General features: G+C 42.1%; 1 long non-coding RNA gene across 1 annotated transcript; it reads right to left on the bottom strand.

Annotated features, from left to right (window-relative positions):
* Nucleotides 1-49,295: 49,295 nt before the first annotated feature.
* On the bottom strand, nt 49,296-129,649 carry LOC138989223 (uncharacterized). Its single transcript, XR_011465471.1, has 4 exons — nt 129,515-129,649; nt 117,686-117,948; nt 117,517-117,591; nt 49,296-49,722 (listed from the first exon to the last, which is right to left on the bottom strand). It is a non-coding gene; the product is annotated as an uncharacterized lncRNA (long non-coding RNA).
* Nucleotides 129,650-144,179: the final 14,530 nt, after the last annotated feature.

Genomic DNA, 144,179 nt, shown 5'->3' with positions numbered 1-144,179 from the left:
TGTTTAGGACTCTGCACTTTCACTGCCAAGGGCTCAGGTTCAATTCCTGGTCAGTGAATTAAGATCCCCAAAACTGCATAGCATGGCCAAAAAAAAAAAAACAAAACAAAACAAGACATTGAGGAAAGGAGAGGGAAGAGGGACTTAAGGAGGCTGGTAGGGATAAATAAACCAATGTCTGAATGAATCAGGTTTGTGGTCTATTCTCAACACATTTGCTGCTCCCTCCATCCTGCACTCTGCAATGCAGATGGACAGACTGCCTAAATCTGAGGAAGTTACTTAATTCCTAAGTTTTCATTTTCTCATCTGGAAAATGAGAATAGAGGATTACCTCTCCAACTACTACAAATGAGTGAGCAGATGAAGAGGGCTTGGAACACCAACAAGCAGGGTAGTTTGGTGTGGATGCAGAAAACTTCCATGGACAAATGCAGGTATCTGTCAAATTACACCAAGATGCCCTTCCACCTGAGGAGGGGAAAGTGCTAGTGATGAGAAAGTGCAAGTCATCCCACTTGTTCCCTGAAACTGAAAAAGCATTAGGTTTTAAGATGTGAGGTTTTCCTAAGAAGGAAAAGCAATTTAATCACACATCAGTACAAAAGTATTCTGTCTTCCGTCAGGAATTTATGGAAGAAAATGTTCAAGTGATGGCACCTCAGCAAGGCTGAGTAACAGAACTGGGGTTAGTGTCAACTGAACAGAGTTAAGGGCACTTCACCCAGTCTATATTTTCAGGATGAATCATCAAAAGACTATGACATTGGGGGTCAGGAAAGGCAAGGGGGAGGGGGTTCAACTATCCAGTTTACTCAACTGATTTCTACATACTTGCTTTTGGAGAGTACTGTCTGAAGTACCACCTCAAGTGCTACCTTTAATTTCATAATAGTAATAATTTCCATGCCACAGTGACAAATGCTCCAAAGTTCAAAGTGACATGGCAGTGATAGTTATTACAAATAGCAGGTGAACCCAACAATGTAGTTTTACTGAAGTATAAAGGGGATTTTTTTATTTGATCATAGAATTATAAACCGAATTATCTCTAATATAGGAAATACTATATTTGTGGAAAAATTACTTTTAATTTTTATTTAAAATTTAGTTTTCACATTTGAATAATGGGAAATGGAATGGCATCTTTCCTCCCAAATTTTGCCATATGATTCATTTACTTATATGTATTTAGAGGAATTTCTGATGTGGGTATATTTTTCATCTGTTCTTTCAGATGTGCTTATTCATGACTTAACATGTAATAGAGTAAATAAAATTTCAAAAATCTCAATAAAGAAGCTCAGTTAGGAACTGAGACCTAGATCCATGTCAAAGTTAGCATGCTATGCTGTCGCTTCAGTCACATCTGACTCTTGCAACCCTATGGACTGTAGCCTGTCAGGCTCCTCTATCCATGATGATTTCCAAGCAAGAATACTGGCGTGAGCTGTCATTTCCTTCTCTAGGGGATCTTCTCTATCCAGGGATCAAACCTGTGTCTCCTGCATTGGCAGGTGGATTCTCTACCACTGGGCCACCAGAGAAGCCCAGACTCACCAGCACTTTCCCTTTAAAGACTTTCTTCAGTGTGCCACACTTAGGCTCAGAAGACGCTTCACACTGAGTACGTTTTTCAGGGTTGTTTGTAGGTCACTTTAACATTTGACTAACCAATCCTTGACCATGGATCCTAGTATGAGCTCCTTAGTGCAAAATTCAGGCTTAAATTGAAGAAAGTAGAGAAAACCACTAGACTATTCAGGTATGACCTAAATCTAATCCTTTATGATTATACAGTGGAGGTGACAAATAGATTCAAGGGATTAGATCTGGTAGACAGAGTGCCTGAAGAACTATGGATGGGGGTTCATAACATTGTATAGGAGGCAATGACCAAAATCATCCCAAAGAAAAAGACATGCAAGAAGGCAGAGTGGTTGTCTGAGGAGGCCTTACAAATAGCTGAAAAAAGAAGTGAGAGGCAAAGGAAAAATGGAAAGATATAACCAACTGAATGCAGAGTTTCAGAGAATAGCAAGGAGAGATAAGAAAACCTTCTTAAGTGAACAGTGAAAAGAAATAGAGGGAAATAGTAGAATGGGAAGAACTAGAGCTCTCTTCAGGAAAATCAGAGATAGCAAGGGAACATTTCATGCAAAGACAGGGATGATAAAGGACAGAAACAGCAAGCACCTAAGAGAAGCAGAAGAGATTAAGAAGCAGTGGTAAGAATACCCAGAAGAACTGTACAAAAACAGTCTTAATGACCCAGATAACCTGGAGTGTGAAATCAAGTGGGCCTTAGGAAGTATTACTATGAATAAAACTAGTGGAGGTGATGGAATTCCAGCTGAGTTATTTCAAATCCTAAAAGATGATGCTGCTAAAGTGTTGCAGTCAATATGCCACCAAATTTGGAAGACTCGGCAGTGGCCAAAGGACTGGAAAAGGTCAGTTTCCATTTCAATTCCAAAGAAAGGCAATGCCAAAGAATGCTCAAACTACCATACAATTCATTTCCCATTCTAGTAGGCTTATGCTCAAAATTCTTCAAGTTAAGCTTCAATAGTAGGTGAATCAAAAACCTCCAGATGGAACAGTGTGGAGATTCCTTAAAAAACTGGAAATAGAACTGCCTTATCATCCAGCAATCCCACTGCTGGGCATACACACTGAGGAAACCAGAAGGGAAAGAGACACGTGTACCCCAATGTTCATCGCAGCACTGTTTATAATAGCCAGGACATGGAAGCAACCTAGATGTCCATCAGCAGATGAATGGATAAGAAAGCTATGGTACATATACACAATGGAGTATTACTCAGCCATTAAAAAGAATACATTTGAAACAGTTCTAATGAGGTGGATGAAACTGGAGCCTATTATACAGAGTGAAGTAAGCCAGAAGGAAAAACATAAATACAGTATACTAACGCATATATATGGAATTTAGAAAGATGGTAACAATAACCCGGTGTACGAGACAGCAAAAGAGACACTGATGTATAGAACAGTCTTATGGACTCTGTGGGAGAGGGAGAGGTGGGAAGATTTGGGAGAATGACATTGAAACATGTAAAATATCATGTAAGAAATGAGTTGCCAGTCCAGGTTCGATGCATGATACTGGATGCTTGGGGCTAGTGCACTGGGATGACCCAGAGGGATGGTATGGGGAGGGAGGAGGGAGGAGGGTTCAGGATGGGGAACACATGTATACCTGTGGCGGATTCATTTTGATATTTGGCAAAACTAATACAATTATGTAAAGTTTAAAAATAAAATAAAATTAAAAAAAAAAAAACCTCCAGATGTACAAGCTGGATTTAGAAAAAGCAGAGTAACCAGAGATCAAATTGCCAACATCCATTGGATCACAGAGAAAGCAAGGGAATTCCAGGAAAAAAAAAATCTACTTCTGCATTATTGGCTATACTAAAGCCTTTGACTGTGTGAATCACAACAAACTGAAAAATTCTTACAGATCGAAATACCAAACCACCTTACCTGCCTCCTGAAAAACCTGCATGCAGGTCAAGAAGCAACAGTTAGAACCAGACATGGAAAAACTGACTGGTTCAAAATAAGGAAAGGAGCACATAGAGGCTGTATGTTGTCACCCTGCTTATTAAATTTAAGTGCAGATTGTGTCATTCGAAATGCCAGGCTGGATGAATCACAAGCTGAATAAAGATTGCCAGGAGAAATATCAACAACCTCAGATATGCAGATGATACCACACCACTCTAATGGCAGAAAGCAAAGAGAAACTAAAGAGCCTATTGTTGAGAGTGAAAGAGGAGAGTAAAAAGCTGGCTTAAAATTCAACATTCAAAAAATGAAGATCGTGGCATCTGGTTCTATCATTTCATGGCAAATAGATGGGGAAAAAGTGGAAGCAGTGACAGATTTTATTTTCTTGGGCTCAAAAATCACTGTGGATAGTGACTGCATCCATGAAATTAAAAGCAGCTTGCTCCTTGGAAGAAAGGCTAGGACCAATCTAGACAGCATATTAAAAAGCAGAGACACCACTTTGCCGACAAAGGTACATATGGTCAAAGTTATGGATTTTTCCGGTAGTCACGTATGGACATGAGATCTGGACCATAAAGAAGGCTGAGTGCCAAAGAATTGATGCTTTCAAACTGAGGTGCTACAGAAGACTCTTGAAAGTCCCTTGGACCTCAAGGAGATCAAACCAATCACTTCTAAAGGAAATCAACCCTGAATATTCTTTGGAAGGGCTAATGCTGAGGCTGAAGCTCTAGTCCTTTGGCCACCTGATGCAAAGAGTAGACTCTGGAGAAGACCCTGATGCTGGGAGAGATTAAGGGCAGGAGGAGAAGCGGGTGACAAAGGATGAGATGGTTGGATGGCATCACCTACTCAATGGACATAAGCTTTAGCAAACTCTGGGAGTTGGTGAAGGATAGAGAAGCCTGCAGTCCATGCGGTCGCAAAGAGTTGGATACCACTTATTGACTGAAAAACAACAACAAGCCCATCCTTGGTCAATGGCCCTGATTATTTTCACTCCTAAGCCCTGGAGCTCATGACTGGACCTACAAGTGCTACAACTCATAACCCTTGCTTGAGCGCGTAATGAATGCTTGACTTTTTCCCCTTCTGCTCCTAGAAACCTTTTCATTTGTATTTTTTTTCTATAGGTTACAGAAGACTCATTAGTAAAGACAGTTCACAAAAAATGTCCATCTATTAGAATGAGGAAAAGGCAAGTTGAATATATAATCCCACCCTGGGGTTAACCCAGGGCCAAGCCAAAGTTTGCAATCCCAGATATTCACTCTAATCATTTTAATGTTTCAATAACATGATGTAGCTCTTATTAAAAAAAAAGGGGGGGGACAGAGGTTATTTTTCTTTCCTAGCTACAATATTTTATTTAGAATTGTTAAAAGTTTTAATTTTATAATAAACAGTAACTTACCTATTTGACATCTTATTCCAGTTATTTTTTTAAAATTGTTTTAATGCCTATTTTTCTATTTATAAAACTAACAAACTTTGGAAAATACAGAAAAGTATCAAAACAAAGTAAAAATTCATTCAGAATCCCACCATCTCGAATTGCATAGCATTGCATTCTGATGGATTTTCTTCCTTTTTTTTTTGTCTTTCAGTTCATATTAGGGTAAATAAACAAATTGGTTCAGAATCAAATTAAAAGCCCTGCTGCACTGTAATCCTTTGCTGAAAAAGAAGCCACAAAAGAAAGTTTAGCTCCACTTACAAGACCTTGCCTCTGGACTACAAAAAGGATACTGTCTCTTCTAATATACATATTTTGAGCATCTTTTCTGTACTAAACATTTGGCTGTGTACAGGGAACAGAGGTAAACCTCTCGGTGCCTGCACAGTCACCTGCAGGAGACAGAGAAGTAAACAGACCTCATGGGATGAAAAGCCCATGATAAGAGTAAGCCTGGAGGACTGCTGCTGCTAAGTCACTTCAGTCGTGTCCAACTCTGTGCAACCCCATAGACGGCAGCCCCCCAGGCTCCCCCGTCCCTGGGATTCTCCAGGCAAGAACACTGGAGTGGGTTGCCATTTCCTTCTCCAATGCATGAAAGTGAAAGTGAAGTCGCTCAGTCGTTTCTGTCCCTCAGCGACCCCATGGACTGCAGCCTTCCAGGCTCCTCCATCCATGGGATTTTCCAGGCAAGAGTACTGGAGTGGGGTGCCTTTGCCTTCTCCCAGCCCGGAGGACAAGGAACAGCAAATTTTCCTGGGTGGGATGACACTTGGCTTGAGTCTCAAAGAACTAGGAGAAACTAGTTAGGTAATGAGAAATGTATAATACATGCCTCAGAGATGGAGACAGCAGCTCAAGCAAAACCTTAGCAGTAGACAGACCAGCAGATTCAGGATCTGCCAGTCAGTCTGCGCAGTGGGGCAATGAAAAGGGTTATCAACCAGAGTTGTGGTCAACTCGGTAACTTCCTCCTAAGGTTTTGAGAAGCCAAATTTCTTTTATCTGGATCAATTTGTGTCAAAAGTCAAGGCACTGGCATCAAGACAATATTGATCTTCTGCATGTGAAGCTATGACCTACGGACTTTCCCCAAGGCCCCCCTGGACTTGAATCAATCATTTTTAAGGGTGGCCAATGTCCAAGTTGATTGAAGACATTTACTAAATGCCAACTTAGAAAGGAAGCAATCTCGATCAGGTTTTTTTTTTTTTTTTAAGATGAAATCTATCAGTCTAATCATCTACAGAAGTAAAATCTACTTAGTGAAAAAGCACTGCTTCCTAAATTATCCATTTTAATAAAAGGACATGTAGAAGAAAAAGAGTGAATAGTGTATGTTTCCTCTAACATATGTGTGGATGCATGCCTTTATTTATCTCCATACAGTCCTTATCTGCACCAGCCTCTGATCAGAGCCCATGCTGTATGCTGATGTCGCTTTTAAAAGCAGCAATGGATGACTAACGGGACACGTTAGACTGGGGATGCTAAACAGGCTTCATTTCACTTGCCAGATCTTGCTGGTGGGTAGTGAATGCCTACCAACCAAGGATCAGCAAACATTTCCTGTAAAGGGCAAGACAGTGGATATTTTACGATATGTTGCCATACAGTCTCTATGGCAACAACTCAACTCTGCTGTTAGAGTGTGAAAGCAACCTCAGATAATACACAAACCAATGGGCACGACTGTGTCCCAATAAAACTTTATTTACAAAAACAGGTAGTGGGCCAGGTTTGGTCTGCTGACTCCCATCCAAAAGCACTGAATGGAGAAATGCCCCAGCCTGCATCTTACCCAACTGATAAGGGTAGGGACACAAACTGCAATCACTGTATTATAGTAACTCTATTTGGGGGTTGAAACTTGGAAATGAGACAGATTAGTTCTAATTCTGACTTTCTAATTTACCACGTAATTTCAAGATAATCGTTTAACTTTTTATATTGGTTAGTGTTCTTGGTTGCAAATAACAGAATCCCTCTGGCTAGTTTAAGGTTTAAAGACATGAACCACACACCAGGATCAACACAATTACTCAGAATCTAGGTTTTATACCACAATCACCTAGAGAACCAGATGCCTCCACCGTTGTGTTGGCCCCTGGATCCTTCACCACCTCAGGTTGCTGACTTTTGTGTTCAAGTGTCAGTGAGAGTCCCTTGGACTGCAAGGAGATCCAACCAGTGCATTCTGAAGGAGATCAGCCCTGGGATTTCTTTGGAAGGAATGATGCTAAAGCTGAAACTCCAGTACTTTGGCCACCTCATGCGAAGAGTTGACTCATTGGAAAAGACTCTGATGCTGGGAGGGATTGGGGGCAGGAGCAGAAGGGGATGACAGAGGATAAGATGGCTGGATGGCATCACTGACTCGATAGACGTGAGTCTGAGTGAACTCCGGGAGTTGGTGATGGACAGGGAGGCCTGGCATACTGCGATTCATGGGGTCGCAAAGAGTCGGACACGACTGAGTGACTGATCTGATCTGATCTGATTACGCATCTGAATAACAAAGTCTAAGTCACATATCTGCTCCTCCGTTGAAGAGAACAACTGGGAAACTTAGATTTTGGATTCTGTCACGAGAAAACAGTTCTCACGATATAGGAAACCATCCAAAATGTTAAACTGTGCACAAAAGATGCTGGACAACCTTGGCTGACAGAAGCCCACTGTATCTCCCAGTCTGGATTTCTTTCATCTAAAATTGGCAAAGCTGTTGTTGTACCAAACTGCTCAGCAATGTAACTTACAGGTGATGTAGATGTTTAACTTCTAAAACAAGGAAAAATATTTCACTCTGATATAATTGGTCATTTTAAGCTTCCTAGGATTCCAACTTAATGTGTGAGCAGCTGTTGAAACACATATAAATACACAGCTTAAAACCTAATTTTATCACTGATTTTTACTTGTAATTCATTACTTTATTTTCATCCCACCTCTAAAAATAGATTCCCCATACACTGAGAGGGAGACTAAATGGGGAAAAACACAACTAATTTTAATAACAACATTAATAACAAGAGCCTTCCCAGTCATACTCTTACCATATACAGAAAAACAGTTGATGGCGTTTTGCTCACCTTGCAATTTTTAAATCTTTATTTCCCTTATTTCTTCACTAAGTAAAGCAGGCCAGAGGCCTGGCACCTCGTGTGTCCCCTCTGCAGTCCCGGCAAGTGTCCTTTACACCTTGATAGCTTTATCACCTGCAGTCAGCCTCTCCCGTAAGCCAGACAGGCATATTATTGGAAGCTGGTGTGTCGGCTCCTGCATGCGTTTATTGCTCTTCTCATCTTTGTCTACAAAGGAGGATCCTCTTTTATGGTTGTGGGGATAATTGATTCACTAGACTTCCTCAGGTCTGTCAGAAAGCTTCTCACCTTATTACAATCGCAAGCTTCTCTCGCAATTCAAGCAGTAGGGTTATTTTCCAGACTTGGGGAAAGCTTCCCTCCTCTCACTTTTTCATGCCGGTTTCTCTTAACTAATTCCCTGCACAGAGGAACCTCCATTCCTGTCATCAGTTTTTACCACTTTGGCGATACGTTCATCACATGGGCCTCCTCCTTCTGGTCTCCCCAAGAGCCCTTCTAGAGCACATTTCATCTAATCCAGAAATCAGTTGCTGACATTTTTTTTAAAGCAAAAATATATTAAATGTTAATATTTGCTCCTCACAATCAACTTTTTCTTACCCAGGACCCTGCTCAGTCTTGTCCGCCTCTTTGCGACCCCACAGGCTCCTCAGTCCACAGGATTGTCCTGGCAAGAATACTGGAGTGGGCTTGCCATTTCCTTCTCCAAGGGATCTTCCTGACCCTGGGATTGAACCCGAATCTCTTACATCTCCTGCACTGCAGGCAGATTCCTTATCACCGAGCTACCAGGGAGGCCTACCCATGGAGAACTCACTCCGTTTATTTAAAGACATAACAAAGTTTCTTCCAAATCATCTGTCTTGTTCATTACTGAATCCCCAGCAACAAGTTGAGTCTGGCATAGGGGTCCTCAGCAAATACTTGTTGAATTGATAAAGAATTGAAATAATTAATCTTAAATGTGTAGATACCATGTTTCAGATTGTCCTTCTGGGCCTTTATATGCTATGGTACAAACACCCCTGGTATCCAGTCTTAAATAAAAATATCAACCACAGCAAAAGAAGTAGAAATTGCCATCATGTCTTTCTTAAAATAAGAGAAACAGAAAATTGCTCACCAAAGGGCCAGTTAGTTAGGACATTATATTTGTAGGTTCACTAAAAGTAGCATAGCCATTTCCTTTGCTTTAAATGAAATAAAGAGGGTCAGGAAGGTTTGGTCTGTTCCTCCCACCCCCAGGCTGTTAAGCTAACTCTTAGATAACAAATCACTCTCTGGTCAGTTTTTGAGCCACTGGATGTAGATATATATATATATAGCTTGTAGATGTAGGATATACATTGTTCTTTTCATTGCACATTTGAAATACAATATTTCTAATACCTGGGTTATTTATTGAAATACATGAAGATGGGTTAATACACAAAATGTTGTTTATATGTGCAAAATATACCAACAAAGAAAGAACCCATAGCTTTAATCAGCTTCTCAAATAAGTTAGTGACCCAGAAAAGTTCCAACCTAAATGTGAAATCTAGCTATATCTGGTTTTTCTGCTTGGTGCAGCCCTGCCTAAGGTAGCTTGAGAGGAACTGGTAGGGAATAGCATTTCTAGCTTTTCTGGGAACTCTATAATTTGGTAGTCTAGTTAGCATCATAGACTCAAGATGTTAACTAACTTAAACTATGTTCTGGAAGGCCATGTGCAAAAAATTATGAATCTAAATCAGTCAGATTAAAAAAACAACCTAAGATGAAATTTAATCTATATTGAAAAATTCTACCCAAAGTGCCAAATTCTCTGCATGTTGCATACAATACCCAAAATGTGGGATCATATAAATAGAAAACCACTTCTATATCCTTACAATGGAATATTACTCAATTACAGTAGGGATGAACATATACTGATACATGCTACAAAATGAAAAATTATACTCAGTGAAAGAATCCAGTCACTAAAGACCACATATCTTGTGATTCCATTTATACAAAATGTCTGGAATAGGCAAATCCATACTAACAAAGAGTAGATTGGTAGTTGCCTAGGGCTGGAGGGTTGAAGGGAAATGTGAAGTGACTGCTAAAGGGCAGGTGGTTTCTTTTAGGGGGAGATGAAAATATTCTAAAATTGATTGCACTGATAGTTATACAATCTGGGGAACATACTGAAAAACATTTAATTGTACATATTAACTAGGTGAATCATGTGATATATTATTTACATCTCAATAAACCCATTACAGAATAAAAAGAAGAAATTTTCTCCATATCAGAAAAAAAAATAGAAAACCACGTCAAAAAGTCAAAAGCTGAAAACACAGTATGGCGTGTATGAGGTGTGCATTTCAGTCCATGCTGATGGCACAGGGTGGAATTGTTATAGGATCTGCTGGAAATCAAATGACTTTCCAAGAATAGGGAAGGACATTTTAATGTAAAAATTCAATGCAAGAGAACTGAATGTCCAGAAAATAAAAGCCAACAGATCCATACTCAGGAATGGTAGTCCTTTCAAGTAAATACAGGTAAGCTCTTCTCATAGGCACCCTGAACCCTTTCTGGTTCCCAAGTGGTGTGAGTTTTGTCTCTGCAACCCACACGAGTTGCAGAAATTCATCTCAGCTTATTCTTTACAGCCTGGATCACTGTATTCTCTCACTTGAGACAGAGGAAATGTGCACAGTGCTTCTTTCCCACATCCCTCACCAACATACAGCTTCCAGCGAAGTCACCTGCTTTACCTGGGCTTGAAACATACCTTTTACATATCCAAGTTCCCAGCCAAGATGTACTTCTTAAGAGATATATTATCTATAAAGACTGTAGAAGCTCAGAGCCAGGCTTCTAAACTTTTTAAAAAATCTAAAACAACAGAGAATCGATTGCTTTTAATGCCATATCAGGATATAAGTATTTCTCCAAATAGAGTACATTTTTTAAAATAAAAGTTCAGAGGGAAAGACTTTTTTTTTTTTCTAAACACAGGAAACTAAGCACAAAATGCAGTATCTCTTCCAGGAAAAAAAAAAAAAAAAACCTAGGTGTCATACTGGAAGGTGGGGAGCAAGTTCTCCTCAAGAGAATGAGACAGAGAACAGCTACTTTTTGATTTGCAGGACAGAAGGCAGGTAGAAAGAAAATGTGGACATATAGCACTGAAATGGTCTTCACTGAAAAAGGGAGAACTTCAAGAAACATTATTTGGATAATTAGCCCAAACAAAGTATTTCCTGGGTAGAATGAGGTTTTACATTTTCAATTACCCAGAAATTTGCCTTAAATTTCCATTTCATGCTACAAATATCGATATGGGCAAAGCTATTTACTGGTGGTTTCACTGGTGTGGGGCGGGGGTGACAGGAGCGTGGTGGCAAGAGACAAATGACTTAAGAGTGAGCTGAGAATGGGAAAGTTTCTAACAGTATTAAACAATCATTCTGCATAACCTAATGTTGGAAGCATAATTTTATAAGTGGAATATTTCTACAGCATCTGTAAAATTCAGGAAAAAATAATAAAGGTGAGTATTAAAAAATAAAGCTAACCAGTATCATTTCATTTTACATAAAATGGAGATTGCATTCCCAGCTGGGCTGAAGTTAAGACAGCTATTTCCATTTACTATGCCCCTTAAAGCTGTTTTAAAAGTATCAGCCTCTCTGCTCAATTGTAAAATGCCTGCTAGTTTTTGAAGGAGTGCTTTGGAGGGTGAGAAAGATTCAACTCTAAAATGGCTAAAAGACAGTTTTATGAATCTCACTGTGTCTACAAGATGAAGTATTCAGGCCGTTATCATGTGCTTATATTTCTAGGATATGAACAGGCAGCTCCTGACTCGGTATTGATGACTGCTTACTATGCTGGGACCTTTTGTGCCGCACAGTAGGTAACAAGTCTGCAAAACCACTCTCAGTAGCAGCAAAGGCAGCTGTTAAAATTACACTGTTCCTGCATTCAACCCACCCCCCAGTTGTGAGCCTTGCGAGCTCTGTTAAGAAGTCATCTTACCTGATCCCTGTTGATGAGCTTTATATATACATATATATACATATAACACACATATATAATATATATATATACACACATGTAGTCTTCTGGAAATATCACTGAGGCGTGTTGCCAGGCTTCTATTATTAGCAGGAATTCCACCTCTTGTGAAGCCTCAGAAGCCAAACCATTACAGCTTATAGACCACCCCCCCTAAATCCCACCTATTAGACCACCAATCTCCCATTGGGTTAGAAAAGGCTGAAATTTGCATGCATATAGAGTTTAACCAGAAACATTCATTTCCTGTAGAAGAGGACATCTCAAGGTGGTAAAAATCAAAAGTTTTCCATTCCCAACCCATTTGCATCTTGTACAAAGTCCGTCTCCCTAGCCTGCTACCCAGCAGCCCACCAGAATCATGAGGGTTCATCCAGATTGGGTTTACTATTACCCTAGAAGAACTGGGAACCTCACATTTTGCCAGAAGAAGAACTTTCAGAGCAGGAGGCTTTCTATGACCCTGAAACCAGGGTCCTTAGTTAAGAGCAAGGATTCAGCAAAACACCTCATAGAAATCTTTGCCTATTGCCTAGGAGGTTAGATGCCCAGAAAGCCACATTTATGCAATGTGGGTCCAGGAATTCTCTCACATTTTTATTTGAAATCTATATTTATCTTCTGGGGATGCTGTAACAAATTGCCATACACTGGTTGGCTTAAAGCAACAGAAAGATATCCTCTCACAGTTCCAGAGGCCAGAAGTCAGAAATTAAGTCTCCAAGGGAGAATCTGTTCTCTGCATCATCCAGCTGCTGGCGGCCACCAGCATTCCTTGATTTGTGTCCACATCTTTCTAATCTCTGCCTCCATGATCACAGGACCTCTTCTGTCTGTTCTATCTCCCCTTGCCTCTCTTATAAGGACATTTGTGGTGGCACTATAGGGCTCACTCAGGTAATCCAAGATAATCTCCTTATTGCAAGATTTCTTAATAATGACATCTGCAAATAGCCTCTTTCCAAATATGGTACCATTCACACATTCCAGGGATTAGGATTTGATAAGAATCTGCCTGAAATGCAGGAGACCAGGATTTGATCCGTGGGTCGGGAAGATCTCCTGGAGGAGGAAATGGCAAGCCACTCCAGTATTCTTGCTTGGAGAATTCCATGAACAGAGGAGCCTGGTGGGCTACAGTCCAAGGAGTCGCAAAGTGTCAGACACGATTGAGTGACTAACACACAACATTACCCAATGCTTTCATCCTTGAGTAGCCACGGGTTTTGAAAGTGCAGTTGGTGCAACTGCTGACTAACACAGGGCTGTTAGTTTCTTTAACATTTTCCTCAAATCTGTGCCAAAAAGTTTGGGCTTTTTTGTGTGTGTATGTGCATTGGTGCTAGAAGACATGAATAAATCTGGCCTTTCTTGTCTTCCCTTTAACCCTGCTGCTCTCCTTTATCCTCTCTCCAATCATCTTCCCTTTGCCCAACATACTGACTTTGCTCAGAAGGGGAACCTATAATTTCACTTGTCTCTCTTCAAGGGAGTAGGCAAGAAAAGGAAGAAGAACCCCGATGCCACAATGACTTAGTCTCACTCTCAGTCCACTGCCTGTAAGAACAAAAAGGCTTTTTGTGTATCACAGTCTGTTTCCTCTTTGTTGGCCTCCTTTCTTCTTTATTCTCGGATGAACCTGGCTAACAAAATGTGGCTGCCCTGCTGTTTGAGCCCACTGCTCTGCCAGCTCTTGGCTGAGGTGAGGACTGGTAGATAACTAAGGTTAGGAGACAATTTAAGGCTGCATCTCCCTGCAAAAACAACAACAACAACAACCTGGCAAAGAATAAACCCTAAAGGATGTTGTCCAAATTTTATCATCTTCCAAAACCTGTGACTACCTGAAATTTGAATTCAAGGAATAGCCTTGCTTTCTAACACTCACATTGTAACAAAGAAGATAGGAAGAATGATAAAACAGCCCTGTATTCTGAGCACACGTAACTTAACATGAATTCAACTTAATGCACTGAGCTGAGGGTAGGGAGAAAGAGAGAACATTCAATCATGGGGATGTTTCCACCTGCCATTCCACTCAGTGAGCATATGCTCCAATTAGCATGAGACAGAGACGTTAATTTCTATTTCCTCAGTTTGGCCTCACTTTTCTAGTGAGTATAAGCTTCCTGCTACACTGTGCAAAATTCTAGAACTGAAAGACATATATTGTCTTGCCATGTGATCTTTAAAGACAACCCAACCACTTTATTATAAATGCGTACATAACATGCATTTACAAAATAGTATATATACTATGATATTTATTGCTGTTTATGGATGTCTTTATTTTCAAGGGTAATTTTGATAATTTAAAAGTTTTCACTGACTTTATCACCTCTGATAGTTACACTTCAACTGTGACAAAAGAAGGGATGAAATAGCTAGAAGTAAAAGATTCTCTAGATTATATCACACAGGTAACTGCTTTTTGTGACAATCTTTATAAGACCTCTGATGCAGAAGTAGTCTTGGGGTCATTTCATTCAGAATATAGTCTGTATCAGTCAGGATAGCCTGATAAGCTGTAGTAACATACATCCCCGAAATCCCAGGGGTTTAAAAAACTTTCAGGGTTTGTCTCTGCTCACGTTACATGTCTATTGTGGGTCAGTTGTGGTTCTGCTTGGCACCATGTTCATTCAGGGCCCAGGCTGACCACACACTGACACTTGTTGTGGCAAACAGAAAACGGAAACAGCAAACCATGCCCTTTCCCTTAAACTTCTTCCTGAAAGTGGCAGATGTCACTTCTACTCACATCTCAGTGGCCAGAACAAGTCATGCCATCGCTCTTAAGCGGGTCAAGAGATGTATAACTCTCCTGTAGCAAGAGGAGACGGCAATATTTAGCAAACTTTCGAAGATTCCCTTCACTATTTTCCCAGTCAATTCTCAGGACCTCAAAATACCCTTCAAAGTAGACTATTTTAGTCAGTTTTAAATACTAGAAAGTTGTTCCTTCAGATGATTACACATCTATTTCCTTGGAGTTTCTACCCATTGGTCCGCGTTTTGTGCTTTGTCAGTCAAGACAAATTTAGTTAATTTCCATGGGACGGCTCCTCAAAGATCAGAAACACCCAAGCCCTTCAACTATTTCTCACAAACCATGGTATTTGATCTTTCCTTGATAATTTTATTTTCCCAACTCTCTATTCTAATAATAAACTCCTTATCATTTTCTCTGTCTCTAGAACTTTTTACACATTTGGCTCCTAGCAGTGTGTTTTTACCATCAAATTCACTTCACTGGGTTCAAACGCCTGTCACAATGCTGGCGGTCTCCCTCCCAAAAGCCAATGAACAAGATTCAGCAAGAAGATACACGGTTATGGCACCCTAGGTATCCGTGTTCCATGGCACTGTTTGTACCTCATTAGTAAACATTTTCTTTAAATTATCTTGGATACTCATTAAATATTATCAGCTATTTAGAACCAAAGGATAATTATGAGTTTAATGAAGCGTGCACCAGCTTGCTCAAGTCTAACGTTTGTTTCTCTGCTGGGACCCCATTTTACTTTGCACTTATCCTTCAGCAAAGCTACTCAACAAAGTCACTTTGGCAATAAGAAGTATTTAATTAGATTAATGAATTTTTATCGCCTCTCCTAGGGATTAGGCTTGTTAAATCCTGGCGACCAAAGAACAACAGATTTTTTATTACTGAATGTTTAGGGATGCACCGGTTGTGCTGCCGTGGCGGTCCTCATAAGGCAGGCTGCTCTGGGCAGTTCTACCTGGCATCCTCGGTAGACCAGGGATATTTGGCAGAGACAACTCGTGCCTTCAGTGAAATCACAGAAATCAAAATGCAAATGAAATCACGAGCACACCAGTCAAGGCTTTTGGCGGCTTTCTGTCAGAGCTGCTGACTTATGGTGCCCTGACAAAATCTGCCCCTCTTCCTCTGTCTGCAAGTGTTTGAGAGGAAAGGGAAGACCCTGTAACCAGTACAGCCAGCTCTTCGAGAGGGCATGAGCGTCCACTGATATTCTTGTAAGTCCTTGGTGTGAGGACTTGGAAGTAAGGCAGGAGGGGTGGATTTTTTTCAGAACAGTTGTGTTTTCAAGATGTTAAGCGATATACATATGTAAAACAATTTGGTGTCTTTCTTAAGTAATGCTTTGAATGCTGGCAATATCTTTCATCTAGAAACTTCAAAGCACTTTTAAGAAAAAAAAAAACCAAAAAACATGTTTCTCTTCATCATGTTCCTAGGAGTCAATTTTCAAGCATCAGCATCCCCACTTAATACATGGGGAAACTGAGGCACAAAGCATAGGATTGGTTACGGTGGTAAAAGCACAATGCATATCACAACAAAAGAATGGCTTTGTGCTGACAAGACTGGTGTTCTTTCAGAAGCATTAAATCCAAACGGAATCACACAATCCTCTCTCAGAGTTTTAAGGTGATGATGCAGGAAAAGAAAAAGGAACAAGTATGGGGGTAAAAGAAGATGGGAGACTTCCTGGGGTGATAAATTTTTGATCAGAGCAGAGAGAGAAAAACAGACCTGGAGATGCTGAAAGTCAGCTTCGTGGCAGTTGGGAGGAAAATTAAAATATAAAGAACAGTATTCCCAAATTTAGTCAATTTGTGAACATTCAGGATTTGCTACACAACATACACATGACCATACAATCTATCACCCAGATGGGGACATTTCTGAGAGAGAAAGCCAATGCCATTAATCATTCCACTAATTGTACCTCTCTCATTTCTTTGCAATTAGCCTAGAAATCAAGGTTTTCCAGTCTTTTAAATAAGCGCTCTCACTTAAGCACTGTCCAAGTGTTACAAAAAACCTTACATGTTGATCAGGAACCAGGAGAGAAGATGAACATGGTGAAGGGTTTGCAGGAACTACAAAACTGTGAACCAGACTGACGGCCTTTTTCTTTTCCAAGAGCAGTCTCCTTTTCTAACACTTCAGGTAAAAGAAATGCTGCTTGAGGAGAGATTGCACAAAGCTCATTTACAATTTAATTCCTCTCTTCTTTCTGATTATTAAAAAAAAAAAAAAACCAATGTTCTCTGCTGCCCACGTTTAGCTGACTGGGCTAAAGCAGTCACAAAAAAGGCGGCATTCAAGAACTGTCCCTGTAGACACAGACATTTATCACCACACTATCAATAGTTTAGGTCCGTATAGAGGGAATTGGACTGGATCCCTCAACAAAGGAAGAGTCCCCTTCCAGCACTTATCTTGGTGAGCTGGCTAATGGAAAGAGTGATGTGGAGGGGGGGTCTTTTGTTCTATTTCAAGACCCAGAGTAAGAACACACATGCCACCTCTACACCAGTTCAGTTCAACAGAACTTTCTGAGATAATGGAAATGTTTTATATCTGCACAGTTGGATCCACTGTGGATCCACTCACCCCCAACAAAAAGTCACGTGTGGCTAGTGGCTATCATGCTTGACAATACAAATCTAGACACTCAAATTTATATACAGACCACTTTGTTCTGAGGTGGCACTAGTGGTAAAGAATCTGCCTGCCAACGCAGGAGACACAAGAGATGCAGGTTCAGTCCCTGGGTTGGGAAGATCCCCTGGAGGAAGACATGGCAACCCACTCCAGTATTCTTTCCTGGAAAATTCCAAGGACAGAGGAGCCTGGGGTGGGCTACAGTCCATGGGGTCACAAAGAGTCAGACACCACTGTGCGTGAATACACACACACACTTTGTTTTCTAGGAATCAGCATATGCTGAACATGTTCAAGCTTCTAACATCTAAGTACAGCTTTGCAAACTGGGAACCATTTTGTCTTTAATTAGAGAAGGAGTCTAGTCTGGCTTCAGCCATCAAGAAGGAATGATGAGACATTTCTTTGCTATGGTGACAGCCTCAATCAGAGCTATGATTGAGAGGTGGAGGCTCTGGGGCCCACATCCTCACCTTCAAAGACGGACTCCCAAGAGAGGAAATAAAGCAGTATACACACACCTAGAGAATAGAGACATGTGGATCTGCCAAAGCCCGAGATGTTCATGCAAGAGACTTATGGCTAGCTTTCCTTTCTTTCATCTGCAGTTAAGACACAGTTTAAAATAGCTGAGTGACTGCCTTTGTGCTAATATCACTGAAACACAGTGATCAGACAAGTCTGATCCACCAAGGTAGCAAGATCTGTCTGGGGTTTGGAGGACTCTCCCTCCAGAGAAGTCAGCTAAGTGACTAAGGATTGACAGCATTTTCCCACTCCTTTTGTAAACAACTCTGGTGTCAGACTACCCCCTGCTGGAAAAAGGAGGAATTAAAAACTGGGTACCTCAAAAAAGGACCACCGCCTCCTCTTTCCTACATAAGTGTTGTATTTCACTCACGGTTCAGGAGACTGTCACGATGCAGGTTGGATAAAATTACAAGGCACCAGCTTTGGTCACATCCTTTCATTTCTTCCAGATCTTGAGGCAACACAACACCACAGAGGTGACCCCACTAAGGGTAAGACTTGGACTCATTTCTGTACCTTTTGAACGGCTTACCCTTCCTTACAGGATCTCCTGAATTTATAAGGGAATAGCACATGTTTTATGGGAAATCAAAGCTCAACAAACCATAGGGGAGTTTACATTAATGCAGCTCACACACTCCACACACACAAGAAATCAATTCAACCCATGGACATCACCCGACATAACATCGTTCACTCACCAAACCATGCCACACATGCAGTTATGTTATGGGGCCATTTGGCACTAACCCATATTTGCAATATCAATACAAATGCTCCACTGGTAAGGCATAGTTAAAGGACAAGTGTTCTTTGCTTAAAAGGTGTTTCCTAAAGTACAAAGTAAAGTCAACTGAATTTTTGCATACTTCTGACTTATAGAGTCATGATATGCACTGAATTCATTACAAACTCAGAAACAAACACTGAATTTAACTTTCTTAACTACTTAACCCTTATTTAACTATTCTATTTTTTAGAATCTTGACATTTTCTGGATCTATTTTTCCCACTTCCAAAATGGAGTTAAGATACAGAATTAAATATAAACTCACTTGAGTTAGGAAGACTTCATCTTATTACATCCTTACCACAGAGGAGCCACAGCTTATGACTTCGTCAGAATAACCACAATCGGCATATAAAATACTATTCAGCCCCATTTCTATGGACCTTGCCCCTGGCCTTGAAACGATAAGCCAGACAGCACTGACACTAGCGGGTAGGGACAGGCTCCACTGAGGGAGAGACACCAGTGTTCTGTATACAGTTAGAGAGAACCTACCACCAATTAATAAAAATTGGATGAATTTCCCATTTTATTCATCTTCCTTGTCTTCATGACAATTACGCTTTGACAAGATTCTGGACCATAACTACTGAAACCTTAGCCTCATTTAAACCAAATTTAGTTTCTGAGAAAATGACACATCGCTAGATAATAACACATCACGTGTCCTGTCATCAAATCTGCGGCAGGGTCTGAACTGGACGGACTAGGAATGGAGTCCTGCACCACTTGTAAGGCTGCACAGTTGCTCATGGACCCTCATGGGGTGAGCAGCCCTGAGCTCCGCACGGTCCTGGGAGACAGCTTACCTCATCCTCACTGGGGCCTGTGCTCCCGGAAGGAGGGATGGAAGGAGGGCACCTGATAACAATAAGGCAAAGGACAAGGCCAAGGCTGACTTTACAGTCATGGTCCCTCTAAAGTGAGGAGAAGTCACCATAGGTTACCATTCATGCTCAACACTCTTGAACTTCGGGAAATTCAGAACCTCAGGATGGCCAAGGGCTTCCCTGATGGTTCAAGTGGTAAAGAATTCACCTGCCAATGCAGGAGACACAGGAGATGTGGGTTCGATCCCTGGGTCAGGAAGATCCCCTGGAGAAGGGAACGGCAATCCACTCCAATATTCTTGCCTGGAAAATCCCATGACAGAGGAGGCTGGTGGGCTACAGTCCATGGGGTCGCAGAAGAGTTGGACATGACTGAGCATGTAATGGATGGGATGGAGGATAGGCTGCTCTCTCTTACATGTGCTGGCCCCTCTTGGCTCTTCTCTTGTTTGGACCTTCAGCTTGGACCCAGCTCACTAACCTCATGGGCACATACCTGGGTGTATCCTGAATGCTCCAGTGATCCTTTTCCTATGACAGTCATACAGGAGATTTTGAAACTGCAACTCAGAAGGCTCCATACGCATATAAAGCTATTCCTGGTGGTCATTTTGTCATTTGGTTATAAACTGATTGACAAGTAATAAAACCAGAAAAGAAGGCTTAAGCAACCAGGTGGGGAAAATGCTGAAATCAACCCCCTCCCACATTCAGAAAGTGGCTCCTTGGCTGATGCAGGCACAGGTAGAATTGGGGGGAGGTGAATCTTTTCCTTTCTTTCACCTCTATCTCTTTTGATATAAAGTGAGAACAGGAATATCTGCTTTTCTGACAAAGGTATTATGTTCATGCTTAGAAAACACCTGGATGGTACAAACTGATAGGTGTTGTTAAAGTGACAAGGTGTTGTTAGAGCGACAAGGTGTTGCAGGAACAGACAAGCCTGGCCACGGCCAGCCACCCATGAGCCAGGAAGCTGGTGGTACCCTAGAGGGTTCTGCTTGCACCCGGGCACCAGACCTACTCACATGCCCTTCTTCCTTCTAGGTGGATATTCTATCACTAAAATGAGGAAGAGGCGCAGGTGACAGTGTGTGCCCAGAGCAAACGCTGACAGCTGGAGAACCAGGGCCCCTGCAGGGCATGGTCAGCCTCACCCACGGGACTGCAGGCCTGCGTGCTGTGACGAAAAGGCACCCACAGTAGTGAGCTGCAACTTGTTTCCCACCAGGAACTTTTCACTAATGAAGGTTTTACATCTCTCCAAACACATTAAACAAGGCTTTCATTTGTTAAAAATAAGCCATCCAAAGAAGGAAGCAACTGTTAAGGTATTTCTATAGAAATTCTGAAGATAGATTTAAAGTCATGAAATGAATAGATCACTGGCTAACTGATCTGTTTTGGCTGCCTTGATGACTGATGTAGATCAACCTGGTTTTAGCTAGAAAGTTTAATTGGCTTTTTTAAGATTGTGGTTTTAGATCAGGAACCATCTGAGTCACGGTTCAGTTCATGCACTCTTTACGAAACTCCCTCTCTGAGAATGACAATTAACATTTATTGCACGTTTAGCATGAGCCGGGCACCAGGCTGGCACTTTATGTGCATGAACACATTTAGGGCCCAGCATAGCCCTGCAAGGTGGGATTCACGACTGTCCATCATTTACAGATGAGGAAATGAGGAACTTGACCATGGTTATCCAGCAAACACGAGCAGAGTCAGGACTGGATTCGCAAATGGAATCCATTTATCAATAATACACAAAGGAGTATTTGTGTGTGTGTTCAGGGATTCGGAGTTGTGGCACTTTAGAAATGTGGGTAACCATTTCTGAACCTTCAGAAGGAAGGGGCAGTCAATCCACACAACCTACATGCAATCCATCTTATGCAGTCTATCCTAACAACTAAAGCAGGTCCAGTTCATTTGGTTTTACTTACATATATCCGATATAATGAAAATTTAACAGATTGAAGCTTTTTGATACAACCCTTAGGTTGCACGCTGTATAATACTACATATGTTAACAAAGGTGTCTTAATGCCCCACACCAGATTTTGACAAACTCCATCCCTGAAGTCTGATTTAGTATTGCTGGTTTCTGATTTAAAACCAAAAATAATTCCAAGCCAATAAATCTGTATAGAGAGGAAGACTGAGAAAACAAGCCAGGCTCTAAGCATCTTCATGCTCTGATACTACAGATAGGTGTTGAATCAGATATTAAGTTTCCACTCCCTTGGCTGTACCCAGTGTCAACGGGCCCATCTCTTTCCCTGTGACAGGGATGATGTTAATTTCTCCAGAGTCACGTGCGAAGTGACCAGGGGAAGAAACACAATCAATTCACCCCGAAATTGGTAGTGGAATGGAAATCCCACAGAATCCGCTTAGAACTCAGGTTTGGACAACATCTATTCTGCTTGGCACTGAGAAGAAATTTTTTTAAAAGAGAGGAAAGGGGAGAAGGATAAAGTGGAAATCTAATTTTGAGAAATAAGGATTAAAGGTTCCATTATTCATGCTGTTTTCGCTGTATAGATTGAGTTAACAACATGTGATTTTACTGGATGAAAATGTGGGCCCCATGCAAGGCGAGTGCGGTGCAGATCAGTCCCCACCGTGACAGTAATGAGCCAGGGTTAGTGTCTCATCGGCGGGAGGCTGTAAACAGTCCTGGGTTTTGAGCGAGTATAATAAGTGGAGATTGTTCCTGGACTTACTGGGGAGCACAGATAGTTTCTGCCACAGGAAAAGCAACACCCCCCTGGGGCAGAGAGGCGCAGCATCGCAGTCTCCCTGCTTATCTGCTTGTCATGTGCGAATTGGGGTCCCCAAAGTGCAGAGTCCCCACAGGGGGCTGGACTGCAGGCTCCTCCGAGTTGGCTGCCTGCCTCCGTTTATTTATTTATTTATCCGGTCTCCACGAGGTTTTGTCAATACTTGCGAAGTTGATATTTCTACCCTATCACCCTCCACCACCCCCTTCCCTTCCAAAGGGTTGGGGGTTAAGCAAAGGACACCCTGAGAATCCCAGGTGTGGATCAATCTATTGTGATGGGACTAAGAGGAGATAAACAGGTAATAAATTCATTTCTGAGCCCTGTAATGATCACCACCCACACCACCCTCACCAAGCCCAGATCAGCAGCTCTAGGCAGGCAAATTCAAAGAGTGTGTGGTAGCCTGTTCATCTGAATCTCATACTGGTGCTAGCTGGCACGAAAAATGGGGCTTTAACTTTCACATGACTTGGTGTCCCGGACTACAAAGCGAGGGCTTCCCTGGTAGCTCAGCTGGTAAAACAATGTGCCTGCAAAGGAGGAGACTCTGGTTCAATTCCTGGGTCAGGAAGATCTCCTGGAGAAGGGATAGGCTACCCACTCCAGTATTCTTGGGTTCCCCTGGTGGTTCAGTCAGTAAAAAATCCTCCTGCAATGCAGGAGACCTGGGTTTGATCCCTGGGTTGGGAAGATCCCCTAGAGGAGGGCATGGCAACCCACTTCAGTTCCTTGTCTGGAGAATCCCCATGGACAAGGGAACCTGGTGGGCTGCGGTTCACGGGGTCGCAAAGAGTCAGACACTACTGAGCGACTAAGCACAGCACAGCACAGCACTGCACAGCAAAGGGAAATTTTACTCTTTCAAAGCTGTTGCTGGCTATTGGCTACACACCATCTAAAACTAATGACTTGCTCACTGCCTGATATTTATCATGAAAAAGTCTGCATCTTATCATTAGTGTGAAGATCAGATCAGGCAAGAATCATCCATGGTTGTGAAATCTAAAGGAAATTTCCATGCAGGGCAAGATATTCTTAAAGTGCCTACTCACAGATTGCTTATTAGTTGCAAGGGGGAAGTATGATAGCTATAAAATGAAAAAACCAGAAAATATCTTGCCTGAGGGCCAAAATTTGCATCATCAAGGTGGGGAGATGACCATTGTTTGCACAACACTACCTAGGGAACATTTCCACCAAGAGCATGTAGCCTGCATCCAACCAGGAGGAAATGTCTGACAAAATGAGAAACGTTCCATTAAAAAAAGATGGAGGGCTGTATTCTTTTAAAATGCCAATGTCAAAAGGACAAAGAAAGGCTCTGGAAATGTTCTAAATTAAAGGAGGCTAAAGAGATGTGACAACTAATTGCAATATTTGACCCTAGACTGGATCTCGTACTGAGGGGGAAAAAGCTATAATGGCCATTACTGGGCCAATTAATAAAATTAAAATATGGACACTAGCTTAGACAAAAAGTATTATGGCAACATTAAATTTCCTGAAGCTGATAGTTGTACTGTGGTTATGTAAGAAAATATCCCTGTGCTAAGAATACACTCGGAAGTATTTAGGGATAAAGGACCATAATATATGTAAATTACCCTTAAATGGTCCAGAAAAACTAGTCTGAGTATATACACATTTACATATATCATATCGGAGAGTATAAATATATGTACATGTAAAGAGAGAGCAAATAATGCAGCATATGGGGGAAAATGTTAACAATAGGTAAATATGGCCAGAGACTTTACCGTGTTCTTTATACTGCCCTAATTTTTGCAACTTTTCTATAAGTTTGAAATTATTTCCCAAATAAAAAGATTTGTCTTAATGTTTAATTAAGGCTTCAATTCAGCACCACATTGTCCTCATTTATTTCATTTAAATAGATGCTCAATCCACAGGAAACTGCAAGAGACACATTGGTACATTTTAGTCAGTTGCTTCCTTACTCTGAGTTTATCTGTTCTACAAGAACGAACGCATCCTGGACTCAAAATCTTCCCCAACCCCAATTCGATAAAGGCGCTATTGATGGCAGTCAAGAACTGTCCTGACAAATTTTCACACGTAAATGAAAGTCAATTAAAACAAAACTGTATGCTACCTTAAGCCAAATAGCTTTCAACACTAAGAATTCTTAAGTTATTCTACATTTGGAAATTTCCAATTATGCTCAAATATATCTTTCTGTAGTATCACAACACAGAAAGAAAATATCCAATAGATTGCATTCTGAAAATAGTCAATCTAAGATATACAACAACATGTAGAAATATATTATTGTAAGTTACATCACCACTTCCCTTTTACTTAACAATGTGTATAATATTTCTTTATGAACAGCCCACAAATATCCAAGCAGTTGGTAACTCAATCCAGACTTTTACTTAGTTGTAGGACCTGAATAAAAATCTTGTATTTCTATCTATTCTGTTTCTGATCTCACAGTTTGATGAAGAGATTGTGATTTACCAAAAGTTGCAGCCAATTAGGTTAAGAAGAGGAGGCTCTTGTTCCCAGGAAGCATCCCTCCTCACCAACATAGCTTTTTTCAGCCCATATCAGTTGTTTAGAATAGTGGGATTTGTATACACAGTACTATATATAAAATAGTATACAGAGGGCTTCTCTGGTGGCTCAGACAGTAAAGAACCTGCCTGTAATCTGCCCACCTGCTCTGGTCATTCTCACCAGGAGAGCTGGGCTAAAGTAAGAGAGTCTACCCTCGTTAGATGTGTCAGTATAATTAGTAGGGGACAAAAGAGGATACAAAGCTTGGTTCAAGAGAAATGTGAATGTTCTTAGTAAGACAGTTATGACAAAGAATCAGAGATGGGAAGGATGGATGTTTTATAGATGGAAGGAAATTGAGCCTTAATAAAATAAGATTTGGAAGCATGCAGTCCATTAATCAGAAAGTGACCTTTCTTCGTCACACTTCTCCTCCTCTAAACACTGGGTGATGCCTTTCACCCCTACTTAAGAGGTGAGAAAGAGGACCTCAATGAGTTAAAGCAGGTTTTCCAACTGCACTCTGTGAATAATAAAAGTAAATACTGCACAGCATGGGAGGCTGTGAGATAGGGTTTATGGAGCACTTACTGCATTCCAGGCACTGCAGAAGCACTTCACCTTTAATCCCAAACACAGCCCTTAAAGTGGGCACCATTATTACCTCCATTTTACAGAAGAAGAAATTGAGAAAGTAACTTGGCCAGAAGTTGCACAATGAATAAGTGGTAGAGCTGGGAGAGGAGCCTGAGCAGTCAACTGTGAGTCTGACAGAGCTTTACGCCCGCAAAGCACTATTCAAGGGCTGCCCTGCAGGCTGTGGCTTGGAGCCAAAGAAGCTGAGATGAGCACAATTCATTCCTATAGGAAAGCAACCCTGAATATTCATTGGAAGGACTGATGCTGAAGCCAAAGCTCCAGTACTTTGGTCACCTGAGGGAGAGGGAGAGGGTGGGATGATTTGGGAGAATGGCATTGAAACATGTATAATATCATATATGAAACAAGTCGCCAGTCCAGGTTTGATGCACGATACTGGATGCTTGGGGCTGGTGCACTGGGACGACCCAGAGGGATGGTATGGGGAGGGAGAAGGGAGGAGGGTTCAGGATGGGGAACACATGTATACCTGTGGCAGATTCATTTCAATATTTGGCAAAACCAATACAATATTGTAAAGTTTAAAAATAAAATAAAACTTAAAAAAGAAAGAAAAAGACCCTGATGCTGGGAAAGACTGAAGGCGTGAGGAGAAGGGGACGACAGAGGATGAGATGGTTGGATGGCATCACCGACTTAATGGGCGTGTTTGAGCAAACTCCGGGAGATGGTGAAGGACAGGGAAGTCTGGTATGCTACAGTTCATGGGGTCGCAAAGAGTCAGACAGGACTTAGCAACTGAACAACAAAATGTCTTGTAAAGGTGAAATGCTTACATTTTGGTCTCTGTCAGCTGGTCCCCTTGGCTGCGGCCCATCCTGTGTTTGATCTCAGCTTCCCCCACTGCCGCTCCCAGCCCATGGACATCGCCTATCCCTTCCCTCTTCAGAAAAAAGGAAGGAAGTGGCATCATGGTGTATGGCAGTGGTCCTTTGATACACCACATGCTGGGATTGGCCCTTCACACCTTGTATCTCCTTTAACCAGCACAGTCTCCCTGTGAGGTTGGTTTTGTTTTTAATCCCTATTTAACGGTTGAGGAAACAGGAGCCCAAAACAGTTCAATAGCTTGCTTCTGTCTGCCTCCAGAGCCTATAATCTTTTCACTAAATTGTGCTTGATTCCACCCTCGATCTGAAAGACAAATGCTGTAGGTAAGATTTCACTAGGAAGCATTTCAAGATCTCAGAAGTTAAGAGGCCAGGTCCTTGACTGGCAATAAATGCTCAGGAGAAAACCCCTTTCAAAGAGAGCTTTTCTTTTGTAAATTAAAAATCTTCTGAAAAATAATGAGTCCTGCCAAACCTACAAAGAGAGTCATTTCACCCAAAATTCACCTGAGTCTGTATTTCTATTTCAACAAATGATGGAAAATCAAAGATTCATATGAGATATGCTACATCACACCAACTAAAATTTGGAGTCTGAATTTCCCCTGGAGATGTGACGTGAATCTTTCCTCTGCCCCAAGTTTCCAGAATGACCCCAAGGAAAAGGGTGGCTGCTCTGAAGTGTGAGGGACAGCTTGGGTTGGTTCCACAGCTGACAGATGTCAAATCCCCCTCAAGAGATTGAGAAAAATCCACACAAATGTAAAGAAATAGAAATTGAACTCTTTGCATGCCTGGTTATAATGACTGATGCCTGGGGACTCTTTGACAAGGAAATTAAAAATCGTCTACGTTTCATGGTTTAGTGAAAGGAGCACTAACTTTTGAATTAAGGGTTGGCTGTGTGACCTTGAACAATCTGCTTAACCTCTCTGTGCTTCCGTATTTTCACTGACATTTCTCTTACTTGACGATATATAAGGATGCAGGTGGAAGGGCCTGGGATGTATGTTGCTCTCCCCGCCCGCGCAAATTCCTTATTCTCTCCTCTCAGAATAGCTTCCCCAGAGTCCTCTAAACCAGTTTTTCCCAAACACCAGTATGCAAAGAATCACTCAGAATGCTTTTTAAAGCAAACATTCCCTTGCTCTGCTGCAGTTGGTCAGAGGTGAGACTGAGACGCCTGCAGTCCCACAACTGGCCAACTGCTAAAACCCCACACTGAGGAACACTGCCCAAGTATCACCCATCCTGTGGCCAAAACACACTCAAATTGTACATCCCCAAATTAAATACATGACCCAACATTTCCTCCTTTGCAAATACAATCGATGCTACCTTTCAGCAGGTTCCACATCCAAAGACTCAACCAACCATGGATCGAATATACTCAGGGGGGAGAAAATTTCCAGAAAGTTCCAAGAAGCAAAACTAGAATTTGCTGTACACAGACAGCTATTTACATAACATTTACATTGTATTTACCATTATTTGCATAGCATTTATGTTGTATTAGGTATAATAACTAATCTAGAGATGATTTAAAATATACTGGAGGATGTGTGTAGGTTATATATAAATGCTATGCCACTTTATATAAGGGATTTGGGCATCTGAGGAATTCAGTATTAGGGTGGTCCTGCAACCAGTGCCCCCTGATGGATACCGAGGATGACTCTCTACCTGTCTGCGTTGGTCAGGATACCCAGTAGTCCCTGTGTGCTTCATTCTGAAGAGTTTCCTGTGACATTCAGGCACACTGGCTGGCAGAATGTACTGCCAGTTCCATAGCACCCTCCCTGTCTGGCCAGATTTATGCCACCATCAGCTGCTTCCAAAAACTTAAATCATGCTTCAGACAGTCTGAGTAAAGGGGACCTTGAGGCAGAAAAAGTTAAGTGAGAAGTGGAAACATTTCATGACAATTAAAGTGTTTTGAAATGACTTTCACTTCTCCTAAGTATTTTAAAGAAATATTATTACCCACCTCAATGCCTGGGATGTTTTGCTGATATTGCTATTTAGGAAATATACATATAGCTGTTAGTGAAAGCCTAGCGTTATCTGGATCATCAAATTCCGTATCCAAAATGTGTGTTTCATTTTGGCCAAAGATGGTTGTGGTTATTTGCTTTACAAAAACAGCTGGTAAATTAACATAGTCAACCTCATGGACCTCCTCTTTCTTCCATTTCCCTCCTAACTGGCGAGAATGAAAATAAATAGTAGCAAGTCCACTACAAGCCCAGGAAGATGAGGCAGAAGAAGGGAGAGAATGTAGAATAGATTCCTCCTTATTACAAAAGCAACACGTATGGTGTTTCCGTGTGTGCAGCTGCAGAACAGGTACCAGTTACTTATATTTCCAGATCCTCATCTTGACTGGGGATTAAATCAGTACACTGAAACCAGCAGCATAAACCAAAAGGGACCATGTAAAATCTTGGCCATGGGTACCAGCACTTAAACCACTCACTTGTCCGCTGTTGAGCAATGCCCTCCATCGTTGATTGTTCTCAACTCCAAGAGATGTATAGGTCAGCAGATCAGCTGCTATGTGATGATTAACCTAGGACTCTAATCAGTGTCTCTGACAAGGAAATGCAGTGGTCCCATCATTGAAAACAAATAACCCTTGAAAGACTCTAAGCCACATAGAATCTGTCTCATAACTTACGATTTCTCCTCCTCTCTCCTCCCTCTTTCTCCTCTTTCTGCCCCCTTTTCTGTTTTTCTTCTTTTTCACACACACACTACTTTTCCAACAGAAATTCGTCTTGTTCCAAAATCAACACAACTACTTCTCTTTGTGTTCAACCCCAGTGCATTCTCATAGCCATTCCTGAAATAATATCCTAAAACGACAACTTGCTGCTGTAGGACAAAGGCACAGCATAAAAAGAAAATGAGGACTGAGCGCTCTTGAAAATTTCAGATGTCTGCTGAAGTAAGCCATCTATGCATCTTAGTCAAGCGCAGAGCTCCCCCTAATGGCCAGACCAGGAAGCGGGGGTGGGGGAAGGGAGCACCGGAAGTTTTATACTGTCCTGTATTTCGTTCAAAACAAAACAAGCCACTTCTCAAATGCTAATCTTGTTCAGGATAATCTTGCCTTCCTTTTACTCTTTCACCTCTACCCACACACCCCTACACCGTGCCCAGCAGGCTTGATCGGCGTTATAATCTCACTTGTCAAGGTCACCTGGCAATGACCGGGTGCCCCCCACCTCCCCTACTCCCCATCCCCCTTACCCCCACACCCCGTCCACCAATAAGGCTAGTGCCTGGGGCGCCGTGAAGAGCTTTCACATCGAACCAGGCTCTGAAGGCGGCTCCTTGTCATAAGTGCCAGACTGTCACGGTGGACTCTGGGGACCTGTTTGAAAAATTATGTTTTTGGTCCTGAATTAAAGGATTGCATTTCTCCTGAAGGCCAGCTGTTGGCTGACTCCAGTGCCAAGGAGACACTCTTCGAAGTGTCCTCCTGTGTTCCTTTAAACCGGTGCTAATCCTCTGGTTGAGAAGCAGCCAGCAAGTCTCTCACAGGGGTTTGCTTGCTCACTGATAGGGAGGACCCTGGTATCTGCTCTGCTCAGGAACACCTTGAGAACCTGGAACACGCAGAGCTCTCCCAACCCGGGACGATGGCTGTTTCCACATCAAAGGAAAATGAGTGTCATTTACTGAAGATGACAGAAGCCTCCGAGTCACTCAAAGTCTCATCCCAAGCAGAAGAAATGAGGCTATGGCCCCCAGCCAACCCTTCTTGGCCTTCATCCTCCTTTAGACTTGACTCCAGTCAGGTCTGAGGGACCTGAGTCCTGCCCCAGCAACCCCACATCCCGTGCTCCGTGACTGGGTGTTATCCACAAGCCCCTTCTCCACTCAGCTCCTCATAGAACATTTAAAACAGTCACCTGCTTCCAGACTCGCCTCCAGTATACAACACCAGGAAGGCACAAATCCTGAGGTACAAACTAGAGGCCAATGAGCCTGACCACATCAGGTTGGCCAGGAAGGCCATGCCGTGTTTCCAGAAATTCTGAAAGAATGATCAACATTTTAAAAATCAGGATATTTCAGACATTGAATGTGAAAGTGATAGTTGCTCAGTCACGTCGGACTCTTTGCAACCCCATGGACTGTAACCTGCCAGGCTCCTCTGTCCATGGAATTCTCCAGGCAAGAATACCGGAGTGGGTAGCCATTCCCTTCTCCAGGGTATCTTCCCGACCCAGGGATCAAACCCTGGTCTTCTGCATTGGAGACAGATTCTTTACTGTCTGAGCCACCATTAATCTTTCTTAAAAGGAAGGCAAATGGCTGCCTGGACCCCAGGCCTACGCACTCACAGGTGCCAAGCCTCAGCTGGGTACCTGCTCCTGTCCAGCCCTCCCCAGTCAGCAGTCCATTCACAAGCTACTGGTCTGGCCCCTGAGGCATTGTGTTTGCAACTATGAATTAATCAGATATATAACACATTAACACAGATTAGTTTATTTGGCATCTCTCCCAGGTAACATCTTAACCCAGCTAAAATGCCTAAGAAGTGGTTCTAATGAAATCTGATCATGGGAGGGTCAAGGCGGGTGGAAATATCCTGGCTTCACAAGGCTTTTCAGCACCCTTCCAGTTTCTCAGTGACAGTTGCATGTATGCCACAGCTCCAGCATAGGATCCACTTTGTACTATCTGGTTGATTTGCTCAAATTAGTTCCACAGGAGAACAAATAATAGAGAGCATAGAGTAACCTTACATCTCTTTTGGAACAAAGCAGTCCATGCATAAATAAATACAAATTTTTGAGATGGGCCTGAAAATAAACTCAGGTACAGGTCCTAAAAGAAATCCAAATAATTCATTCGTGTCTTTTTTTGTGTTTTCCTTCCAATTGGTTTTTAAAGGAATTCATATTCATGGAATAAACTCAAAGATGTTGTCTTCAGGCAAATGCTGTGCTTTCAGCTAAGAAAAAGAATCTGGGCAGGCCAGGAGTTAACAGAATGTCAGTCACTGGGTTCAAGGACAGACAGCCAAGTTAAAATTTTCAGAGTAAGAAGAATTTTGAAAATTATGTTGGAAGAGAAACTGCAAGACTACTGTTCTATGTTTTGGGTTTTTTTAAATAAGGGTTTGGTTGGGTGGATTTATTTACTCAGTCAATAGAAATAAAGAGGTAAATACAGACATAGATATGTACTGTGTAGGAAATATAAGTCCTACTTAAGAAGCTATGGCCTGTGGAATCTACCAAAATGTATCGTATCCCTATAAGTCTCCAGCCCAGAACTCAGCACCCTAGGGATCAGCTTAAATACTCAATGCCTGACTGTGTCCATGAAGCCAGGCTTCTCAGCCTATTATTAGTCTACAGCTTGCCCTATTTTACCTGAAGGACTTTTCCAATTAGAATGTTGTAATCGGAAGTTAATCAGGCAGAACATTCATAATACTGTCTATAATTTTACCAGAAAAAAATATATTTATTCTAGATATTAGATTTTTTTCAGTCTCTCTACTTTTCACAGCTTTATAGCACTGAGTTTTGAGTTTTTAAGTTAAATTCAAATTTTTAAAATAGTAAAATGCTATAAAATATTTTTTCATAAAAAATACTAGAAAGGCATTTTTTATTTTTTAAATACTTTTTTTGAATCCTCATCTTAGGTAAAACCTTCATTTTATCAGAATATTTTTTGTAATTTTATCCAAAATAGGTGAAAACACTAAAAATTGTTCATTAGAAATGTAATTTTTTAAAAGGTTGAATAATTCAGCTTCTACACTTTCCAAGACAGTTACGGCATATATAATGAGCACTCATAGTTATAAAAGAAATCTTAAAAACACTTAAAGAGAGTAAAATCTTTGACAATACCAGAAACTTACAATGAGTGTCTACTCAACACTCATTTCACAGATGAAGAAGCTGAAGCAGTGTATGCTAGAGTGAATTGTCTAAAAAGTTACTCCTTTTCTTAGAAGTAAAACCAGGGATAATTTCCGGTCTGTGATGCCCATCATTCCAGGCATCCTTCTTTGATTAGTGAGTGAAGATTCAACCATGTTGAATGTTCTACACTAAGTTAAGGTGACCAGGAGAGTTAATAAAGCAAATATGCCCCCGACAATGAACCCTGGTCCTTCTTATAATAAGAATTCACTGACCAAACCCAACATCATTCTAGAAACAGGAACACTTGTTTACCCAACTGATATTTATTGCCATACTTACCAGCATGCACAGGGCCCTTGACTAGGATCTGAAAGAATGACCAAAAAATGTAAAATTCTTCCCTCTCCTCCTGAAGCTTACAATCCTTAAAGCTTACTTCTCATTAAAGGAAATAAGAAGTAATGTGCTAAATAATTAGTAAACATTGCAAAAAATCACAACGAAGCACAGGTAGGACAAAGTGTCACAGACTTAACTAAAGAATAAGGCCAAATGAAGATAGGGTGGATCAGAAATGCCCTTCAGCCAAGGGGGAGCTTGCCTTAGATGCTATTAAACCCTGAAGGTGACACCAGTTGGGTCATATGGACCCTCACTGGGGCCCTAGCCTGGACAGAGACCCTCTTTTTCAGCCAGGGAGTTTCTTTTCAACCTTCTGAGTCAAACAGCCAAAAAATGAAACCAAAGCTAAGATCAAGCAGGGCAAGATTTATTCAAGGACCAGAGCATAGAGAAGCGGGAACTTAGTTCAGAAAATCAAGTTCTCAGCCAGAGTGCAATTAAGGCAAGGTTTTAAAGGCAAGGTTAATGAAAGGGAGGCAAATGTATTGGATTTCTGGGAATAGGCACAGTTCTTCCTGAAACTGGGGTGCCACCTCTTTTCTGCCTTTGTATGGTCCTTTGGCATCTGGGTCAGGAGTGGGTCAAACCCTCATGGCATGGCGGGGAGAGATCTTACTATTACAGTGAGATGGTAATGGGCTGCAGGGCAACCTCTGTCCTGCTTCTGAAGCTGAACCCAGCTTGCACCAACTTTCTTCTGGTTAGATTCTCTGATTCTTGTGCTGTGAACAGGATGGAGGATCTGGCTAGTTGTGGTTTTCTGCAAGTTTCCCCAGGGGGAGGGGCAGGGGTACAGTTTGGGGGCAATAGCCTTGGTCACAAAGGGATGCCAGGGTGAGAGGGAGCAGGAATAAGAAGGGAGGGAAAAGCAGACCTTCAAAAGGCACCCCTGTGCCATAAAAATATCTTTGATGAATCTGCTTTATCCCTTAAATTCACCGCTGTAAACAACTGCAGGCTCTTAACAGAATCATAAAACAACTCCTAACCTTGACCCTTAGCGGTCTCTGGTCTTCTTGTCACCTCTCCTCCCTTGCATACACAGAAAGCAGTGCCCTCATAGCCCCATTAGGTACCAGTCAGGCCTCTGAGTATTAACAGAGCATAGAACTGTGAGACTGGTAGCATGTTTTCTGGTACAGTTTAGTGCTCAGATCCAAATTAGTGTTCCTGGTTATAGACAACTGTCCAGTTACCCTTGGGGGCTGGGGGAGAGGCTTGATTTATAGGAGAGCCCCTCCCTTGGAAAGCCGCTTTGGTCCCTCTGCACTGGCATAGAGGAACCTGTGGAACCTCCACTGTGGTGTCTGGGTCCCCCTGGGCCAACTCCACAGCCCCTTGCAAAGGAAAATGGCACCATTCAGTGATACCTGACCATGTGACAGGCCCTGCGTCTATACAAGCTCACTTAATCCTCAAAGCAACACTGCAAGGTGAATCTCATCCTCTTTGTTTACCACCTACAGAAACAAGGCTCTTGGATATATACACTACCATGTGTAAAATAGACAGCTACTGGGAAGCTGCTGTACAGCATGGGGAACTCAGCTTGGTGCTCTGTGATGACCTAGAAGGGTGGGATGGGGCAGGGGGTGGAAGGGAGGTTCAAAGAGGGAGGTGATATATGTATATAGCTGAGTCACTTCATTGTATAACAGAAACTAACACAACATTGTAAAGCAATTATACACCAATCTTAAAAATAATTTTAAAATGAAAATTGAAAAAATAAACAAGTCTCTCAGAGCTAATCAGCCCAGTGTTGCACCAGAAGTGAGTGTTAAGGCTGGAATGTAAGGTCAGGTGGCCCTGAGCACCAAGGCCCAGGCTTTGCACAAGCATCACAGTCTCCCTGGGGATCCCTCAAGGTGGAAAGGCAGCTAGAGCAGCCCCTTTATGTCAGAGCTCGGCCCTTCACTAAAAGGGAAGGGGACTGGTGTCAGTGAGTGGCTGAGTGATTTAGGAGTTGAGATTCCTGCTGATTCCAGTGACAGCTGGACCCAGACCAGGCCTGACACACTGTGAAGTCTTGAAGGTGAGACCTATGTCATTGTTCAGCCCCCTGTGGCACTTGGGGCGGACATTTCTGGTCCATTTACCAACTTCAGTAGTTGTACAAGATAATGACTCATCTCCCAAAATGTATTTTTTTGTATACTTATATATTACATAATCCTTTCAACTTGCCTTTTTCTTGTTTCTCTTTTTTTACTGGAATGGGACAAAATGAAAGCATTAGTTGTTCAGTCATATCCAACTCTTTGCAACCACATGGACTGTAGCCTGCCAGGCTCCTCTGTCCATAGAATTCTCCAGATAAAAATTCTAGTGCGGGTAGGCATTACCTTCCGGACCCAGGGATCCAACTCGGATCTCCTACATTGAAGGCAAATTCTTCACCATCTGAGTCACCAGTGATGGAATGGGACAAGATGATGGTAACTGGCTGAAATCTGACTTCAAGACCACTGTCCAGAAGGTCGCATCTGGTGTTACAGGTGCTGTAAACAAGTAGTGCCTGGCAATTTCTGGCGTAATAGAGCTGTGTGGTAGAAGGCAGGGCACATCGGTCATTTATAGAGTCTGTCCTGAGCAGAACGTTCTTTCTTTCCTTGGGATGGATCTGTAAATTCAATATGGCTTCTGGTTCAAGCTTTCCTGGCCACTCCTCACTGTCACCAGGCAGATGCTGTGGACACCAGCGCACAGTCTGATATCAGAGCAATCTCATGGTAAAGGGGAAACTGCCATCACAACAGAACTTTCCTTGTTCTGTGTACTTTTAGATCAGTTTCTTCCTTTCTCCCAAATCCATCACAAAGGAAATGAAAGTCCATGTATTATGAAAGAGATAACAACAATATTCTACAGATTAAAAACTAATTAAAAAAAATGATGACAAACTAGTTACAGCTTAACTTTCCTCACAGAGATACATGTGAAAACTTACAAAGTCTGACCCTCAACTGTGCCCCCTTTATGTTTCTAATATCCTACTCATAAAAATCTCTGAAGACCGAGACCCCGTGTAGGTATAGTTACTGCTATTTCAGATACAACCTGTAATAAAGTTAATCAGGCACACATTTAACAACATACATGTGGTGATTGTTATGGCACTGCATCGTAATTGGACATTAAGACTAAATGGTTCACATAAATTATAGAAAAATGGAAAAGTCACATTACTCCTTCCTCAATACCACTGGTTCCTAAATGCCTGGGTGCAGACCACCTGTGTCCACATCACAGGGGAGGGCTTTTGAAATTATAAATCCCTGATCCCCCACCCTACCCCCAGAGAGTGGGTACATTCAGCACATTTGGCCTACAGAGAAGCTCTTCACCACACCAAGACTGTCAAGTTCAAATGTCTCCACAAACAAGGCAAGTAAATTTGTGTACAGGACCATGTCCTTTAACCAAAGCAGTTGTGTGTCTGCTAAGTATTTCTTCCCAAAGGCATTTCCATTAAGAACATCTGTAGTACTCTGAGCCACCTCTGCCATCCCTCCTTCACTTCTCACCCCCTAGAAAACAAGTCTGTGTACTGAATTGAAGCTGACAGTTTGCATCCTCCATGGACTATACCACAGTGCCCGTATCTTAAGAATTTACTCTTCTTGGTACATGAAGCAGAGATGATATACACGAAAAGGATCTTCTGCTATATATGCCCATGCCCTTCACTTGCTGCAGCTAATTCTAAATCATTGTTAACTACACACATTCATTCATTTCTTCATTCAGTAAGTTCTTACTGGGCATCTAATATATTTCAGGCACCTGCCTCAACACTGGAAACACAAAAATTAAAGAAGACAAGTAGCTCACAGTTTGGAGGGCTAGATTTCAGAGTGATTCTAATGGTCACAATGGCATGAAAATATTCCTTTAAATCCAAGTGCAAGAACTGATTTCTCACCGTCCAAAAGCTGAGGATACAGATCTCTCAGAGAACCTATTTTGAAGGGTCTCCCTGCCACACTCCCATTCCCCACCTCCCGCAACCCCATCTCCCACATCCCAACGTCGACAGAGGACAGGCTGACATCTGAAGCTCCGTGGCTCTCTGAAGCAGACATTACCTCATGCTACATGGCTCTCTTGTTCACAGTGGCACTAGGAGAAATGGGGCTTCCAGGACATTCCATCCTGCCAGCCATCTGATGATGTATTTGAAATGCCTGTTTCTGGGCTGTCTAATGAATGACATTTATAAGGTGTCCTTCTCTTCCCCGAATCAAAAGATACTGAAATTTCTTTTATCTTGTGCTCTCCCAGCCCGTGTTCAGTGTTTATATGGCCGAAATCTTGAGCAAGTCACTCAATTCCATTTCTGTGCTCACTGTTTCGCTACAGAAATGCAAACTCCCCTGGGTAATTCCAAGCAGTTTCTTTACCCAGAGATCATCTCTGGCCACAGAGCAGCTCAGCTGCAACCTGCGTTGTGTGCACTGCATAATACTGTAACATTTTCAGAGTCAGGGAAGATTTATTCAGTGATCAACTGCCTCAGCATCCTGAATCACTCCAGAGACAGTCTGTTAAAGAGGGGACCAAGAGGGAGCTGAAAATGTAAGCAAGAAGTGAAATAATCCTCTCTCCCTTTTAACCCCTTAAGCCCTGATAAGGAAATAACATTCATTTTTTTATATGCATAGTGGAAAATTTCTAAAAGTAAATACCTCAAATTATGGAATGCTTCCCTGGAGGAGAGCATGTCAACCCCACTCCAGTATTCTTGCCTGGAGAATCCCACAGACAGAGGAGCCTGGCAGGCTACAGTTCATGGGGTCACAAAGAGTCGAAAACAACTGAAGTGACTTAGCATGCATGCATTCATGGAGTGCTTATCTGTAGAAGGTAAAATTAAAGGTGATATTTATTGTCTTCTTTTTTCATAATATATACTCTCTACAATAAACTTTAATTCTATAGTAAGAAAAATATTTTAAGGTACATACACTATTCTTCAAAAAGATCTTCCAAGAGAAAAAAAAAAAAAAACACATCATTAGCTATCTTAGGAACTAGGTCAGAATTTGGAAGACTAGTACACTATTTACCAAAACAATTAGAGTGATTACATATAACCAAACAGTAAAGGCTTCCAGAGCTTTTAATATTTGAAATCAATATAAGCCAGGAATTGCTAATAATTTTTATTTAACACTACACACTAGACAAAAGCTGCTTCAACTTTTTTTTCCCAATTTGCTTAGAAATTCAGAATGAAAGACGTCCTCAGAGGGTGAAAAAAACTAAAGTGTCATGTCCATAACTCTAATACCCTTCAAAGTGAATATCTAATCTGCCCTGCGAACTCTATGACAGGGATGAGCAAAAGTGGCCTGGTTGCTAATTGAATGAAAGCCAAAAGGGCAGATGATGGAATTCTCCACCTATCCCAGTCTATCTACTTTTTGGATCACACAGGTTTGCTGAAGGAAAGAGCGAGCCACAACTTGAATGATCTTTGAACTCAAGATCAAGGTGAAATAGATCTCTTAGAAGTACGGGCACATCTTCCTTCTGATGGCCTACAGTCAGTCTGTACTGTGCACAACTACTTCTACAGAATTCAGTTTGTTAAAGAAAGCAAATTTACTTGGTAGGTCAGCTGGGGCATTTGCTTACGTGATGGCAGGATTTTTCACTTTTTTGTCATTTGACCTCACATGCACACAGCCAAGACCAAAATGAAGCTTAGAATGAACACCAGAAAAGACAGCTACTAATGGACCAGGCTGGGCAAAGAGCAAGCAAAGGGCATTCTGAATAAAGACCACCAACTGACTAAAAGGAAGAGGGTGGATTTCAGATGGTGATAAATCCTTTAAATGAACAGATATCGTCAGACAAACAAACATATATGAAAAGCCATTACAATAACACTCATCATAACATCCATGCTAGAAAACAATCATTCACAAATGGCAGATATTGTTCAAACTTGTAATATGAAGGATAATCATTTGTTACTTAAAATTTTAAAAAAAAATCTCACTATAAAAAAACAGAAAGAAAGAAAAAAGAACCACTGAATGAGCCTGGGTCCTTATTGTCAACTATAATAGAAATTAAATTTAAACCTATCTATGGATTTCAAATTAATTATTTTCACCAGAGTCATAATAGCAGAAATAACTGACTAGCTTTTATATAGAATAAAACGCACTCTGTTTAATTAATTTGCCATTGGTTTTTACCAGGTAGGTATTAGCCGGTGTTTGGTCTTTAATCATGATGTACATACATCAACTTACTCGGAAAGTTCAAAACATCAAAGTCAAGGTTTAAATTTTTTTCCTGGCAGTTGTTACAAAAAATAAAAATAAAAAAGAGTTGAAAATTTGTTTAAAAATACACACACACACACAATGCAGGTCAACGGGAGAAATCTTCATTTCCAGAGAATTATTTTATTTTGACTGAATATATTCTTTCATCAGTGCAATTTTCTCTTTAACCATCCTGGGAAACACCCTTCCCGCGATGAACAAACTGCAGTATCTCCCGATCTCGACAGCCGCGCCAAGGCCGACACTCAAAAACCATCGTGCCCTCTGAAAAAGGGTTCAGTGAAGATGTGAAAGTTAGATTTGTACATTCACGTGGTTTTAGATTTTTTTTTAATCCCTTTAAAGGTATGTTTCACCCATGTTATCAGATTAACATTATTTTATGTTTTTCTAATCATATCCCATGATGAATTTGAGCACCAATTCAAGATTTAAAAAAAAAAAAAACTTTATTAAAGAAAAAACAGGAAAAAATAGAAAGAGAGAAGGAAGGTATTGCTTAAGAAAAACTCACAGAGGGTCCAGCCTCCCTAGCATTTCAAATTCTATCAAATGGTAACATGGAAATGTTTGCCAGAACAATCCACATCCTTCTCTGAAATCATAGGAGGCTGTCACTGATGACAAAAAGGTCCCTCTCTCCCCACCCCTCTCTCTCTCACACACGAAACAAATGAGAGATGTCACCATGAACAATCCCAACGGCTATGCATTTATTCATTTCTAAATGCTATATAATTTCATTTTAAGGACAATTAAATATGCATTTGCATTAATGAATATGTGCTCTTGTGTGATGCGTACAAGCCAGGAACACTGCAGAGGTTTGCCACCAAATGTACTATCAAATCAGATCAAATTTATGCCTGCAAAGACAGTCTTGATTTTTCTAGATCTTCCTTAGAAATTCCTACTCCATCAAGGTGTAGATGTGGTGTTTTCTTGTGTATTTTCTAATTCTTGTCCAAAGCAAGCTAATTTGGGCACACTTCCTTCTTCTGTTTGCTCAGTTGTGATTCTAACTTCCCTGTAAGCCTGTTAATAAATAATACATTGTCTTGTCAGCTTTAGCAAATATGTGTAGGTTAAAATGTTTCCTCTTCTTTCCATTAGCCCATCTGGCCACCATCTCATCCAGCAACAACACACAGCACTGTGAAACGGCTCTGAGCAGGGTCCTCAACAGAGAGGCACTGCGGCCTTTCACTGTTGGGATGGCAGCATTGGCTGACCCGTGGCATCGCCCTCAGTGAAGTGAAAACCATTTCACTAGCTGTCTTTTCAACTGTGACAGGCCTTAGTCAAAAAACCAGTGAGTGTGACCTGCCAATCACAGGAGTGAGAGGCCCAAGGGCCATATGTCACCCGATTCTGCAGCCCCTTCTGACTCTCGGTCTAAGTAATTCCCAGTCAGCCGGCTCCTCTCACCCAAGAACTGCAGAAACCAGAGTTTTTCCATCTACACTTGTAACATGTTTAGTCACGGACTTGGGTGACTTAAAATGTGAAAATTATTTCCCTTGCAGTATCTGTCATTGGTTGAGACATGTGGTTATTGGTCTGCTAGATCCACAATTCCCCAGAAAAGGGTGTAGATCCAAATCTGAGAGAGGAGCAGAATCTGTGTGGTATTGGTGGTAATTTGCCCATTGGTGGTGCTAGGGGTAAAGAATCTGCTTGCCAATGCAGAAGATGAAGAGATGTGGATTTCATCCCTGGGTTGGGAAGATCTCCTAGAGAAGGGCATGGTAACCCACTCCACTATTCTTGTCTGGAGAATCGCATGGACAGAGGAGCCTGGCGGGCTACAGTCCATGGCGTAGCACAGGGCTGGACATGATGAGCACACACATGCACACTCCAGGGACTGTGGCCTGGGAGCTGGACCACGTGCCTCCGTGCCCGGAAATCAGCCTGTTAGGATGCTAGGCCCCCACTCAGAGTATCAAAGCCTCTCATCACTATTCCAGCTCCAAGCCTCAAATGAGAAAATGAAGTAAAAATACAAAAATGTAAAAAGCAATACACTCACATTATTACTGCTTTTACAACCAACAATAATAACCTCAGACTCCACTTTTGCAAGGCAGTACCTGCCTGGCATGCTTTTTGCAAACTGAAAGACAATGCCTGGGTTTAAAGAAAACTTGGGCCTTGATCACCAAAGGGATTTTGACAGCTGCTCCCCACACATATTATCCTGCTCCTCAGATTCACCCCTCAATCTGACACCCTAAAACTGTCCACCAAAATCACCTGGAAAGTTTATCAAAATACAGATCGCTAGGCCCCCACCTAAGGAGTTTCTGAATCAGCCGACCCAGGGTCAGACCTGAGAACTGCATTTCTAACAAATTCCTAAGTGATATTGGCCTTGCTGGTCTGGAGACCACTCTTCAAGAATCATGTCTATAAAGAAAAAGAATTAAATTTAGACTTTTAAAAAGAGGTATGGGACATATAAAAATAAGTGAGTTATATGAAGGAAATGTTGGTGATGGGAAGAAGGGAATCCCAAATGATTATATTAAAGAATTACCAGCCTGCTGTCATATATATATATATATATATATGACAATATGACAGATATATACAGATCCAGCGATTTTAATCTCATTCAGGGATGAGCTCACACAGAGGCTCTAAGTGATTCAGTTATTGGCCCAGTGTCATGGGGCTTGTTCAGCACTAACAGACTAGAACTGAAATTCAGTTCTGCTCCATTCTATGCTTTCCAGTGCAAAACATTGTCAGCAGTTAGGATCTTCACTGTTTTCGACACAGAAAGACATTTCACATTTGATCTCTTTAAGGAAAAGTGGTGCTCAGGTAGCCCACTGTAGTCACTTATGTTCAAATGGGAAGACAGAAGAGGAAGCCTCAAGAGATAAAATATGATCCAGAGATGTGCACATAGGTTTTCACAGAACAGCTAATTTATTAACCAGGTTAGGTGACTTAGTAGTCGGCCTGGCATTGATATTTAAACTCTTTCTTCGCTGTTTTGACTCCACCATCCAGGAGGTTCTGGAGGAACTTGATTCCCTATTTGATTTTCAGCAGCATCTGCCTTCACCACACGTTCCAGTTTGACTTGTCCTGGCAGAGATGAAGTCTGCATTTGCCCTGGAAGCCCGAGCCAGTTCCCAGGACAGCATGGAAACTACCATTCTCTTTTTAGGAACATCTCCACTTTAGGACTGCCTGGTAAACTGACCAGCTGCCACCTACTGCTGTTAAATCCCCTCTATTCTGGCCTAAGAGCACAGATCCTTTCCTCTCCCATTCATTGTGAAGATTTTGAAGAAGAGGGAAGAGGGGAGACCATTGTAACTGGGAGCTTGCGGATGGAGCCCTTCAGATGGAGGATGAAGGAAATAGACACACATGAATTTGTTTTGAATTTAAAAACAATTAGAGGACAGGGGGCTCTTCCTAATATTATTCATTTAGTTGAGATCTTATTGTCCCGTGCCTTAATAGGCCCTTGATAAGTGTATTTTGAATTGGCTGAATTTTAATGACATATTCAGTTTGGATATTACTTCATTTCCTCGTCTGAAAGGAGAGGGTAAGAATCCACAGACATAAATGGAGATGTGGTGAATTTATTCAGGAGTCTGAATGAATTCCTTTCTGGCAGCGTACATAGATATGTATTGTGAAATATCATCTATATTAGTAGGGAGACAGTTCTAGAAAGATCTAGAAATAAGCATTTCTATGTATCTCCAATTAAGTCATTGCTACGGGTACCAGTAATGAAAACAACAATGCTGTCAGACTACTGTTTGGTTAGTAGAGATTTGCTATAGAATTGTTTACCTTTGTCTCACTGGACAGTTCCAGCTATAGAAGTACTGAGTTTTAAGCTTTTTTTAAATTCACCCTTTGGTCTTAGGAAAGATAGGAAGGTAAGGACGGGAGCCATCATGTGCTGGTAAATGTTGAACAACCAGCTCTCTGGGGATGGAGGTCGGGGGGCCTGACTTGTCATGTTTGCCAATTTCTGTGGTGTAAACAGTCTGCCATGGTCAGTTCAAAGCTGCCAGCAATTTAACAACTGACTTGCAAAATCCCTGACAAAAGTGGCTCTCAAGTGTGACACCACCACCACAGGGAGGAAACCACAGGTAGCAAAAGTGTCAGGATCTTCCGAAAAAATGTTGGGGTGAGAAGGGGGAAAAACTGTTCTATGAGTCAGGTAACCTGAATTACAGTTATTTGCAAACAGCCAGATAGGTAAACAGATCTGTTACACACAGAGCCAACTGAAAATGACACAGTGGACTGGACACGGAAAAAGTCCCTGGCGATTAGTTCACAAAGACTGAAGAGATGTCTCAGTTGTCCACGATCCTACCATAACATTGGCATGGATTGGTCGAAAGGTCAGGGTCTTCCAATCCCATGATTGCACAAATTCCACTCGTACACCGGTTTATCTCACCAAGCACTGTATGATTCAGGCACCTATGCTACCAAGACCTAAAGGGACAGTGTGGTATGATAAAAAGCACTAACCTAGGCTGAAAAGTCGGAAAGACCCAAATATGGTCTCTGTTACTCATTGAATGACTTTGGGAAAATCATGTTAACTTTTTTAAATTCCATTTGGCCAAATCTATAAAGTAAATAATTCCCTAAAGTTCCTTACAGCTCTAAGATCCTAGGCTTCCAAATGGAATTTTTTTTGTTGAGTTTGAAACTATGCCCACTGCAAAGTAGTGGTGGACATTAAAAACCTGCTTGAACTACAACCCAAGTGTCATTAGGGCTTTAGCACTGGATCTGAGCACACGATTTTGACACAACTCTGAGAACCCAAGTCAGGGACAGTGCATGAAGAGCTCTCCATATCAGCTCCTTGCCTTTTAATAATTTCAGTAATAGAGAAATTAGATTTGTCTCTGAACATCACACCCACCTGCTGCAGCTCCTGTTAGTGGCCTGAACCACAGACCATACAAATGCAATGCCTCTCCAGAGTCCACTTCACATGTCTAGGGCTTCCTTGCTACTTAGGATCCACGTGGGTTCTTTATCGGTGCAGACAACAGTCTTCTGCGGCATGACATGCTGATTTTATAAGATCAGCTGGAACAGCATTTTGTTACTCCAATTAAAAATTAAAATTGTTAAATATTCTGTACATATTGCAAATAACACTGTTCCACTCAATAAGTGATCCTTTCTTAAAACTGCTGTGAAGTTTTCCAGAAACTTCTATCTAATGAATTTTGTGTATATGTGTGTGAGAGAGAGACATACTAACAGAGATTCAGTTGTTGGGGATTGGAAAGCAGGTAGAAATAGGGTGTGAAGAGCGAGGTATGTGAGCCTGTGAGTCTATGTGTATATAGATACAGTCACAGAAAAGTGACCAACAAATGATTTTCAAAGAGGATTTGAGTCAGAATTCTAGCTTGCTCTGAACATTCAAACCCAGAGCCTTGATCTAGAGTTTCTCAGGTACTATTAATTTGCGATTTAAAACTGTAATTATTGAAGATTGATGGAGTATCTGGACCTTCCTGATTCAACATCAAACAAATCTCAAATTGATACTACTGAAAAAAATGAATGTAGACACCACATAGTGCATAATGATCAAGATTATGCTCCAACTAGCTAAGAAAAACCACAGAATGAGACAGGATACAAGAACACATAGGCGCTTGCCCGGTGGCTCAGTGGTAAAGAATCTCCCTGCAATGCAGGAGCCACAGAAGACATGGGTTCGATCCCTGGGTCAGGAAGATTCCCTGGAGAGGGCATGGCAATGCACTCTAATATTATTGCCTGGGAAATCCCATGGACAGAAGAGCCTCTTGGCCCATAGGGTCACAAAGAGTCAGGCACCACTGAAGCAGCTTAGCAGGCACAGCACGCACAAGAAAGCATGAGTGAGCGGAGTTGTAGGAAGGTGATATGGCCTCCATATAAAAGAACAGATTGCAAACTAAAATGCCGACTTCGGGGACTGTGTGCCATGTTTGACTTTCCTGGACCAACAACAGCAGGAAAAAAAAAAAAAAAACTCTAGCTTTGAGTCTTTGCGATTATTAATTTTTTTAAGAAAAAGAACTGCATTTAAATCAGGCCCTGAGCAGGTTGGCTGGACGCGCGGAAGCCTCGCTCAGCCCACAGATGTCCGTCGGCGCTGCCACATGGCAGGATCCGGCCGTGGGGTCTCCGGAGCCCAGCACAGGACCCAGAACTTCTGATTTTGGTGCTGGATCCAAAACTCCCCATCCCTTTCCAGTTCATTTCAAACGCCTATTGTTTGCCATATTTATCTGCCATCACTGCTGTTTGTTAGCAAATGGAGAGAGAACTGCCAGGACTAAATTTCTGCCTGCCCTCAGAATAGTGCAAAGGCGCTACAGGAATTGCACGACAGATGGTCTTTGAATGATATACGGAACCTCTGCCCTTGGGCCCGCTTTGGAGGAGCCGTTTTGGATTGTTGCTCAGAAGAGTGAGAGGCTGTTGTGTGATATGTGATTATTCCATAATAATTTTAATTATTTTGCCTGTTTTCAAACAATAGTCTCAGCCTTTTTTAATTTTTACACTCACTGAGTTGTGACACGAGCATTCTTTTCTCTATGTTAGCAGGGATTAAAATCAAGCCCTGTATCCCTTCCCGTTTTTCAAATAATCCATGTTTAAATAAATTACCTCGGTCTGGAAAACCAAGTTACGTGGCGTCCTCCTGGCATACACACAAGCAAGGAAAAAAAAAAAAAATTCCTTATTGTGGTGTCTGGTTTGAGATTGTCGCGGTAACAAGTTTCAAGAAAAGCTTGCTCTTTGCCTCTTTGGAGCAAGGCTCGGGCTAAGGGAGCTTCATTGACATGCGTGTGGGGATCCCATCGGATCTGCTCAAAGGTGCAGTCCGAAGCAGTCAGACGGCATCCGATGTGCATGTAAATGAAGCTCCCCAAGTGGGGTGTAGGCTTCTGGAGATGTGGAAAATACGCCATCTCCATCTCTTCCAAATCCAATAGAAACTTCCGAATGTTTTTCTGAAGCAGCAGGAGCCAACAAGAAGCAGATGCTAAACTTTCAAGGCATCTGAATGTATTTCTCTTTACTGGATAGATTTGTTGGCTGTGCACTGGCAGACGGGGTTCGGGGTTAGAACCCAGGCTTTTGGTTTCTCAGCTCAGTGGACAGGCGGCTGTCACCCTGCACATCCCAATGGTTCTGGCACTGGCCTCCAGCATTTACCTAAAGGAGAACGTCACTCTGGTAAATGCCAAGGCTGCCAGGGGCTGTCTCGAAGGATAAAATCCACAGTGACTGTAAACCACAGTTGAATCTGGGAATGAGTTAATATTCATAAGGTGGCCTTTTTACCCAACATAAGAATGTGTGACTTTACCTGGAGGTCGTCGCTTACTTAGGAAATTTTCCCCTCCAGCTGAATTCCATGTCCCCTAATAGGTAGTCCCACCCCTCAGCTGAGAGTCAAATCAAGCTTTGGATTATTTCCAAGCTGATTGTTCTGGCACCTTGGTAATAAGAAAGAAATTCTGCATTGTCCCCTTGGTCTCCAGCTAAGTGATACTGTTACCTCCAAAACAGGAATCTCTGGTGAGTGGGGTTACTAGAAAAGAGAAAACCCAAAACTCTGACCCTGCTGTTTGATAGAGAAATCCCCCATGGAGTCTTCAGTGCTTCCCAACAACTGTTGTTTTAATCCAATAACAGCAGCTCCTCTAACAGAGAGAAACTCAACTTCACTTAATACCCAAATGAAATTCAGATAACTCCCACTATGTTGACAAAAAGGATTGGGGAAACGAAATGTCCTCTGCTCTTTCCCAAGGAAGGCATGCCTTTGGTGAGACTCAGACAGCCCACCCTCCCAGAGAACAGCCTTCTTGCTTTCTCCCCGGCAAGGCAGGTGTGCAGAGACGTGCAGTTGTACGGAGCACACATTCTCAGAAAACAAACAAACAAAAAAAGTAAGTTAATGTTTGCCACCTCGAGGAGCCACAACTAGTCTTTTAAGACACGGAGTCTAACAAGGACTTCTCCAGCTTCTAGGGTGTGACTCCTTTTGTAAGAATGCTGTTGCTGACAATTTTCATCACGGATGTGTGATTGAAAGAAGGGCTCTGACAATACCAGCAATCATAGACAATATCCATCTGTGTTCTCTGCCTGTTTGAAATTGCAAAACTCCACTTCAAATGTATTTTTATGTTATCTTCAGTCATTAAGGTCAGGCCCTAGGCAGTGCACTGTACATGTGTGCTCCTGTGTGAGCAGTTGTGTCTGACTCGTTGTGATCCCATGGACTGTAGCCCACCAGGTTCCTCTGTCCATGGAATTTTCCAGACAAGAATACTGCAGTGGGTTGTATTTTCCTACTCCAGGGGATCTTCCCGACCCAAGGATCAAACAAACATCTCTTGTGTCTCCCGCTTTGGTTGGCAGATTCTTTACCACCGTGCCACCTGTGAAGCATATACATTATCTCTAACACTTATAACAACCAGGAAGGTATTTATTGTCCTCTGGATATAATTCAGATGGAAAAAGTGTCTCATGTTGATCGAATGACTTAACAAAGGTAACTCAAAATAAGTAGCCAAGTCAAAATTTGAAATCACTATTTAATTCCAAGGACAATATTCTTTTCATTGATGTATGTATGTCACATATGTGCCATATCACACATGGTAAATAGCCTTGTGAGATGTAAATATCACCATATTTTGGATTCCTGAGGGAGGAAGTTATGTATACCCTTAGTACCTGACATGCTATGAATTCTAAACAAATACTTAGTCACTGGACTATTCCTTTATAGAAATACAATTCAAAACAAATGTTAGTCTTAATCATTTAGGCTTTATCTGCTATTTCTTTTTGGTCATTTCACATGATATTTACCCTGTGTGTGCTAAGTTACTTAAGGTATATGACACTATCACAAAGCTAGGAATGTGTGTGTGTGTGTGTGTGTGTGTGTGTGTGTGTATTTGCATGAGTGAGTCGCTTCAGTCATGTCTGACTCTTTCTGACCCTATGGACTTTAGCCCTCCAGGCTCCTCCGTCGATGGGATTCTCTAGGCAAGAATACTTGAGTGGGTTGCCATGCCCTCCCTCCAGGAGATCATCTCGACCCAGGGGTCTAGCCCACGTCTCTTACGTCTCTTGCACTGGCAGGCAGGTTCTTTACCACTAGGATGTTTACCCAGGATGGACCTAATTTCTGGAAAGTTTCCCTGGTTGAGCCAAAAGGATTCAACCAATCCAGGTTGACATGGAACAATTCCACGCAAGAGCAACTATCAGTACCTATTCCTGAAATAAAATCAACAAAAATCTAACAAACATCCACAACCAACTCAGTTCTTCTGACAAAGAAATATGGTAAATAAATAAATAAAAACATTGTTCTTAAATATGGAGAGTTCTAATAATTTGATTGATCAAAAAAAAAAAAGAGAGAGACGCTTTATTTGTTGACTCTGCAGGAGAATAAGGGGCAAATGATTCTACCTTCAAATCCCCAACTGCATCTTCTGCATCTTGTTCTTTGTAAGTAAATTTCCGTGTTTTTGTATCTAGCTCACCTGATTTATAAAATGCTATTTTAATATAAACACACATAATAAATATGATTATTTGCTTCAACCAACCACTTGAAGATTCCATTCAAGATCAAAAAATAAATAGGCTATTTATCAATAGCAATCACTGAAAGATTCCATTCAAGATCAAAAAATAAATAGGCTATTTATCAATAGTAAGATGACTATAACTGAAATATACATATATAATTTAAAAGAACAGCTATTCAAATATTAGCCATTTTGCCACGTTTCCTGAGAGCTTTTTTTTTAACATTAGCAGTCAAAAGAGTGACAGTCTGTCGGGACCCCAAGACCTCTATGGATGGCAAACTTAACAGTTAAAAGATTGCACAGAGTGCTTTTATTCTGACCCACATGAGAATTAGGCTCAAGCATAAAGGAAAAATAAATGGGAATTAGAGGGCAACTCACAGAGGCATTTCAGTTGGGGAAAAAATACCACCATTAAGTCCCAAATGCAATTTATGAATACAGCATTTGAATTTTTTAATTGTTTTTACCAAAAAAAAAAAAAAATGAGGTTAATGGAATTACATTGGAACCAGCCATTCGATCATGTACAATTTAGCTGACTAACATCTCTGTACATCCAGTCCTGAGCTCCTGATCATATCTGTAATCTTGCCAAACTTTGAGTCCAATAAGAGAAATCTTTTTCCTTTCTGTTTTTTCTCCCCCTGGGTAGGAATGGAAGAGGCTGGTGATTTCAAGTACTCCATGTTTCACGGTCAAACAGGATCAATTTGATACAGCTGCCAGGGACATATGAAGCAGAAAGGGGGCCCTGGAGGTCATCTGTGCTGGTGGTTTTCAAATCAACTAGAGCCACTTTGAAACTATCACCACATTTGTCTACTCTTCTCTCTCCAATGGCTTAATATGCATTCCACAGGGAACCAGAGAAGAGGAAGTCTTCTTGGATAAGATGCCAGACAAGTGAGGCTACATATCTCTGAAACAGATAATAAAAGATTATTATTACTATTTCCAATAATAAAATTATTATTTTATATCAGAAACCCATGAACACATACTTCTGTAGGACAATTTTTAATGTTTGCAATAGACAATCAAAGTAGACCTCCCAAAGGCTTTCGCCTGAGACCAAATACCCATGCCCAATCTGTTTTCAAAGTTCTACACATACAGCATTCCTAAGAGTGAAAGAAATTAGATCCATAGGATGAAAAGAGTCATTCATTTTTTCATTCATTCATTCATCACATGTTAAATTTCAGATACGTCGAGCAGTGGGAATTCAGTGTCTATCCTCAAAAACAAATACTATCTAGTGAAGAGAAAAAAATGTGATAACAGTTATGGTTCAAAACAAGAGTGGATATGTAACAAAATTTCTGCTGGTTTGACCATCTGTCTGCTTCATCACCGAAACTCCCCACACTGAGCCTCCAAACATTTCCTCTCCTATCAGACACGGCTGTTTTTGCCACTTCCCCAGTGGAACAAAGGTGTCCCCTGCCACTCTGCCAGAGCTACTTCTGTGACCAAAGCAGAGCACACTGCTCCTCCATATTGTTATTACCTTTGCCATTTTTCCCTTGTCCAAAGTCTCCTTGGTCAAGGCTGGCCTATAGTCTTGCAGATTAAGAAGATACAACCCACTCCTGTTTGTGTTTCACCATGTCATAGACCCTCGGAGAAGGCAATGGCACCCCACTCCAGTACTCTTGCCTGGAAAATCCCATGGATGGAGGAGCTTGGAGGGCTGCAGTCCATGGGGTCGCTAAGAGTCCGACACGACTGAGCGACTTCACTTTCACTTTTCACTTTCATGCATTGGAAAAGGAAATGGCAACCCACTCCAGTGTTCTTGCCTGGAGAATCCCAGGGATGGGGGAGCCTGGTGGCTGCCGTCTATGGGGTCACACAGAGTCGGACACGACTGAAGTGACTTAGCAGCAGCATGTCATAGACCCTAAAGAAATTTTACAGAACTTAGTGAAGTAGCACTTGCAGACCTGTAGGGTTCAGACCCATCAGAATGAAGCCAGCATGAGTTTGGCCAGGAGACAAATCCAAGCCTCCAAGAGGCTCCTTGACCTTGCTGGAAGGCCTTGAGCCAGGCTACCTCTCTGGCTGTGCAGACATCACCAGACCTGCCTGAATCTTGAGAAAGGACAGAGTGTGACTTCTTTTCCCAAAAGTTTCCTTAGCCTTAATGGCAGCACATTTCTATGGGGTTTCTCCCAGCAGATCACAGATACATCTTGACAAGTGTGACTCCTACTTGGGCTCTAGTGAGGATAACACCAGTGGAGATGTGGAGGAATGGAGCCCTGAGCTGCAGAGCCCAGGAAGGGCAGCTGGATCTGAAAAGGTCACTGAGGAGATCACATTTGAAAGATGTGCTGTACTCCATTAGTCAGACCATCATTGTGTACATTGGAGGATGGAATCTCAGGAAAGTAAAGGAACAAACAATTCAAAGGCTTAGAGGAATGAAAAAAGTACAGTGTGGATGAAAAAATAATACATGCTTGCTTGCTGAAGTACAATATTTGGTGTTAGGAGGAAAGAAGCAAAACATGAGCCTGGAAACCAGGAAGGGTTTGATCACAGAGTTTTATATGCTACATGAAAGAATCTGTTTTATCCTCTCTTGGGTTTTGTGGGTTTTGTTTTGTTTTTTTTGGCAAACCTTTGAAGACCTGAGCTGGATAATTATTTGATCATATTTACCCAGCGGAAAGATCACTGTGTTAATAGTGTAGAAGGTGGTGTTGATGCTAGCTGAAACTACAATACTTTGGCCACCTAATGTAAAGAGCCAACTCATTGGAAAATACCTTGATGCTGGGAAAGACTGGGGGCAGGAGGAGAAGAGGGTGACAGAGGATGAGATGGTTGGATGACATCACCAACTCAATGGACATGAGTTTGAGCAAACTCCAAGAGATAGGGAAGGACAGGGAAGCCTGGCATGCTGCAGTCCATGAGGTCGCAAAGAGTCAGACATGACTGAGTGACTAAACAACAACAAGACTAGAATAAAAAGAGTCAGGAAGGTCTATTTGGAAGAGGCTCTAATTTTCAGGCAGGAGGCCATGAGATATTGTAGCAGACAGACTACTAAGATGGCCCCAAGATTCCTACCCAAAGGTACCCATGAAACCCCCTTCCCTTGAGTGTGAGAGAGGACTAAAAATATGATGGGTATCACTTTTGTGATATGCCAAAGGTGAAAGAATCATACAGATGTGATTGAAGTCCCTAATCAGTTGACTGTGAGTCAATCAAAGGAGACACTATCCTGCAGGGAACCAATCTAACCAGGTGAGCCCTCAAAAGAGCATTTAGAGGTCAGAGACTGGAACCATCAGGGATATCCACTTGCTGGCCTTGAGGAAACAAGCCACTCTATTCTGAGCAGGCCTATGAAAGGATCACATGGTGAGGATCTGGAGGAGCCCCTAGGAGATAGGAGGCAGCAAGATAAAATCCTGACCCATATAAACTATGAGATAATAAATGTGTGTTGTCTTTATTGTCTTAATCTTCTAAACATGTGGCAATTTTGTGTAGCAATATGAAAAAAAAATACAGATATAGATATCAGGAGGCAAATAAGTAATATATTCAGAAGAAAGACCTGAAAGGAAGTAGAGTGTGAGCCGATGTGAGTGAAAGAATAACTCGGAAGTTGCTAACTGGGATGGTAGGCAACCAGTTTTATTTTGAACATGTTGAGCTTTCTATAGCTTGCTATAGGGCATTCAGGCAGCCAGGTCTAGAATTCAGTTGTATAAAAGGCCCTAATGCCAAAGGAAAGTCAAGGGTTAAGCCCGGTAAATAGACCACATCTGAAGGGTGGTAGCCAAAGTCTGGAGCCCAGGGAGGCAGAGTAACCATGGTGACCAACGAACATGGAGGCTGGGAGCAGGCAGGTGGAAGGGGCCAGGGGAAGCTGCCTGCAGGTCTCTCAGGGACTCCACATACTCACGTGACTGCTCCAGGGGGTCTTGTTCTATGTTGCTGTCATCATCATTTTTAAGAAACAAATCAAATCAGGCAGGGCCATGGTTAGATTGTGATCACCAGGGCACATGTAAGGAGAAAGGAAAGAAGACTTAAGATGAAGCGCTCTCAGATGCATTGATGTTCAGATGACAGGAAGGGGATGGGGAGCTGGCCATGAGACTCAGAAGGAGGGGCCGGGGATGGAGGAGGAGAAGGAAGAGAAACAGCTTTTCCTGAAAAAAAAAAAAAAAACAGGAAAGGGGAAAGATCGTAATGGCCATGCTCAGCAGTCTTGAAAGCCACCGTACAAGAGGAGGCCTGAGGACACCCAAGGGGAAACAGTATGAATGAAATTTAATGTGAGCAGAGGTTTAAATTTGAGTCCAGTGGCCACTCTATGGCCAGCTTCTTACTCTCCTCATCTGTAAAATGAGTAAAATACCTGTCGGGCTTCCTGCACAGGGTTAGGAATTCTCCCCCCTTCCATTCTGGCTCATAAAGGCTTGAATGTAAAGAAGCCAGTCCTTCCCACCTCTTCCAGCCTGAGGAGACTGGACCTCAATTTCCAACTGCCCTGAACTGCTCTGTCAGGTTCAAGCTAATTCCTTTCTGAAAGGAGAGACATGGAGACAAATATGCTTGTGGACCATCTCTAATTGCCAACAAGCACAAGAAGTCAAATTGTAGACAAAGGGAACTTCACTTCTCTTTATTATTTTTTTAATTTGCATTGGAGTATAGTAGATTTACAATGATGTGTTAGTTTCAGATGTACAACAAACTGAATCAGCTATACATAACCATATATCCACTCCTCTTTAGATTCTTTTCCCATATAGGCCATTAGGAGTACTGAGGAGAGGGAACCTCACTCCCCTTTAAGGACATAATGCCTATTTGTTTACTTGGCACTTGCTTTATTGGAAAACAGCTGAGAATCCAGGCACACAAAAAAAGACCTCTTACAGCCACCATCTACACCATAGAACCCACCCTCATTAGCTAGCTTTATCAGAAAGGATTTCCTAGGGTTCTTACTTGAGGCCTACTTTTCTTATTTGGAAATTCTAACAGGCTTGGTGATATGGTCCCTAAATAAGCAGCCCAATAAGACCAGAAAATTAAAAGAAGACTGGAAGAGACACATCGATAACAGTAACAAGTGACGGCTGATGGCTTAACAGCAAGAATGGAAACATGGGGGAAATAACTACAGAAAGCAAACGAAAGAAGTAAAAATCACAGCAGTTTAGGATCATTTAGTGCAGAACAAAAACATTCCACATAATACAACAGATCCTGGAGGGCATTGGAGCTCAGCATGGTATAAGCCATCATTAAAAAAAGTTAAATTATACTTGCTAAAGTCTAAAAGGCAGAGACATTCATAATATACAATAAGAGGAGACTTATGGCCTGATCCATTTATTCTTTAGATGTCATTTCTTGAGGAGCAGCTATGTTCCCAGCAATATGCCAGGCACAGAAACATAAAGGAGCAGGAATGAGGTGGTGGCTGGCTTGAGTGGCCCACAGTTACCTGGGAAGCTCAGCTATTCTGAGAAAAATCAGTCTCTGCAAGGTGTCCTTTCCAGAGCCCTTGGAACATTTATTAAAATATCAAGGTTTTTGGAAAACCTGAACAATTCACACTTACCTCATTGGCAAAACCAAGTATGCTTTATCTAAAATGAATTGACTACTTTTGTTGAAAAACAAGAAGAAAATCTGAATATGATTCTCCTAGTCTAATGGCTACCTACCCTATGGTTGTATATAAAAAACATCTTCGGGAGCTGTGATAGTTTTTAACAATAGTCAGGCAGGAGTGCTTTTGTTCACTCAGAGTGCATGTTATTTGTTTTATGTCATTAATGCAAACCCCAAAAGTGTTGATGCTAAAACCAAGAGGTAGCTTAGACCCAGGGTGAAAGAACCTGGCTCTTTCTGATCAGTATCTTGTTCTGGTTTTTGGAATCCCACAAAATAAAATCTAAACCAATGTTTCCAAACTATAGGCAGACCAGTTGTATTAGAATTCCAGACTTCTGGGCCCCACCACAGATCTAGTGGGATAGAATCTCCGTATTTTTTGAAACCTCTCTGGGTAACACTGACATGCAGCCAAAACCTCCTATAGCTTTAATAGTCTATTGTTTTCAGTGTGTCTTACACCAAATTAATAAAAGACAATTTCCCCATAAATACTGTAGTCCAAATTCAATGAAAAGAAAATCCCAAATGTTCTACATTAGACTTTAATCTTATAGGTGAACAGAAAAGAAAAAATTAACAAGAGAAGTTAAATTCATGGTATTTTTTTGTAATTTTGAGGTTTACAGTTTAGAAAAGTGAGGATCTAAGCTAAAAAGTTTCAAATACAATTATATTTTGGCTACATCATCTTTCTATTATCATGCATGTGCCCTCAGGGTATTAATAATAAAGTCAAAGGGAAACTGAAACTCTTGCTGGAAAAATAGAATTTCAAAAAAAGCTTGTCAGTCTTTAGAAATAATACCAAGACTGTCTTTGGTGCTGTTTAAGTTTTCTGCCTTTGCAAGCCCAGATATAATATGAGGATGAAACAAGAAACATGTAGAAACCAGAGATAGTCTCATTACATAGAGTTTAGTTACCCTGTGGAATGAAACTGGTTAGGGAGAGTGACATTATATGTAATTAAGATGTCCAGGGTTCATTGGAGCCCCAGGAAACAGATGCAAAATATATAACTATTAATAACAATGATTAAATAACAACAATAGATGTCCTTGTGTTATTAAATACCAGAGATGTGGTTTTTTTATGCTAAGTCACTGGAACTTGAAAATCTCCTGGGACCAAATGTTTACCTCCAAGCTGGATGGTCAAATGATTCCGCATATGCTTTCTGCCTCTGTCAAGGGGGAAAAAAAGTCTTCCCTACTCTCCTTTCTCATCAGGAACAAATTGAAAGACTTAAAGGCTTAGGATGGAGAAGGAAATGGCAACCCACTGCAGTATTCTTGCTTGGGAAATCCCATGAACAGAGGAGCCTATTGGGCTACAGTCCATGGGGTCCCAAAGAGTCGGATACAACTTAACGACTAAACCACTACCACCATAGACAGGAAGCTGTGGTAACCAGGGTACACACTGGTTTTTGGCAGCCAGAAAATCTAGACTGTCCTTTCCTGGCTTGGTATAAATTTTGTAGAAGCTCTCCCTGGGCATTTAGTGTGATGAACTAATTGGCAAATCCACATGTACCCTCTATACACAGAACATTGTTTGGGGAGCCAAGGGAGATAGATATTTTAACACTACACGAGCCAGGATTCTGTCCTCAAGGAAATCAAAATATAGCTGGGGAAAAAAATCCACAAACATCAATTAGGGGATTGTATGCCATAATTCATGATTAAGTAATAAATTAATGTCATAGCTGTTCAAAAAAGGAAAATTAAAATGAGAATAAGTGGAAAGACTTCATGGAATTCGTGCACTTGGGCTTTGAAGGATGCTACCAGAACTAATCTCAGGTGGTTATGCAAGGAGAAGAATGGGCACTTGTACATAGAATTACATGTATGTAAAATGACCTCTGGGAGAAGGCAATGGCACTCCACTCCAGTACTCTTGCCTGGAAAATCCCATGGACAGAGGAGCCTGGTGGGCTGCAGTCCATGGGGTCGCTAAGAGTCGGACACGACTGAGCGACTTCACTTTCATTTTTCACTTTCATGCATTGGAGAAGCAAATGGCAACCCACTCCAGTGTTCTTGCCTGGAGAATCCCAGGGATGGGGGAGCCTGGTGGGCTGCCATCTATGGGGTCGCACTGACTGAAGCGACTTAGCAGCAGCAGCAGCAGCAAAATGACCTCTATGGTTTTCTTTTTCCCTCTTTTTATTTTTCTTTATTAATTAAAAAAGGGAAACTTTTTGTCCATGGCCATGAGCTCAAAATGTATATAAAATGGAAATTGATGATTTAACAAATTTAGTGACATGTTCTTTAGAAAATCTTCAGTTCTTCCTAGATTTTGAGAAAAAAACAAATTTGAAATAGTAAGTAGGAAAAAAGTGGGAGACTTAACCATACTCTCCCCATCCCCTCCACCCAAATTACCCCAGAATGCATCCATCATGGTTCCTAGAATGTAATTTACTGATCCTAATCTCCTATTTTAAGAAGGAAAAAAGGAAGAAAAGTTAAAAGAGGGGAAATTACCAGGGGAAAAGTTCATTTTATTCATTCATTTGTTTATTTGAGAATTTTTTATCGAGCAACTACAACTGCCTTAGGTACTAGAGACACAGCTGTGAATGAAAGAAATAAAATTTCTACAATTTTGGGCTTTTGTGCCAATGGGGAAAAAAATTCGCCATTTTATGATTTTTAAAGAGAATGAGATGAACAAAGCTTTGAATATAGCTTAGGTCCAACTCCCCATGGATTAGTGAAAGTCAAACTAGGTTTTCTTTTTTTAATCTATGCCATAGGTCACCTCTCTGACAATGAGTATCGATATGTAGCCTTCATCTGCTCCTTCTTTTTCAGGCACACCCCTCCTTGTGCTTCTACTAACAGTTAGCAATCTCTCTTCTGCTCTCTGGAACTGGCCTTCTGCAGCTCCTTCTCCATCTCTCTCACCTGGGATAGTTTTCTTTTCCTCGGTTTCCTCAAACTCCAAAAGCTCATACACCTAGGCAACTATGAAACCCGTAAGTCAGTTATGTGATTTTTTTCCTTCAGACCAAGGGTCTGAGGAACTAAGAACTAAGGTTCTTGTTTGCCACTCAGGACCAGCTCCCACCCTGGGCAGGAGTCACAAATGACATTGCTGACTCATGGCCTAGGGGACCTTCGGGGACTAGAAACAGGTATTCTGGTTTGTGAGCTTGTTCTTTTAAAAGAGAAACAGAAAACCCTTTTCTTTTCCTTAATGAATTATTCTAGTTTTGCTCTGAGACCGCAGCTCTGTTTTATTTTCAGTTGTCTTTTTCCATAACTCCTTTTAGAAATAAAAATGGGAAACGTTATCTAGCCCCTAGGAAGAAATATGTACATACATTCAAAAAGCAGTTTCATGCAACCTTAATAACCTGAATTCTATTTCCCTTTCCGTACATGATGGATGAAATTACTTTGATTATGCTGGCTTTCCAATTACTCATTCATGCCAAGAAAGCTAGCCCTTGAAACCTAGTCACCTTGTTTATTTCTTTCCCACCTTGCCCTTCACAATCAGAAAATCAAAGAGCACTGGAGCCGGAAGGAGCTTCGTGATCCCCAAAGGAAGGATTAAACTTAAAAGTCATACATATTGATTGACCTGAGTTTTCTAAAATTAAACCTAAGTAACTATTTCAATACCAATTTTTAAGCTGTAAAAACTGACTTGGAGTTAGAGTTTTGAGTCATATGAAAGGCTTTGTAAATATATAACCTGGTTGCCAAAGGGTTTCTACTTAATATACCAGGAAAAGATTTATTCCCCTGTGTTCACTTTATTCCTTAATCCAAATCAGTGATTTTCAAATTGTGCTCATTTGAAGTCTGAGGGTCTCTTCCACATGAAAGTGAAGGGAGACCAGTTTCGGAAGTTCTATGCACTCTGCCCTGCTATGCCCAGAGACCCTCCCCTTTTTCGCTCTTAGAGTTGGGTTCAAAAGTACAGGTTCATGTAAATAACACTTTCTGCTACTAACCAAAAAGGAAAATAATTTTTTAATGTTTATTTTAATTTCTTTTTTTATTTATTTGGCTGCGTCCAGTCTTAGGTGTGGCATGCAGGATCTTTCCATCTTTGTTGTGGGATCTTTTTTTTTTTTTTAATTGTTGTTGGTTGTTGTTTAGTCCCTCGGTTGTGTCTGCCTCTTTACAACCCCATGGACTGCAGCATGCCAGGCTTCCCTGTCCATCACCATCTCCCAGAGCTTCCTCAAACTCATGTCCATCGAGTCGGTGATGCCATCCAACCATCTCAACCTCTGTCATCCCCTTCTCCTCCTGCCTTCAATCTTTCCCAGCATCAGGGTCTTTTCCAACGAGTCAGCTTTTCACATTCGGTGGCCAAAGTATTGGAGTTTTGTTTTTTTTAATTGTGGCACATGAACTCTTTAGTTGCAGCATGTGAATCCAGTTCCCTGACCAGCGATTGAACTCGGGCCCCCTGCGTTGGGAGCATGGAGCTTAGCCACGGGACTACCAGGTAAGTCCCCAAGCAAAATAAATTTTAAAAATAAATGAACTTCCATAAGTAATGGTACACAAATAAATACAAAAAGTCAACCATAATTATTTTCTCACAGACACTTAGACGTGCTAGCAATTGGTCCTGGAGTCAGCAGTGGGCTGGCCTTCTAGTATATGATTCTAGTATATGACTAGATCTTCACTACCATGAACCAGGGCTCCCCACCAAGTGCCCCAGGAGTCAACTCCAAAGCCACAGGCATCCTGGCTACTTAGATACAGCTCTGCTAATATGCTTGTAGTTTATAGTTGCTAGTACAATTATTCATTCAACAAACACATAAGGAAGGACTCAAACACAGAGCCATGATGCCCAGAAGCAACACATTTTTAGTCCCACAGGAAGACAGATAAGCAAAATTTATAATTAACTTATAGTATGTAAAAACAGGATATAAAAAGCAAAATTTATAATTATAGTGCATAAAAACAGGATGTAAAAAGCAAAATTTATAATTAACTTATAGTATGTAAAAACAGGATGACCATTATTTTATTTATTTGGCTGTACTGGGTCTTAGTTGCAGCAGGTGGTGCGTTAGCTGTGACATGTGGGATCTAGTTCCCTGACCAGGGATTGATCACAGCTCCCCCTGCATTGGCAGCACAGAGTCTTAGCCACTGGACCACCAGGGAAATCCCTGACCATTATTTTAATAGGGGAAGTACAAGGTGTGTGAAAGCTAAGAGCCACACCCTAGAGATCAGGGTGAAGCCTGGCAGCATGTCAGGTGACAGCACAAAATACGAAGCAGGGAGGGGGAAGATTTGGCTGGATAGGCAAGCAAGAGCCACATGAAGGGTCATGCCACTCGGAGGATTTCATTGATCTATCCTGTAGGAAATGGAAAGCCAGTAAGCCATTCACCTCACTTTATTGAACAATAGATAATTTCTTCATTTGCCTAGCCATTCTTTCTTTTTTTTTTTTTCCTTTATCCCATTCATGTCAACAAATATTATCTGAGTCCCAACTCTGGGCCAATCACTGCTCCAGCCATAAAGAAACTTTGGAGTCATCTGAATCCTCTGAGACTCCAGGTCTGCTGCCACACACCCCCAGTCAGGCTTTTCGGGCTCAGCCACCCCTTGGGTGTCTGCTCCAACTGCCCAGTCATTCCTTTGGCATTTCGTATGGGGATTTTCCACCTAGAATCAGCAATGGAATTTTTTAAACTGCAGAACTAGATAACATAAGTAAGGAAAAGAGTTAAAAAGGAGGCTCTTGAAAACATTTAAAATAGCTGCTCAGCATTGAAAATCAGCTTACGGGATGGCAAATGCAAATGTGAGCTCAGACAGGCCCAGCTCAGTTCTGCAAATCCTTTGGTAATGAAAATAGATCCGTACTTTAATTTTTCAAACCATAAACCTCCCCGAAGCAAGTAAGAAAAGAGAGAGAACATAAGGGAAATGTTCTACAAAGAAAGTGGATTTTGCATTTGATGTGTGGATGGAACTCAGTCAGGACAGAAGTCCCAGACACTGTGCAGCAGGCTCAGTCATGGCTGGTACCCTAGGGTCCAGTTCCAATTGGAACCATCTCTTTCCAAAGTCCAGGATCATCTTATCTCCCTCCCACCCCCACCTATCACATCAAACCCTGCTATCTGGCAAGGAGACAGGACCTTCATGAACACTAAGGTATAAATGATTGATAACAGCTTTAAAATGCCATTTCTTCTATAGGGCATTTGCATTTTAACAGAGTCCAAAGTCTCAAGCCAAAGGGAAACTCCTCTGAGTGTGAACATATGAAAATAGTTTGCGATGGTTTTGGGGTTTTTTTTTTTTTTTTTTTTGGCTCTTTCTCCACAGACTCAAAAGTTACCTGGCAGAAAGTAGATGCTTGATCATTCAACAAGGGAGAAATTGAGATTTATAAGCCACTGAGTTCATACCTAGTGCATTTTCTTGGCAGAAAAATAAAACAAGGGGCAGTGCACGTGGCGTGTCCGGTGCGGGACTCCTGCCCAGCCCCCAGTGGCCCCTTAGCGGGCTTCACAGTGAGTCTTGAAGTGCCGCACCTCGTTGTGGATCCTTTCTCTTGAATTCCAAAAGGATTTCCCACACACTCTGACGACATATCTCAGCAGCGGCTCTGCATCCACTGAGCCCTCACCAAGGAGTCTTGAACTCAGCACCTGCCCCGACTCCCCGCGGAGGGGTGAAGTGGGAGGGGTTTTTCCTGAGTTGGTCTCTCTCTCAGCCCTACAAGAAGGGTGATAATCGTTCTGGTTTCTGCTCCCCTATTGCTTCAGATTCTCTTTACACTGGTTAGCTAATCCCTTATTGTCCCAAGCCTCTATTAAAATCAGTAATTCTTTATATTAAGCTTTCTTTGTTTATGTAAAGTGCTTTTTTGTTGCCTTGAACTTGATGTTACTGACCTCTGCTCCCCTCCCCCACCCTTTTCCCTCCTCCTCTGGCTTAAAGACATTGTCCCTTCTGCCAGGAGATTCAGACAAAGCCAGAACATCTAGTTTTAAGGCTCTTGTCCAAATTTCTGACATATAAAATCACCAAAATACACTGCCTCAAGGCAATGTTTCTGAGTGTATTACCTTCCTCAAGGTTTATAAGCTGAAATAAACTCAAATATCCCAAATTTCAAGACATGAGGATGTAAACATACTTAGATCAGTTCTTTGCCTTTCCTAGGTTGCAGAAAATCTAGAAAAATAATGTAGGTAGAGTAGGAAAGAGGTAGGAAAACAAAACAAGAAGCCAAAGTTTATCTGCCGGGTATATGCTGAGGAACTAGAGAAATGAGGAAGACAGAAGAACAAAGCATCCTAAATGTTGAAGAAAGTCATGATAGAGAGAGAGAGAGATTTAGAAACAGAGAGATTTGGAGATTTAGAAATTTTCAAGGAAATCTTAATAAGTAGTATTCTGAATAATAAACGTAATCTCTCTTTAGTCCTTCAAGAGATACAAGCACAGTTGAAATTACTTTTGCTTATAGTTGCTGAATGAAGCACAAGCTGGAATCAAGATTCCTTGGAGAAATACCAATAACCTCAGATACGCAGATAACACCACCCTTATGGCAGAAAGTGAAGAAGAACTAAAGAGCTTCTTGATGAAAGTGAAAAAGGAGAGTGAAAAAGTTGGCTTAAAACTCAGCATTCTTAAAACTAAGATTATGGCATCTGGTCCTATCATTTCATGGCAAATAGATGGGGAAACAATGGAAACGGTGACAGACTTTATTTGGGGGGGCTCCAAAATCACTGCAGATGGTGACTGCAGCCTTGAAATTAAAAGACTCTTACTCCTTGGAAGAAAAGTTATGACCAACCTAGACAGCATATTAAAAAGTAGAGACATCACTTTGCCAACAAAGGTCCATCTAGTCAAAGATATAGTTTTTCCAGTAGTCATAAATGGATGTGAGAGTTGGACCATAAAGAAAGCTCAGTGCCGAAGAATCAGTGCTTTTGAACTGTGGTGTTAGAGAAGATCCTTGGACTGCAAGGAGATCCAACCAGTCAATCCTAAAGGAAATCAGTCCTGAATATTCATTGGAAGGGCTGATGCTGAAGCTGAAACTTCAATACTTTAGCCACCTGATGCGAAGAACTGACTCATTTGAAAAGACCTTGATGCTGGGAAAGATTGAAGGCAGGAGGAGAAGGGGATGACAGAGGATGAGATGGTTGGATGGCATCACAGACGCGATGGACATGAGTTTGAGTAGGCTCCAGGAGTTGGTGATGGGCAGGGAAGCCTATCGTGCTGCAGTCCATGGGGTCACAAAGAGTCAGACACGACTGAGTGACTGAACTGACTGATGGTTGCTAGACTGTTTCTTAAAGTACAAAGCAAGTCACATGGGTTCCTGTTATATTCAGTAGTCTAGCCAATGTTGTTCTAAAACTTCAAAATGCTTATTCTTTCCAATAGCCCTACAAGAGTGCCCTAAAATTCTACTTCTGAAACCAGGAGATTAAATTTCCTAATGGTGATTATATTCAACCTTCATCATCTGAGCCAAAATACCTATAAATCCCTCCAGAAGAAGGGCCTACTTTCCAACCATGGTGTCTGTGTATGCCAGTCAGGGATGGATGGCCACTGTTTTTATATGTCAGCAGGAAAATCTCTCTCTCGAGTTTTGATGGCGTTCCTTCAATAAGACAAACTGCTTTCTCAGCTCACTGGTAAAGGGTCACTTAATAAAAAAGATCATCCTACATGCGAACACTGGGGAGTCATCCCCACATGCTAGAACTTGCCATTTACCCAATGAGCATGTTGGGATAATAATAACAGGATTTGTTCCACTTACTTTGTTTCTAAAGGTAGAGAGGGTGTGAACCATACATCCTCTGATGCTTTTGGCTTTTGGCTTTCCATATTTGCTTCCTGGCTTGGTACCCAAGCAAGTGTTCTCCCACGACCTAAAAAAAGGTGGCATCTCTCCCTCTTTACTTCTGCTACCCCTCAATATCCACATAGTCCCAGCTTCAACCCAACATTAGAACTCTTTCAACCTGGTTCACCCAACACTGGGTTCTCTTATCTAAATCACATCTTTCTGGATCGCCCACAACAAGTTGTAGTCTTCGAACTACCTCTGCTGTATCGTATCACACAGCCTTAAAAGAAGATGATCCCTCCCTCTACTCTTCCTGACAAAGAGTAGCAGTTTGTCTTGTTTCTTATAATCCCATTAATCCACGATCTTCCTCACCTCTAGCATGGGCCAGGCCATTATTGTCAGGGCTTCCCAGGTGGCACAGTGGTAAAGAATCCACCTGCCAATGCAGGAGACACAAGAGATGCGGCTTCAATTCCTGGGTATAGAAGATCAACACACTCCCATATTCTTGCCTGGAAAATCCCATGGACAGAGAAGACTGGCAGGCTAAGTCCATGGGGTTGTGAAGAGTTAGATAAGACTAAGAGACTGAGCACACACAGGCCATTCTTGTCAATTCCCTGCTGTGTCATTTTAACCCAAAAGCTCTCATTTTACATCATCATTACGATATGTCCATTTCCCCAAAACCTCTTCACCACAATAAGTATATAGGTCATTCTCAGGGTGTTATTACCAAACTGCTCCTGCCTTTCTCCATATCAGAAGATAAGAAAGGGCTACAAGGAAAGGAAGAATAAGTCAATGCATTTTTTGGCCCTAACTCAGAGACTTCTGTAACAACCTCTCCTGACTGGCTGATGCAACATCCATACCTGATTTCTTGCTCCTTTGGTCCTTTCCACTATAGAACATGCAGTGAGTAAGTATGCACTTTTCTAGGCTTTTCTACAAGTAGGGCTAGCCATACAATATATGGTCTGCCCAATAAGATGTAGAAGAAGTCTGCCAAGGTGAGAACAGTCCTGGGAAAGTTTTGGGTTCCTGATAAGAGAGGCCAATATTGCTGGCCTCGCCCAATCCCCCATCTTTCTGCTTTGAAGGTGAGTACAGTAGCCAATGCTGGAGCAGCCATTTCGTGGCTCTATGGCAGCAAGTACAATGGAATGCTCATGGTGACATTATCAAGCTGTTGAACCAACTCTAGCCGCTGCCTGACTCTCTGGATCTTTGTTATGTGAGCCACTATGAATTGAGTTTACCGTCATGTACAGGCAAAAGCATTCCTAGTTACTATACAGGGTCACCAAATGTCTTTCCAGGGCTATCTTTACAAGTTTCTCATCCTTTTCCCATTTTGAGAAAGAGCCTTTATTTAACAGTCTTTATTTTCCTGAAGAATGAATTATCCTTTTTTCTATTTCAGCATGATACCACAGACAAGCACATTTTTAGATTTTGTGTGCTTAAGAATTTATTAATATCTATCACTACCTGACACTGTTATTTAACTACTGTAATTATATTTATTGTTAATCTGTTAAAGTTGTTGCCAAAATGTTGATTAATTTTACTATATGTCATAAATATACCTTACTCAAAATTAATACCATAATGTATATGTTACTTATACTTTATTGATAAAATATCACTATAGCATCATATTATATCATATGTTATCTACTTATTGCTTTTCTTTTTCACTAGAATAAAAACAGTGCCTAGAATAATGCCTACTACCAAGTAACCATACAGTAAATATTTATTGAATAAATAAATGAATCTTACTTTTAAAATACTTTCTTAAAATTAGTCTGTTTCAGGCAAAAAAAAAATTTAATGGGTGTGTTATTAAGGGGTCAGTTTAAATGAGGGGTCCAGCTTGACATCCTACAGAAGCAGCCTTTTAAACACTGGCAATTAGTTTTTTAAATAAATTACATTCTTTGTTATTTAAATTCCCCATAGGCAATTAGACTTCTGGTTTTAAAATGGGAGTCTGGTAAGATGTCACTTTAGTAGACTCCTGTTTCGACCATGGTCCTTCTTAAATCTGCATCGGGGCACAAAGTCAAATCACAACTTCTCTTCAGCCTCGGGGATCAGGAGCAAGATGCTGACCCACACTTTTGCCAGTTAGTTTCCAAATTCCTTTCAAAGATCCCTTTATGATGAGCATCATTTTAAAATGCATACCCTCTGTTTTCTTCTATCCATGATTAAAATAAAGTCTTCATGAAAAAATTTTAAGTCCTCTCTGTTGAAAAGCAAAAACAAGAGAGCGAGAGAGGGTTATCTGATAGCATGTGGTCTTTCCCAAGTTAAACAATGAATGTTAAAATTGCACCTGTTTCTCTTAAGGGCCCTTCCCACCTCTGGAAACTGAGCAGATCTTCCCGTGTGAATTCTGGCCACCCCAGAGGTCATCCAAAGAGGGTGGATGATGACTCTATCACCAGAGAGGGACTCTTCATGGCCAATGTTACATCAGTGAGTGGCTCTGCCTGCCAGTACAGGGCTCGAGTCAGCTCTGACCGTTATCCAGATTTTCCCAGTGAGGCACGGCTGACCACTTTCCAGAAGCCTGAAGGCTTCACTTGGTACATACAGGAAAAGCAGAGTACAGCATGACAAAATAAGTATACAATTCCCAGAGCTAAGTAGGTAAAGACCTTGAATTTGTTATTTATTGCTGCAGAACAAATTACCACAAACTTAGTAGCTCAGAGCACTTCACATTTACTATCACATAGTTTGGATGGGTCAGGAATTTGGGCACAGCTTGGCTGGGTCCTCTACCTCAACAGATTGCCATCAGGTGTCAGTCAGAGCTGGAGTCTTATCTGAGGGCTCGACTGGGGAAGGATCCACGCCAACGCTCACGTGGTTGTTGGCAAGATTTAGCACCTTGCAGGCTGTTGGACTGAGGGCCTCAGTTCCTCGCTGGCTCATCTGCCAGAAGTCTCCTTCAGTTCCAGGTGGGCCTCTCCATAAGTGGGATCACAATATGGCAACTTGCTTCATCAGACAGCAAGGGAGAGTCACACATACTCAGGCTTCGGTCTTCATCTTCTTTTCCCACACATTCAGTCACTGTGCCTTACTCATTCTAACACTGAAGTGTCTCTCAAGTCTGTCTCCCTCCACTCTAAATGCTAAAAATCAAGCACTCAGCATCTCTCTACAGAACTGTCTCAATAGCTTTCTAATGGGTCTCTCTGACCCAGTGGGGGAGCTAGTAAAAGTTTAACAACTGACTCTCTAGGGGGCCGGTACAACCCTGATTTGTAGAATCTGCTGAACTACGTGGTATAAATACTCCAATCCTGGCTCATTTCAAGCTACCAAAGTCACATCCCTGATGACAGAAGCTCAGTACACAGTATTATACACTGTTTACACTGTGCAGATATAGTATATACATAGATAACCTCGAGAGCTTAGATAATGGCAAAATAAGATAATTAGGAAGTGATATGCCCTGAGTATTTATTGTCTTTGTTTTCAAAATAACTTAATAGTAACTTTATATAATTTAATATTGAACAACATTCATATTCAATAACCTACTCAGAAAATTCCTGAACACCCAACAATTGGCTCTCACAGCTGATGATACATACCCCCGGAGCACACCACAGCCCAGCCTCTTGTCTCTGGACAAGCTGTTCTTCAAAGCACAGCAAACATCTTAACACACATCTGGTCATGTCACTGTCCCTGTTCGTTTTGGTGGTGTCTCATACCTACAGCTCTGACCATGAATCATCCTCTGACCACACCTATGGCTCCAACTGCATTTTAGGTCACAATTAAACATAATGGTAATAACAGCAGTAACAGAACCTAACAGTTATTGAACATTTACTCTGTACTATTTAGCATGCATGTATTACTTCATTTAATCTGTACAACCATCGTAGGAACTAGCCACTCTTAGTGTCCCCATTTTGTAGGTGAGAAAAATGAAGTGTGTTTCAGTGACCTGTAAAAGTTCACACATAGAGTAAGTAATGAAAGAAAGTGAAAGTCGCTCAGTTGGGTCCGACTCTTTGCGACCCCATGGACTGTACAACCCATGGAATTCTCCAGGCCAGAATACTGGAGTGGGTAGCCATTCCCTTCTCCAAGAGAGTTTCCTAACCCAGGGATCAAACCCAGGTCTCCTGCATTGCCCATGGATTCTTTACCAGCTGAGCCACCAGGGAAGTCTAATAATAAAATCCAGATTTTTAGGACTAAGCTTCATCAATCAATTACCATTCTCTAACCTGGAGGGTGACTTGACTAACTAATGGACTATCCCCATCTGCAGAGATGCTTGACTGCCATCCGTGGCTATACTAAGAGGATGCGACTTTTCTTTTCTTTTCTTTTTTTTAAGAAAAAATAACTTTCAGGGGAATATTCTTCTGATGGCTTTCATCATTGAACTTAGTAAAGCAATCTTAAAATTTCAAGAACAACAAAGCTCTTCACATGCATTGTGTTCTTCCCATCTTTCTCCAGTTGCATACTTTTTTCCTCTGTCTAAAATGCCGCATCTCCACTGAACCCAGCACCACATCAGCCTATTCTTCTCACACTGCTTCAGAGTATCTAGTTCAGTGGTAATCTAAATGGGGAGGCAAGAGACACTGAGAAGCTCAAGAATGTACAGCCAACACTGAGAGTCCAGGAACACTGGGATCAATGCTTGTTTGGGGCAATGAGATTTTTTTACCATCAAAAAAAAAATTTTAATCAGAAAATCATTTTATCCAAATGCCAAGGCACAGAAGAAATAGGTAAGGTGTCTTATGGTTGAAACAGTTGAAATGTATTTGTTAAAATGGGGTCTAGCTCACCATTCCTTCTTAAGTGAAGTCGCTCAGTCATGTCCGACTCTTTGTGACCCCGTGGACTGTAGCCTACCAGGCTCCTCCGTCCATGGGATTCTCCAGGCAAGAATACTTAAGCTACCATTAAATTAGATAGAATGAAAGTGACAAAGACAGGGAGAAAGAGAGAACAAGAGGGGAAGGAAGGGGAAGGAAAAAGAGGATGGAAGGAGAGAGCACAGAACGCAAAATATCATCCATCACTTAACTTGAAGACAGCTTGTTGCCAAGATCTGTGTGGCATGCAGAAGTCTAGAAAACTACAGTAGTTCCCCCTGTACCTGCAGGGGATACATTCCAAGAACCCCCAGCAGATGCCTGAAACTGCATATAGTACCAGACCCTATATATATAGGCTATATATACACTATGTTTTCTTCCTATAATATACACCTATGATAAAGTTTAATTTATAAATTATGCACAGTAAAAGATTGACAAGAACTAATAATAGAATAATTATAACAATATACTATAGTAAAAGTGATGTGAATGTGATTTCTCTCTCTAAACATCTTGGTCTGTACTCACCCTTCTTGTGATATGTGAGATGATAAAAAACCTGCCTAGTGAGATGAATGATGTAGGCATCATGATATAATGTTAGGTTACTATTGATCTTCTGACCCTATTTCAGAAGGAAGATCATCTGGCTCCAGTGATCCTGCATCCCTGAACTACAATGATGTTGATGCTTGGATGTCAGGAGCAAAAAATGTCAGTAGTTGGGGATCCCAGGTAGGACCCAGTGGGACAGAATGAGATTTCATCATGCTAATTAGAACAACACACAATTTAGACCTTCTGGACTTTTATGCTTAATATTTTGGGGCCACAGTTGACTTCAACTGAAACAGTGGACAGTGAAACTGAGAGAAAGACCCTATGGCCCTTTTAAGACCCTATGGCCCTTTGCCTGCCTACTGTCTGTAGAAAAACTTTAGCCAAAGAATAAGTTTAATCAGAGAAATGAGAAAATGCAGAAACATAGCAATACAGTCAAAGGAGACTAAATAAGAACAGTTTGGTCATGAAGCATAGACCTTTAGTTCCTTCTCAAGGGCTATAGAAAATATTCTGAGCCATATCCTGTGAGCTGTATTATAGATTCTGAAATGCTCACCAGTAAGAAGTTAACAACATGACGACTGGACTGTAGCCTTGACATGAGATGCCACGAGTCCAAGGATTGGCCTCAAAGAAATGGAACCAAACCAAAATCTCCTGTCTTAGCAGGTGGATTATTTGCCACTGAGCAACCAGGGAAGCCCTAGGAAACCCAGTTGTAATGGAAATAATAATCAAATGGCAGCCTATTTTTGAGCCTTTCGAGGGGTCTCTGCTTAGACGCACTTTACCTACATGATTGCACTTAACCTCCACTCTTCCTGATGAGGAGTAGCAGTTTGTCTTGTTTCTAATAATCCCATTAATACACTATCTTCCTCACCCCTTGCATGGAGCCAGGCCATTATTGTCAGGGCTTCCCAGGTGGCAGGTGACATCAAAGGCTCTTCTGGAGCAAACGGACCAACCAACCAGCCTCTAGGATTGCTGTCAGGCATTAGGTCCAAGTCACAATTTTTGGTGGCATAATTTGACCACCTGAGTCTATATAATTAGGAATCTTGTTTTACACAATTTTGACAGATTCTGTTGATAAGAGAAACAAAACTGAACAACAAAGCAAGCAGAAGGAGGCACACAGATCCTGGGAACCTCAGCAAGTTTGTCTCAGGCAGACAGGAAGCTAACAAACCAGGTATGTGAGTGTGTGTAACCATGAAAACTTTGAATTAGTTGCCAGACAGAGTAAGTGCCCTAAAACCAAGATACATTTTAAAATGCTTTTATTCCGAATATTTATTCATAGGTCAAGCCTCATTTTTCATTTCATTAATGCATTCATATTGCACCTGTTTTCCTCTCCCTTAGGTGCTTTACATATCCAAATGAACAAATACCAATTCACTCCAGGTTCCTTTGCAGCCTCTTAACTCTCGGCCTCTGACATTCCCTTTCCCTCCCTCCTTCCTTCACTGAATCCTGCTTTCTTGGACTTTCTCAATCCCCCATGCACGGTCCCACAATTACCACCCTTAACCTCTCCCACATGTCTCCTTTTGTTTGCCCTGAAAGACACCAGACTAGGAGTAATTTTCCTTTGATTTAAAATCCAAGCATAAGAAAAGCCTTATTGATTCAGTTTCAGCATCTGGTTGTAGGGAGAAGGTAGTAACAAGAATTTGTATTTCCAGGTGTGGTTTTTTTCTCAAGATGCTTTAAGCAACACTGTGTTTAAACAACCAGACTCAACTGATCAGTTTGAATAGTTAAATATATGAGTTCCAGTTCTCCACATTCTCTACAACACTTAGTATTGTCAATTTGTAAAATTTTAAGCATTCTCCTAATGGTTGGGAATAGCTCACGAAAGTATTATCTTGTATTTCTCTAATGGCTATTGAGGAGGATTTTTTTTATGCTTATTGGCTATTGAGATATTCCCTTTTGAAGAGGATTATTTGAACTTTTTGTCCATTTTTAATTGGATATTCTTTACCTACTGATTTGGAGAAATTTTAAAAATAAAGTCTAGGGGCTAATCCTTTGTCTAATATTTGTGATGTAATTATCTCTTCCATCTAATATAAATATGTCTCTGTTGCTTGTCATTTCACTTTCCTTCATGGTAAGAAAAGAGTCTTGATTTTAAAGAAGTCCATTTATCAACATTTCACTTTAAAGTTAGTTCTTTTTGTGTCTTATTTAAAGAATCTGCATATTCCTAGGTCTTAAAATATATTCTCCAATGTTATCTTCTAGAATATTTATTTCATATTAAGGAATATGATCCACCAAAAATTGATTTTTGTGTACAGCCTGAGATAAGGGCCAAAGTCTTTTTTTCCCCATATTTATATCCAATTGATCTAGCACAATTTATCGAAGAAGGAAAACGCCATTGGCACTGTACTGCCGTGGCACATTGGTCATAAAGCCAGTGGCCAGGGATGTATATGAGTCTGGTTTTGGACTTTCTATACTGTTCCTTTAGTTAATTTGTCTGTCCTTGGGCCAACAGTGTTAATTATGGTGGCTTTCTAAGAAGTTTTGATATCTGAAAGTCTACAGCCTCCAATTTCATTCTTCAAGATTGTCTTCACTACTTTTAACTTTTGAATTTACATATAAATTTTAGAATCAATTTGTCATTTTCCATTTTTAAAAACCTGTCAGAATTTTATTAACATGTCATTAGATTGATAGCTCAGTCTGGGGAGAACTGACGTCTTTTTCATATTGTGCCTCTAATCCAGAGATGTTACAGTCCTCCATTTACCGAAGTCTTTAATTTCTGTCAATTATATTTTATAGTTTTCTGTATAGAAGCCTTGTATTTGTTATATATTCCCTGACTATTTAATATATTTGCTGCTGCTGCTAAGTCACTTCAGTCGTGTCCGACTCTGTGCCACCCCATAGATGGCAGCCCACCAGGCTCCTCCGTCCCTGAGATCCTTCAGGCAAGAATATTGGAGTGGGTTGCCATTTCCCTCTCCAGTGCATGCATGCATGCTAAGTCACTTCAGTTGTGTCCAATTCTGTGTGACCCTATGGACAGCAGCCCACCAGGCTCCTCTGTCCACAGGACTCTCTAGGCAAGAATACTGGAGTGGGTTGCCATTTAATGTATTTGATGTTAGTATAACTGGCATCTTTTTAAAACTTTACTTTCTAATTTGGTGTGGCTGATATAAGTAAATACAATTGATATTTGTATGCTGACTTTATTGTATACAATAGCCTGACTAAACTACCCATTAATTCTAACAGTTCATTTGTAGATGTTTTGGAACCTCTTTATACACAATCATATCATCTGCAAACAAAAACTTTTATTTCTTCCTGTATAATACTTACATATGTTGTTTCATTGTCTTATCTCATTGCACTGGCTAAGAATCTCAATATAATAATGATTAAAAGTAGTGGTAACAGACATCCTTGTCTCATTCCTGATATCAGGGCAAATACTTTCACTATTTAATCATTAAGAATAAAGTTTGCTGTTGATCTAGCAGGGAAGGAACTTTGATTCCTTTTGTAATTAAGAAGGTTACTTTTTAATCCCAGCTTGCTAAGGACTTTTTTATAAGTTGGTATTGAATTTTATCAAATGTGGTTTCTTCATTCATTGAGGTGATCTTTTCTTTTCCCCTTCACTCTGTTAAAATTTCTGCTTAATTCCACTATGATCAGAGAATATACTCTGTATGATTTTGGTTTTTTCAAATTTGTTGAGACATATTTTATGACCCAGCATATGTTCTGCTTTGATAAATATTCCACATTCACTTGAAAAGAAAGTGTATACCTGCAGGCATTCCATACAATAGTCTATATATGCAGTGAGGTAAATTTTGTGGATCATGCTGTTCACATTTTTTATGTGCTTACCTAAATTTTGTCTGAAAATCAATAGCAGAAAAATAATTATAAAATCACCAAATGTTTGGAAGTTAAGCAATATAATACTAATTAATCCATGAATCAGAAATATTCATAATAAAACTTAGGTAAAACAGCTTAGAGAAAAATTTATAACTTTAATGCTTTTCTTGGAAGAAAAGTAAAGCTTAAATTTTTTATTGTTTTTATTTCCCTTTTAAGTTGGCTTTTTTAACATTATGAAATGTCTTTTTATTTGTAACAGTACTTCTCAGCTGAGGACATTTGGTAAGGTCTAGAGATAACTTTCGGAGAAGGCAATGGCACCCCACTCCAGTACCCTTGCCTAGAAAGTCCCATGGACAGAGGAGCCTGGTAGGCTGCAGTCCATGGGGTCGCTAAGAGTCAAATATGACTGAGTGTCTTCATTTTCACTTTTCACTTTCATGCATTGGAGAAGGAAATGGCAATCCACTCCAGTGTTCTTGCCTGGAGAATCCCAGGGATGGGGGAGCCTCGTGGGCTGCCATCTATGGGGTCACACAGAGTCGGACACAACTGAAGCGACTTAGCAGCAGTAGCAGCAGAGATAACTTTGGTTGCCACAATTTGGGGTGGTGGGTGCTATAGATGTCTAATGAGTAGGAACCAGGGATGCTTGCTGATAAGCATCCTACAGTGCACAGGACAGCCCTCCCCTGCCTCCAACAAAGAATTATCTAGTCCAAAGCTCAGTAGTGCTGACGAACTGAGTAACCAAACCCTGTTCTATAGTGTGACTTCTTGCCTTAAAATCTACTTTATCTGATATTAATTTAATTAATATCCATATGGGATCTTTTTTTTTTTTGCCTGAGGAATTCTCTTTATTATTCCTTTTGGTGTTCATATTCTAGAGATTAATTTCATCAGCTTTTGTTTATCTCAAAATGTCATTTTTTATTTTACCTTCATTTTAAACAATGTTTTCTTGGTAGAAAATTCGAGGTTGACAGTCACTTTCTTCTGCCATTTAACAGATGCCATTCTATATTTATCTAGGTTATCTTAGTTCTCACAAAAGTCAGGTGTTACTCATATTTTTGCTCCTGGGCATGTTTCTTTTCTTTCTGACTCCGTTTAAATTTTTATTTTTGATTTTGTCTTTTCTTTAGTTTGTTATGATACGTCTAAGTATGGTTTCTTTGCATTTATCCTAATTATAATACATTGAACTTCTGTGTCTGTGGTTTGATGTCACATGGATTTATAAAAATTGTCAATATTTTTTTTCTATTTATTTTAATTGGAAGCTAATTACTTTACAACATTGTGGTGGTTTTTGCCATACATTCACATGAGTCAGCCATGGGTGTACATGTGTTCCCCATCCTGAACCCCCTTCCCACCTGCCTCCCCATCCCATTCCTCAAGGACATCCCAGTGCACCAGCCCTGAGCACCCTGCCTCATGCATCGAACCTGGACTGCCAATCCGTTTCACATATGATAATATACATGTTTCAAGGCTATCAACCAATATATTTTCAAACCTTACTTCAGACCCATTTTCTCTCTTTTTGTTTTCTAGGACCTCAGGTACATACATTTAGATACATATATACATACATTTCGGAGAAGGCAATGGCACCCCACTCCAGTACTCTTGCCTGGAGACTCCCTTGGACAGAGGAGCCTGGTGGGCCGCAGTCCGTGGGGTCGCTAAGGGTCAGACACGACTGAGCGACTTCACTTTAACTTTTCACCTTCATGCATTGGAGAAGGAAATGGTGACCCACTCCAGTGTTCTTGCCTGGAGAATCCCAGGGATGGCGGAGCCTGGTGGGCTTCCATCTATGGGGTCACACAGAGTCGGACACGACTGAAGCGACTTAGAGGTAGCGGTAGCGGTATACATACATTTAGGTACATACATTAGCTTTTCGTCATTTCTATATATATCTTATATTACATACTTTCTCTGTCTGTGTATCAATCTGGATATTTTCTACTAACCTGTCTTCCAGTTCAATAATCCTCTTTAATATGAGTTCTAATCTGCTATTAAACTCATCTTTGAATTATTAAGTTATTGTAATTGCAGTTATAAAACTCCTATTTGATTCATTTATATAGGTTCTTGTTCTCTGGTGAAATTTTCCATTGTTTCCTCTATTTTATTAAGGACATTAATCACAGTTGTTTTAAACTATGCCTGTGTCTGAGAACTGCAATATCTGAATCACCTGTGAGTCTGTCTCTTCTGTAGATTTTCCTTGGGTTTTCTTTTTTCTTGTTTGTTGTTGTTCGGGATTTTTGTTTGTCTTTTATTTTGTTTTGTTTTCAGTCCTTTGATCCTGTTTCCTAATATGCCTGATAATCTCATGTTTTAATGTGTGAGAAATCCTGTCTGTGTATAATTCCACAGAGAATTTTTTTTTTTTCCTGGAAGACAGAGAACTGAGAGATCCTTCTGATCCAGTAAGGTGAGTCTATTTCTGGTTCCCCCTTGTCCCAGTGCTCGGTCCGCCAGGAGTCCCAAGTGAGAACTACAGCTCATTACCAGCTCCCCCCACACACACACCTTCCTGAATTCCAATTTAAGTCTCCTGAACACTGTGACAGGAGAAGGCAATGGCACCCCACTCCAGTACTCTTGCCTGGAAAATCCCATGGACAGAGGAGCCTGGTGGGCTGCAATCCATGGGGTCTCGAAGAGTCGGACATGACTGAGCGACTTCACTTTCACTTTTCACTTTCATGCATTGGAGAAGGAAATGGCAACCCACTCCAGTGTTCTTGTCTGGAGAATCCCAGGGACAGGGGAGCCTGGTGGGCTGCCGTCTATGGGGTCGGACACGACTGAAGTGACTTAGCAGCAGCAGCAGCAGCAACACTGTGACATCACCCTCTCTGCTTAGCTTTTTAGACTCTTGTTTCTACTCTCTGCTTATTTTATCAGCATCTCATTCCAAGCATGTACTTCTTAGGATGTAACAAATGACTCAAGGAAAAACTACAGGCAGGATACTGGGATCAATATCCTACAGTACTCTTTCCTCTAAGATCTCACTCCTCAAGTCTTGGCTGCCTTAGCAATCTTGAACACCAGTGTTTGACTCCCAGCCTAATGAACCCACTTGGTACAAGGCTTTTGTCTAGACTTTGTGCCCTGAGCTATAATTGGCTGTGTTCCACACAGAAAAATTGATAGTGAACGTAAGACTTGCTTCAGTGCATTTTTCTTCTCATTGGAACTTTGATCTGTCAAGTCCTGCCTGCCTTGATTTCCCTTTGTTGCCTTCAAACATCTGTTTTACAGTTGCACTTAGCAGGAAGGTTAGTCTGATACTAGCTACTCCATCTTAATCGAAAGCACAAGTGGTAACTACTTTTTAATAGGCTATAAGCAATACAAAGTTAAGAACTAATTGGATTCATTAAATTATTTGGCTAATTAGACTAATAACTACCTTGAATTTCCATAGCACTATTCTTCCAAGGATTTCAAAGTACTTCCACACAGTAACAAAGGGCCATTACTAGTTCCCTCTAGCTCTAATTTGTAAACTTAAAACGGAGTAATGGAAGAAAATAACTTCAGTTCCCAGGTACATAGGTATCCCAAGAAATTAGATAAAACTGTACTAACATGCTGACTCCCAAAATCATTGAAGTGCTTTAAAATCCTAGGAAGTAGACTCCCCTCAAGTACACTGTGATTCATATTAAGCCTGTTACTCTCCATAACCTCTAGTGACCAAAAGCGATATGGAATGTATGTAGCTGGTACTAAGTGCTGGTTTGGATACTTCATCAAGCCAAGTGAATAGACTGCATTAAGACTACTCAAATATGCTTTTTAAAATATAATTATAGGCAAACGTGAGAGATAATGCTGGTTCTATTCCAGACCATCACAATAAAGCGAGTATCACAATAAAGTGGATCACAAAAAATTTTTTTTGGTGGGGAGGGGTGGTTCCCAGTGCGTAGAAAAGTTGTGTGGGACTTCCCTGGTGGTCCAGGGGCTCAGACTCCAAGCTCCCAAAGCAGGAGGCCGAGGTTTGATCCCTGGTCCAGGAAATAGATCCCCCATGCTACCGCTAAGAACTCACATGCCACAGCTAAGACCCAGTACAGTCAAATAAATAAATAATTTTTTAGGTTATGTTTACACTATACTGTAGTCTACTGGGTGCAATAACATTGGTGGTTTAGTCACTAAGTCGTGTCCAACTCTTGCGACCCCATGGACTGTAGCCCACCAGGCTCCTCTGTCCATGGGATTTTCCAGGCAAGAATACTGGAGTGGGTTGTCATTTCCTTCTCCAGGGCATCTTCCCAACCCAGCAATTGAACCCGGGTCTCCTGCATTGCAGGCAGATTCTTTACCAACTGAGCTATGTCTTTTTAAAATGTCCACAGCTTAATTTTTTTTAAAAAATACTTTATTGCTAGAAAAAATTCTATCCACCCTCTAACAATGAAGGGTGGCCACAAACCTTCAGTCTGTAAAAGAAACACAATATCTATGAAGCTTGATAAAGGAAAGCACAATAAAATGAAATATGCCTATTGGAGTGAAATAATTTTCCATAAGATTTATAGGATAACAAATACTGCAGTTTAATTCAGAATTGGTTTTCTCATGTAAGCAATGCTATGACAATATTACAAACCATATTCTGTTTATCCTTTCAAGTTCACTGTACCAGTATCCTTTGAAGTGGTATTTTTTTCTATAAAGTTGCAGTTTTTTCCATGCCTTCTCTCTAGAATTGGCATTAAACCTGGACTTCTTACAAATTCTTTCCAGAGAAATATATTCAGCTTATAAAAAAAAATCTGAAGATCAAAAATAACCAAAAACCTCAATGGGGAGAAAAATTACTAAATAAGCAATAAGAGCCTGTGGACCTGAGCTCTATATCATAGCAAATAGTTACAAATGAAACACAAAGCACCCAATAGACACCCAATAAATATTTGATGATATTGATTTCTTGCATCCTACGATGAGTTTTTAGTGGGGCTTTGATAGTAATTGGGTACCTCATCTTAATACCTTGACACAAGGGAATTTGGAATAATCCATCATCACGCTTCCCCAAGATTCCCAATAACAAGCACCACAAGCTGGGTGAGAATAGGTTGACCTCATAAGGCCCCATGCAGCCCTGTGACTTGAGAATTAATAATAAATGGAGGCTGGCATTTTTATAGCCAATTTCTGCCCAGAATTGAAAGTATCTCATAGAGACTGGCTGGGCTTCTTACCTTTTCTTGAAAGACTAGGAAGAAAGAAATATGGCGATGTCCATTTTATAGCACAGAAATCAAATATTTCAATAAAGGTCACATAACATGCCCAGCTCAGCTAGGGCAAGTACCTGGGTGTCCCCAGTACCTGTCAAATGAGTTATTGACTAGTGTTAATTTCCTGCTTGCTGTTACTCCTACTACAGACCAAATCCTAACTACTAGACTGTTTCTAACAGTGATACCATCCTTATGTCTGCAAATGGACCACACTGGTATAACTCTTTTAATGCTCAGCTCACACCTATTTTGTCCCATTTATGAATAAGCAGTAAAGCAAAACTATATAAGTGGGAAAGAAAGGGTGAATTGGGCACTCATTTCCTTCTTGCATTTACCAAAAAAATTTGCCACCTTATTGTATATTTCTATGGGGTCGCACAGAGTCGGGCACGACTGAAGCGACTTAGCACGGCAGCAGCAGTAAGTTATTATCACCTGCAAAATGAAGGTAAAAGATAGGATAGGTAAAATAGGGCTTTTAGCACAGTAAGGTTAAAAAGGGCTTCCCAGGTGGCACTAGTGGTAAAGAACCCACCTGTCAATGCAGGAGACATAAAAGGTGTGGGTTCAATCCCTGGGTCAGGAAGATCCCTGGAGGAGGACATGGCAATCCACTTCAGTAGTCTTGCCTGGAGAATCCCATGGACAGAAGGGCCTGGCAGGATACAATCAATGGGGTCGCAAAGAGTCAGACACAACTGAAGCAACTTAACACACAACACACCCAAGGTTAAAAAAGAGTAGTTCAGATCCTAAACAACCACATGCTTCACAAAGCTTAAAAAATCTAAATGGAGAAGTTTTAGAAACTATATCAGTATCATTGGAGTTTATGCAATGAATAAATCAAATATTTATCACTTCTTGACTCCTGTATTATAACTGTTATTCACAATGAGAAAATCCATGGTTTATGGTGTAAACCAACTGCTACTTTTTAGATAAAGACATATAAGTCTATAAATTCAGTAATGCTGTTTCCACTGGTTAACAGCATGCAATATGCTGAACTTCCATTATAACCTTGAACCCATCTCACCAGTCTTGGGATAAAAGGAAAATTGTGTTGGGATGCATCAAACTGCCTCTTGAGAAATCTGTATGCAGGTCAGGAAGCAACAGTTAGAACTGAACATGGAACAACAGACTGATTCCCAATTGGGAAAGGAGTACATCAAGACTGTATATTGTCACCCTGCTTATTTGACTTATATGCAGAGTACATCATGAGAAACACTGGGCTGGAATAAGCACAAGCTGGAGTCAAGATTGCTGGAAGAAATATCAATAACCTCAGATATGCAGATGACACCACCCTTATGGCAGAAAGTGAAGAACTAAAGAGCCTCTTGATGAAAGTGAAAGAGGAGAGTCAAAAAGTTGGCTTAAAACTCAACATTCAGAAAACTAAGATCATGGCATCTAGTCCCATCACTTCATGGCAAATAGATGGGGAAACAGTGGAAACAGTGTCAGACTTTATTTTTCTGGGATCCAAAATCACTGCAGATGGTGACTGCAGCCATGAAATTAAAAGACTCTTACTCCTTGGAAGAATAAGCTATGACCAACCTAGACAGCACATTAAAAGGCAGAGACATTACTTTGCCAACAAAGGTCCATCTAGTCAAAGATATGGTTTTTCCAGTGGTCATGTATGGATATGAGAGTTGGACTATAAAGAAAGCTGAGCCCCGAAGAATTGATGCTTTTGAACTGTGGTGTTAGAGAAGACTCTTGAGAGTCCCTTGGACTGCAAGAAGATCCAACCAGTCCATCCTAAAGGAAATCAGTCCTGAATATTCATTGGAAGGACTGATGCTGAAGCTGAAACTCCCAATATTTTGGCCACCTGATGTGAAGAACTGACTCATTGGAAAAGACCCTGATGCTGGGAAAGATTGAGGGAGGGAGGAGAAGGGGACGGCAGAGGATGAGATGGCTGGATGGCATCACCAACTCAATGGACATGAGTTTGAGTGAACTCCGGGAGTTGGTGATGGACATGGAGGCCTGAAATGCTGCAGTCCATGGGGTCGCAAAGAGTTGGACATGACTGAGCAACCGAACTGAAGTGATTGAAACTGCCAGAAGGAGCAGCTCAAATACATCCCAATATCCAGCCAACACCTAGCAAATGTCTAAAGGTTGGTAAAGGTAAGTGTGGCTCAGTAGTAAAGAATCTACCTATCAATGCAGGAGATGTGGGAGACTCTGGTTCGACCCCTGGGTTAGGAAGATCCCCTGGAGGACGGCATGGCAACTCACTCCAGTATTCTTGCCTGAAGAATCCCATGGACAGAAGAGCCTGGCTAGCTACAGTCCATAGGGTCACAAAGAGTCAGAGACAACTGAGTGAATGAGCATGCACACACACACAAAGGTAAGTGTGCCCACTGGGAATAGATGTGGAAAATGGATTAGGGGAACACATCTGCTATAGGGCTTGCTTTATATTGTCTTGCTGATGTGAGTGGACTTCAACCTCCTTGTTCCTACAACCCTTTCCTATGTGAAGTTCGGCAGAAACTACAGCTATCAACCACCCTCCAAGGAAGACAGAGAGTCAGCAGGGAGGTAGAACACCAGCTCACCCCAGGGTTACTACTTTAGCCTGCTTGTTCCCCCTCTCTCCAAGAGTCTCCAACCCACTGTCCTGTCAGGAATCAGACTCCCAGTTACCTCTTCCTCTTTTTGTGACCAGCTCACTCATTCCCTCCAAAAAGGACTTTGCTCTAGATTAAACTCCTCACCTCCTAGATTAAACTGCTACCATTTCTCAGGTTGCATTCAGAATCAGAAAATCCAAGAAATATATTCACAGATGTTCCCTTGTTTATTTGTTGACTCTGTGTAATTTGTTTGCCCTAATTTGTTTTTGTCTACCTTGGGACTTCCCTTTTTAATTTCCCTTTCTCTGTTTACCCCTCTTTGTGGAGCAGCGGTCTGTTAAGCTGTGAGAGGCACACGCCAAATTAAAAAAAAAAAAATGCACTGCAGATTGTTTTAAGCATGGGCTGCCCCTTTGGGCCTGAAGGCCTTGCTTGAAGCCTGCACCTGCTCCTCCTCCTGAGACACAGGGCTCCTGATCTTTATCCCCTGCCTTTAAGCTGCCTGATTCCTATTATCCAAAGTCAAACAGCGTTCTCTACATTCACGCCTCCAGCACTTGGCATGAAATTAATAAGCCTGGCTGATATATTTCCCTGGAAGCCTGCCACTCTTTAACAGTGGTGTTAGATTAAAAATTTTGGCATGGTTAATGAACAGGGAAAAGCTGAAGCCAAAAGTTTCATGCAGCAATGCAAAGATTTGGGGGTTATGAAAAGAATACCAACTTTCCTCCTATTTTCTGAATGCCATCCTAATTACAGGGTTAGATAACAAACACAACTAGACAGTCAGCACTAGAAGAAAGAGGGCATTCTCAGGCTCTGCTCACATTTAGATTTTATCATCTGTCCTTTCAATCACATGGCCTTCTGTTAGACTGGGTTATCTGAAATTGTAATAATAGCTATTTGTGCTTGAAACAGGCCTCCCCATCCCAGGTCACTATTTTTCTCATTAAATGAGCACTGTGAATGGATTTCAGGCCACAAACTGATCTTCCTGAATTGAAAGTCAATCCAGTGAGAGGAGATGGTCTGGAGTTTCTTGGAGACCAGTGTCTCATTGTTGGAATTCTAGTCTTCACCATTCACGTCTATAAGCACACTCCCTAAATCATAAAAACACATCCCGCCCCCCACCACAGGGGAGACACTTGTTACCAAGGCCCATCACTTGGCCCCCTACCCTCCTCTCAACGTAGCACCATCTGTAGAGAATTAGCCTCACTCAGAAGATGTAAAATCCAGTAGGCGCATATGACCCATCCCATTGGATAAGCGTTTCTCAAGAGGTCTCACAAGGGTTTGGCAAAACCAATGCAGAATGCTATATGCCACACCAGGCCATCTCGGTGCAGATGGGGACAGGAACCTGAGCCACGAGGGCTCAGTTCCCAGATACCCCTCTCTACGTCTGAGCAGGCAATGCCACTGAGCCAGAAGCTTGAGGACATGAAGGGACCAGGATGCAGTAGGAGGCAGGAAAGAAGGAAGAAAAGGAAAATTCTTGCTGCTTAGCAGAAGCACACAAGAACACACTCTCCAGACTTTCCCATCTCCTGAAGAATGGCAGGGGAGTCACAGCAACGAGCACAAGTGCATGCCACCCCCTTCAGGAACTCTTGGTTCCGAGTCCCAGGGCCCAGCAAAGGTGGGACCTCAGAGCTCCCAATTCTTTGATCCAATTTGGAAAGCCAGGGCAAAGAGCTCAGAAAGGGTTGCTCAGGTGATCAAACACAAGGTTTATTTTTTATGTGCTCTGAAGGGGCAAGTAAAATCAAACTAAACCCATCTATGATCCATGGATAATACAAATCCAAGAGACTGTTATTTTTAGGTTTTGCTTTAGTTTCCCTGATCAATGGAATGGTCATAAGCAAAAGCTTCATGTCAAAATCACCAGCTTTGCTCAAAAATCTCATTTACAACTGAAAAAATAATCACCTAGAGGTGGATGCATGGGAATCACATCACCTCCGCTTGTGATGGCCAATGTGACAGCCATTCTGGCACAGATACCCTATGTAATCAAAGACCTGAAGGAGAAACTTCCCCCACACCATGAGCTGAAAAGAGGAAGTATGACTAACACTCTTCTCTTAGGTTACTGGGAGGCAAAAGGCTTTTACGGCATGTGAGGGATTCATCCGGAGACAGGAGTTGACCCTTGGTAGAGTCAAATCAATTTCATAGCAACCCATTACAACAAGCGTCTACTATATTCATTACTGCAGAATACTTCAAAGCTTTTTTGCAACATAAAGCAAGCATAAAGAGATCAAAGCTCCTGGACCACACATAATGCAGTTGAAAGTTGTCCCAACATGTTCTCTGCCTGCAAGACAAATAAGTTAAATATATTTGCAAATGTCAACTTTGTCCCTTTTAATGCCTCTTAAATCAGGTCAGTGAGTCTGTTTTGGAAACAGAAGTAGGATGACTCACAGATACTTGCTTGGCTCATTACTCGAGCTTAGACAACAAAGCAACTCAATTGTGAGCGCTCTGGAGTTGCCCTCCTATGGTCTGCATCCTTAGGACACTGTTACACTCTGACCGTCTAGATTTAAAGTCCTGATCTTTTGTTCAAGAACAGTACCCTGCTATAATACACACGCATCATTATCGTGAAACCTGAAAAAAAGTAAACCCATTTTAAAAATGCGTTTAACTCTTCTGGCGCTCAGGATAAATGCTGGTTTGCTCCTGTGGCTACACTGAGACTTTTGTCTTTCAAACAGAACTGGCCTTGAATACTAAATTCCTTTCAGAGTCAGATGAACCTTTGCAATAAATGATCTGTCCCACTTTAAAGACTGGTTCCAGTGTCCCCACATACCTATTTTGTCTTTGACCATCTGAACATATATCGCCCCTTGCTGATACCTTTCTTGGGGAGTCGTCACAATCTCCTATATATTGGGAGTCAAGGTGTGTGTTCTTTTTTTTCAATCTGTCTCAGTTCCTTGACTAGGGGATAAGTATATCAAGGGTAGATCCCATGTCCTTGAGGTGGACATTCCCACACATTTTCCTTTCCTGAGCAGGAGATATGTATCCTCATGCCAGCTTCTATACCAAAATCTTTAAGTTAATGTACATTGAATAATGAATACATGTTTCTAGTCAGCCCACTGCTTTGAGGACAAAAACCTTCTTTTCATGATTCTTCGTGTTCTGAATAGCATGGACCTTCTGGAGTAACTGCCTACGCTGAAGGGAACACAAGGAGGATTTCAAGTGTACAGTAGATTCAAATAACTTAAAACAGGAACCGCAGAAGTACTACTGACGAGTTGAAAAATGCTTCAGGTCTCAAAGCATCATCTTGTATCTTTCCCATCTCCTCACTAACCCAGTTTGCACAGTTTAGAAATACTCTGCAGTATCTTCCCAGGTATCCCATTCTTTGACATTATAAGCTTCTACCAAACAATCAACATGTACCAGCCAAGAGATTCAGGACAACCTTAGAAGGGCTATGGCATTGGGGACTCAGTCAATATCCCTACTAGGGTCCCAGGCTATGAATGGACATCTTGGACACTGTATTCATTTCCTGTTGCTCCTGTAACAATTACCACAAATTTATTATCTTAAGGTTCTGGATCTCAGAGGTTTAAAATGGGTCTAACAAGGCTAACACCAAGGTATCATTGGGGGTACATTCTTTATTGAGAATCTGAGGGATAATCCATTTTTTTGCTTTTCCCAGCTCCCAGAAGCCACCTGCATCCTTGGCTCATGGTCCTACCTCTGCATCTTCAAAGCCAACAACATTGGTCTAGCCCCTCTCACTCTTCCTTCGCCCTGGTCCTCTCTCTTCTGTCTTCCTCTTCCACTAGTGAGAGCTCTTCTGATTATATTGAGTCTAGCTCATTCAGTGTACTCTTCCCAACTCAAGGTCGGCTAATTAGCAAACTTAATTCCACCTGCAACCTTAATTCTCTTTGCCATGTAACCTAGGGCTCGGGACATGGACAGCTTTATAGCCATCATTCTGTCCACCACAGGCAGGCAGAACAGGGGAGCAAAGTTCCCAATTCTTGGGAACCAGTGGTTTGGGATGGAAAATGGAAGGCCCACACTAGAGAACACTGTCTACAGAGAGCCCTCAACCAAAGGGCCAGTGCTGCCATCCATCCCAGGGAGGTCACGAGAGCACCCTCCCTCTAAGGCAGCTTCTCCTTTGAGGGAAGAGTGAGAAGGGTGAATGTATCCTCACCAATGGACTCCTCAAGTCTTCCCATGACACAGGTACTCCTGGGGGAAGGGGCACCACTTGACCCAGGGAGATGATGCAGACTTCACTTAGGAAATTATTTGGATGACTCTCAAAATACACCATGTACTCACTCCTCTCTCCACCTTTGCTGTTAGTGAAAGTGAAGTCATTCAGTCGTGTCCTCCTCTTTGGAGGAGCCTACCAGCCTCCTCCCTCCATGGGATTTTCCAGGCAAGAGTACTGGAGTGGGTGCCATTGCCTTCTCCTGCCATGCTGTTAGGCAGCCCTTATACCAAATCAATAATACAAAGACCCAACACACACACACACACACACACACACACACACCTTTCTTATGTGCTTTTAGACTCAAATACAAAGTTAAATAGGAAGATAGTAACTCTTCCATCACAGTTTGCTGTTGCCTCCGCCTAGGGGTGCCAGTTTGGGTTGGTTAATGTCCTGTGACAAGCAGGGGTGAGATTCTTTATGGGCGGTGTTTATCTTCACCATATGTTTTCTAGTATTGACTGAGAGTGTTAATTGGTGTTTCAGGGGTCAGGAGGGAAAAGATCAAGGGCATTTAGGGAGAACGCACCCTCTAGTGTCCCTCTACCCTCAATTAGTGGGTTAACACGTGTCTAAATGTTCATAATTTGTGCTGATCTACTGCTTAGCCAGCAAATGGGTCCCACTTGGAATGTGCTGTATGTCAGCCTCAGAGTTTTCTTGTCTTCTCATTTACTTAGGAAAAAAAAGAAAGAGGTTTTTTTGTTTTTTGTTTTCATATTGTGGCTGCAAAATAAAAGTGAGTGTGACCACACTGACATTCACAGGTAATTGAAGGTCCAGGTGGCACCTGGATGTCCTGACTCCACCCCCTCCTCCCTGTTTCTCACCCCACATTCTCACCTGATTTCCTGGGCACCCATGGAAATCCCTTTCCAAGTCTATCAAGTGCTTCCCCTCTTCTCTTACAAACCCAAACCCACACCTCTCCAGAGAGCTTCCCAATACTTTTTGAATATCAACCTCACTGCAGATAAAGACATTCCACTTAAAACTACACAGAAAGACCAAATCTCCAAATGGAGATGATTCTAAGAACTGATAACACTCAATATAATAAGGCTGCTGACAGTGTGAATGAATAGGTGCTGTGGTTTGGAGGGTTTGAAGCCACGTAACTGGAGGGCAATTTGGACACAGTCATCAAGAGTCCTTCAAATGTTTATGTGCTTTGACTCTGTAATTCCTCTTTAGGAATCCATGTTAAGGAAATAAAGAGAAACGTAGCCAAAGTCTTACATGCAATGTTTCCCATCACTAAGTTACTTGAAATTGAAAAAAAAAAATTGGAAAAAAAGTACTATCATCTGAATGTTGTTTCTCCCTAAATTTCATAAGCTGAAATCCTAACCCTATAATATTAGTAGGTGGGCCTTTGGGAAGTGAATAGGTCATAAAGGTGGAACCCTCATGAATAAGATTAGTGCTCTTATACAAGAGGGTTCAGATAGATCCCTAGCCTCCTTCCATCAGGTCAGGATACAAAGTGAAGTTTGAAACCCAGAAGAAGGTTCTTCCCCAACCATACTGGCACCCTTACTTCAGACTTCCAGCCTCCAGAACTGTGAGCAATACACTTCTGCTATTTATAGGGCACCTTTCTATGGTATTTTGTTAAAGGAGCCTTAACAGACTACAACACAATGAATCCTAACAATGGAAAGGTAGTTAAATAAATAAAGCAGCCATTAAAAAATCATGTTTTAGAAAAATATTTAATGAGACAGGAAAATGACAAAAACATAATTTTAAGTAAAATAGCAGGATTGCTCCCATCACCAAATTTGCTTCATATACTGAATTACTAGTCAGGCTTTTTCCTAATATTTCTTATTATTCCTACTCTTCTTCTTGTGGTATTAATTACCTCAGGGAAGAGATGAGGTAGCAAAAAGTGGAAAACACAGGAGTCAGGTCTTGATTCAAATGCCTCTGCCCTATCTTAGGCGAAACAATTGGAAAGAGGTGACGTGAAGAAGCGCCAAGCCCCACACTTACCCCACCCTGTGCTCTGTCGCTTCAGCTGTGTCTGACTCTTTGTGATCCTATGGACTGTAGCCTGCCAGGCCCCTCTGTCCATGAGACTTCCCAGGCAACAATACTGGAGTGGGTTGCCATGCCCTCTTCCAGGGGATCTTCTGGACCTAGGGATCGAACTCGCATCACCTGCATTGGCAGGTGGATTCTTTACCACTGAGCCACTGGGGAAGCACTATCCTACCCCAGGGTTAGATATAAAGAACCTCTTCCCCAGATGAAGGAAGAGCTGAAGGAGATGCAGAGAAGTAAAGAGGTCCTACTGTATTCATATGGTGTGTGTGTGTGTGTGTGTGTGTGTGTGTTATGGGAGAGCATGAAGTATGATGACAGGCAGGGAAAAGTGGAGAGCAAAGGGAACCTGGGTCCTTCCTGAACAGAGCTCCAGAAACAGCAGAGTGAGAGTGCAGCCGAGTGCGGGAGAGTTCCCTGCACCCACAGAGGAAAGAGCCACACACCACGTCTAGGCTGAGTACTTTATCACACACACCCCAGTTCCCAGGAAAGCATGGAAGCAGCGGGACGAATCAGCGTCAGGAGTGGCAGGCAAGTCACAGGCCCTCTGATGGCCTCGTGAAGTCTCCTACCGCCCAGGGCAGCACCAAGAGCCATACGAAGCCGGGTGACCATGACAGCAGGAGAGTGGCTGAGAGACAGAGGCACCCACGTTCAGAGAACCAGAGCACATCCTTCAAGCATTACAACTGAACCAGCCCTTTGGTTCTTTCACCAAAGACTAGACCCAGAGTTCCCTCCCACCCTACACACCACTGTCAGGGATCCTGCAAAAGAGTCAAGTCTTAAACTTCTAACTGATGCACAGTCACCTCTCAGATCCCATATCTTGCCAAGACTGTCTGCTCTAACTCTCCTCGGATGAAGCCCTCCTCCAGGCAGACTACTGGGACAGGAGAAGGTTTTCCCACTGTCCAGCTTCTTTCCTCCTCTCTCATTAACACCCTGTTGCCCGCAGTTATCCTCCTACCAGCTCAGAAGTCCCCAGCAGGTCTTCAGCCCAGAGCCCAGACTTTACCTGGTTCCCAGACCACATGATAACCAGACCTGCCCAATGAATCCATCCACTTCCCTATCTCTGCGACAGAAACCCCATTTCAGACTGTCTCTCCTCACCTGGAGGATCTCTGCAATTCAAACTAGCCACTCTTCAAATTCCAAGTCAAGTCCCATTTTCCCTAGCAATATTTCCCTATCCTTTTAGTTCCCAAGGATCTCACCTTTCTTTGATTTCTATGGCACTTATTACCTAAAGCATTCCCTCAAATTCTTAACCACTTATGGACTCATATTTTTTGTCATAACTGAAGCCTATGTTGTCTCTATGGCTCAACCACCCAAGTTGGCCAAGTTCAGCAGTGGAGGAAGGGGTATGAGAAGGGATATGTCTTTCACACAAATTGCCCAATGACAAGAGCACAGGAAGTGCTCCTTAATGCATTCACTGCACATCCGTTCCTTTCCTACTCCTTCATTCCCAGCTGTAGGCAGAGCTAAAGAGAAATGGAGCAGGCTGCAGAAGGGGGCAATGGGCAGTACAAGGATCCTGGAAAGGATTCCCAACATATGGAAGAGTGCTTATTTCAGAACACACCTTAGGCCTCCCCCACGAAGAAATTTACTTAAACACTGTCCTTAAGACTACATTGGCAATAGAAAATAGACTTGTGGTTGACAGAGAGGGATGGGGAATGGTTGGATGGGGAGTTTGGGATTAGCAGATGCAAACTATTGTATATAGGATGGATAAACAACAAGGTCCTACTGTATAGCATAGGAAATCTATATTCAATATCCTGTGATAAGCCATAATGGAAAAGAATATGAAAGCACATGTGTGTATATATGTGTGTGTGTGTGTGTATATATGTGTGTGTGTGTGCGTGCATAACTGAATCACTCTGCGGTACAGCAGAAATTAACACATGTAAATCAACTATATTTCAATAAAATAAATTTTAAAAATAAAATAAAAAATGAAAAGACTTCATTGGTGAGACTTAAATACCTAGACAATGTTAGTACCACCTATGCGCATTTCAGGTCTGGGATGGGGAGAAAAGCAAGGTTCTAAAGAAAAGAATATGAATTTAGGACTTCTTTGGTGAAGCAGCTTAAGCACAATTTACCAAATGATGGCCCACAGCAGAGGTCACAGAAGAGTGTGTGTGTGTGTGTGTGTGTGTGTGTGTGTGTACACATGCATATTCACAGTCAAGAAAGCAAAGAACTGGCCCATCACATTGTACAAGAAAGCAAAGAACTGGCCCATCACATTCTACCAGAAACATTAAACAATTATGTGTTGAAACCAAAAAAGAAAAGCATACCCACCATATCAGAAAAGTAGATGAGGGATACAGAAAATTTACACACAGAGAAGTTCAACAAGCATAGGGAAAGCATCCCAACTTTAATAGTAATCAGTCAAAAATCTCTTTCTCTCCTCCTTCCCTAAGGCCTAACAGTATCATAAATGGGAATCTCAACAAGCAAATTCAACTTATGTTTTCTTTCTATCTATTGTGTGTCAGACACTGGGTAGCAAGCAATTCAAAACCATCAACAAGTTCAAGCAAGAGAGGACATGCTCACCTCTACAAGCCCATCACTGTGGAGGATGCGCTGGGGATAGGGAGACAGCATAAGCTAATCCAAGTGCCAGCATTAGGATCATGCAGTGCAGGTGATAACATTTGCTTCCAGCTCAAGTCATTCTTTCCTTCAGGTAAGCTATTTTCTCTTTTTTCTAATTTAACTTCATTTTGACTACCAATATTACAAAAGTCCTCCCAAAGGGATTAAAAAAAAAAAAAGGCTAAAAAGTTTTCACAAAAACTGTATATGGCTTTTACTTTTCACCAAAGTATTAAATTCTAAAACACAGAGGTTGTGTACAAAAGTGCTCAAGTTCAGGAGTGAAAATGAGCCATGTGCTTTGGCTGCTTGAGTTAAGTGAACCAGAGCTCAGTAGGCACTTCCCAGATGAAAAGTCAATTCACTTCAAAGAATTATCTCCCCTTTAATAAATCATAAACATGAGAGTAAGCCCCTTTGCACGAATCTGATGCATAATAATAATAATGATGATGATGATGGTGGTCATCTGGTCAACAGTGAGTTGCTATTCCTCACACAAAGGAGGAGAAAGACATCCAGGGCAGGATTCTGATCTCAGGTTTTCAACTACAGAGCTATTCTATTTTAAATATATTCTGTTTTACCTGGTTTTGCTTTCTCTGTCTCTCCTCATCAAGTAAAAAAAAAAATGCTAGGTGTTATTTTATCAGAAGCCCTAGGTCCTCTCATAAGGAAATAAGGGGCAGAAGTTCAGCTCCTCGGAGCTCCTCCTCACCTTGAGCACTCCCTTCAGCTGGTGAAGAATGTGACTGGAATCCAAAAGCCAGACGGCTGTCGGTGGAGATGGGCTCCAGCTCCCCGTGACATCGGAGCATCATCAACCTCCAAGGTGAGACTCGGCCCTGAGAGAGCGCAGTGCTCTGTGAAAGATGTATGTGCTTGTGCTTGGCTATGACTCGGTCTACTGCTTCTGCGTGGAAAGGGTACTTGGTTACATGGACTAATGCCACAGCCAATCAGCTCAGCTGGGAAATCTTCTGGAAAGGGGCTCAGGCCTCTGTTTCTCTTGTTCCCAAAGGCCAAGTCCTTGTGCCTGATGGCACAGTGAGGCCAAACAGTACTGAAATGTTGGTGTTTGGAACAGAGAAAGGCTTACTGCAGGCCATGCAAGGAAAATGGGTCACTCCCTGGTGGCTCAGTGGTTAAAGTGTCTGCCTCCAATGCAGGAGACCTGGGTTCAATCCTTGGGTCAGGAAGATCCTCTGGAGAAGGAAACAGTAACCCACTCCAGTATTCTTGCCTGGAGAATCCCATGGATGGAGAAGCCTGGTAGGCTACAGTCCACGGGGTCACAAAGAGTCGGACACCACTGAGCGACTTCACTTTCTTTCTTGCCCCCCAAACCCCCAACTCCCCAGAAGGTTTCAGCAAAGTATTTTGAAAGGCCTGGTGAGGGAGGGGGGCTACATGATAAGCAATCCACTCATGCACAGTTCTCTGATTGGCTGAAGTAACGTGAGCAATCCTTAGGCTTCAGAAGGCCTGGGGGCTAAATGCTCCTGATCATCAAGTAGTTAATTTCTTCCATTTGGTGGTGGCTGTTAGCATCTGAAAAAAACTCTGGAAATATACATAAGATACTATCATCTAGTTACTTCAGAGAGGAGCTAAGGCAGAGGATATCGGGGTGGGGTCTGCCCTTGGACTGCCCTAAAGGGCAGTGGCCCCCAATTATTTTGGCACCAGGGACTGGTATCTTGGAAGACAATTTTTCCATAGACTTACTCGCCTGCCACTAATCTCCTGCTGTGCAGCCCTGTTCCTAACAGACCCCAGACTAGTACCAGCCTAGAACCTTGGGGTTAGGGACCCCTACCACAGGGTCCTGCTCAGTTTCAGGTTTCTGTGACTCTCTCCAAGTGAACAACACGCAACCCACCAATTCAGGGAAAGCCCAAATTAATTGATCCAATCGCTCGGCATCAAGAAGGCATAACTATGGTGTTCAAAAGCAGATACAGTCCAGAATCCTGAGTGGACCAAGACCTTGCCACAGTTGGCTCACTTTCAGCAGCCTAAGCTGTGAAACCTCCGATATACTTTTCAAAATTGCTTTTGGAAACTCGCGTTCCAGAGAGCATTCCCTCTGGCTCCATTTTTACACCAGCTCTTGATTGAGCCCTGACCAGGTGTCCGGCATTGTTCTGGGTACACTGGAGACAGTGATGGGGCAGGAGCCCTGCCTCTACAGAGCACGGTACCAAGAGAGATCAGTTTTTCTATTGGGGGCTACCTTTCAGTCTAGACATTTATTAATCATTCTTCTATCAGAGAGGAAGGAAAAAACCCTCAATCTCCCCTAGATCCTTTCTTTGGATGATCAATGAAAATATTTTGTAATTGAGAGCATCAGATGAAGACTCCTTTTTAAAAATCCTTCTACCTCTAATAAAGTGAGGAGGTAAAAGATATGGATAAGATAAGATTACCCAGGGAAAATTTATTAGAAAATAAGTTGAAGGACCATATGTTGGCTGTTGATGGCTTTGTCTGGCTGCAGGTACACAGTCTGGGGGTGGGGTGGGGGGGCAGCTTCTAGAACCTGCTGTGAAGTCTCAGGGGTAGATGGCCTCTGCTCAAATAAGTTCAAGTTTTGTGCCTTTCTGAGTCTTCAGAACTGCACTACCAAATCTTCCTTTCTCTGGACCCTCATTCATGAAAATAAAATCATGAAAAAGAAAAGGACTCTGCCAAGAGAACCAGGAGAAGGAAACCATACACAAAGGTCATAAATGTTCCATGCACACCACGATCCCTGCACATCCTTCTCTGGCCTCCCAGAGCAACTACTGCCCTGCTTCTAGCACTGGCCACATCGGTCGCTTGTGAATATATACAGTCTTCACCCTCTAAAATGTGAGCTTCCCCTGAAGAGTTGTTGTTGTTTCCTAAGTCATGTCTAACTCTTGGCAACCTCTTGGACTGTAGCCCACCAGGCTCCTTCTGTCCATGGATTTCCCAGGCAAGAATACTGGAGTGGGCTGCCATTTCCTTCTCCAGGAGATCTTCCCAACTCAGGGATCAAACCCATGTCTCCTGCATTGGCGAGTGTGTTCTTCACCCTGAGCCACCAGGGAAGCCCTCCCCTGCAGAGAGGCAATGCCAAATTCACCTTTGTGAATACCCCAGAACAAGGCCAAACAAGCTGGTGGATGAGGGGTTTTGCCTGGCACTGTACCAGGAATGTCTGGGACCCATAGGAAGAGCTGCCTCAGTCCCTCCCCCAGCAAGGATCTCCAGAAGGTGTGTGATCCCCCAGTCCTTGAGCAAGAGGGGAGTATAGCACAGAAGGAACAGGCTGCCCTTGAGACAACCCTGTCAGGAAGACCAGCTACATGATTTGCAGCATCTAAAGCAAAATGAAAAATGCAGTTTCCTCTATTAAAAAATTGTTAAGAATTTCAAGACTGGACAGCAGAAACCAAGTATGGGCCCCTATGAGGCTACATAGGTCCCACATTCATGAAGCCATCTCAGCTTGGCACCTTCTCTGCTTCCTCTACCCTTTATATTTACTCCTGCTGTAACACTGGGCTTCCATGGTGACTCAGAGGTAAAGAATCCACCTGTCAATGCCGGAGACACGAGTTCCATCCCTGGATCAGGAAGATCCCCTGGAGAAGATCCCAGGAACGGGGGAGCTTGGTAGGCTGCCGTCTATGGGGTCGCACAGAGTCGGACACGACTGAAGCGACTTAGCAGCAGCAGCAGCCGGTATTTTTGCCTGGGGAATCCCATGGACAGAGGAGCCTGGTGGGCTATAGTCCATGGGATTGCAAAGAGTCAGACATGACTGAGAAACTAAACAACAATAGTTAAAACACTAACCTCTCAACTGAACATTTTTCTGCTGTTTTCCTACTTAACAGTGAGTCCTTTGAGGATAAACATTGTATTTTATTGATTTGTTTTCTCAACTTTTAATACAACACCTGACTGATAATTGGTGCTCAATAAACATGAATTTAATTCAGTGAAATGGAATAAATCAGTGGAACGGTATGCCTTTGATATATCTTCTGGTCTAGAGCTTTCAGAAGGTTTTGTGGTAAAAAGAGGTCTGGGGAACCGTGATTTGAAAAAAAATTGTGATTCAGTGACTGTGACTCTCTTACTGTTGAAAAGTAGGAATTTAATTTGTTTTTCTCTTTGGAAAGTAGATGCTTCTGCATCTCTGCACCTTCTCTTCCTTTCTGAGCTACAAGACAGGGCAGAAAGAACACTCTGGGAAGGAAGAAGATAGATCCATTACCTTTTCAAAATCTTTTAGTCTTTTGACTGTAAATGTTCATTTTAATCCTGAAAACCAATAATTTTATAAACAACAAGAATCTATGTATAGCACAGGAAACTATAGTCAATATCTTATAATTACCTACAATAGAAAAGAATATATATACATATATATCAGTTCAGTTCAGTTCAGTCGCTCAGTCGTGTCTGACTCTTTGCAACCCCATGAATCGCAGCATGCCAGGCCTCTCTGTCCATCACCAACTCCCGGAGTTCACCCAGACTCACGTCCATCGAGTCAGTGATGCCATCCAGCCATCTCATCCTCTGTCATCCCCTTCTCCTCCTGCCCCCAATCCCTCCCAGCATCAGAGTCTTTTCCAATGAGTCAACTCTTCGCATGAGGTGGCCAAAGTACTGGAGTTTCAGCTTTAGCATCATTCCTTCCAAAGAAATCCCAGGGCTGATCTCCTTCACAATGGACTGGTTGGATCTCCTTGCAGTCCAAGGGACTCTCAAGAGTCTTCTCCAACACCACAGTTCAAAAGCATCAATTCTTCAGCACTCAGCCTTCTTCACAGTCCAACTCTCACATCCATTCATGACCACAGGAAAAACCATACCCTTGACTAGACGGACCTTTGTTGGTAAAGTAATATAGGCAGGCATATGCCTGTATATAGGCAAATAGACTTCACTGGTAGCTCAGTTGGTAAAGAATCCACCTGCAATGCAGGAGACCCTGGTTCAATCCCTGGGATGGGAAGATCCCCTGGAGAAAGGATAGGCTACCCACTCCAGTATTCTTGGACTTCCATAGTTGCTCAGACGGTAAAGAATCTGCCTGTAATGCAGAAGACCTGGGTTCGATCCCTGGGTTGGGAAGATCCCCTGGAGGAGGGTACAGCAACTCACTCCAGTATTCTTGCCTGCTAAATTCCATGGAGAGAGGAGCCTGGTGGGCTATAGTCCATGGGGTCACAAAGAGTCGGACACAACTGGGCAACTAAGCACAGCATATACATACATATATATATATATATATTTTTGAATCACTTTGCCATACATCTGAAACTAATACATCATTGTAAATCAGCCACACTTCAATTAAAAAATATTTTAGGATGTTTTGCCTAATGGCTGCTTTTTAAGGGAGATTCCTTTCTAGAGCAATCCTGTGGTGTCTGCAGCATAGTGAGACTGGGATCAATATGATGCCCTGCTCTGCAATCCCTGATCTTTTCCTCTCCCTAATTGACTCTCAGAATCAGAGCTGTCCTAAGCACTCTTCAGCCAGGACTGGTTTGCTCTCAGTAGTACACTGGTATATTTTCATTTAAGCTTTAGTTAAATCGTGTCTGTTAAGGTGTCAGTGACCCATCTTGGCATCTAAAAGGTTAAGTTAATGTAAAAGTTAATTTCCTAAGGTCCTAAAGGACAAAACCCAGGCAATATGCAGGGGGTATGCATATGAACTCATTTCAGAAGAAGTGTGTTTGGATGGGACTATTCTGAGTGTGCTTGGATGGGACTAGGGTTTCTTTGATGGCTCAGCAGGTAAAGAATCCACCTCCAATGCAGGAGACGCAAGAGACACAGGTTTGACCCCTGGGTCAGGAATAGCCCCTGAAATAGAAAATGGCAACCCACTCCAGTATTCTTGCTTGGAAAATCCCATGGACAGAGGAGCCTGGTGGGCTATACTCCACAAGGTTGCAAGGAGTCAGACAAGACTGAATACTTGGCACATTCTGAGTGAACAGAATTGGGAAAAAAAGACTACCTTTGATCAATGAGAAAATGTTTATAAAATCAAGATAAGCCAACTCATTAAGTCTATTTATTTTGACTTTATTTTATGCTATCACATTGTCTAGAAATATAGGAGGTTAATGAGGAAATTATTCATATAGAAGAGCTGTCTAATAATGGAGGAGTTTTGATAAGGAATTCCAGAACTGGTCCCGCTCTGAGAAGTCTGTACTTATTAGTTCTCTACTACTGTATTAGTTTCCTATTGAGAAGCCTGTACTTATTAGTTCTCTACTACAGTATTAGTTTCCTATTGAGAAGTCTGTACTTATTAGTTCTCTACTACTATATTAGTTTCCTATTGCTGCTGTAACAAACCACTGCAAACTGGGCGGCTTAAAACAGCACAAATGTATTCTCTTGCAGTGCTGTAGGTCAGAGGTCTGACGCAAGTCTCACTGGGTTCAAACCTAGATGTCTGCAAGGCTGTATTCCTTTTAGAGACTCTAGAAGATGAATCCATTTCCTTGCCTTTTCCAGCTTCTAAAGGCCACCTGCATTCCTTAGCTTGTGGCCCCTTCCTTCATCTTTCAAAATGAACAATGTTGCCTCTCTCTGAACATTCTTCTGTAGTCACATTATTCTCTGCCCATAGCCTATAAAGATTCTCCACTCTTAAGAACCCATATGATTAGACTGGGCTAACCTGTCGCCCCTACACCTCCTCCTACATGAGGTTGCACTGATCTTTGGTTCTCTACAACAATGGAGATGTAAGCTTCCCTCATCTTGGCCTGACCTTCTAATGACCTTCATGGAAACATTCCCCCTGCCCCTGGCCATCTGCACTCCCACCCCAACCCCTCATGCCCTCCCCCCAAGGACAACTGGAGCCCCTGCAGCAACCACAGGTACAGACATCCATCTTCAGGCAAGGTGGTGGATAGCTATAAGCAGCCACTAAGTTCACATGTGTTAGACTGGAGGAAACGGGACAATTTTTTTCTGGACATCTCACTTTCCTTTACATAAGCATCTTGAGGTCATTGTTGTTTAGTTGCTAAGTCATGCCCAACTCTTTGCAACCCTATGGACTACAACATGCAAGGCTTCTCTGTCCTTCACTTGAGCTCAGTCCACTGTCCAAAAGCCAGAGAGTATTTGGAATGTCAACATAACTATTCTCATTGGAACTTGATAACTATGAAATACACAAACCTGGACTTCCCTAATGGCCTAGTGGTAAAGGATCCACCTGCCAGTGCAAGGGACACAGGTTCGATCCCTGGTCCGGGAAGATCCCACATGCCAGCGGGCAAATAAGCCCACATGCCACAACTACTAAAGCCCTTGCCCTAGAGCCAGCGGTCTGCAACAAGAGAAGCCACCACAATGAGAAGCTGATGCACTGCAACTAGAGAGTAGCCCCAGCTCATAGCAGCCAGAGAAAAGTTTACTTGCAGCAACAAAGATCCAGCACAGCCAAAAGTGATACATAAGTAAAATTTTTTAAAATACACAAATCTAGCCCATATTGGATTAATAGAAGTGTTCCAAGATAGAGAGCTATAACACTATCTTTTGGAGAAGGCAATGGCACCCCACTCCAATACTCTTGCCTGGAAAATCCCATGGAGGAAGGAGCCTGGTGGGTCGCTAAGAATCAGACACGACTGAGCGACTTCACTTTCACTTTTCACTTTCATGCATTGGAGAAGGAAATGGCAACCCACTCCAGTGTTCCTGCCTGGAGAATCCCAGGGACGGTGGAGCCTGGTGGGCTGCCATCTATGGGGTCTCAAGAGTTGGACATGACTGGAGTGACTTAGCAGCAGCAGCAGCAGCAACGCTATCTTTATTCCAAAATGTATTTTACCTCAGCATAACTGACAGAGGTCTGTAGAAACGTGAAAAGTCTTCTGTTGCTCTGTTGAAATATGAATCCGTTAAACAGGATCTAAAGAAATTAACTAATTAATTAATAGAAAGTATAGCTGCCAATGTTAAAAACAAAACTGTAAGAGAAGAGAGTTCTCACTGATCTCTAAGAAGAGACATTTAAAAACTTGTTTTCTGTCTGTAACAAAGCAGATTTGGCTGACAAGTGTTCCCTTTCCCCACATTGTTCATCATCTCCCAACAAAAACAGAAGTGTTAAAATTCATCATCTATGCAACATTTCTGTTTCTCAGTCATCAAATAGATATTTAAATTATAACCTTTTTTAATACTGAAAATTATGAAGTCTTTAAGGTCTTTTCCAAGTTGTGTGGGATGCTCCCAGGGGATTTTGTCTCTCTCTCTCTCTCTCTCTCTCTCTCTCTCTCTCTCTCTCTCTCTCTCTCTCTCTATCTCTCTCTCTTTTTAACTAAGTATGTCTCTCTGCTTCCTTTCAGGAGGCGGGAATGTACAAGACCATTTCCATCAACCAGATTGCTTCCAAATTCTTCCTCTCTCAGAAGCTTCCTCCTCAGGTGACCCAGATGTACCTGAGAGCATCAGCTTCCCAGGAGATCTCTCAGGCAGAAGCTTGGGGTCTCAGGTCAGAATCAGCCCAGCCAAGGCATAGGGGTGGGAGGAGAGGGCAGCACCCAAAGTGCTGGGCCTTGACTGGCCAAGAGAAGATTTAAAATAAGGGGCTCCCTGCCTGGGGCTTCTCTTGACAAGTGACCGGAACATATGTGTTCCTGCATTGTGTCTGAATGATTCAAAAACTACAGCGGTCAATTGACAATTTGTTAGTGATGAGGATAAAATACTAGATGCTTCAAGAACACTTTCCAGTTTATTACTCTTTCAAGGTGTAATGAAAATGAGGAAGAAATAGGGAAAGGGGAAGAGAAAAGAGGAGCGCTCAAAAAGAAAGGACAAGCGCTTTGAGTATCTACTGTGGACCAGATACTTTACATCCCTGTCCTTCACCATCCTCTCAAAGGTCCTAGGTCATCGTTATTGTTCCCAGTAACAGGGAAGGCAACTTGGTCTGAGTGTGTTTATGTGACTTGCACACAGCCCCCTCCTTAAGAGCATGAGAGCTGGGTCTATCTTTTTTCTACCATCCCTCAATGATTTCAGCTCCCAACGTCCACTCCTGGCAAAGGGTTACGTTAGGTGGTCAGTTAGTTCCTTGGTGAGACCTTGTCCTGACACACTAAGAAATTCCCTTGAACAGGAAGCAGGTGTCACCTCTCCTACCACCCTGAACCCTGGATATCAATGCAGTCCACTGGCATGAAAAACGTCAACAGCTGAGAGTCTGAATCAGAGCCTCTCTGTCTCCTCAACACTCCCACAACCCAAAGAATTATCTGGGCTCCCCCTCCCATGTACCCCAGTGGAGTCCTGCCAAGCCCCAGCCCCTCCAGGGGTTTCTTGAGACCGAGACCAGGCCCTGGGGCACTCTCTGAGGGTTTTAAGGTTTCCCCTCAGTGGTTCAGAGTCGTCTGAATTTTATAGGCTGCCACTTGAGTTGGTTTGCTACCATCCATGGGCAGCTGACAGCTGTCAGGGAGGCAAGCCTCCCTCTTGCCGACGGCCAGTCCTGAGGCTCGTTCACAGAGATGGGGACAGAGCCCAGACTGACAGAACATTCTAGCTGTTTCTGTGAGGCCCCAGAAAACTGGGTTTGGCTGCCTCTAAAGTCAGCACAACATGCAAGCTTCTTGAATACCATTGGATCCTGCTACCATGAACTGAACACAGGGCTGGTAAAAGACTCTGGCCCCTCCTGAGGATCACTTTGTTTCAGTCAAATACACTTTCTTTCACATCACTAACATCTTTGAGTTCTTCCCATGTGCAAAGAATGAGGAGGCAGAGGCCCTGGGATGTGTTTTGCCTCCACCTACACTGAGAAAGCACACGGTGAGAAAGAGCTTTGTCATTCATTCATTCATCCATCCATTCATCACTCACTTACTCACTGATTCAATAGACAGCTATTGCATATCTATTCTGTGATACTGTGTACTGTGTTAGGCAATGTGAAAAATAAAAGAAGAGCTCTCCAGAGTATCCTGCCCTCAAAAAGTTTAGTAGAGGAGATAAGTCATGGATATAATTTCTTTAAGATAAGATAATATATGGTTTTTGCAATGAGACAAGAAGAGTGGCATGTGTCCAGGGAATGGAAAGACACTGCTGCCATTTGGAGTGTTTGTTTTTGTTTCTTGGCGGTACGGATAGCACTGTGCCATGTGGGATCTAAGTTGCCCAACCAGGGATTCAAACCCATGCCCCTGCGTTGGAAGCGCAAAGCCTTAACCATTGGAGCACCAGGGAAGTCCCGTTATCGGCACTTGGAATATCAGGGAAGCTGTCTGGGAGTCTGTTTCCCCAAAAGCAGATCCTGAAACAAAGATGTGAGTCCAAGTAGTGTATTTGTGGGGGAAGGGATCTCAGGAAGCACAGGGAGTAGAAGGCAGAAAAGGGAGAAAAACAAAAAAGGTACTCTAGTGAGTACATTACCACCATCAGCATCTGGGGCTCACCTCCCTGAGGAGCCCCTGGAAGAAGCCATAAACACATCTCAGAATCACCACAGGAAGGGAGGAGGAAGCTGCAGTGTTTATCTCACAATTCCCATCTCTCAAGCTTGAGGGTAGCTCCTGTGACGTTCACTCTCTTTTCCTGGCAGCTCAAACCCCAGCCTGCGACAAGAGGATACTCTCCAGAATAAATTCCACTGTATACAGGACCAGCCTGTAGGTCTTTCAGATGGGGCAAGAGAATGGGGGTGGGTCACCTAGCCTACACTCCTGAAGTCTTCACGGAGAATCAGTACTCGAGCAGGGTCTGTCTTGGTCCATTTGGGCTGCTATAACAAAAATACCATAAACTGGGTGGCTTATAAACAACAAACATTTCTTCTCATAGATCTAGAGGCTGAGAAGTCCAAGACTAAGGCTGGTTCTTCACAGATTTGCTGTCTGGTGAGAGCTCACTTCCTGGCTCATAAATAGCCATCTTCTCACTGCAACCTCCATGCGAATGACTAGATCTCTTTTATAAAGGCACTAATTCCATCCACCCTTGTGATCTAATCCCTTCCCAAAGGCCCCACCTCCTAATACCATCATGCTAGGCATTAGGTTTCAACATACAAATTTTGGGGAGACACAAATATTCAGTCCATTTCAAGGTCTTAAAGGAAAGATAGCATTTGACTTGTGGGGGCAAGAGAATTTCAGGTGAAGAAACAGCCTCAACAAAGGCACAGTTGCAAATAACTACAGACCGTACATGGGAATAGTGAATAATTCAGCAAGTCTGGACCTCAGGATCCACAGAGTGGGACAGGGAGAAATGCAGTAGAGCAGGTATGAGACAGCTGGATTATACATCAACACGCTATAGGATCAATATGTAAAATGGATAATTTTAAATGACTTTAGAAGTACAGGTGACATTTAAATAATTCAATCCCTGCATAAAGAACCTGACTCTATCTCAACGGCAAGCTATTTGACTTGACCAAGAGGCAGGCTTAAATTGAATCTACTTTGCCTTTGTGGCTAAAGTTGTGTCTATAAGTGGCCTCCTATATTGACTGTGAAATGCTCCTGCTGGTGAACTACAGTCCATCTTTATAATCCACAGAAGAGGCTGCAAATATGTCAGTGGAGTGACTCAGTATTGGTAAACAAATACTTCAGGGCAATGCAAACGAGATGAATCTCATCTCTAAGATATGTTAGGAATCGTCACCTTTACCCTGAGATCATGCCTCTGCCCCTGGGCTGCTCTGGAATCAGAATTTCTCCCAACAGTCCAGCACCCACAGGAACAATCAGCTGTCTCAGAGAAATCCCATGCCAAGAGTGACCAGTGCTGGGAAGCCAAGGGACTCTGACATACCAGCACCTACTGTCCAGGGACTTTCTGTCCCCAGAACTGTTGCTTTACCACACGTTCGAGAACAAGGACACAGATTTGGGGTAGAGGCTTCAACAGGTGAGTTAGAGAAGGGCTTAGAATCTTAGCCTCAGGAATTCAGGTTTTAGGTCCATAGGAGAATTGGGGAGGTTCCTTTTCTTATCGGGGTCAGAGAGCATATATGCTCTGACACCTCAAGGAAAATCTAACTTTTTTTAAAAGATAATTTTAATGAGAAAAAATAAGTATCTATGTTCCTTAGTTCACAAAACCAAACATGTCCCCAAAAGGGATGTAAAGATGAATTTCTCCAGCTTGAATCTTATTTTTAACTCAACACAGGAACTTTCTTTTTAAAGTTGTTTTTGCTATGTATAATAAGAAACCATTTGTTGTATGAATTTTAACTTCCCTCACATTCAAACCAGCATCATCTTCTGCATTTGTTTGGTAAATCTTCATGTGTTTTGGGTTTTCTGTGAGAGGAGCTGCTATGCTGTGCTTACTCACTTAGTCATGTCTGACTCTTTGCAACTCCCTGGACTGTAGCCCACCAGGCTCCTCACATTCAATTAAAAATGTTGTTTATTAGGAAGCTTTTGAAGGTGAGGAGTGTGAGTATTATCTTGATTGTGGTGATGGTATCACAGGTGTATACATATGTTCAAACAATCAAATTGAATACTTTACATATATGCAGCTTCTTGTATATCAACTATACTTCATCAGTTCAGTTCAGTTCAGTTCAGTCACTCAGTTGTGTCTGACTCTTTGCAACCCCATGAACTGCAGCATGCCAGGCCTCCCTGTCCATCACCAGCTCCCAGAGTCTACCCAAACTCATATCCATTGAGTCGGTGATGCCATCCAACAATCTCATCCTCTGTCATCCCCTTCTCCTCCTGCCCTCAATCCTTCCCAGAATTGAGGTCTTTTCAAATGAGTTGGCTCTTCTCATCAGGTGGCCAAAGTATTGGAGTTTCAGCTTCAGCATCAGTCCTTCCAATGAATATTCAGGACTTATCTCCTTTAGGATGGACTGGTTGGATCTCCTTGCAGTCCAAGGGACTCTCAAGAGTCTTCTCCAACACCACAGTTCAAAAGCATCAATTCTTTGGGGCTCAGCTTTCTTTATAGTCCAACTCTCACATCCATACTTGACTACTGGAAAAACCATAGCCTTGACTAGATGGACCTTTGTTGACAAAGTAATTATACTTCATAAAGCTGTAAAATAAAATAAAGTGCTGTTTTCTCATTCAGCTCAGCTCAACAGCTCTTTACTGAGAGCCCTCAAAGAAGAAGGCAGGAACCATTGTGTTAAAAGTCAGTGAGGCAGAGGTGAATGTGGCACATTTCTGCAGGTTTCAAGGAGTTCGCATCTTTATTTTATTTTCTCTGAATGTCATAGTGGGCATTATGTCATGACTATAGAAAAGCTGGAATTTTTTAATGCAGTGCTTAAAGGGTGACAGTGATATTAATTTTACAAACTAATAAAAAAATTGACCTCAATAACTCCTCTTAAATTATTTGTAAAAAGTTTAAAACCATAAGAACAGGTCCATACTCATTTCCTATCACTAAAACTGGAAATAAATGTGTCAGATGAACAATGATCTTTACATTGTTATTGTCTCTCTCCACAGACATTCATAATTTTATTTCTTTGCAAGAATTTCTCACTGCATCTTGGAATTCTCTCCATGGGTCCAATTTCAGTGGCTTTTCAGACCACCCCCATTTTCTAATCATCTCAGATGCTGATCATATCAGATCAAAGTCCTTAAATTTCCCAAGAGAAGCCATTAGGAAAGAAAGTAGAAAAGTCCAATGGGAATAACTGCCCAAAATTCACATCAACAGAGATGCAGGCTGGCTTCCAGCCTAGTACAACAGGTCTGCTGGCTGGGACCACTGGTTCTCCATTTGCAAGCCCGGGTGCACTCCCAAGTCTAATCCTGAGCTGGGTCAAGAAGGTTAAGAAGGTCCCTTTGTGCATTCCCTCTGTTTTGAATGCATTATACAATTTATCCCCACCTATTTAATTCTCCCAACAGTCTCTGCCTGCACTAGGTGGCATGAGCCCTGCTCAAAGGTAAGACACCTGAGTTTTTACCAACAGTGAGTCAGTAGTGAATCCAGAATTAAATCCAGGTCTGTCTGGCCCTAAAGTCTATGCCCTTTCAGCCATACCACATGGCCAGTGCTGGACTATACCCCTCTCTTATGCTGAGCATCCAGCATCTCTGAACCCTCAGCTGGTGCCTGGAGCCCTACTTACCCGCTGACTGGCTGCTCACTGGTTTTCAAATCACTAATGAACTCCTTCTGCTGGGATCTAGCTCTCTTCTGGGGCACCCAATTTCCTTGTCTTGATCCCTATTGTTGACTGCATGGCTGGCTCTTCGAGGCTATGTCCCTACTCCTTGGAATCTCTCCTGCTCTGGCCAGACCAATCTTCCCTTGGCCCCTGCAGGCTGACCAAGTGTCATTCCTGGCCTCTTCTCCCGGTGCCCCTCAGTCTGCCCCACCTGCCTGTGAAGCACTGATCCAGGGCAGTGTGAAGCACCCCCCAAAAAAGGACAGAAAATATCAGGACACCAGAGATGGCAGGTAATAGATTCTGTGATGGCACTATGCCCAAGAGACAGAGCAAAAGCTGACTTCCAAAAAAAGAACAGGCTTTGCCCAGAACTTTCTAGATCTCTGGCCTCAGACCCAAAGTGAAAGTCACTCAGTCATGTTCGACTCTTTGCAACCCCATGAACTATGAAGTCCATGGAATTCTCCAGGCCAGAATACTGGAGTGGGTAGCCTTTCCCTTCTCCAGGGGATCTTCCCAACTCAGGGATCAAACCCAGGTCTCCCGCATTGCAGGGGGATTCTTTACAAGCTGAGCCACAAGGGAAGCCCAGCCTCAGATCCAAGAAAGGTACTAAACTTTCTCCAAACTTTTTCTTAGAATTTCATTTACCACACACAACCAGGGCCAGACTAGCAGAAAGGAGACCTTTAGAACAAAAGCAATTTTCTTTAGGAGCAGATGGCAACCTTTCCAAAGAGAGGCCCCATCAGGCGGCATCCCCTGAGCTCAGGCGTGCTCTGCCCAGGCTGAGCGAGCAAGTGCCCACTCATCTCAGGGGGTGGAGAAGTGTACTGACTCTCAGTGAAAACTGCAGGCAGCAAAGTCCTGCCCTAATTTAGAAGAGTGTTTGTGTTCCAAGCTGGATCATTGCATCTCCAAAAGCACTCTGGCTTCTGATTATCTTAGCCATCCCACTCTTGGATTCAACCAGTGTCTCCTGCATTGGTAGGTGAATTCTTTACCACTGAGCCACCTGGGAAGTCCTGTCTCAGCCATAGCTGTTGTAATAAAGTGATCTGTTGAGCTGAAGCAATTCTCTAAATACATCAGAACCCTGACCTGCCTCTTGAGAAATCTGTATCCAGGTCAGGAAGCAACAGTTAGAACTGGATATGGAACAACAGACTGGTTCCAAATAGGGAAAGAAATACATCAAAGCTGTATATTGTCACCCTGTTTATTTAACTTATATGCAGAGTACATCATGAGAAATGCTGGGCTGGATAAATCACAAGCTGGAATCAAGATTGCCGGGAGAAATATCAATAACCTCAGATATGCAGATGACACCACCCTTATGGCAGAAAGTGAAGAAGAACTAAAGAGCCTCTTGATGAAAGTGAAAGAGGAGAGTCAAAAAGTTGGCTTAAAGCTCAACATTCAGAAAACAAAGATCATGGCATCTGGTCCCATCACTTCATGGTAAATAGATGGGGAAACAGTGGAAACAGTGTCAGACTTTATTTTTATGGGCTCCAAAATAACTGTAGATGGTGACTGGAGCCATGAAATTAAAAGCTGCTTGCTTCTTGGAAGGAAAGTTATGACCAATCTAGATAGCATATTAAAAAGCAGAGACATTACTTTGCCAACAAAGGTCCGTCTAGTCATGGCTATGTTTTTTCCAGTAGTCATGTATGGATGGGAGAGTTGGACTATAAAGAAAGCTGAGCCCTGAAGAATTGATGCTTTTGAACTGTGGTGTTGGAGAAGACTCTTGAGAGTCCCTTGGACTGCAAGGAGACCCAACCAGTCCATCCTAAAGGAAACCAGTCCTGAATATTCATTGGGAGGACTGATGCTGAAGCTGAAACTCCAGTACTGTGGCCACCTGATGCAAAGAACTGACTTTGCATTGGGAAAGACCCTGATGCTGGGAAAGATTGAAGGCAGGAGGAGAAGCGGATGACAGAGGATGAGATGGTTGGATGGCATCACTGACTCAAGGGACATGAGTCTGAGTAAACTCTGGGACTTGGTGATGGACAGGGAGGCCTGGCATGCTGCAGTCCATGGGGTTGCAAAGAGTCGGACATGACTGAGTGACTGAACCAAACTGAAATGATACAAGCGAAACATTTCCTCATTAATACCCAGGTAAAAGAAACTGAGTCAGGCTGTTCCTTTTCCAGCATGATCAACACTCATATGTCTAGTTTATCAAGGAAGACAAAGCTCATGATTCACCCAAAAAGTGGTTCCAAAATTGTTTATTCCAAGTTGATGAAATAAATTAGGAGGATTATATGGTCCTTGATATAGTCATGAGAATCCTGGAAGTACTACGCTTCCTCAGTCTAAATAGGTTTAATAGGAAGTGTTAGTCGCTCAGTCGTGTCCAACTCTTTGTGACCCCATGGAAGTAGCCCACCAGGCTTCTCTGTCCATGGGATCCTCCAGGCAAGAACACTGGAGTGGTTTGCCATGCCCTCCTTCAGGGGATCTTCCCAACCCAGGTATCAAACCCTAGTCTTCCTGCATTCCAGGCAGATTCTTTACAGTCTGAGCCAGCAGGGAAGCCATTTTTCTCATTACCAAGTATATATCTATGGTAAAAAATTAGAAAAGTACATAAAAGCACAAAGGTAAAACTTTAAATCAGTCATTATCTACTAACTCAGAGATAACCACTATTAACACTTTAATGATTATATGCCAGTGTTTTTTCTGTGCATATACATTTGTCTCACCTATTTTTTTTTGTTTTTTACAAACACAGAAACATTTTGTATAGACTATGTGTATCCTGCTTATTTCATTTAATGATATACTTAAATAATTTCCTATGACACTAAAGAAGAACTAAAGTACCTCTTGATGAAAGTGTAAGAGAGTGAAAAAGCTGGATTAAAACTCAACATTCAAAAAACAAAGATCATGGCACCTGGTCCCATCACTTCATGGCAAATAGATGGGGAAACAATGGAAACAGTGACAGACTCTATTTCGGGGGGGCTCCAAAATCACTGCAGATGGTAACCACAGGCATGAAATTAAAAGACACTTGCGCCTTGGAAGAAAAGCTATGACCAATCTAGATAGCATATTAAAAAGAAGAGACATCACTTTGCCAACAAAAGTTCATCTAGTCAAAGCTATGGTTCTTCCAGTAGTCATGTATGGATGTGAGAGCTGGACTATAAAGAAAGCTGAGCACTGAAGAATTGATGCTTTTGAACTGTGGTGTTGGAGAAGACTCTTGAGAGTCCCTTGGACTGCAAGGAGATCCAACCAGTCTATCCTAAAGGAAATCAGTCCTGAATATTCATTGGAAGGACTGATGCTGAAGCTGAGACTCCAATACTGTGGCCACCTGATGCAAAGAACTGACTCATTGGAAAAGACCCTGACTCTGGGAAAGATTGAAGGCAGGAGGAGAAGTGGATGATAGAGGATAAAATGATTGGATGATGTCATCAGCTCGATGGACATGAGTTTGAGTAAACTCTGGGAATTGGTAATGGATAGGGAAGCCTGGAATGCTACAGTCCATGAGGTTGCAAAGAGTCGGACACGACTGAGCAACTGAACTGGGATGATGACACTAATTTTTCTTTTATAACACAATATTACTGCTTGAATAGTATTTGCTGTGAGCTATTTAAATTGTTTCTAATTTTCTATATTATAAATAACATCAATAGTAAAAGTTTTGTGCATAAAACTCTTTGTGCATCTCTATTACTTGTTCCTTATAAATTCCTTGAAGGAGACAAAGTTAGAAAGTGTGAGTGTTTTTAAGATTTACTTTTATATTAACAAGTTGCCCATCAAAAAATTGTAGATATTTGTAGAATATGCTCTATTTCTTGTACCTTAACCAATAGAGTGCATTTCCAGTTTTGGGGAATTTAATAGGTGAAATTGAGAGCATGCTATTTTAATCGGCATTTCTTTGTTTACTCACGAGCTTAAACATTTTATCATATGCTTTTTGGACACTTGCTTAAATATTTATAATTTTTATCCATTGTTTGTATTATGGTATTTATCTTTTTCTTATTTATTTTTAAGAGCTCTTTATGCATCAAAAATATCCATCTTTTGTCTACTGTATTTGTTTCCAGGATTTTCCATGGCCTAACATTTGCTTTATAATATCACTTATTTACACTTGTTACAATTTATATGCCATTTTGAAAGTGTTCCAAGTAAGAGATAAGAAACTTTCTGCATATAGACCCTAACTAACATCGACTAGAGTGAGCAAGGCGGCACATCACACAAGTTCAGGGGCTCCAGTCATACTGGTAGTGATTTGAACAGCACACACCCGCCACCCCTTACAGTGGTCCTAGATTCCAAACACTTTGTTCACAAAGACTGTCCAAAAAAAAAAAGCAGCTGAGACCGTCTGAACTCCTACCTGACCAAGTTGATTTCTGACCAATGATACAAGACAGGGTACAACAAAGTTGTCCTGTAAAGAGCCAGACAGCAAATACTTCAGGCTTTGTGAGCCATACAGTCTGCCACCACTGCTCATCTCTGTCACTGCATCATGACAGCAGCCACAGACAATACACAAATGAGTGGCTTCATCTAAGTAAAACTTTATTTACAAAAATGCTACAATCTTAATTTCATGTAAGTTTCACATCTCACAAAATATTATTTTTATTTTGACTTTTTTTCAATCTTTTAAAAACCTAAACATCATTCTTAGTTCACAAGCCACACAAAAACAAGCAGTGGGCCAGATCCAGCTCATGGACATGAATCAGTTTGCCAACCCCAACTGCAGCCATGAAATCAAAAGATGCTTATTCCTTGGAAGGAAAGTTATGACCAACCTAGATAGCATATTCAAAAGCAGAGACATTACTTTGCCAACAAAGGTCCATCTAGTCAAGGCTATGGTTTTTCCTGTGGTCATGTATGGATGTGAGAGTTGGACTGTGAAGAAGGCTGAGCGCCAAAGAATTGATGCTTTTGAACTGTGGTGTTGGAGAAGACTCTTGAGAGTCCCTTGGACTGCAAGGAGATCCAACCAGTCCATTCTGAAGGAAATCAGTCCTGAATATTCATTGGAAGGACTGATGCTGAAGCTGAAACTCCAATACTGTGGCCACCTGATGCAAAGAACTGACTCATTGGAAAAGACCCTGACTCTGGGAAAGATTGAAGGCAGGAGGAGAAGTGGATGATAGAGGATAAAATGATTGGATGATGTCATCAGCTCGATGGACATGAGTTTGAGTAAACTCTGGGAATTGGTAATGGATAGGGAAGCCTGGAATGCTACAGTCCATGAGGTTGCAAAGAGTCGGACACGACTGAGCAACTGAACTGGGATGATGACACTAATTTTTCTTTTATAACACAATATTACTGCTTGAATAGTATTTGCTGTGAGCTATTTAAATTGTTTCTAATTTTCTATATTATAAATAACATCAATAGTAAAAGTTTTGTGCATAAAACTCTTTGTGCATCTCTATTACTTGTTCCTTATAAATTCCTTGAAGGAGACAAAGTTAGAAAGTGTGAGTGTTTTTAAGATTTACTTTTATATTAACAAGTTGCCCATCAAAAATTGTAGATATTTGTAGAATATGCTCTATTTCTTGTACCTTAACCAATAGAGTGCATTTCCAGTTTTGGGGAATTTAATAGGTGAAATTGAGAGCATGCTATTTTAATCGGCATTTCTTTGTTTACTCACGAGCTTAAACATTTTATCATATGCTTTTTGGACACTTGCTTAAATATTTATAATTTTTATCCATTGTTTGTATTATGGTATTTATCTTTTTCTTATTTATTTTTAAGAGCTCTTTATGCATCAAAAATATCCATCTTTTGTCTACTGTATTTGTTTCCAGGATTTTCCATGGCCTAACATTTGCTTTATAATATCACTTATTTACACTTGTTACAATTTATATGCCATTTTGAAAGTGTTCCAAGTAAGAGATAAGAAACTTTCTGCATATAGACCCTAACTAACATCGACTAGAGTGAGCAAGGCGGCACATCACACAAGTTCAGGGGCTCCAGTCATACTGGTAGTGATTTGAACAGCACACACCCGCCACCCCTTACAGTGGTCCTAGATTCCAAACACTTTGTTCACAAAGACTGTCCAAAAAAAAAAAGCAGCTGAGACCGTCTGAACTCCTACCTGACCAAGTTGATTTCTGACCAATGATACAAGACAGGGTACAACAAAGTTGTCCTGTAAAGAGCCAGACAGCAAATACTTCAGGCTTTGTGAGCCATACAGTCTGCCACCACTGCTCATCTCTGTCACTGCATCATGACAGCAGCCACAGACAATACACAAATGAGTGGCTTCATCTAAGTAAAACTTTATTTACAAAAATGCTACAATCTTAATTTCATGTAAGTTTCACATCTCACAAAATATTATTTTTATTTTGACTTTTTTTCAATCTTTTAAAAACCTAAACATCATTCTTAGTTCACAAGCCACACAAAAACAAGCAGTGGGCCAGATCCAGCTCATGGACATGAATCAGTTTGCCAACCCCAACTGCAGCCATGAAATCAAAAGATGCTTATTCCTTGGAAGGAAAGTTATGACCAACCTAGATAGCATATTCAAAAGCAGAGACATTACTTTGCCAACAAAGGTCCATCTAGTCAAGGCTATGGTTTTTCCTGTGGTCATGTATGGATGTGAGAGTTGGACTGTGAAGAAGGCTGAGCGCCAAAGAATTGATGCTTTTGAACTGTGGTGTTGGAGAAGACTCTTGAGAGTCCCTTGGACTGCAAGGAGATCCAACCAGTCCATTCTGAAGGAGATCAGCCCTGGGATTTCTTTGGAAGGAATGATGCTAAAGCTGAAACTCCAGTACTTTGGCCACCTCATGTGAAGAGTTGACTCATTGGAAAAGACTGATGCTGGGAGGGAATGGGGGCAGGAGAAGAAGGGGATGACAGAGGATGAGATGGCTGGATGGCATCACTGACTCGATGGACGTCAGTCTGAGTGAACTCCAGGAGTTGGTGATGGACAGGGAGGCCTGGCGTGCTGCGATTCATGGGGTTGCAGAGAGTCGGACACAACTGAGTGACTCATCTGATCTGATCTTATCTGAATGCAGGATGGATGTCTTGTTCATGTGCGTGTGTTTGTGCATGCTAAGTCACTTTAGTCATGTCTGACTCATTGTGACTCTATGGACTGTAGCCCACCAGGCTCCTCTGTCCATTCCATTCTGCAGGCAAGAATACAAAGTGGGCTACCATGCCCTCCTCCAGGGGATCTTCCCAACCTAGGGATTCAACCTGCATCTCTTATGTCTCCTGCACTGGCAGGCAGGTTCTTTACCACTAGCACCACCTGGGAAGTCCTGTCCTTTTCAAACAGATCTATTAATACTAGAGAAACTTGAGGAAAAGGACACGTTTTAATTAGTGAGCGAATGAGATGCGCACCACTTCCAGGTAAGATCTTTAGAAGCCATCACATGGCTGTACCATATTTTCTCTTGCCTCATTCCCAGCAATGTCCCTGCTTGTCAGCCTGAATTCCAGAGTGAGGACAGATGGAACAGAACCACAGTGCATCTGCAATGAACATGAAACCTGATTGAGAAATATTAATAACCCTTTGTTGATACAAGCCACCAAGATTTGGGGATCATTTTGTTATTGTCCATACTTTATGCTGACCAATACACACCTGAACAGACTGCTCTGTATTTATATTTGCTTAGCTCCTATGGGCATTTGAATTTAAAAGTCTTGATTTGAGTCATGTCAGCTTTTGTTTCGTAAGCTATAAATCTGCAATACTGTGTGCATTTACAAGGTTATTATGAGGATAAAAATGAGATATGTGAAAATGCTTCATAAATTAAAAAGCACTATCAGTTCACTTCAGTCACTCAGTCGTGTCCAACTCTTTGTGACCCCATGAATCGCAGCATGCCAGGCCTCCCTGTCCATCACCAACTCCCAGAGTTCACTCAAACTCACGTCTATCACGTTGGTGATGCCATCCAGCCATCTCATTCTCTGTCATCCCCTTTTTCTCCTGCCCCCAATCCCTCCCAGCATCAGAGTCTTTTCCAATGAGTCAACTCTTCGAATGAGGTGGCCAAAGTACTGGAGTTTCAGCTTCAGCATCATTCCTTCAAAGAACACCCAGGACTGATCTCCTCTAGAATGGACTGGTTGGATCTCTTTGGAGTCCAAGGGACTCTCAAGAGTCTTCTCCAACACCACAGTTCAAAAGCATCAATTCTTCGGCCCCAGCTTTCTTGACAGTCCAACTCTCACATCCATACATGACTACTGGAAAAACCATAGCCTTGACTAGACGGACCTTTGTTGGCAAAGTAATGTCTCTGCTTTTCAATATGCTATCTAGGTTGGTCATAACTTTCCTTCCAAGGAGTAAGCCTCTTTTAATTTCACAGCTGCAAGCACCATCTGCAGTGATTTTGGAGCCCCCAAAAATAAAGTCTGACACTGTTTCCACTGTTTCCCCATCTATTTCCCATGACGTGATGGGACCAGATGCCATGATCTTCGTTTTCTGAATGTTGAGCTTTAAGCCAACTTTTTCACTCTCCTCTTTCACTTTCATCGAGAGGCTTTTGAGTTCCTCTTCACTTTCTGCCATAAGGGTGGTGTCATCTGCATATCTGAGGTTATTGATATTTCTCCCGGCAATCTTGACTCCAGCTTGTGCTTCTTCCAGCCCAGCGTTTCTCATGATGTACTCTGTGTAGAAGTTAAATAAACAGGGTGACAATATACAGCCTTGATGTACTCCTTTTCCTATTTGGAACCAGTCTGTTGTTCCATGTCCAGTTCTAACTGTTGCTTCCTGACCTGCATACAGGTTTCTCAAGAGGCAGGTCAGGTGGTCTGGTATTCCCATCTCTTTCAGAATTTTCCACAGTTTATTGTGATCCACACAGTCAAAGGCTTTGGCGTAGTCAATAAAACAGAAATAGATGTTTCTCTGGAACTCTCTTGCTTTTTTGATGATCCAGCAGATGTTGGCAATTTGATCTCTGGTTCCTCTGCCTTTTCTAAAACCAGCTTGAACATCTGGAAGTTCATGGTTCACATATTGCTGAAGCCTGGCTTGGAGAATTTTGAGTGTTACTTTACCAGTGTGTGAGATGAGTGCAATTGTGTGGTAGTCTGAGCATTCTTTGGCATTGCCTTTCTTTGGGATTAGAATGAAAACTGACCTTTTCCAGTCCTGTGGCCACTGCTGCATTTTCCAAATTTGCTGGCATATTGAGTGCAGCACTTTCACAGCATCATCTTTCAGGATTTGAAATAGCTCCACTGGAATTCCATCACCTCCACTAGCTTTGTTTATAGTGGTGCTTTCTAAGGCCCACTTGACTTCACATTCCAGGATGTCTGGCTCTAGGTGAGTGATCACACCATCGTGATTATCTTGGTCATGAAGATCTTTTTTGTACAGTTCTTCTGTGTATTCTTGCTACCTCTTCTTAATATCTTCTGCTTCTGTTAGGTCCATACCATTTCTGTCCTTTATCGAGCCCATCTTTGCATGAAATGTTCCCTTGGTATCTCTAATTTTCTTGAAGAGATCTCTAGTCTTTCCCATTCTGTTGTTTTCCTCTATTTCTTTGCATTGATCGCTGAGGAAGGCTTTCTTATCTCTCCTTGCTATTCTTTGGAACTCTGCATTCAGATGCTTATATCTTTCTTTTTCACTTCTCTTCTTTTCACAGCTATTTGTAAGGCCTCCCCAGACAGCCATTTTGCTTTTTTGCATTTCTTTTCCATGGGGATGGTCTTAATCCCTGTCTCCTGTACAATGTCACAAACCTCCATCCATAGTTCATCAGGCACTCTGTGTATCAGATCTAGGCCCTTAAATCTATTTCTCACTTCCACTGTATAATCATAAGGGATTTGATTTAGGTCATACCTGAATGGTCTAGTGGTTTTCCCCACTTTCTTTAATTTAAGTCTGAATTTGGCAATAAGGAGTTCATGATCTGAGCCACAGTCAGCTCCCAGTCTTGTTTTTGCTGACTGTATAGAACTTCTCCATCTTGGGCTGCAAAGAATATAATCAATCTGATTTTGGTGTTGACCATCTGGTGATGTCCATGTGTAGAGTCTTCTTTTGTGTTGTTGGAAGAGGGTGTTTGCTATGACCGGTGCATTCTCTTGGCAAAACTCTATTAGCCTTTGCCCTGCTTCATTCCATATTCCAAGGCCAAATTTGCCTGTTACTCCAGGTGTTTCTTGACTTCCTACTTTTGCATTCCAGTCCCCTATAATGAAAAGGACATCTTTTTTGGGTATTAGTTCTAAAAGGTCTTATAGGTCTTCATAGAACCGTTCAACTTCAGCTTCTTCAGTGTTACTGGTTGGGGCATAGACTTGGATTACTGTGATATTGAATGGTTTGCCTTGGAAACGAACGGAGATCATCCTGTCATTTTTGAGATTGCCTCCAAGTACTGCATTTCGGACTCTTTTGTTGACCATGATGGCTACTCCGTTTCTTCTAAGGGATTCCTGCCCGCAGTAGTAGATATAATGGTCATCTGAGTTAAATTCACCCATTCCAGTCCATTTCAGTTTGCTGATTCCTAGAATGTCGAACTTAGAACTTAGAACTCTGTAAAATCTGTCTTAGTTTATGGCTTTTTGATGATAAACATAATAAAAGGCTTTCTAGAATGTGAAGTCAAGTGGGCCTTAGAAAGCACCACTACAAAGCTAGTGGAGGTGATGGAATTCCAGTGGAGCTATTTCAAATCCTGAAAGATGATGCTGTGAAAGTGCTGCACTCAATATGCCAGCAAATTTGGAAAATGCAGCAGTGGCCACAGGACTGGAAAAGGTCAGTTTTCATTCTAATCCCAAAGAAAGGCAATGCCAAAGAATGCTCAGACTACCACACAATTGCACTCATCTCACACACTGGTAAAGTAACACTCAAAATTCTCCAAGCCAGGCTTCAGCAATATGTGAACCATGAACTTCCAGATGTTCAAGCTGGTTTTAGAAAAGGCAGAGGAACCAGAGATCAAATTGCCAACATCTGCTGGATCATCAAAAAAGCAAGAGAGTTCCAGAGAAACATCTATTTCTGTTTTATTGACTACGCCAAAGCCTTTGACTGTGTGGATCACAATAAACTGTGGAAAATTCTGAAAGAGATGGGAATACCAGACCACCTGACCTGCCTCTTGAGAAACCTGTATGCAGGTCAGGAAGCAACAGTTAGAACTGGACATGGAACAACAGACTGGTTCCAAATAGGAAAAGGAGTACATCAAGGCTGTATATTGTCACCCTGTTTATTTAACTTCTACACAGAGTACATCATGAGAAACGCTGGGCTGGAAGAAGCACAAGCTGGTGTCAAGATTGCCGGGAGAAATATCAGTAACCTCAGATATGCAGATGACACCACCCTTATGGCAGAAAGTGAAGAGGAACTCAAAAGCCTCTCGATGAAAGTGAAAGAGGAGAGTGAAAAAGTTGGCTTAAAGCTCAACATTCAGAAAACGAAGATCATGGCATCTGGTCCCATCACGTCATGGGAAATAGATGGGGAAACAGTGGAAACAGTGTCAGACTTTATTTTTGGGGGCTCCAAAATCACTGCAGATGGTGCTTGCAGCTGTGAAATTAAAAGAGGCTTACTCCTTGGAAGGAAAGTTATGACCAACCTAGATAGCATATTGAAAAGCAGAGACATTACTTTGCCAACAAAGGTCCGTCTAGTCAAGGCTATGGTTTTTCCAGTAGTCATGTATGGATGTGAGAGTTGGACTGTGAAGAAAGGTGTTCAGTTCAGTTCAGTTCAGTCGCTCAGTCATGTCTGACTCTTTGCAACCCCATGAATTGCAGCATTCCAGGCCTCCCTGTCCATCACCAACTTCCGGAGTTCACCCCGACTCACGTTCATTGAGTCAGTGATGCCATCCAGCCATCTCATCCTCTGTTGTCCCCTTCTCCTCCTGCCCCCAATCCCTCCCAGCGAGGGCCAAAGAATTGATGCTTTTGAAATGTGGTGTTGGAGAAGACTCTTGAGAGTCCCTTAGACTCCAAGGAGTTCCAACCAGTCCATTCTAAACGAGATCAGTCCTGGGTGTTCTTTGGAAGGAATGATACTAAAGCTGAAGCTCCAGTACTTTGGCCACCTCATGCAAAGAGTTAACTCATTGGAAAAGACTCTGATGCTGGGAGGGATTGGGGGCAGGAAGAGAAGAGGACGACAGAGGATGAGATGGCTGGATGGCATCAGCGACTCGATGGACGTGAGTTTGAGTGAACTCTGGGAGTTGGTGATAGACAGGGAGGCCTGGCATGCTGCGATTCATGGGGTTGCAAAGAGTCGGACATGACTGAGCGACTGAACTGAACTGAAGTTCTACTATAGAAGTAGGGGGTACTATGATCAGGGAGGAACTCAAGATAATTCAGATAACAGAATTTCTTCAAGAGAAGGTGGTATTTGAACTAGATGCTGAAAGACTGGCAGGCTTCTAACAGAAGCATGAACAAATGCAATGGGGACGGTCCAACCATGGCACAGCCTTGACTTCTCTTTGTCTCCGCACTGGTTGGAAGTCCTAAGACGAAATCTGTTCATTAAGCTTTGAGAAAGAAAAAAGAAATTCTATCACAGGTAAACTGTGTAACAAAAGAGGGCTCTGATATGTTCATTCTGAAAGCTGACGTTCTATTTCAAATTATTTCATTTTAACTCAAAGTGAAGGCAACACAGAGGAATTAGCTACATAATTGTTCTTTTAACAGACCTGACCACTCTTAGCACATTTAATTATTTTATAATTACTCCTACTTACAGCCCAATATGGAAATTATATGCAGATTATCAATCTTTATGATGAACACAAAAGAAAAGCAGTCATCACTCTCTGTCCCCAGAAGTTCTCCTCCCCTTACCATGAGAACAAACAGCCGTCTCTGGGCAGTGAAGAAAGCTGAGGAAAGGTGGAGACCAGAGGACCATGGGTGTAAGCTTGGATACTTCACCAAGGGCATAGGCACAAAATGCTTACACATTTCCAGAAAGAGTTCACCTTTGGTTTATCTCATCCACAAAAAAAAATGCTCCCTAAGACACCCAAGTGTTCAATTAGAAAAAGTCCTGCAAAACTCACCAAATTTTGTGAAAGCCAAAAACACTTCAGCATAATTTTTCTTCCTTTCAATCCTCCCATCTTAGCTCACTTTTACATCAAAAAATAAGCACAAGCTCAATTTAGTGAACCATCCATGACTGGACACCAAGTTGGTGCTGGCTTCGCTAGACTTAAGCCCTACATCTTCAGTCAGATATCCAGCCTTTCCTAAGTCATTGCTTTGCACTTAAGGGGAGGCAATTAGTGGGAACTCATGACAGTTGATGGGACAATGACTCAAGTAACATTGACGTACCCCACGCTAATGCCTCCTGAGTCTGTGGTCACCCAAGTCATGCCAGAAAGAAAGGGAAAGCCCAGCTCAGAGTAGCCTGCTGCTTGTAACCACTGACTCTGTGTTCCTGTAAGAACACAAACTCTCTGCAGTGCTACAATCTTATCATGGCTTTTATGGAATAATCTCAGGAAAATAGAATTTGGGTAAGGCCAGTATTGCATGAGTGTCTGCTTATGTTCAGTCTTAAATCTCAGACCTCACCTATTCCAAGAGATACCAGGAGCATCCCAATTGCCAAAGAAGAGAACCACTTACCTCTTTTGTGGTTCTTTTAAGAGCCAGTAAGTATAAAACAAAGCACTTACCCCTTATCCTCCAGTATCTCTGACTGAGGGGCCATTATGTTCATTCAAAGCCTCTTCCCTCCTGAAGTTTATAATCTAGTTTGGGAACAAGACAAAGAAATGAGTCATCAAGAAACAGCATCAGACTTGAGCAGCCACACAAAGCAACTTCAAGGCTGTCCAGGTTTACCCGACTGAGGAGCAGTTCTCCAATAAGTCAGAGGAAGAGAGAAATCTCGACGGTTTGAATTGGCCACGAGGGTGTCTGGGTAGAAGGTAGGACCTGATGGAATTGTGTGGATGGAATTTTTTTTTTCTTTATGAAGAGATGGGCAGACAACATTCACAACATGCCCAGCAGATGGAGTCTCAGAGGAGGAATGTGCCTGGTGACTTCAGGGACAGTAGGGCCACATCTGAGTTGTATCCAAGGATAAGTTGTGCAAAATAAGTCTGAAAAGGCAAATTGGGGACAAACTGTGAACGGCCTAGAAGGCCAGACTTTGGGGGTTCAGAAGCTAACCTAACTGTGAGCAGCTAGAACGACCCTTTACTTGGATCTGCAAGAGAGATTAGCGGTTAAGAGCCAGCCTCAGTTTCTCAGCCTTTAAATGGGGATAGAACAATACCCACCTCCTCATAGTTATATGATCTGATATATATATATGGAACTGTTATATATATGTGTGTGTATGAAAATAAATATATACATTTATATAGCTTATATATCTAAGCTGATAAATTACATATGTAGTATATACATACGTATACTGCTTATTGGGCTCCCCAAGTGGCTCAGTGGGTAAAGAATCCACCTGCAATGCAAGAGACCCAGGTTCAGTCCCTGGGTGGGGAAGATCACATGGAGGAGGGCATGGCAATCCACTCCAGTATTCTTGCCTGGAGAATTCCATGGCCAGAAAAGCCTGGCAGGCCATAGTCCATGAGGTAGCAAAGAGTCAGACAAGACTGAAGTGACTAAGCACACACAGCACAGACTGCTTATACCTAATACATAGCATGATAAACATAAATAATATAATAACATACAGCCTCGGAGAAGGTAATGGCACTCCACTCCAGTACTCTTGCCTAGAAAATCCCATGGGTGGAGGAGCCTGGTAGGCTGCAGTCCATGGGGTCTCGAAGAGTTGGACATGACTGAGTGACTTCACTTTCACTTTTCGCTTTCATGCATTGGAGAAGGAAATGGCAACCCACTCCAGTGTTCTTGCCTGGAGAATCCCAGGGACAGGGGGAGCCTGGTGGGCTGCTGTCTATGTGGTCGCACAGAGTCAGACACGACTGAAGTGACTTAGCAGTAGCAGTAGAACAGGGGGCCTGGCAAGTAATAAGTTTTCAGTATAACTTATTATTTCCTTATTACTGGTGACATTCATCCACCCCACCACCGCCCCCCCCCTCAAGAGTTTCACACCCTTTGGACATGACTAAACAGGAATATATAATTCATTCTTTGGATTTTATAGACTAAAAATAAGTATGAGTCTCTTGGCCCAGGACAGATGGAGACCTGTTTCCTAACTGCACCCCAAAGAGAAAGAAGGCATGGGGTGGAATAAAAGTCCGGAATCTGAGCCTGGGCAAGCATGCCCCGCAGTACGGAGTCTCGCATCTTTCCCGGCCCTTCCCCTGGCAGCAGGGAACTGAGAAGCCTGCCCATTAGAGCGCCCGAAACAGTGATTAAGATGGACATCCTCTGAAACAAATCGAAACTTTTTCCAAAGGAGGGGAAAGGCTGAACTTCCACAGTATAAATATTACTAGATGGCCTCGGGCTCAGATGCCATTCACAAACTCCTCAAGCTGCGCTTTTGCAATTTATGACATTTAACAGAGCCCCTGGAGAGAGCGTCAGTTCTGCCTTCGCTCCCGAGTCAAATATTAGCCTCCTCGTGTTAATGAGGCCGAGTCAGGGAAAAGGAAGACAGGAGATCATTTGAGTGATTTTGCTAGTTAACTTTCAGCCTCTTCTCTGCCCCCCACCCCGACCCTTTCTCCTCTTCCCCTGCTCCAGAGAGAAGCTGGGCGCTCTCTGCACGAAGACTCCAGCGCGCCCCCTTCAGCCGGCTCCAGGGCTGGACCCTAGGTGGCTCACCACCACCCCAGGTGTCACAGGCTGCTCTGTCCCCAAATGCCAGAGCACACAGTGGAGGGAGGACGGGAAGACACACAGGGAGGAGCCTGGCACGATGGATCCCAGCAGGGCCATCGGCCTCACCCAGGGCTCTGCCTTCACGAGCCTGCCTCTCTCCAGCCTCGAGAGCTGTGTGGCTCTGAAAACAAACTTTTAGGCTTCCAGCAAAGGAAGACCTGAATTTTTACACTATATAGCCTGACCACGGTCCACATCTGGACAAGAGGCTTTTTGTCTGCATCAGGCACATAGCCTGATCCTACACTTCAGCCCTGACCCTCTCTAGGGCATGCAAATTATGCTCTATACGCTTAGGATTGTCAGAGTCAGCAAAAATGAATACTTTTAATGTTAAGTCTTCCCATGCAATATTTTTTATATACTTATACTAAAAATTTTGTCTTTGTTCATTTGAAATTCAAATTTGATTGGGCCTCCTGCTATTCATCTGGCAACATGATGAGGAAACCTCAGTTTCCTTATCTCTAGATGGAATATTAAAACTAGATCAGTGATTTTCAGATTTTTTGAAGGATGAAGTTCTCTTGTCAAAAAAAAAATTCTTGGGGACTTCCCTGGCGGTCCGGTGGTTAAGACTCCATACTTCCCCTGCAGGGGGCACGAGTTTGAGTCATCCTCAGGGAACTAAGTTCCCATTTGCTGACCAACCTAGATAGCATATTGAAAAGCAGAGACATTACTTTGCCAACAAAGGTCCGTCTAGTCAAGGCTATGGTTTTTCCTGTGGTCATGTATGGATGTGAGAGTTGGACTGTGAAGAAGGCTGAGCGCCAAAGAATTGATGCTTTTGAACTGTGGTGTTGGAGAAGACTCTTGAGAGTCCCTTGGACTGCAAGGAGATCCAACCAGTCCATTCTGAAGGAGATCAGCCCTGGGATTTCTTTGGAAGGAATGATGCTAAAGCTGAAATTCCAGTACTTTAGCCACCTCATGCAAAGAGTTGACTCATTGGAAAAGACTCTGATGCTGGGAGGGATTGGGGGCAGGAGGAGAAGGGGACGACAGAGGATGAGATGGCTGGATGGCATCACTGACTCGATGGACGTGCGTCTGAGTGAACTCCGGGAGTTGGTGATGGACAGGGAGGCCTGGCATGCTGCGATTCATGAGGTCGCAGAGTCGGACACGACTGAGCAACTGAACTGAACTGATAGGCAAAAAAAAAAGTCTTGACCAGAAGCACAATGTATGGAATAGGTAGAACAAAGCAGCTATGGCAGAGGCAAAGGAGGGCCACCAGAGCCCTCCCCCCATCTTCTGCTGAACCCAATCTGCACTGAGTTCTGTTTAAAAACCAAGGAAGCACACCATCTATCCCGCCCTTTTCATCTCTGCGATCTCCACTAGCCTTCCTGTGGCCTTCACAAATGAAGATCCTACAAAAATTCAGGTCATTTGTGTCTGTTTCTCTGACACAGGAATTTTTCACATGTGCACCGTCCTGGAGGTAAGGGGTTCATCTTCAGATTCTGCAGGTCCTGATTCCAACCTCCAAACCCATGAGATGTGGGCTAAGCACCCCCTTAGACTCACGAAGCATCTCAGAGACTATGCATACTGCAGGAGTTGCCCTAGCCAGGCTGTGGTTGGCCATGGAGAATGCATGGCCTCCAAGACCAAGGACTACCACTGTTCAACTGGGTAAACTTGGGACTTAGCCTCTCTGAATATCATTTCCTTAGATAAAGGGTTATTTTTTTAATTATCAGATAAGGTATATAAAAGAGTTTCATAAGTAAAAGATGCCCCAGCTTTCCCCTCAAAAGAGCACATTATATGATTTCATTTATATGAAACTCTAAAAAATACAAACTAATCTACAGTAAGCAAAGATCAGTGTTTGCCTAGGGATGGATGGCACTGGGAGATATTTTGTGGTGATGGTTATGTTTACTATCTTGATTGCAATGATGGTGTCTTATGTCAAAACTTATCAAATTGTAGTCTTTAAATATGTGCAGTTTACCAAATGTCATTTATCTCTTAATAAAGCTATTTAGAAGAAAATAAATAAGCCTAAAATATTAAAAAATATTATCATTCTTATGCTTATTTTTATCCTGGCTTTGAGAATTCCTCCTGGGATTTAAAGATTGTCCTTTTCTCCCAAGAGCCAAGTGTGTTTCTTTAAAAAAAAAAAAAATTCAAATTGTTGTGACCTTGGCCCCAGCTCATCACCTCAGAGGTGCAAAAGATTCTAAATGACCCTTTAGCAGAGGCATTCTTTTCTCCTCCCTCTCCCCTGCATCCAAATCCTATTAATTCTGTCTCCTGCTGTCTCCAATACCTCTTCTCCTTCCTCTACCTTCACCATACTGGTCTAGACACTACTCTGCCTTGCCTGGACCTCTGTAGTAGCTCCTGGTGGCCCCATGCTCCCCAGTCTTGCTCATCTCCATTAGCCACACTTCAGCTAGAGTGATATTTTTAAATGCAAATATAATCATGTCCTTCTGCTGCTTAAACCTTAAGGTTAGCCTTTAGAAAAAGACCCAAATGCTCCACCACGGCCTCTAAGACTCCCATGATCTGGCCTTTACTCACCTGTCCAGTCACGGCCTGCACCACTTTTGTTTTCTGTGTCCCAGCCAATTTGGGCTTCTTTAAATGGACCACACTCTTTCTCAACCCCAGCCCTTCCTATGTTCCCCATAAGCTAGTCCCTCTGCCTGAAAGATTCTCTGCCATCATTCATATAGCCAACGCATCCTTTGGGTTTCAGTAGAAATATCACTTTCCTGGAGAAGCTTAATTAATTCTCTAGACAAAGTCTGCCCCCACCTAATTTAAGTCTCCAATATATCTCCAGTGGGTTAGCTCCCCATTGTACCAGTTCCCATCCTGATAGCTGTTCCACCATGCTGATCACCGTCACAAGTCCTGCAAGGGCAGTTGGTATTCAAATGCCAACTCTTTGGTGCAAACACACACTCGTATAGAAAGCAACTTTATAATACAGATCATGAGCTTACTCTTGTACTTTCCTATGACGAAGAAAGAATATGTTGATGAGTGTTCTTTTTGATAATTACCTTTTTCATTGTAAATGAATACCTTCCCTCTCTAATTTTACTGTTCATGCTCTCTAACTCACTATCTTCACTGAGGAAACACATCCTAAGGAAATGAACTAAGTTGTGAAACAAAAATTTATGGAGAAAAGTGTTTATTTAAAACAACAAAAAAAAATTAAGATGGCCAAAGTATGATGATGGTGAAATAAATTATGGTGTATCCATAGACTAGAATGTGCTTTCCAGGTAGCTCAGTGGTAAAGAATCTGCCTGCAATGCAGGAGACTTCAATCCCTGGGTCAGGAAGATCCCCTGGAGAAGGAAATGGCAACCCACTCCATTATTCTTGCCTGGGAAATCCCACGGACAGGGGAAGCTGGCAGGCTACAGTCCATGGGGTCACAAAAGAGTCAGACATGCTTTAGCAACTAAACAACAACAACAAATAAATTAGAATATTAAACAATAATTTTGAAAAGCAGGTGCATATTTATGGTTTTTAACAATAGGAAAAAATACTTATGATGAAGTGAAAAGGTAGGTTTATTTTACCTATTCTATTTTATTACATCTAATATATCTTAGAAATGTCCCATTAAAACCATCTCTAATTTGGGAGAGAAACTGACACAAGATAGCCAAAAATTAGATCTGTGGAAGAGAACTACAGTGGCAGATCATTATTATTATTTAGTTGAAATAATATTCGTACATACAATATACATCCCTGAGCACATTTTCAGTCATATCAAATATCCCTCACATGCTAGCTTCTAGAATTCCTGTGAATTGCTTACACAAAATCTTCGAACAAGTAGCCCCAGAATGATGCCCTTGAGGCAAACAAAGGAGCAAGACGACAAGAATGTATGTCGAATTCCGTGAAGCTGCCCCACGGGCAATTTTGGTTCTTCCAGACCTGTTACCCGAAGTCTGGCACACTAGAGCCCCAACATAACTAAATGAGGATATTTCATCCGTAAAATGAATATTCAGTGTGTCCCCTGGGACTCCCTCATAACCAGAGGGGAATATTTCTGTCCCTGCCTTCTGCCTTCTGCATTGGTTACTAACAAACAACTCACCTTACTGTTTCCCTGCCAGGAACTACATGTTTCACCAGGTGATCTTACCTTTATTTCAGTTCTTGATAAACAGATTAAAGATGCTATTAATAAAGATTTAGGAAGTTTCTATTATTTGATTTACTGTAAAAAATATCCAAGAACTATACTTAGAAGCTGCTTGGTACTGAGGAGAACACTATGTTTTAGAGTAACAGAGGCCAGGATTCAAATTCTGGCTGAGTGTCTTCTGAGATACTTAATCTGGCCAAGCCTCAATTTCCTTATAAAATAGTGCTCAAGAACCACTTTTCTAGTGATGAATTTAAGCCTTGTCATGTGCCTAGTATATTATGGCAACATAATAAATTATTTGCAAATGAATGGCCTTAAAATCCTTAGCAGAGTGCCCTTCTGTTTCCATCAGTGCTACCCAAATATTAAAGTGCATAAGGAAGCACCTTCAGATCCTGAAAAAATATAGATTGAGATTCACTAAGTCTGAGGAGAGATTTCTAACAAGCTCTCCAGTGACACCAGTGGTGTGGGTATACAGACCAAGCTTTGAGTAGCAAGGTTTTACATCACTGGTTCTCAAACATGGCTACACCTTGTCAAGAAAGTTTTAAAAATACTGATGACTGGGTCCCACTTTTAGTTGATCTGGAGGTGTGACCTGAGCTTTGAGATTTTTAAGGGCTCCCTAGGTGATACTAGGTACACCCTAGAATAGGAATACTCATGTTTGAAAACCACTACTCCCTATGCTGCTGCTGCTGCTGCTAAGTCACTTCAGTCGTGTCCGACTCTTAGCAACCCCATGGACTGCAGCCCACCAGGCTCCTCCGCCCATGGGATTTTCCATGCAAGAGTACTGGAGTGGGGTGCCATTGCCTTCTCCAACTACTCCCTATAGGAAGTGCTTAATAAGTAAGGCCTATCATAACTATAAATTTGATGAGGGTCCAGATGATTGTAATCATTTAAGTAACATATAACATACCATAATACTATTCTATAATAAATAATATGAACCATGCTGTAATAAAGAGCAGAGAGAACCAAATAACTCAGCAGGTAGGTCTCAATTTGCTAAAGATGCAAGAGAAAATGAACCAACCAGAGTTTGTTTGGTCTGGTTGGAATTTTTTTTTTTTTTTTTATTTTTTTAAAAAAATCACATGCTCCCCATCCTGAACCCTCCTCCCTCCCAACCTCCCCATACCATCCCCTGGGCCTTCTGGTTGGAATTTAGAGTTTGCTAAACTTTTAACTACTTTAAGTGAATTCTATGCAATGCTTTAAAAAAAAAAAACAAAAGAGTGCTTTTTTTTAAGGGTGTTCTCATCAGATGTACTCAAGCGCATGGTACACATCGGGAGGTTTTCATCCTATCTTGTTAACTGAAATGTTTGGGTTTCTTTTAACTGTGCATTCTCATTTCCAACAGAGAGTGGGAGCACGAGACACATGATACAATAGGGAAAATGTCGAGGCAGCATTTTCAAACATAATCATCCAAATGTGAAGGGACAATGCAGCTCAGAAGGAACAGAGTAAGACGATATAGCAATGAGAGAAGGGAGCAGGTGACGCAATCTGATGTGACGCTGACACGACAGATCAAAGACAGACGGGCGAGCAACATTTCATTTGGGAATCAAGTGAATTGTTATAAAGTTAAGAGTGAGGAGGACTGTGGAAATAATAGGACTGGCTTTCAGCCACCACATCTAAGGACTTTGCCCAGAGGTAGTATTCAAGTGCTCATTCAGAACACACTGGCTGGAAGTGTAAATGAAAGTGTCCAGGACTCCAGTGGGCTCTGCTTGTCTTTAAATATCTCCACCCAACCCTGAAGCCTCTGACCTTCCTGAGAATGTCACTCAGATTCCAACAGTCTTCCTCCAAAAGGACCAATCTCCTCTCCCTGGGATTTTTCTGTATTCTACCCACTCACTGAGTTTAGCGCTTAATTTGCATTTAGCACCTGCTTTTGGACTCACTTATGATCTATGCCACTAACTTTTAAGCTAAAAAGTATTTTCCTGCACCATATTTTCAAACTATTAAATGTTTTTCATATTCCCTTAAACCTAATAATTTTATAATGTCCTCTTAATTTTTTGACTCATTTCTACCACTTTACTGTTTTGCAGAACAAATCTGTCACTTCAAAGGAAACAGCTTTGAACAATTCATTTGCAAAGCTGACTGCATTGAGGAATCTGAAAAAAGCATGGGATGGCTTTCTCCCTAGCCTTTTCCCTCTCTGAGGTTGCCTGAGTTGTACAAGATATCTATTCTTTTTCACCTTGTTTTTTTCTGTGTTTTCCATTAGTGTATTAAAAATGAGAGATTTTAACAAAATGATACAAAATTTCTCAAAAGGACACATCAAAATTTATCCTGATAAAAGTAGGAGTGGAATTAATATGAACAAATTGTACAACTTACAAAGAAGGTGAGCATATCTAAACCACTAGAATTATATTTACTCTGACCAGACCCTGAGTCTTAATAAAGTTCAAGGAATACTATGGAGTTAATAGTAACTGGATTAAAAATGTGAAACTATGTATTTTTTTCATAACAGTGATCAGAATCATAAAAGACAGAATAAAAACTGATTTGAAATCTCTGTCATATGAGGGCAAATGAGAATTTCAGTAAAGTACAACTGGACAGAGTAGCTGGAAGGGACTGATAACAAGGAAGATGACCACACCTGGACCCACTCAGTGGAGTCAAATGAGAGATCTAGTTATAAGCACTGGCAGGAAACACAGCCTGACAGGTGCAGCATCATCTCTAAAAGGTACAGTCAGAGAACACATGGCTGACACACAGCAGGTACACCTGGATGGACAGATGGATAGATGGATGGATGGGTGGGTGGCTGAATGGGTAGATGGGTTGGTGAGTGAATAGATGAGTTCATGAAAGGGTGGACAGGAGGGTGGATGGGTGGATGAATGGGCATTCAGACTCAGAGTCCAAAAAGAGATAGCATGCTACCTAAAAAGACAGTTCATCAGGGAATATAAGAGACCCAGGAGAACCCCAGCAGCCTGGACAGGCAGGCAGCATCAGAGAGATCCTTCTACAGATAGAAGGTATTCAGGGAGAGAGAATGGAGAGGAATCTAATAAGGGCAGAATCTCCATCCTGGAGAAAGCAAAATATATGGAAGACCATTGAAACAATCATTTATAATAGGCAAATAATACAAAAACTGAACTCTCCAGTGGAAGCAAGAACAATTAGGTCCTGAGAGCTAGACAGAGCTCAGTTCTCAGATGTAAGGCACAGGGTGAGATGATGTCTCAGAACTGGCCCATAACTTCAGTTATTAGAATCAGGGAATGAGATGAAGGCTGTACCAGCACCAAAAGCCACTTGATGTTCAAATCTGAAACTCCTTAAATCCCTCTTGCCTGCAAATGAATTCCCAGGGCTGAGCCTAAAAATGTGTTTAGGAAGATCCAGCCTTGGGGAGAGGAGACAGTGGCTGGAAATCAGACAGCCTAGGAAGCAAACAGAACCCTACCAAACAAAAAAAGGAAAGAACTGAGATGGAGATCCAGAAAAAAATACAAACATCAAATCCCAGGGCCTTTCCAACAGTCATCTGAAAGCACATCCACCCTACAGACAAACAGCACTGTGGCTAAAAGCTTGAAAGCTCATGCAGTCCCACTTCTACATGCCCCTGTTACACTCTGCCAAGTCGCTTCAGTTGTGTCCAACTCTGTGTGACCCCATAGACGGCAGCCCACCAGGCTCCCCGTCCCTGGGATTCTCCAGGCAAGAACACTGGAGCCGGTTGCCGTTTCCTTCTCCAATGCATGAACGTGAAAAGTGAAAGTGAAGTCGCTCAGTCGTGTCCAACTCTTCGAGACCTCGTGGACTGCAGCCCACCAAGCTCCTCCATCCATGGGATTTTCCAGGCAAGAGTACTGGAGTGGGTTGCCATTGCCTGTTACACTAGTAACCTGGTAATACCAGCAGCACCAGCCACCAACATTCCCTGACTTCCTTTCTGTGCAAATAGCCCTGTCCCAGGTTCCCATCAGAAAATGGAATTCCTTCTATTTAGAATAAACTGATGACAGGAATGGTAAGACTGAGCAGTGATGATGTGAAAAATAGCCAAGGATTTTCTCTTCCAAAATCAAAAAGAAGACCATTCATTCAAGTAGCAGGGACTTCTGCCACTTAATAAAATGGATGGGAAATGGTCCATTTGGACTCATAGGAATGCCACTTGCTGCAATCAAAGAGCCAAAGTGTGCAGAAGGCACTTCACGTTCCAGCCCAGGTTCAGTCCTGTGATGCCCTCATCCAGGTCGGCCTCAGTGGCTGAGCCTCTATCCAGCCAGAAGGACAAAGCAGAGGAGCTGAGCTCATGGACCCAGTGCCCTAGGATACAGCCGTTTGTTCATGTGGAGAGAAGCCCCTTCTCCCACTCCCTCCGCCTACGGTTCCGAGGTGCCTTCTCCACATCTGTATTCTGAAGGCGTCCTCTGATGAAGTGGCATTGAGATTGAACAGTTGTTTGGGTCTGAGTCCATTCCATATACTTAGCCCCCAGCATTGCCTCCAGCCATGCGCACTTGCTTAAGAGGATCATTTGCTACTGATGTTTGCTGGGAGCATCAGCAAGATGTGATTGTGCTGCCTTTGCTTAGCAAATAACCCCAGTTTCAAAGAAGAGAGACAAGCTGCCCTGTAAACCAGAGCCGCAATGGAGGATTCCACTTCGGAGACTCGACTTTCGAGAACCAGGGTCTGGGGGACCTCATCCCACAGCTCTGTGAAGCGCCATGTGGCAGCATCCTCACCCCTGGGGGCCGTGTGGCTCTAACAGAGGAAAGGAAGTACTTTTACAAAAGTCTGGCTCCCTGTGCTAAGAGAAGTGGAAAAAAAAATCTGAAATCTGAATGTTAATAAGACAGCCACCAGGCTGATTTTAAAGAACAGGGGAGCACCCCTCACACTGATGAAAGACTCCTGGACCTTCACACCGCAGCTTCCTTGGTGCCAGCGATGATGCGAGGAGGTCCCACCCCAAAGACCCTCTGCTCCATGCAGACCCTCCATGATATTTCCAAGAATTTGACTGGACTGCTCTGGTCTTCTTCCCATGGCGGGAAAAATGCTCATGTGTGTTAGAGCCTAGAGACTCAAAACAGAGCAGCTTTATTCCATTCCCCTCCACTTCCCTTTGAGAGCTTGTCCTAGCTTGAACCACTAATACGGTCCTCCTTTTCTTGCCCTTCCTGAATTCCCTAAAGGGTAAAGCAGGGTTGGGGAGGCAGGACTCTTCCGTGTCATCTTGGCAGAAAGTTGAAAATCTCTCTTCCCCAAACTGTGGTTACCTCTACAGGGAAAAGGGGATGACAATACCTACCTCACATAGCTGCTGAGAGAGTTAGACGATACAACGAATGCACAGAGCCCAGCATTCAGCAGGCATACAATACATGTCGGCAGGTGTCACACTTTTTTCTCCCCTGACAAGCCAGGCACACCAGCAACCTGCACACCATTGCTTTGTTCTCTCCCCTGACAAGCCAGGCACACCAGCAACCTGCACACCATTGCTTTGTTTTCTCCCCTGACAAGCCATGCACACTAGCGACCTGCACACCATTGCTTTGTTCTCTCCCCTGACAAGCCAGGCACACCAGCAACCTGCACACCATTGCTACCTCCTCTGTCACCGTTTACCACAAGCGCCACACACAGCTCAACCTCACCAGACAAGGCAGTTGCAGCATCGCTCCGATCTGGCTGCCATCAGCTTGCACCCCTGGAGAGCAGGCAAACCGTTCTCATCAAGGTGAGGTGAGCCCCAGAGGACAAGCTTTGCCATTGGAGAGGACTGAACTTGAAGCTAAACTGGAAATAAAACAGAAGTTCTCTTCAGAGTGCAAAACATCTGGTTACCTCTCTTTTCCCATTCATAACACTGCCCATTACTGCAGTTACAGGCTGGCTTCGGACAGCCACGCTGTAGTCCTCAGGGCGGACTGCATCCATTTTTGATCCACCTGAAACCACATAAGTGTCCGAGAAAATCCCAAGCCCTGTTAAGATTTACAGACCAATTTTCTAAACTGAAATGGTTTGCATAGGCTTTGGATAAGAATCTGAAACACATTTCCTTCTCTAAACTGGACCACTTGAAAAGAAGAAAATACAATAGTAGCTTTCTAGGGAGTGGTTTGCAGCAACACAAGACCAAAGAAAACAATTATCTGGAAAATGAGTGTTACAAATCAACCATTCTTCTACAGGAAAGACATGAGCCTGCATGTCACAGAGCTTGGGAGTATACACCTGAAATCACTACTCTGACGCAAAAAATCACCAACTGAACTCCAGTGTTACCATTTACCTGGGCCCTGACCGCTATCTCCCAAGTTATGATAGAAGGGATGTCATACGACAGAAGGGATAAGAGGAGATACTGTCTGTCCAAATAGTCACTGGGAGGTGGCTGGGAATCATAAATCTGCAGCGGAGTCCACTTCTCATCACAGTTTATAACAGCTCTCACCATGGCAGGAATGGGGGTTCTGGACTTGTCTGTCTCTGAGGGAATAGGGACACTGAACTCCATGAAGCTACGGGGGAAGTCAGTGCTTTCCTGGGTACAATCTCCCCTTTAATCAGTCAGTATGGAGTTCTCTTAGGATGAACAGGACTTTATTGGGAGCCTAGAAGCATATTCTTAAAAGTAAAAGTAACCCCACATGACTTAAAATGTTTACCATATTGAACTGGCAAAATGAAAGTCTTAGTGGGTAAGAAAAATGAAAATAAATAATATCCTTAAATGGCAAATGGTCTTTAGATATGTTTTTCAACTATTTCTCATCTTTGTTGACCATCTGAGGTCTTCAAACATCATTTTCATCTTCAAATGAATTTGGGGCTCTCATGGCATCTGTCCACAATATCAAAGCGGTTTCAAAATTAGCAAATTCCCTATTTCCCCAAGAAGGAATCTCTGAAACCATCTTACAGGAAATGCTAGAAAAATGGAATCCCAGTACACCTGAGGGGGTGGTGGGCAGTGTGAAGCGAGAAATGTTTAAGAAAATATCTGAACTCAACTTGCTGAAATTGCACAAAATAAATAGACAAAAACCCGAGACAGTTGCCTCCATTCCTTCCCACACACCTGCCTTCTGGAAGGTCACTGTCTTTATTAGTCCTGCCAGAGAAATATTCCTGGGGTAAGAGCTGTCCAGAGAAGAGGACTCCTTTAGCAATGCCCTTCGGCATCACCTCCAAGCTTTACCTACTTTTCTTCATCCTGAAAACTTTTCTCATTTTTCTCCTTTCCACTTGATCTTCCTTAGACAGACAACATCAGCAATACCTGGGCTGTTGTCAAGAACACAGACTCTCAGAGTCCATCCAGACTACTAATTAAGAATTTGCCTCTTATCAAGACTTCCCTCCACGTGATTTCCTCACACATAAACGTCTGAAAATCCTGTTCTGCATTACATTCTTTCTATTCCTCCACCCACTTGGACCTTCTGAATCCTCCCTGTTTTGACTGACATTCCTAATGCTTTTCTCCTGATTTCAGCCTCAAGTCTCTCCCTTATTGTTCTCTGCCCCACCCCACCCCCACCAAATACGAGGCTGCGTGTAGGAAGACAGTACTTTTACTTTGTCTCCTGTGCTTCCGTTATCTGACCTGGCCTAGGTGAGCCCAGTCTCCTTTATTATATCTGTAGCTCAACTGAAACAAGTCTACTGTTTGTGTACCCCGTGCCAGGCACTAAAGCTACAAACGGAGCCAAGACACTGGCCTGTCCTCCAGGAGATACAGTCCACACGGGAAGAGCTCAACTCTGTCTTGTCATTCAGCCCCACAGCAGCTCCACCGTGAGCTCTTCGAAGGCACGAAGGACTGACAGAGAGACGAGCAAACATGAAAACAAACTTTCCTTCAGAGTCCAGAGAGGAGGACCAATCAGAAGCCAGCAGATGAAACCAGCCAATCCGTGACCCAATGGGCTGAAAACCAGAAAGTTCTACAGGAGGCCTGCAATGTCCCAGCATCTATCTCACACAAGTGGGGACAATTTAGCTGAATTATTATTATATGTAAAATAGTACCCAAAGCGGGGTTGACCAAGCCCTGGGAAAAGACATATAAAAACTTACATTGAGATACGATCAACTAAAATTAGAGGTATAATTAAAGTAATTAGGGTTTATGTATATGAAACTCACTGTCACCATTAAAAATTATGTCTAGGAAGAGACAGCCCTTGCAGTCCAGTGGTCGGGACTCTGAGCTTCCACTACTGCGGGCTCCAGTTCGATCCCCAGTCAGGGAGCTAGGATCCCACTTGCTATGCAGTGTGGCCAAAATGAGAGAAATTATGTCTAGGAAGAATACTGATGACATGGTAAATGCTTACAGCGCTTCCTACCCGAGAAACCTTGGACACCTTACTGAAGATTTCTGTGCCTCTGTTTCTTCAACTATAAGTGAAAATACACTTAAAAAAAACACAATCCATGAATTTTAAGATGCATGTTTTCTCACATTTTAACATCTCTGAAAGAAACAATCATCATTTATGGTGACTTAAAATGAATTGGTGGTGTTTTTCTTTATTTCTTAGTGCACGTACGATGATGATGCAGTCTTGGAACCCTCTTAGACCTGATGAAAAGGTAGGACTTCCTGAATAGGCTTTCGTGAGAATGTAAAGAATTAATAAAGGTAAAAATTTAAAAACTGCCTCAAAAGGAACAAGTACTCAAAGCAATGTTAGTTATTATAACTGTAACTAGCCAGGAGCTCCTTTTAGACACAGGTACCCATCTTTGCAGGAACACAGACAGGCAATCTCAACAAAAACAAATATACTCTGTTCTTCATTTTGGTCCCTGGCCTTTATATCACCCATCATTTCCCCTCCACAAAAGGAGGGCTTCTCAAATCAGGTTGCACAGGGAAATCACCTGGGGGAGATTTTTAAGTGCTGGCACTACACCCTCTCCCAGACACACACACATACACACACACACACACACACACACACAGCTTTAACTGGCCTGGGATAAGACCCTGGCATTGGGATTTTTAAAAGTTCCCTGGGTGATTTCTGATATAGACCCAAGTCTATAAACCCACTGCAGTAAATTATAAGGTCTTTGAGTGTGCAGGTCTTTCTAAGAAGAAAACCAAGATAGCAGTGTACTTAGGGTCCTGGAGTCAGCCAAGCCTGGGTTCAACTTTCTGTTCCTCCCCTTGACCAGCTAAGTGACAAACTGCTTGACTTCTCCAAGCCTCAATTTCTTTATCTGCAAACTGGGAATAATACTTGCCTCCTAGTGTTGTTTAGGACATTCATGAAGTGAGCTGAGCATACATACTTAATAAATACGTTGTTATTATTAGTGCCATTTGATAGCCATTTCAGCATCTACTCAGTGACTCAGCACCAGAGGTGCTTAATAAATATTTGTTGATTTGAATTTGGAGAGTATAAAAAGCTCCTCCCATGAGAGAAGGACATAGAGAAGGAGGTAATCAAATGATGCCAGGTTAGGGCCACTCTCACGAGTCAGCCTAGGCCTGGTCTGCACCTCACAGACACAGAGGTGGGAACACAAGAATGATCACACCTCATGACCAACAAAGCAGCAATCCTCTCCATGAAGCAAAGATTTCTGCCCTCCAGACATCGCCTCTGCCTTCAGTCTCCTGTGTAGGTAAATTGGCAACTGAGCAGCATCTAATAACTTGGTCCAAAAATTATCCAGATCTGAGGGATCTTTTAGAAGAAGGGAAGTTGAAACAAGACAATGTATAAATACTCTACTAAAGGCAGGGCTGTGATGTTCCTTTCCTTGGGGATAAACCCTGACCTCGAGAGCTGAGCGGAGAGAAGGCCCCACCCCACAGGCCTCACATCCTGCATGCCTGGGCCGGGGGACCGCCAGCCAGAACTTGCCACACTCCAGCGATAAGCTGCACTAACAAGGATACCCGGGAAAATGTGCAAAAGCTGCGAAGGGAAATGAGCCCCAGGTCCCATTCCTCTCATCAACATCAAATTTTTATTTCTTGACTAAATAGCAGCTCTGTGGAAAAGAAACAAAGCTAGAACAGAAATCATTTGCTGCCCTCTTGTGGCCGACTTGGTATCCTGTCCCGCTGGTTTTCAAGATAAGACCCAAGCAAAAGGAGGAACATAGAGTTGGTGTCCAAAAGCTCTGCTCCCTTCTGCAAAGGACCTGGAAACACTGCACCTCTGCTTGTTCCTGACCATCCCATGTATGTCTGGAAATCGGTCTAGTTCTGGCCAAGGTTCAGTGTACTTAAGGGAAGTCTGAGTGTGCCTTTAGCCTTGGAGGAAAAGGGCAAGGAGGACAAAGAATAAAAGGTCTGGCTTATAGTTTTTATCATTTTCCTGTGCTACAGTCTGGATCAGGGCTCTTGGCCTAACCCTGGCCAGCAGGGTGATGGGAGATGGGGAAGAACCAAGAAGGCGAGTGATTCCAGGACCGGTCCTGATGGTTGCATCTTCTCAACAACTGAGGTCAGCAGTTGAGGCCCATTACAAAATCCTGGACTAAATCAACAGTGAAACCAAACCCGGCTCCAGGGAGCTGGAAGCGAGGTCAATCCCACCAAAGGCAGCCTGGTTGGGGAGCAAGTGCTGTACCCACCACAGCCCCCTAGTCCCAGCCCCACTGGGCCAAAGGAGGCCTTAGCCCATCACAAGCTTAAAAAATTGTTTGTGTTTTTAGAATTGTTGAAAGATATCCTCCCTAATTTGGAATACATCTAAAATGTGTGTTGAAGTTGTTGTCTCTCTGGAGAGTACCCTGTGCTAACAAAAGACTGATGTCCCTGTTAGCCAACTCATCATCTGTAACTTAACTAGCGACAGATAAATGAACCAGAATGGATTTTTTTTTAATTATTGCATTCTTAATATATACATGAAATTTTAGAAACCTTATAGAAATGCAGCAGCACTGTCTAATAATCTAAGGAAAGAGGAGAGACTTAATAAAACAGTATTTTATTTGCTATTATCTCTTTATTGGTGTCTCACGATACAAAGGCTACTGATAGCACTCCTGGAGTTGTGGTTTTAAAGCAGCATGCATTCGGATCCCAGGAGAATTCATGTTAGAAAAGCCTGTTTCATGAGCATTCTCCATCCCAGGATAGCTGTTGTTTTCATTCTGAGGCTGGTCTGTGCAAAAATTGATCCATGAATTTATTTTTTCCTATTTGATTGACTGTCGTAGCATTACATAGATTTAGCTTCATAGTCATGATTCTTCAAATGGAGGAATCACTAGACATATGTTTGACTGCACTACTCACTTACCTGGCATCTCTGAAGCCCCCACATATTATAAAGTTGAACTGCCCAATATGGTAGCCACTGACCACCTGTGTCTATTTAAATTTACATTTTAATGCATTAAAATTAAAGTACCTCCAGTGTATCAACCACATTTCAAGTGTTCAATAGAAATTGGACAATAGAAATGTCAAACATTTCCAAGACCACAAAAGGGGCCCTTGAACAGTACTTTTCTATAGGATATTGTTGAAAATCTTTGGCAAAGCAAATAAGGCCCTTTACAACCTGGTCCCGTCCACCTTCTTACCATTTTCTCTGGCCTCTCCTCCAAACATCCCATTATTTGGCCCTCTAACCCACCACTTCTGCTGATCTCCCTGGAATGTCTTGTACTTTCCACCCCCACTACCTGTGAATTGCTGCTAATTCTTCAAATCCAGGTTAAATATCACCTCCTCCCTGCAGTTCTCCAAGATATACTTTCCTCCATCCCACAACTAGGAGGTTCATTGGCCTCTTATAAGTAATTCCATAGCTGTTTATTTCTTTATTAAATATGTGTGATATTAATTATGCTTAATAATATATTTTACTAAGATGTAATATTTTATTATTTAGTAATAGTCATTATTATTATAGAATAGTCATTGTATCTTTGGAAATTTTATGAAATAATTATTTTAAAAAATAAATGTGAGCTCTGATCCCACCCTAGTTTGAAATACAGTTCTTCAAAAAAAAAAAAAAAAAACAGCTCCTCTATCTTCAGGGTTAGGATGTTCTGGAGAAAAAGAATTGAAGTGGAAAACAGGAAACTCAGAGTCAAATCCTTGGTTCCATCCTCACTAGCTGTGTGATCTTAGGCAAGGGTCTAAAACTCTCTGCTTTCTCATTTATCAAATGGAGCTTTGGGTCTGGTTATTCCTAAGAACTGTCTAAGTTTGTCCAGGGCCTACATCTAAGCAGGTAGCCAATGGGAAAATGGTAGAAATACAGGCTGGTGAAACTGGGGGATCAGAATGCCCCCTTCTTCATTACGAAGCTTCTGGAAACTAAATCTAAACCTCTCCTTATTTTCCCCTCATTCACACCAAGCTGGATAACTCCAAGGACTATTACCTCAGGAGTCAAGTCACCAGATTCTTATAGACAAGTCAGGGGTCAGTCTACGTAGGGCTGGGCTCTTGGTCTTGTGTTTGTAATTAACTTTCAAATACTAGAATTATTCAGGATAGCTAAAAGTGCTAAAAAAAAAAAAAAAAACTCAAAATAACACAAAGCAAGTCAGATATCTCTAGCTCTCCCAAATTAACATACACAGTCTCCTGAGATGTTCAGGGCTCAGCCCAAGCATCAGCTGAGAAAGCCTTTCCCTGACTGTGCACCTGGCCCACTCCTGACATTCTCCTTCACGCTACTCCCTTCTGTGTTCTTTATAACACTTATCATCGTCTGAAGTTATCTTTCTTGTTTATTTGTTTCCTTATTGATTGTGTGCCCAAATACTCACTAAAATATAAGCCCCATCAGGGGAAGACTATCCAGCTTATTTATTGTGGTTTTAAGCCCCTATGATGATGGCTTGCATGTGGTAAGCACCTAATAAGTATTTGAGGACTATCTGATGAGCAAATGAGGTCAGCAAAACTATGGCAGAATCACTCCTACAGGATAGCTACATTTTGCAGTGTCTTTAAACCTCTCACTGTCTCTGTGGTTGCTCTTCAGGATTGTGCAGCTATTTAAGAAGATCTCTTTACTGCCTTGACCTTGCTATCTTATACAGTAAAAAGGCTACATTCTCCTGTCCCAGTAAGCACACTCTCTTCCTTTGGCACTGTCTTTATACTTTGCTATGCCTCTAGCAGGCATCATTGGGAGAATAACTTATAATATTTCCACTTCAGTAGGAAGTTAGGACATAGGAGTTGGCTCGTGTTGGCTCTGAATATATGTAACAAAATTTTGTACCTCTGGCTACGTGACACAGAGCAGAATGAGACAATGGGGCCGGGGGAGGGGGTTAGAAACCAAGACTGCTCCAGGGAACTCAGTGGCACCCCAGTTGGAGTAATCAGATTTTTTCACCATGAATTTTGAAAGGTAGTATGGAAACACCCAGAAACTGAGAGTCACCACTTCTGGAAAACATCCTGAACACTTACAGTAGAATTGCCTATTCTGAGGTTTAGCTGTCCCATTCTTCCTTTAGCTTTGTGAGATACAAGGGTTCTTCCAATCGATTTCTATTGCTTGTAATCAAATGAACTTTAACCGATACAAGCCAAGGTGTCCTCCATTCCATTCTGTAACAGAACTCTGTCACTTAATGCTCTATCTGGCAGGTATCCCTATAACCTACGGACACTTTATTCAGTTATAGTTAAAGTGAATTTACACATTGATCAAAGTTGTTCACCAGTTGGAAGCTGTCAGTGCACTGTAGGTGCAAGAATACGACTGAAAGCTACCAACCTAGAAAGAGTCTGTACTAGGAAAGGGTACAAAACCAACATGATCGAATTTTATAGGAGTAGAAATTAAGGCCTAAAGTAACATTATACTCATCTACATAATCAGAAAAGAGGAGCTGGAAAGCTCTGATTTCTCAGCAGTGTAAATGGAAGAGACCTGAGGGTTTCAGCTGAATCTAATCTCAGACTTACCTAAGACTATATGAGCCCAACATGATGAGCACTAATAAAGTTCCCAGATCATGATAATAATGATTATTATTACTACATGTAACAATGACTCTGTAGTCTGAGACATGGATTAAATACTAGCTGAAGTATTGTGTCAATCTGTCGTCATCCTATCAGGATGGTCAAGGAGAGGGCTCTAAAATGACGAGAAATGTGTACGCCATGTGACACCAGGAACCATTAACAGAATTGGGGATGTTTGGTTTGGGGAAGGACAGGATTAAGAAAGTCCAATTGCTTCATCATATATTTGAAGAGCAAACACATGAAAGAAAGCCTCTGTTGTAATTCTAGTAGACAGAAGTAGGAATAGGGAAAGAAAATTAAAGAGAGGCAGAATTTAATCTAAAACAATGGCTTTCTATCAGAATTTCTCAACAATATAATAAGGTACCTAACAAGAAGTAAGCTACTCTTCCTGGAAATGTTCACAAACAGGCTAAATATGTCCACACATTCAGCAGATGCTTCTCCTCTGGCTAGAAGGGCGACATGGATGACACTCCAGTCCCTTTCAACACTCAGATGTGGGGTCTCTTGTGCAGACCCTATCACTCGCTATCCGGGTGACAAGTAACTTAACTTCCCTTGAGCTCTTCAGCCTCACCTGTAAGAAGAGAAAACTAAATTAGACGGTCTCAGGGCCCCTCTCATTGCAAACCTCTATCATTTACAACAGAGGGGCAACAGGTCATCTGAGGTGGAGGGAGGGTGGACTCCCAGACAGAAGGAAAGAAGTGGGAGCGGGGAAAGGACGCTGCAGTTAGGGAAAAGAGGAGAAGCTGATGAAAGAGGAAGAGAAATAAACGCTTTCAGGAGGGGAGGGAAAGCAGGGAGAGTCATGTAACAGGAGAGAAAAGAAGAAATCAAAAAGCAGAAAAGAGAAAGACGAAACGACAATGGAGAGGTTCTGCCTTACCCAGCCCCTCCCAGCTCTATTTAATAGTCCCATCTCCACCTTCTTTATTGTTCAGCTATCTTGATAAATTTCAGCTTGCATTAACATAAACCATGTGGTTAATACCATAGTTTTAACACCCAATTCAATTTTATTACTAAAGGCGTCTTTTTTTCCCAAACAAGTATCTCTCTGAGACCCAATGCATTTTCCTTTTATATTCATCACATATTAAAGGTTTCCAGGAGCCCCTAAATTTCCAATTTATGCTGAGACTCCCATTTGGTATGCTGAAGGTACTTCATCACCATTCGTTATGAATGAGCTACAACAGTATTGCAACAGTGCTCAGCAAACAGCTCCTGACTTTCAGGTGTCGTTACATGCAAGTTAAACTAAATGGATGAATTTTTAGCAGGAATAATGTAGTTCATGTTGACATTATTCAGAGCTTTCCCAAGAAGACAGGTATTAATCAGACAACACTCCTGTAGGTCTCCGTATATAAATATTTGGGCGTCTGGCTAAACAGTGCCCTAACCTTTAAAAGGCATATAGACCCTTATGCTTTAAATAGGATCATCAGTATAAAGGGCAATTTAGGACAAATAAAAGGAAGAATTTCTTTGCACAGGAGTATGGATTTATATGGAACCTATGATAATAGGTTCCAAGAGTTTGAACAGCACACAAATAAAAATAAGTCCCCATGAAAGATTTAGATAAGTCAGTAATCACAAAATTCTGTGAATTCTTCTTTCAAAATCATTCATGTTTCTGTCTCTTCCTCTCTATTTCCACTATCCCCATATTGGACAACATACATTTACTGAAGCCTCAGAGGAATTTTTACAAAACACAAGAACTCAGGTGTCATTTCTGAAAGTTTATAATCTAGAAAGGGGGATATGGTATACAGCAAGAGGTGTCTAGGAGAGCATGTAAGCACACGCTAGGTGATCAGTGAACAGATGAACAAGGATTGCTTCAGAAATTAAGAAGAAAGGGCCATTTCTGAAGGCAGGAAGACTTGCAGAGAAAGATGAATGTGATGTGGGCATCATGCATGGAATCATGGCATGGATAAGCAAACGATGAAAATCCCAAGAGTCAAAGCATGGAAGTGGCCAAGGGTTTGACACAATTTTGAATGAATCATCTGTCTGGGTAAAGGATGGAGTTCATGGGAGGAACTTCACATAGAAGAGGAAAATGAAGCTGTTAGGAACAAAATACAGGTATCCCCCACTTTTTGAAAGTTTGCTTTGTGTGATTTCACTTTTAAGAAAGACCTACATTAGTACCTGTTTCCACTAACCAAAAGAAATCCAAAAAGGGTTTTCACTTTTACAAAAAAAAAAAAGGGAGAAAAGAAAAGTGGTTGTTTTTCAGTAAGCTGTTACAGAGGCAGGGAGAGCGGTTCCCCCAGGTTCCTCTCTGGGAACTACCCTCAGCATCACAGCCTCAAGCCACCACCACTTTGAACTGTCTGTGAGTATCTGGGTTTATCTCAGTTTACTTTGTGCATTCATTATCAAGATGTGTCCTAGGGTAATGGCTTCTTCACTTTACATCATTTCAGCTCATGAGAGTTTTCATACTTTCTGATAGCCGGGGACATCTGTGTTGGAAGTGCTTGGCAAGCAGGCTGAAAGTTGAGACTCTTCTGTAAAAGGGGAGAGTCACCAGAGATGTTTGAGCAAGAGCAAAAAAGACTTCAGTTGAGAACAACAATGTGAACAGAAAGGAAAGAAAACACGTACAGGATGTCCTGCTCCTCCCTTCTAATGCCCGCTGCTGCTGGATCCATCTTCCTGTATCATCTTATGAGCCTTCCATTCAGAAGTCCTCGCTGCATCCCACTCAAAGTCCAAGGTCCACTTCTTGGCACCTGCCGTATGTTATGGAGTTTCACAGATCTATCATTTGCCGCTTACTGCAAACAGGCCCTTTCCACTTTTAACCGGTCTGCTTACTATTTCCAACATACACACTGTTCATTATTAGCAAACATTAGCAAACATTTATGGTTGCACACGGAGAAGGCGATGGCACCCCACTCCAGTACTCTTGCCTGGAAAATCCCATGGACGGAGGAGCCTGGTAGGCTGCAGTCCATGGGGTCACTAAGAGTCAGACACAACTGAGCGACTTCACTTTCACTTTTCACTTTCATGCATTGGAGAAGGAAATGGCAACCCACTCCAGTGTTCTTGCCTGGAGAATCCCAGGGATGGGGGAGCCTGGTGGGCTGCCGTCTGTGGGGTCGCACAGAGTCGGACACGACTGAAGTGACTTAGCAGCATGGTTACACATGATGTGCCCGGTTCTGTGCTAGATGTGAGAGTGAAAGGATCATAAAATAGAGCACTGCTTGGGAAGACCCACAGTCTAATGGAACACCCCTCCCACTGTTTTGTGCCTCACTCCTACCTATTCATCCAGAAGAAGCTCAAGTCCACATTTTCCTCACAGCCATCAATGATCACTCTTGCCCAGGCTGGCTTCACTTACTAGGAATTCATATATGCTTATAATATTTTCCATTCATTCTATTATTGTAATTCATCATTTATAATTTTAACATGTCAAAAAGTTTTCACTTAAAAAAAAAAAATCAGCACTTAAGATGGGTTTTTATTCTTGGTTACTTACTGCCCCTGCAACTTGCACATGCTGACACCAGGGGGCAATAGTGTGCTGAGGGGACAACAGCACCTAACACCTGGACTTGAAAAGCATGGATTTCTATTTTTCATACGTCTTAGATTAACCCTAAATCTTATACATAGGCATAATAAAAACAAAAATCATTATAACTTCCCTGAATCATTATTTGGGAATAATCCCCTATATAACCAATTTACCCTTCAGTTTTGGCTTTAGACAAGAAACTTTATTAACTAATCTTTCCCACCAAAGTCCACTTGCTTTCCATAAGGCCAAGGCTCTCATGAGTCCGTCTCCAGGCCCCTTGATAGTCCTCTTACCCACTTGCCAGATGACTTTTCACAGTCATATAGTTTTATATTCCCATATTTAAAATCAGTCTTATTTAGTCCCTCCAAATCACCAGCAGAAAAAGAGCACAGACGAGCAATGAATGTAGATTAATTATATGATTGATTTTTCATATGTGTGTGTCAGCTTCATTCTAGGTTACTAAAAACGGTGTGTGTGGGAAGTGGGGAGTACATTTGGAAATAACCCTACATACTAAGGGGACAACTTCAGAGTTTCTCAGAATCTCACTTCAGAGACAAAATAGAGGGGGAGATAGCCAGTTTAGTAGAACTAAGGGAGCATTTTTCATTCTCTTATTTTGCAATGATAAAGGAAGAAGCAGTAGCCCAGGAGAAGGAACAGAAAAGCTGAGGATGCTTGGAGCAAAGTCCTTGTGATAAGAGCCTCCCATAACCAGCCTGAGAAGAGATGCCAGAATACTGCCCACTTAAGAACAGTGAAGGACATTCACAGACTCAGGACCATCAAACTCACCTTAAAATATCCTTTGGTTCCCAAGCACGGGTATATGCTACATTTTATAGGATTGCTTCCTCACCTTCCGCTGAGGCCCCGAGACAGTCGGCATCAACTAATCCCACTCTGTAGCGGGGTCTTAGACACAAAAGGAGAAGTGAGAAGTAAGGGAAATTTCCAGTTGCCTCAGGCTTAGTGAGCCAGCGGGGCTTGGTGGAGAGCTGGACATTTTGCTGGAGAGGCCGACATTTTAGCACAAAGAGAGACACAGATAACGTACCATCTTAAAGAGACTTTGCTGGGTCTTCCCTGGGAGACCCAAGTTTGATCCCTGAACAGGGAACTAGATCCCCCATGCTGTAACTAGAGTTCACTTGCTGCAACTAAAGATCCCCAAGTGCTACAACCAAGACTCAGCACAGCCAAATAAATATTTTTTAAAATAAATAAATAAGAGACTTTGCTTACGAGGACTTTTGGAAAAGTGCTAGAAGTCCAACCAGAGGACAACAACAGAATCATAAGTGATCAGCCAGAGAAGCATTCACCTGTATCCTGGGAACTTCCAGGTAGAAGATTTCCTGGTACTAGGGAGTTCTCCAAATGGCCCGGGAAAGTGTGCATGAGAATCATCTTCAAACATCTGCAAATACCGGCAACCATTTTGGCAGCAGCTAAGTTAGACACGTCCCCCTAAACTCCTCCGCCTTTCTCTGATTCATCCCTAGTGGCCTCAGAAGCTGAGGCTAGCCAATACCTGTGGAGTGGGAAAGAAGGAGGCAGGGAGAGGAAGCTGACAGAATAAAGATAATGAAACTTGCCCTTCTTCTGATGGCAACAAATGCAAAGCAGAGGAGCAGCTTCAGTGTTGAGTGCAATTCAGAATTTGTATTATTGCCCTTAACTCTACATATTAATATCAGAACCATAATTGGACAGAAAACTGGACAAACAGGACAGAAGAGCCTGGCATGCTGCAGTCCACGGGGTTTCAGAGTCGGACACAACTGAGCAACTGACAAACAACTGGTTTTTGTTTGTTTGTGGTTTTTCATTTTTATTTTTTACTTCCTGTTTTATATTGGAGTAAAGATGACCATGTATGGATGTGAGAGTTGGACTGTGAAGAAAGCTGAGCGCCGAAGAATTGATGCTTTTGAACTGTGGTGCTAGAGAAGACTCTTGAGAGTCCCTTGGACTGCAAGGAGATCCAACCAGTCTATTCTAAAGGAGATCCAGCCCTGGGATTTCTTTGGAAGGAATCATGCTAAAGCTGAAACTCCAGTACTTTGGCCACCTCATTGGAAAAGACTCTGATGCTGGGAGGGATTGGGGGCAGGAGGAGAAGAGGACAACAGAGGATGAGATGGCTGGATGGCATCATCGACTCAATGGACCTGAGTCTGAATGAACTCCGGGAGTTGGTGATGGACAGGGAGGCCTGGCGTGCTGCGATTCATGGGGTCGCAAAGAGTCGGACACGACTGAGCAACTGAACTAAACTGAACTGAAAGATGACCAACAAAGTTGTGTTAGTTTCAGATGTACAGCAAAGTGATTCTGTTATACATATACATGTATCTATTCTTTTTAAAATTCTTTACCCAATTAGGTTGTTACAAAATGTTGAGCGGAGTTCCCTGTGCTATATAGTAGGTCCTTTGTCGGTCATCCATTTTAAATATAGCAGTGTGTACCTGTCAATCCCAAACTCCCTAACTATCCCTCCCCCAACCCTTCCCCCTGGTAACCATAAGTTCAGCACTGCAACTGTTTTGAGGGACTTAAGGGATCCCTATCTTTCAGTCATCTAAGAGTGTGGAGATAAATGATGAGACTTGCCTAAAATTTCATCCAACTTTAGGGAGAAAACTAGCCCTACAGAGCAGCTTTGCAGGGAAAGTTATAATAAAAAAAAAAAAAAGGTAATTTATGACTGTACCTGACATGTCTACTTTTAAGCTACTAGTTGCAT

The sequence above is a fragment of the Bos mutus genome, chromosome 9 (assembly GCF_027580195.1).
Source record: "Bos mutus isolate GX-2022 chromosome 9, NWIPB_WYAK_1.1, whole genome shotgun sequence".
In the NCBI taxonomy this organism is placed as follows: domain Eukaryota; kingdom Metazoa; phylum Chordata; class Mammalia; order Artiodactyla; family Bovidae; genus Bos; species Bos mutus.
The sequence above is the reverse complement of the archived record's forward strand: the minus strand, read 5'-3'. Positions and strand labels throughout refer to the sequence as shown.